The following is a 140,685-nucleotide window of genomic DNA, read 5'->3' as shown; positions in this document are numbered from 1 at the left end:
AGATATGCTCTGTCCTTGGAAGGCATGACTTAGCAATGAGTACTTGGCTTGGAGAACTTAGCTACAGCTGTAACCACCCGTAGGAGAAGTAAAACAAAGACCTTTGTAAACTTGACCAATGAGAGCTGTTGCTGACTTTGACTGTAGCAAACCCTATATAAACTGACAGGATTTTTGAATAAAAGAAGCTTGCTTATCAATCATACTGACTGTGCTTGTCTTCCCTCTGCCCGCGTAATCACCACTTGTCCATTCTTTGTACAGAACAATCTTTTAAACGTTTTTAACTTAATGTGAACATGATACATTCCTAACCTTCATATTGCAACATATTTTCTAATTACATGATTCTGTAAGCCCTTGTAGACCATGTGCAATTTCTACAAGAGGTCATAATCAGCCTCTGGTGGTCGTTTTGGTTGAAGGCTCAGAAGGCTTCCTCGGGCTTCAGCTGTTTTACCTCTGTTTCTGCACATGCTCTACAAGATTGTCTGCTCAAATAGCCACTGGTGAGTCTTTTGCAGTTAGCTTGTTCTGCTAAATTTGCTGATTTCTAGAAAGTGCTTCATTCCCATCCCTGGGTACAAAGTAACTACTTCTTTCTGCACAGCTTTTAGCCTAGCTCAAGCATTATCTCATTGCCTCGGCACCTAAAAGAAGGTAGGGAGGAGGGGGCAAACCAGTGAGAGTGATTGGTCACTATCTTGTTACCCAGGTATCAATTCTTAGATTAACTAAGGGCTATTCTTGTCCATAAAGTACCACAAGGACAGAGGAAACGCATGGATTTGGAGCGCTGGGCTTGGCACCAAAGTCCTGCTCTTGAGAGGGGTGCAGGGACACAGGGAATGTCAGAGGACAATGAGAGACGGGGACATGAGGCCATAATGTGCCAGGCATGATCCTGCACAGGATGGCAGCAAAGAAACTTCCTCACCATGGCTCTGGCACTCCAGGGCACCCCAGAAAGGGCCGAGGAGTCCTATGTGTAACCAGGAGGGAAGACTGACATCACTGTGGGTCCCAGCATTCGCCAGTCCCTTGCTGGCCATTCAGTGCACACTGGGGACGCTGGGCATGTGTGGGACATGGGGATGGGGTGCACAAAGTTAAAGGGGGACCCCAAAGTGGAAGGAGTGGAAGCCAAAATCGCTGGGTGGAGATGCCCAAAAAGGAGGTGTGGTATCCCAAAATGAACGGAGGACACCAGAAAATTGGGGCAATCCCCCAAAAGGACACACAAAGCTGTTCCCTCCCTCCATTACTTACCAACAAGAACTATCTACCAACTGCGATAATCACATCAGGACCATTTATTCCATAACCAGCTAAGAACAGGACTGAAGAGTAGTTTTGTAGAGTAGGATTGTAGAGTAGGATTATAGTTTAGGATTGAAAATAAAGCTTCTGAAACTTTAACTTGCCTGGAAGATTCCCTTTTTTTTCACCCTGTGAATACACTCAGCATTTCCTTCTGAGTTGTCAGCTGTCTCTTAAAGCTACAAAGTGACATTTCTTGGTGTCTTTGGTACGGTTTGAAAGTGGGGATGGCTCTTCTTCATTCATGCCCTCCAGACTACACTGCCCTTGGCATATGGGCCACGGGCCCCACTTGGCACATCTGTGGCATTCTAGATGCAGGCAGAACCAAAGCAGAAGTGGTGCAGCCGCAGACATCTCTGTGATGTCACTTCAATCCTATGAGCTCACACAGATTTTGTGATGTCACAATGACATCACTGTGATGCCACAGAGCTGCCTGCGATGTTGCATGGACATCCCTATGATGTCATACTGACTTCTCTGTGATTTCACACAGCTGTCTGTGATGTCACACTGACCTCTTGGTGACGTCACACAGCTCTCTGTGATGTCACATGGACATCACTGTGAAATCACACAACCTCCTGTTATGCCACACAGACATCTCTGTGATGTCACACAGCTCTCAGCGCTGTCACATCCACATTTCTGTGACGTCAGGATGACATATCTGTGATGTCACACAGCTGTCTGTGATGTCACACTGACATTTTTGATGTCACAATGACATCATTGTGATGTCACACAGCAGTCTGTGATGTAACCCTGACATCTCTGTGACATCACGCAGCTCTCTGTGATGTCACACAGACATATCTGCGATGTTACACTAACATCAGAGTGATGTCAAACAGCTGTCTGTGATGTCACACTGACATTTCTGGGATGTCACACAGACATCTCTGTGATGTCACTTTGACTCCATGAGGTAAAAAATCATTTTTTGGTGTCACAAAGTCATCTCTGTGATGTCACACAGCTGTCTGTGAAATCACCCTGACATCTCTGTGATGTCACACAGCTGTCTGTGATGCCACGCAGCTCTCTGGCATGTCACAATGACAACACTTTGATGTCACACAGCTGTCTGTGATGACGTACTGACATTTCTGTGACATCACAAAGCTCTCTGTGATGTGACACTGACATCTCTGTGATGTCACACAGCTCTCTTTGGTGTCACAATGACATATGTCTGATGTCACACCGATTTTTGTGACATCACAATGACATCACTGTGATGGCACACAGCTGCATGTGATGTCGCACAGACATCACTGTGATGTCATTTCCACCCCATGAGGCCACCCAGCTTTTTGTGGTGTCACATGGACATCCCTGTGATGTCACACAGCTGTCTGTGACGTCACACTGACATCTGTCTGATGTCACACAGATTTTTGTGATGTCACAATGACATCACTGTGGCATCACACTGCTGTCTGTGAGGTCACACAGACATCTCCCTGATGTCACCCTTACATCTCTGTGATGTCACACAGACATCTCTGTGATGTCTCATAGACATCGCTCTGATGTCACTTCGACCGCATGAGGTCACACAGCTTTTTGTGGTGTCACACGGACATCTCTGTGATGTCACGCTTACATTTCTCTGACATCACACAGCTCTCTGTGATATCACAATAACATCTCTGTGATGGCATACAGCTGTCTGTGATTTCACACTGATATCTCTGCAATGACACAGAACTCTCCATGATGTCACCTGGATATCTATGTGACATCACACAACCTCCTGTTATGTCACACAGACGTCTGTGTGATGCCACACATCTCTCTCTGATGTCACACTGACATCACTGTGATATCACACAGCCATCTCTCTGATGTCTCAGAGACATCTCTTTGATGTCACTTTGACCCCATGAGGTCACACAGCTTTTTGTGGTGTCACATGGACATCTCTGTGATGTCACGCTTACATCTCTCTGACATCACACAGCTCTCTGTGATGTCCCACAGACATCTCTGGGATGTCACAATGACATCACTGTGATGTCACACAGCTCTCTGTGATGTCACACAGACATCTCCGGGATGTCACATAGACATCTCTGGGATGTCACAATGACATCACTGTGATGTCACACAGCTGTCTGTGATGTCACACAGACATCTCTTTGAGGTCACACTGACATCTCTGTGATATCACACAGACATCTCTGTGATGTAACTTTGACCCTATGAGGTCACACAACTTTTTGTGGTTTCACACTCACATCTCTGTTGTGGGAACTTAAAATGTCTCTCAGACATTTTTAGAGGTTCCAGGCCATGGTCAGAAGCATTCTAGACCCCAGCAGGCAGCTGGAAACAGCTGTGATTTCGAGTTTGAGCCATGGAATGAATTACCAGCTTTGAAGGTGGAACAAGCAGTCACAAAGGGTTAGATAGTATAGTAAAAGTATTTACAAAACAGAGGGGAAAATTGTTTAGTATTGTACAAGGTGGTTTTAGCACCTGTACAGGGGGGTTTTTACTTTGTACATGGGAGTCAGAAGTTCTAAGATGGAGGAAAGTGGGGTCATCCTGTCCTTCCTCCTTCTTCTTCCTTGCCTCCATGTTCATGGTGATGTTGGCATTCACAGATTGGTTTAGAGTAGAAAAGCACTTGGTAATAGCGGTAGTAGGTATTGGGGAATAATTGTAAACATGTTATACATAATATAAAAGATAGAAGCAGCCTTGGGTGGGGGAGAGAAGAAGAAGACACTGGACAGTGAGGGTGTCAGTGTGTGTGTGTGTGTCTCTGCCGGGGCCGCTGATCAAACAGCCGCAGCCCGCGAACACAATCTGTTAGATAACTCGCAATAAACTGCCTTGAGACTGAACAACAAGAGCCTGCGGAATTTTTCTTTGGAAGCACGGGTTGGAGGAGAGACTTTACCACGACATGAGACCCCAAACCAAACCCGGGCTTCTCACAGGGGATCAGAAAATTCTTTCGGGCTTTGGCTCATTCTCTCTTATTTTCTACATTACTCAGAATTCTCCCCATTTGGGTCTACTTCTGGATTAGGAGTCTCATCAGCTCCTCTGGACATTTTAGCCCTCAGTTTAGAGAAGCTGTAGACTGTATAGAGGAAGCTTACTAGATTAAATATGAGGAAAGTGGTTTCTTTAACATTCAGGGAAAACTGACCATTTTCAAAAAGGGAAATAACAGATTCAGAGAAGAAGGAAAGGAAAGGCTGGAAAGCTTCATCCCCTGTTTTTCCTCTAATCAACTGGGTGTCATTTCTAATAAACCCCCAAAACATGCTATTGGAACTGGGACCTAGGGTAGGATGAAGAAACTATAAACCAAATATATCTTGGACAGACTTCAGTACTCTTGTTAACAATAGTGCAACTTCTTTATTGTTAAAGTTCAATACTAAATTCTGTAATCTTAGACTAACTAATCCTATGTTTTTAACAAATAATCATCTACTCAATCCTAACTTGAAGAATCCTAAAAACGTAATCTTCTTTTAAAATAAAACAGCTTGAGTTCATAGATGTTTCCTTGCTGAAGCAGACGACTGGTGCCAGGACTCCACTTGCTGCCTGCCAAATTCAGATACTCATTGCTAAATGTGGGACAGCTTTTTGTGGAGGTACTGGCATCTGCTCTTCATCTCAGAGTAGCTGGGGCTACCCTAGGAAGAAGAAATAAAAAAAAAAAAAAGATTCAGTCATGTCAACATTTCTGCAGAGTTTAGAATTTCCTGACCTTTTCTTTAAAATAGCCTTAAGGCAGACTCAGAGGTTACCAAGCCAGGCCAGTCTGGTTTTATTCATGTAAAGCAGTAAAAACACTCTCAGACTGACGTTGGAGCCTTCTGGGAAGTTTGCAAACTGAGGCTGTTCTTTTACAACAAACTCTAGACAAGTCTGAAACCACAATAACAACCCAAAGCCCAGCAGCTGCTAAAGAGGGCAAAACTCATTCATGCTTAAAGCCACTGAAGGGACTCAAACCTTCTCCCTCAAATCAACAGATGTGAGGTTTATCAAGCTCATGATACAAATCCAAGATGAAGTGGCAATGAGAATAATACTGTCACACCAAAGCTTCTGCTCTTCTGGGCCTGAAGATCTGGTTCTCTTTGGAATGACAAAAACTCATTCCACATGGGAAGAAACACTTCAAACCATCCTGAGATAAATATTTACAAGCAATAAATCTTTACCAGGTTAAAATTCAGTATAAGAAGAGACAACAACAAATGCCAGGGATGCATCCCAGGCCAGATGCACCTGACTGGTGGGCAGGACATGTTAGAAGAGAAAACTACAGATGCCTTTCAACATTTTGAGAGGTTCCTGAGAAGCAGTAGCTTGGACTACTGGCCTCTGCCCAGTGACATTAGCTAGCAAGAGCCCTAGCACAGGCCTCACTGCACTGCTCCCCTGCAGGGCCAGGCTTGCCCTCAGCCTTCCACAGAGCATCCCTGGCTGCATCCAGTGCGAGCCAGAGCCCTGCCTGCTCCAAAGGCCACAGCTGCCCCACAGCCCCAGAGCTGCAGGGGCCTGACTGCCCTTGCCAACATCACTGCTCTGAGACAAGCTGGGCGCAATTTCCAGTGTTTTATACCACACACACACACACAGACACACACAGTTCTCCCTCCCCTCCTGCACTGCAAATGCAATGAGGGGATGCAGCACCACTGCTGCAGCTGAGCCTGTGCAACTGCACTGCAGGAAGGGAGGGCCTATGCGAGCCTAACCCACCTCGGTGTTCATCTCAGCACTTCTTCCCACCTGGCCCATCTCCTCCTTTAGCTTTCTATCCCTCTAGTTCACATTTACTATTAAATAATGTCTGTAGTAGTGACTCTGGAATAGAGTCTTTCTTGCACCTTAATTCATGCAGAGGCTTCCCTTAATCATCAAATCTTTACTCCATCATTATCCATACTGGAGTTAGGAAAAACTGCACACTGATACCTTCATTGAGATCCAAGGGACACTACTGCTTCAGCCTCCCAAATTCTCTTCACATCTTTTTTCACATGGTAGTCTTCAGCACATGATTGCTGTCATTGTAGAACTTCTTAAACCCAAAAGCTGCAGGGGAAATGGAGACGACATTAGGAGACAGGTAAGAAGTAGAATGGGATGTCAAAGCCAGCAGCCAGGAAGAAGAGCGGCCACCAGGTGCTGGCTGGAGGTAACTGAGCTACTGCTCAATCCTCTGCTTCTTGCTCATCACAGGTCTGGTCAAGACAGAACCCCGTTTCTACAACAATAACAAAACAATTCATTACTCTCTGACCCAGATCAGGTTTTGCTCCATTCTAAAAACACAGGATTTGTGAACTAGCAATGGTTGAAAACACATGTTTTTCTTTAAAATAAAAATAGCTGTCGAATATTGGAAGACCTCCAGGTAAATATCTGCTCTATTGCATTCCTAGTTTCTCATCTTAGGACTTAACAAGTCCTTCTCCAGGTCTACTGTTAAAAGGCTTTGGGAGGTAGCTCCCACTCCCTTCAGCATCTCCAGCAAAGCCTCCCCCAAAGAGGATGTCCTGTAAGTTTTGTCTAGGTCCCAATTTCTGCTTGCACACACCAGGAAAATACTCAGCTTTTGCTGTCAAACTCCCACATGAGTTAATGAAGAGGCACCTGGCTGTTATAGAGTTTTATGTGTTAAAAATGAGATTAGTGCTTCGCTATTAGAATACAGGAGTGCAGGGTGTGATGACTGGTTGTGAATTCTCATCAGGATGAACAAAGACAGCAGCCACATGTCAGGAAACTCTTGTGCTTTTAGGTATAGTAGTCTAAAGTCCAGCAGGCTACCTGCTGCGCAGACTCAAAAGCTGTTGGCGAACAAACCCTTAAATTTGCACAAGAGAGTTTCACAAGTGCTTACCAATAAGCCCTCACTGCTGCTCGGTGCCCTTCAATCATCTCTCAGCTCCTCCCAAGGACCTTCTCAAAGCTGCTGACTCACAAGCCACAGCACATGGCCACAAGCTCCCCACACCCACTGCAAACTTCTGAACTGAGCATGGAGTAGAACAGGACAGCCGTGTGTGCCCAGGCAGAGTGAGGGAGGAGCGAAACAGAGACAGAGGAGGGACTGAGGGAATATCACCATTCTGTAGATCCTGTGTTGGTGCAGCCACGTGGATAGTGCAGGGCTGGAGTCAGCAATGAGGGTGACAGAGAGACAGAGGGACAAGAGGGCGAGAGGGCCCCATCTGCCCGGCCCTGGGGCAGCCTCTTATGTACAGGAGATTTTTCCTGCAGAGCCAGCCTTTTGAGGCCTCCTCCAGGGAATGAGTTGAGGTGGGGACTGAGCTCAAGTCTTCAGGCAGAGGAGAAATTTGGCTCAGGACAGTGCAGCTCCACCCCTGCAGGATCCTCTCTTCTCACCACAGCATTTCTGTCACAGCACTTGGAATGTCTGAGGCAAAACATGCTTAGGCCTGCTCCTGCACATTCACATCACAGCTTTTATACCACCAGCAAGTCTGCTGAAACTTTACACAGAGTACAGAATATTAAAAATGCACAAAATACCTGAGCAGGTCTTGCTGGAGCATCTCTCTCCGAAGGCCCTGGAGATGTTGCTTGGCTGCTGCTGGTGGGGCTCTGAGATGGAGCTGTTTTCCTGTAAGGATGGTCCAATATTTCAAGTTACAAGGCCTAAATATCAACTGTCATAGTCCTTTCCTTGCAGAGCTTCAGTGCCAGGACTCAAGGAAACAGCATGAAGCTGAGTTGAAGGAGCTTTAGGCAGGATATCAGGAAAACATGCGTGCCCCAGAAGAGGGTGCTTGAGCACTGCAGCAGGCTCCCCAGGCCAGTGGTCACTGCAGCAAGGCTTCAGGAAGTGTTTGGACAGCACTCTTGGGCACCTGGTGTGATTCTGTGCAGGGCCAGGATCCTGGCAGGTCCCTGCTACCTCACATATTCTAAGAACCTAGGCTTCATTTCCCAGGGCTTTCTTCTAAAAAGGCTCTTTTCCTTCCCCAATAGACTGAACTTACCTAGAAAGTATTAACTTCAACTTCGCTCTATCGTTTTTACTGTAGCCAGGCCAATCAGTCTGAAGGGTTTGAAACAGATGTTCCTTCAGACTGAAGGAATTATCCTTTGCATTCAGCTCAGCAACCTACAGGCACACATTTCAGAAAAGAAATGTTCATTACATCTATGTGCAAACTACATAAATCTAAAAGGGCTACTTCAGTTGGGATGGCAAAACATGGCTCTCTTGGTATTGTGAATGTCCTCAGGGTGAAAAATCCCTGCCACTGCCCTGGGCAAACACAGCAACAAACGTCACAGCTTCAGGGAATCCGTTCCTTAAAGTCACTGTAGGATCAACTAAAAGTGTGTCCATGTTGAATTTGAGTCCTTTGACTAGGTTCCAAAATGCTTTTTCCTAGCTAAAGTGGAAATATTCCTATCTGATATAATAATGCTTGCATTATTCAGGAAAATGCTATGCAGATGGGGAATATTTAAAAAGGAAGGAAGGAAGGAAGGAAGGAAGGAAGGAAGGAAGGAAGGAAGGAAGGAAGGAAGGAAGGAAGGAAGGAAGGAAGGAAGGAAGGAAGGAAGGAAGGAAGGAAGGAAGGAAGGAAGGAAGGAAGGAAGGAAGGAAGGAAGGAAGGAAGGAAGGAAGGAAGGAAGGAAGGAAGGATCTCCTGCATCTTTCAATGGGTGTGCATTTTATGAAAGCCTATGCAAAAGAAATCCCAGTGGAACTTGACTCGAAGGACTATTGGCAAAGTCTCTAATTTCAACTGGTGGAGAAGTAGTAAATTATGAATAGTAGAATAGCATGATGGAAGAAGCACTGGCACAAGTTCCACCATCTCACCTCCTGAAGGATTTTTCCAAGGGAATCCTTGTCCTTTTGCCGGACTCCATCTCTCTGCAGCTGAGCAAGTAACTCTGGCTCCTTGTAATCCCTCAGAGCAAGTAAATGAATCACCCTGTCCCCGTAGGGCCGGCCGTAAACAGCAGTGCAACTGCTCCAGTCAATGTCTGCAAGTCTCACAGTCATCATCCTCCTCTTCTCAGGCACAGGAGCTGAATTGCTTTGTTGGGCTCCTCTGACCTCTGCTTTTTCTCCTAAAGTGAGGGAAAACCAGAAACAAATAGTTCAAATGGGAGGTTTGGAGAAGGAAAGGAAGTTGATTCAAAAGGATGTACCAAGACTTTTGAGCCTCTGTTCAGTATTTACAGATCTGCAAGAATCTACACAGTGAAGCATTAAACAGAAACAGTCATTAAAAGCTGGTAAAGGAGTGATACTGAATGGGAAGTTTTTATGAAAAATTAAGCTTATCTTACAACCCAGGACATTCTCCACCCCTTATTCTATTTCCATCTGCACACCATGAAATCTTACACCCAGTTCTCACTTAAGACCAAGTTTCCCTGTGGTACACAGCGGGTCTCCCCATCTTTCTATACTATGTATAGAAGCCTCTGCCCTGGGTTTTATTCTGCATGGTATATTTTTTCCTTGAAAGATTGATAATTTGACATTGAATCAGAGTTTGTCAGTGAAAATAAAAGGGAAAGATCTAATTTACATGGGCTAATCAACAGGTCCAATTAATTTAAACATGGTTTTGAGATGATGATGGGTCTTCAGTGAATAGGTTTTCATTTGGGAAGGGTAGAAGGATATGACCTCAAGGCTGCAGGACAATCCATTTGTTATTAGTTAGAAATTCCTGTTATTACCTTCCCATGCATAGGTTTTAACCTTTCTGTAATCTCAAATGACCTGAGTTCTGTGATTATTGCATCTGAACTCTTAGCTGCAAAAAACCCAACATTAAAAGCCATGGTCATATTTTGATTCCGAAATAAGAAAACATGCAAATTGGTATTTCAGTCATAGCGGTGGCAGACTTTTAGGTTTAATCCAATTCCTGCTCTATTCAGAGACCTGCTATTGGCTTCAAGAGGAGCCTTCTGCTAAGAAGGTTCTCTTTTGCTTTAATGACTTTGTCTCCATTTAAATGTACCTAAGAGTTTATCTCTAACACCTCTCTCCCAGCAGCTCCGAGCTGCGGTGTGGCACAACGCTTGCTGTGTGCCAGAGAGCACAAAGCAGGCTGGCCTGCCGGCCCTGAATATTTCTGCAGAGCACTCTGCAGCTCCCAGCTTTGCTGTGGCTCAGTGCAGAGCTGCAGGATCGGAGGCGCTGCCTCCCAGAGCTGTGTGAGGCACTGGCTCCTGCAGCCGTGAGCTGACAAGCTGTCGCTGCCTCCCGCTGGCCTCGGGTCCCCTGGCACAAGTGCCGTGCCCGAAGGACGCTGCCCTGTGCTCCAGCCTGCCGAGCAGCCCGGCTCCCTGCCCCGGTGCCCAGGGTGCTGCACACACTGCTGACCTTTGCCAGGAGTCGCAGGGCAGCGGCACAAGAGTGGGAATGCTGAGCCAGGCCAGCGGGCCTCGGCTGCCCTTGGCCTTTCTCTCCTCGGGCAGACTCCAGAGGGCCAATGCCTCCAGGCTGGGCTGTGCCCAGCAGGGCTCCGCTTGCCCTCGGGAGCAGCCGGCTGCGCTTGGGCTCTGAGAGCGGAGGATGCGCCCACTGCCAGCAAGAGGCACGCAGGGCCGGGCTGTGCCTCCTGCAGCTACCAGGGCCTCCTTGCAGCCTGGCCCTGCCGAGGCTCAGGCTGCTCCGGGCTCTGCCAGGGCTCTGCTGCGGCTCCACGCCGGGCAGGGCCGGGCCCGCTCTCAGCTCACGCTCGCTGACAGCTCTGCACCGCCGGAGACCTTTCAGAGCACCTCTCTGATCTTTCTGCTTTCTCCGCTGAGCGAGGCTCTCCTCCAGCCAAAGACATTGCCCTTCACGATACAAATCCAAGTGGCAGGCACCCAAATGCTCTTGAGTCACAGCTGAAGGCCTGCATCTGCACAGGATATTTTGGCTGCACCACTTGCCCTTTGCTTTTTCCTGCAAATGCCATTGCCCTTTCTGCCTCAACTAGAAATACTACAGCTGGCCAAAAGCTGCCTAGTTGGCCATATTCCCAAGACAGTGTGGTCTGGAAAGGATGAATGAAGAAGAGCCTTCCCCTACTTAAAAACCATACAAAAGAAGCCATAAGTGTGACTTAACACCCATAAAAACCAGCTGGTAATTCAGAAGGAAATGTTGACTTTTCTGAAGGGGTCAGAAAGAGGACAGACTTCCAAGTGAGTTTATTTTTCAGAAGCTTTATTTAATGAAAATCCTTGTTTACAATCTTATTCTACAAAACTCTTCAACAATCCTACTCTACCAAGCCTCAGTCACAATCATATTCTACAATCCTATTCTACAAAACTCTTCAACAATCCTACTATACAATCCTACTCCACAATCCTATTCCACAAAACTCTTCAACAATCCTACTCTACAGTCCTATTCTACAAAACTCTTCAACAATCCTACTCCACAATGCTCCTCTACAATCCTATTCCACAAAACTCTTCAACAATCTTACTCTACAATCCTATTCCACAAAACTCTTCAACAATCCTACTCTACAATCCTCCTCTACAATCCTATTCTATAAAACCTTATCAACAATCCTCCTCCTATAATCCTCCAATCCTCAAAATTCCTTGTGGTGATGACATCTTGACTTGGTTGTTACACTCTTCTCTGCTGCATCCTCTTCAGGACGGTGATGAGTGGTGCCAGGATGGACACTGGCTTGGCTGATGTTACAAATGGATGCTGTCCAAAGGAAAAAAAAAACAACAAAGAACAGTGAACCATGACCTTCCAAGCTCAGTGCCTCACATACTCCATCAGGATTCCTCTAGTTCCTAGAAAGACGCAGAAAGGAAAACAATGCGACCACCTGCTCCTCTATTGTCATGTGCAGGATCTTGGCATCACAGGCAAACCCGGCCCAGAATCCCACTCATCCATTTATTCTGGTTTCTCCACCTTGCTGGGGTTTTTGCCCTGCCAGTGCTCTAGAAATGGTGCTTTCTGTCCCTGGGGTTTCTTCCTTTCAAGAAGCTCCAATGACTCCCATAGGTCCCTGTCTTGTGCTAATTTCCACAGGCACACAGAGCAGTGTCTGCCTTTCCATGCCCTGCCCCTCCTGTGCTGCATGGCACCTTCCTTCCCAGCAAGGGCCACCCGAGTGGCGCTAGGTCCTGCAGTTCCCTCTCTGCCACACAACCTGGCAGTCAGCCTGGGCCAGTTCCCCTCTGCCTGAGCGTGCCAGGCAGCAGATGGGGCTGGGACAAGTTCCTCTCAGCTGTCCCTGTTTGTGTGCCAGAAACCTCTAAGGGTGGGGTGGGGGACACAAACCAGGGCCCCTCAGAGGCTCAGAGTGAGTCCCTCACAGCCCCTCCTGCCCACAGCCAAATCTCTCCAGAGTGCTCTGCCAGGACTGGCAGCCCTGGCTTCCTCCACCACCATTTCATGTCTCTCTACAATGCTCTACGTCAATTCTTTTGCTGTTAGGTAAAACAGAATACACCACCAAATTAAAAAACAGGGCAATAGAAAGAGTCAGAAAATAGAACACCTGTCCTATCTTCTGCAGAGAGAGGTGGAAGTATTCAGTTTTGTGAAGAACAGGCCTCAGGGAAACTTTATTGCCACTTTGCAAGATTTCAGAGTGGCTTTGAAGAAAGTGGGGGACACCGTTTTTAACAGGGCCAGTTACAATAGAATGTGGGCAAATAGTTTCAAACACAAAGGGGATCTAATCAGAGTAGGTCTAAGGAAGACCTTGTTTACTCAGAGCAGGGTGCCACCCTGGCACAGGCTGTCCCAAGAGCTTGTAGGTGCCCCATCCCTGGAACCATTCCAGGTCAGGTGGGACAGGGCTCTGAGCAACCTGATCTCTCTAAAGATGTCCCTGCTCATTGCAGGACACTTGGACCAAAGGACATTACAGAGCCCTGCCAGCCCAGCCCAGTCTAGCACTCGTCAGCATTTTCATTTGAAGAGCACCAAGAGTGGTGGTGAGGAGGAAGGGGGCTCATCTGATGCCTCGGACGTTGGTGGAGGAGGAGCCCATCCCTTGCACACTGTTTCACCTCAGCCTCTTGGCATTTTACCTGCAGCAGCTCGTTGGCAGACCAGCGCCGCTCCTCGTCTCTCTGCAGGCAGCAGCTCAGGAAGTCACGCAGCCAAGCCGAGAGGAGCTTGGGCTGCTGCAGCTGTGGTGTCCCTGCTGTGGCTATCAGGAATTTAGTCTGGAGAAACAGGAAACACAAGGCTCCACCTGCTTCTTTCCCATCTGTAACTGCCCTCCCAGGACCAATTGTTTAACCTCTCTTCTTCAGTGGCAGTTTCTGCCCTGGCAGAGACCCAGAGATGACTTTCCTTTACCAATAAAAAACCAAACTCTGATGCAGCCACAGCTTTTCCACCATCCCGCAGATCTTGCCTTGGCAGCCAATTTCATTGACTGACCTAGTTAGTTGGGAACTACATCAGCAAAAGCACATTTGCTTCTCTGAGGATTCACACCAGCTTGGCAGCCTTTTTGGAAGGGGGACTTTGCTATGTTAACTCTTTCCAAGAATTAGGACATGAAAGGCATCTCTGCAGTGCTTGTGGGTCCCTTCAGCCCAGTTGCCATACAACAAGACTCATCAAGTTTTTTGCCCTGTTCTTGAAAACAATGGTAATTGGAAGAAGAGGAAGGAAATCCATCAGTTAATCCCCAGGTAAGGAAACAAACATTTATAATCTCATATTCAACACAGACACATTAAAGTGCATGCACAAATGTATGGGGATGAAAATGCCTGCTTGGGCACACAGGAGCCACCTGCAGCTCTGTCTCTCAGCAGCCTGAAAATTTCAGCTTCCCTTACGCAGCAACAGAAAAACTTTTCCTGCTCTGAAGATGGAGAGGTGCCATCCCTGCGGACACCCTCTGCTCATTTAGCTACACAAGTCAATGCATGAATGGAAGGCCCATCCCAGAAAATGCCAGGAAACAAACAGGAGGTTTTGGCAGGCTCTCCCTCTCACCAGGCTCCGGCTTGGTGATGTGGAGAAGATGGCTTGGGCTATGAGAGAAACACAGTCACTAAGTGTTTCAGCAACACTGCACAAGAAGCAGAAGAGACTCTGTGGCCTTTGCAGCCTCATGTCCAGGTTCCAGGCATGTTTCTCAGTGGGCAGAAACTGCACAGGGGATGCAGTTCCTCACTAAAACCACTCTTTTAGAAACTCTGTTAGGTTTGGCTTTCTTTCCTTCATTTCTGGAAGTATAGCACCAATTCTAAGATGCTTGTTTCCTTTTATTGTGGCCATCTGCACAGACCAAAGAACTGGAACCACTTACAACCCAAAGGAAAGTGTTGCCTGAGCATGGGGTTTGTTTGCATGTGGTATAGCTTGAGTTCCACACTGATGCAACCAAAACTACAGCAGATGCTGATGTGTTGCAGGGACATTTTAAGGAGGGGACCTTGGTGGCAGTAGTTCCAGCAGATGGCAATGGGATTTTGTCCAATGGCATGCAGAACACAGGGCAGGTGAGAAAGACAAGCGGGATCAGTGAGTATTTGCTCCTTACCGTGGCAGGACTTCGGCTCCAGTAGGGAACTTTCCGTTCTATCATTTCGATCCCCACAATTCCAAAAGACCATATGTCCACTTTGGGGCCATATGGTTGACCCATCACCACTTCAGGCGCCATCCACCAAGGAGTCCCGGCCACCGAGGACGGTCTATTCTTCCCAGGGCTGAGCTCAACAGAGATGCCAAAATCAGCTGAGGGGAAAGCAGAATACTGCTTTTATTTGAATTCTGTGCAATTAGGAAACCAAGCAAAAGAATTGCCCAGTAGAACTTTGAGAATGTGATGTTGAATCTCCTGGAAAACTGTCCCTGCTCTGTTTCCTCAGGATTTTAGCCAAATCCCCACATTTTGTATACTGCCTTCAGCAGTGGCTTTTGTTCTATGGAAGCTTTAGACTTGTTGCTCCCTCCCTCTGCAATGGACACACACAGAGCAACACCACTCTTGACTGCTTGTTCCTTGTCATACCTCTGTGCACCTTGCAACTGTGTCATCAGCTCAGAGCGGGGGGTCCCTGCACTGCCACCAGCACCATTCCTGGGGAGCTGGCAGCCACTCAAAGCAGTCCCTCACCCCACATCCCTGAACGCTGCACCTGACCAGGAATATACTGACCCAGCTTGACAGAGCCGTCGGTTCTGAGAAGGATGTTGTCACTCTTCACATCTCTGTGGATCACTTGGTTTGAGTGAAGAAAAGCCAATCCTTGCAGGCACTGAGAGAGTCAACAGAACCAGGAGGGCAAAACCCAGTGATTTCATCACACCAGAAAGGAAACAGAGACTCTAAAAGGTTCCCATTCCCCAGGGGAATGGCGAGTAATGGCAGAACACAGTGCCATTGAGAGGAAGAGTTGCTGCTCCAACACTTGCAGAGCAGGACCTTTCTAAGGAAAGGCATGTCAGCTTTTGAAAGAGCAACAGCACCTGCTGTTGTAGACTGTCCCCTGCAAACCAGCCAAGATGACTGCTGCTGCAGTGGATGTGCTCAGAAGCAAAGAGCATTTTGGCTGCACTAGTATCCTTTTTAGCTGAGGACTGAGAGAAATGAGTCTTTTTTTTTTCCTTTGCTGTTCATTTCAAATCCTGCTACCAGCACCTTGCTTCTACAAGTAAGGAATGCAGTGAAGACAGGCAAAAGTTTAGGGAGGCAAGATGGAGAACAGCAAACACAAGAGGCAGAGTGAGAATACAACAGCAGGAGATAAGAGTACAAGAACTGAGTAGAGTGAGTGCAGGGGCACTCCAGGCATTTCACTGGAGATGCTTTTACGTGCCCATAGCATACCAGCAACGCAGAAGCAAAGTTTGGCACATGAAACCTCTCCTGTTCTGAGCCCCTGTTTCCCAGATAATCCTGCCCAAACCCTTGGAAGCACAGGTGGGCTTGCTGACCTCCCGACTGATGACTGCTATCTCGATTTCAGTCAGGAAGGTCTTCCTGATGACATCGCTCAGAGCGCCTCCATCCATGTACTCCATGACCAGCCAGAGTTCCTCACCCAGAAGGTGGCTGAAGGAAAGAAACAAGGGCGTGAAGATAAACATGTATGGCTAGGTTGATTTTTTGCTTCCGGGCTTCTTGTTTCCAAGGCCCTTTGTGACAAGGACAGAATAAAAGGAATAGACATTCCCTCCTGGCTGTGCTTTGTTTGCAATCTGTGCAGTCTCAGGGAGAAAGGCACAGCTGTGAAAAAGGAGATGTCTTAGATGGCCAGCAAGTGAAAAGTGTGGTTTAGTAAGAGCCCAGATAAAAAGCCTGTCACGCGTGGTGTTTCTGGAAATAAGCACCTAGTCTTCCTGACATGCATAGCAAAGAAAAGGAGGGGCAACAATCCAAGGGAAATCCACTTTAGGATGGTTCATCATTCAGCATTGAAGAAACTTTAAAAAATCAATTCCAAAAGAATGTGGAGGCAGTGAACTTAGAAAGTATTAACTTCGTACGATACAGCTGATCCTGGTTTTGAATAATTTTGGAATAATTTTCAAACTACGTGTGCCAGGGAAGACTCATGCAGACAAGATGCACTCTCTTCTCTTCCATTGGAGATGAGTAGAGAAATATTAATACATTATAATTAACAGTTCTACTTTCTAGAAGTGACCAAAGTGGATTTTTAACCTCTCATGTTTGCAGTATGTACATGCATATTCACAGGATAAGACCATGACCACTCACCTGTCTAAATAATTCACAACACTGGGACTCCTATGCTTCTTCATGATTGTGATTTCATTAACGGTTAGTTGCTTCCTCTGCCGTCCCTTAAGGCTTATTTTCTTTATGGCCACCTAAAATGACACTGAAAATCAGTAACTTGAGAAGCTGGTGGCACAAGGCCACAAGGCACATGGAGCAACTGATTTTGCAATGACACAGTTGAGCTGTGCCAAACTGCCTTGTGATTAGGCATTGCAGTAATTAGGAAGTGACATTGCAATAGCCCATTTCTCCACTCCCTTGGGGGCCAGTTACAGGGCACGTGGCCACTGAGGTTTTGCCGTGAACACTTGGTGACACTGGTGTCTCAACTATCACCCACAAACCTCTGAGCCCACTCCCTGCTGCTTTGTATGGGATTCAGAAGAAGTAATCCATGCCTTAATACTCTGTGCCTACATCTTGGGCTATGGGCAGGGCTTCGAGTTTCTAGGGACGCCTCTTAGATCTCTCCCTATGTGCAGTTTCCAAGTGCAGCACTGCAGGTGGCTAAAGAACTACCAGTAACTTTCAGATGTATTTGCTGGCAACCAGAAGTGAGAATTCAGGACTCTGAAGCTGTAGCCCCAAAGAGCAGTGAGATGCTCTAAGGCACCACCTTTGTTTTAGCAATTGAGAGCGAGTGAGCACATCCTTCTCTGAAATGAACTGCTGCCCTGCGTGACTTCCTTCTGGCAGCTGAGAAGGACGAAGACTGTCCCCAATGTATTTTGCAGGGTGGTTTCGTTTGCCTCTTCAGCACAACTCAGCCCAAAGCTCCAGCCACAGCTGCTCCCACCAGAGGGGAAAGCTCTTGAGTGCAGCAGAGTCTGCAGGGGATGTTGGCATTTACCTCTCCTCCTGTGGCTTGGTTGAGTGCTCTAACCACAGATCCAAAATGCCTAGAAACAAAACAGAAGCAGAGAAAGGAGAAGCTGTTTATTTCTTAGAGTGAAAGCTGGCCCACACAGGAGATCTCTGCTGTAAATGCCTAAAACCTGCAGGATGCAGGAGGGCTCTGCCAGAAGGCAGATGATGCATTTTCCTCTCAAGTGCATGGGCAGTGCCTGGGCCGGTTGCAGAAGCGCTGGCGTTTACTGCCTCAGCTCCTAAAGGGAATTTATTCTTTCATCTTAGGTTTGAGTTTCTAAACTCTGTGGTTCCTATTCTGAGCATGGAGCATTTCCTTCCAAGAACCATGGATTGAATGAAACGCTCCTGGGAACTGTTATCTCACAGCTTTGAGAGGGGCTAGGTTGCCCTTTCAGGCAAGCACGACTCTTCTTTATTCATTAGTGTGGCAGTGTGGTTTTGAGACATACAAAAATACTGAAGAAATTAACACAGAGCTGTCCCACACTTGAGAGACAAGGAGATCTTCCAGGTCCTGCTCCTTGATGTAGGCAGACTTTGGCAGCATGGAGATGTCTCTGACAATGCCTTCTGAGCACCCTCACAAGTTCTGAGCAGCACTGAAGAGATAGGACAATCTATCTCCAGTGTCTGAACATGTTTGCAGCTGACCTGACTTCACACTGGATACATATTCCATTGGAACTCCTGATATACCAGTGATATACCAGAAGAACACCTGGCCCATGGTTGTGTAGAAGTAAGTGTGGCTGGACTCACCCCTTGCCAATATATTCCATTTCAGTGTATTTCATCTTGGGATTTTCCACGTTCACCATTTTCCCTGAGGGAAACAAAATGCAAGATGCTCACTTTAAAGCAGAGATCCCAGCTTCCAGGAGATACAAAAGGCAGCCCCAGTGTCTGGAGGCAGTCAGCTAGTTGCAACAACAGCAACAACATCAACAGGACAGGCAGCCCTGCAGTGCAGATGGCTGGCACAGAGACTGATTGTGTAGAGCCCTTGGAAGAGTTCTCTTGACAGGAAACAAAGCACAGGGAGATGCATTCCCAGGAGAGGAGCACATCTTCTCCAGCTTTCAGCCAAAACATTGCCCAAACAATGCCTTTCCAACTGCAATCCAGAGCAGCTCATGCTATAACCAATGTCGACAGTGCTTTCAGCATCGGGACCCTCACCCTTCATGAGCAGGCTGAGCTCACAGACACCCATCTTGGGGCTAAGGAAGGCTCCAGCCCTGTCCCACCAGCCCTCAGGGACAGGGCAGCGACCACAACAAGGCTGGCAAAGCCCAAGCATGAGTACTGACAAGCAATGGGAAGAAGCCACAGGCAGCCTGGGCCCCGTACAAACTGTTGCCCCCATTCATGCCACAACAGGATGGGCTTTGAGATCAGACACACCGAGGTGCAGATCAATGCCCTTTTTGTCCCAACAGGTGATGGTAGACACAGAATCCACTGGGCTCTGCTCTCAGCCCCACCAGGTCTTATCTGAGAGTTCAGCACTGGCAGCTGTTACGGGCAAGAAGCAGATTCATTGGGCTGTGCTGCAGAATCCCAGAGGACTTGATGTGTTTTCCTAGATCTGAGCAGGGCTCAGGCCAATGGGTAGGATTCTAAGAGTCATGGGAAAGAGTGGGGAAGGTACGACAAAGTGCCGTGGATCTGAGGAATATACCATGGATGGGCTGGAGGCTGTCTCCTGAGAAATGCCTGCAGTACAGATTTATCTGATCGCGCCACTTCGATGTGTTTCTCTTGGACACATCTTTAGAAGCATAAAACTAGGATATGAAATACAGATTGTTATAAAAGTATCTGCTTTTTTCTTTGGGGGCACACGGGTAACACCTCCTGCTCTCTATTTCTCCTGTAACCTGATATTCTTCCACAGTAGTTTTTATTGACAAAAATATAGCATTCTCATGAAAAGAAACTGCATATGTAGTAGTGGCAACGTAAAAATGTCATAAAAATGGCATCAATAAGACATGTGGGGCAGAAGGGCTCCTTCAGGATGGAGATAAACCAACTCCACCAAAAAAAAAAAACCCTATAAAGAAACAAAGAAAACCAAAAAACCCATCAAAACGAAAACCAAAAAAACAACCCCATAAAAAAATAAAGAGGGAAAAAGCAAAAAGCTCCAAACCACCAGCCCCCTAAAAAAAAAATCCCCAACCAAAAAGACAAAACTTTAAACCCAGTAAATTTTTGTGAAGATTTTTTGCTCTGATGACTGGTTGGAACTCAGGAGTCTAAGGGGAAATTAGGAAGCTAAAAATTCTCTTTGGTTTTGCCACTATCATGCAGAACTTGCCTAGCCTTCTGCTGATGCAAGAAAAATCCCTGCTTCAGCCTTTAGCCGAGAGGGAAGCTCAGGCAAACCCAGGCCAGTCCAAGCTGTCTTCAGAGGCAGCAGGAGCACCCAGAGCTCTCTCTCGCTGCCTCGGAGCACAGCACTTCCTCTGGGGAGTCCTAAATGGCCCTGTGACACCAAACTCAGGAGGAACATTTGGTACAGCTCTGCTGACACCTGCACACAATCCACTGACCCTCAGACAAGAAATACACCAGACGTACAGAGCATACGCAGGTACTGCTCCTCAGTCTCCTGGTTCTCAGAAGCCACGTGGAGGGAGATGAAGGAGCTGAGAAGAAGGAGATCACCAAAGGCTGAGATTGAGTTCACAGGTTCCACATCATAGGTTCCTTTAAGTAATGCTGCTGCAGAGCGAGGATTGGGACCAGAGCCCGTGCAGATGTGCTGAAACAGCAGCACTTTTCGAAGAGGGGGAAGTTCCAGTGATCCAGGACAAATTTGGTGATCTTCACGGCCAGTGTGTCCTTGGAGGTCTTTGGAGGCTGCCTGGTGAGATATCAACACATGCACCTCAAGTCAAACAGAATATAGCAGTCAGAGACAACAGCTTATCCCTCTCAGACAAGAGCAACTGACTGTGAGGAAAGGGAAAGAACAGATTAAAAAGGAATACAGACAGCTTGGAAAAGAATGGGGCCTCACAGATTCCTGGAAAACACAATCACCTTCTTCCAGCTTAGCAAAAGCCAAAAGAGACTGTACAAGTGAAGAAGTGCTCCAGAAAACTGCAGAACACTTCCACAAACCAAACGCACCTTTCCACAAAGGGAAAACAGACAAAAAAAGCCCTGCCATCTGCAGCACTGCCACGTGTGCCCTTGTCCACGACGCTGCAGAAGCCCAGAGATCGACCTTCCCTGAGCCGAGCAGCCAGAAGCTCAGCCAGAGTCCCCAGAGCTTCAGTGCCTCAAAGTGACAGGTCAAAGGCCAATTTCTAGCTGGAGGCCACTGCCTGCAGGAAATGGCTACGTCCCACAGGATTGCAGCACTCGGCATCCTCAGCAAGCAACATGCAAGTGCTGGCTGGTCAGAAACTTGCAGCTCTGCCTTGCACTAAAGACAGCACCACCCACACTGGCACTTACTGGCTCAGAAGATTCAGGCTCTGCTCTGACCACTGATGGAGACTCACGGTCATACTGCTCAATTTGCTCCTCTTCTTCTCCAGGAGCAGAGGGAGCTGGGGCAGACACCGATGCTGGTTTTGTGCTCTGGGACAAGAGAGAAGCGTGTGGGACAAGCTATTACCTATCACGTATAACGTCCTTCCTTCTCACATCTACGACCGTATCTTCCAAGGAGAAATCATAAAATTCCAGAGTAAAAGGATAGTAAAAGCATTCTAAAGGTGCATTTAATCCCACTGTCCATATAACTCTTGGCATAGCTCAGTGCTTAAGCTTACAAAATGGAGAAATCATATGAAAACCACTGTGCATATAAAGAGTTTTTCATAAATACCTCCCTTCCAGTATCACTCCTTTACATGGTCTTTTTAATGACTGTTTCTTCCCAATGCTTTCCTATCTTGATTTGTAATGATCTATAAATTCTGAAGAAAGAGCGTTTCAACAGTGTTGGTACATCCTTTTGAATCAACTGCCTTGCTTCCTCCCGCTCCCCATTTGACAATTTGTTTTCTGTTTTTTCTTTACTGAAGTGAAAATACCAGAGCTCAGGAGAGCACCACACAGCTCTCCAGATCTTGTGCCTGAGAGGAAGAGAACGATGCCCATGAACCCTGCAAAATACATCCGGAGACTTTTCAGTACTGTTTCTCAGCGACCCATCAGAGACAGGGTGGTTCATTTACTGGCTCTGAAGAATTACAAGAAGTCAGAGCTACTTGCCTGCTTAGAGAGAGAGGGAGTTGTGGAAAAGGACAAGGAATCCCTTGGAAAGATCCTTCAGGAGGTGAGATCCTGGAGCTGCTGCCAGCAATGCTAACTCTTAGCAGCCTTACTTTAGGGTTTCAATTAGAAACCAATGACAGGCTTAGGAAATGCTCCTTGTTTATATTTTCCCATCAACTTTACCCAGTTTCCACCCAACTGCAAGTCCATGTGACAAAAAGAAAGAAATCTTCAAAACTTTGGAGGCCTTGTTGTTGTTTTTCTAGAATAGCTGGCAATGATAAATTCTTTGTAATGTTGTTGCTTCTCATGCCTTATTTTAATCCTCCCTCTTTTCCTTGCACTGTTACATTGCTTCATAAAGTAACTTCACAGGGTGAAACTCTCAGCTAGGCAAAACACTTAGCTGAGGTCCTTAAAATACCTGGGGCAAGTTTCAGAGGAGAGAATTTTGGTAGCTGTATAGGGCGGTATATCATTTGAATGGATTTGGTGGTCTCTCAATGGTATTTCCTTCTACTTGGATCTGTGGGGATTGCCTTCAAGGGAATGGTGTTCCAGGCAAATCCTACATGATAAAGGTGGTGGCCTAACTTTGAGCACAGAGTTTCTTTGCTGTTGTGTGCATTGAGTCTTCAGCTTCCTTGGCACCTGTTATTTCTCATAATATTCCATTTGTCATTTTACTGCCTCTGGTATTTCTTTATTACAGCCATTCATATGATTGACTTGGACTGAAGGATGCACGGGCTGTTTCCTTCCTTTTTCAATATTCCCCTTTTTCAATATTCTCAATGTAGGCTGTTGCTGAATTATGCAAGCATTAATATATCAAGTAGCAATATTTCCTTTTTAGCTATGAAAAAAGTGATGATAACATTTCAAAGCTCAGCTCCTTAGAGGGTAAGAGATGAAAAAAATTCTCCTTTCTGTTTATTCTTGTTCATGTTTAAGGAGATTTTGAAGGAGTAGTTTCTTGTTTGCAGTGTGAACTGCCTGAAGATGCTGGTTTGCATTCCGAAAGGGCTGTGTGAACAGCACTACATCCTGAAGAACTGTTATTGACGTTTTTCTTAGCTTCACAGGGAGGTGGTGTTGTTTTTTTCTATACATGAAAAACCAGTAGGGAGAACTTGCTGAGCTCTTATACTCACAGCCTTCCTTCTCTTCCAACACAGCCTTAGTTCTGCTTTTAAAAAGTGAATTCCTGATTCTGGGTATCTTTGTTACTGTTAAGCTGTTGAAGTGTAGCTCTAGGGTAGGTTATCTCCTATAAGCGTTCCATAGGAAGCTGTAGTTTCCTCTGAGCAGACACTTGAGGAAGAAAAGCAGTTCTGTTTGCAGAGACAAATGCCAACATCCTGTGGTGCTTCACAGGATGATGAAATCATGCCCCTTACAGGTCCAGGCTGTGTTCTGCCATGGCAATGTAGCTGGGTGAAAGAAGAGGGCAGCAGGTGTCCTCCTGAGGGTGGAAAAATATGGACTTGCTCATGGAGATGACGTTCCTCAGGTCCTACTCAAAAAAAGAAAATGAAAACAGAAGGAAAAACCTGGTCTCTCCATGTATTTCAAATGGTGAAGACTGAGAGTTCTGGCATAGTGTACCTTGGTTCCCAAAGCTGTGTAAAAACCAAAAAACCTGGATCCCTGGTGCAGGGAGAGGTTTTCATAGCGTCCATTTCCTCCGTGCTTGCAGCAGTTTGGCATTTACTTGCATCCAAATTTCTACAGCCCAAATGGACCACGTGTGTTTAATATTGTTGCTTCTTACATGACAGCTGCTTTGTTCTTAACATCAAACAAAAATCCTGGAAAACTGGTGCATGATTTTCTTTTCAGCTTTGCTTTAGCTTTGTACTACCAGTTTTACATCTGTAGTCTGCCTTCAGGTGTAATGAATATTGATGTTTTAAATGTCTGCCTGTAGGTAGCCAACCTGGATGCAAATGAGAATTCTTTCAGTCTGAAGGAACGTTTCTTCAAAGAGATTCAGGTTGATTGGCCTGGCTACAGTGAAGGAGATAGAAAGACATTGGAGGTGACTCTTTTTCAGTAAGTTCAGTCAGGACAACAACCATTTCAAAAAAGCCCTCTGGGAAATGAAGGTCTGTTTTCGCTGTGAGGTAAAAATGATGACTGTTATTTTTGCCTTGTAACCTGAAATGTTGGACCATCCTTACAGAAAAACAGCTCCAGCTCCAAATGTCACCAGCACCAGCCAGTCACTGTCTCTGGGACCTTCTGAAAGAAATACTCCACCTAGAACTGCTCAGGTATTTTGTGAAGTTTTAAGCATTCTCTACCATAGATGATGTTTTCTCCCGCTTGCTCTTGGTGTCCAAGCAGTAGTGCTGTCTCTATAGTATATAAACTTGCAAGTGTATACTTCTACTGGGATTCCTGTATACTTTTCCTGATGGTTACAATGTCAAAGCCTGCAACAAGCTGCACACATGACTTGTTTGTCACAGTGGGTAGGGAACTCTGCTAAGGACAAGATGTGGACATATTTTTTGGTACCTAGCTGTGTCTGTGCAGGGTTGTTGATGATATGGCAGCTCTAGTACCTAAATCATGCACGGTAATGCCAGTGCTACTGTTTGAAGAGAAATCTTATTGAAGTCTAGCATAAAGACAAATTCCAGTACTGAGGCATTTGTAGGAAACTTGTTTTTCTGTCCTAAGCAGCTTTTAGGCTCCCATTTTGGTTCAGGCTATCCCATGTGTGAGCAGGGGACTCTGAATCATCAGGGAATACCTTGGACTTGTCAGGCTTAAAATCAATACAAGAGGGCAAGGAAAAAGTTCAGAAAGAATCTTGGAAAACACTGCATGAAAGGTATATTTTCTATACCTTAAAGAATTGTCTTTAAACAGCTCTGGTTTTCCCTAGCTCTTTTCCCAGCCAGAGCAGGAAATGCTGCAGGGCCCAGCATCCTCTTATGTCCTACCTCCATGCCTACAGAATTTCTGTCAGCAGGCGGGCACAGAGCTGTGTCTGTCAATGCTGCTCTGAGATGCTGCTGTGCACAGGTGGGAGCAGCGTGTGCTCAGTAGGGAAGAGGCTGTGATCCAGGGTTTCCTCTGGAGAACAGCAGGAATGGGACCTGCAGTCAGACTGGGGCTTCTCTCTGTTGTTATCATCTCTGCACTGAACACGCTGTGATCAGCACGGTACCGGCGGCTTCTTGGGGTTGCTTTGTGAATTGTGTGGGTGTGTGACAGCAGGAGTTGAGTGTGTTCCTGGGGTGTCTAAGCAGAAACAGGGAACGAGATTGATAGAGGTGCTGAAGGGAATGTCTCTCTCCCAAAGCCATTTAGCTACAGAGCTGGGGGATGACTTGCTGAATACTCAGGTGAGAAAGTAGGAATGAAATAGAGAACATATTTAGCTGCAGCACCTCCTTGTATGACAGGCCATTTTAGGTAAGAAAGGTGTGTGTTCAACCATTGCCAGGTCAGAAATGCTGCTTTTTCAGAGCAAAACTAATTGGGATCATCTTTGCAGAAACGGCCTCTGGCTTCTGCCTTTATCAATCCTGTGAGGACCAAGAAGCAGAGGATTGACCAAGAGCCCTGTGATATCGAGCCAGCAGCTGGTGGCCGCTGTCCTTCTTCCTTGGACCTGCCTTCCACATCCTGCTCAACTTTGAACCTCCCCCCAAGTGTCAGCTCCATTTCCACCTCCACGCATGAGCTACAAGAGAAAGATAAATTTCGGACACCATCTGGAATCCCAGTGCCTGTCAGGGTGCAGGGGAAGATTTCTAGCTCCAAAGGTGAGAAAACAGAGTTAGACAGGGTGAAAAAATCCCATCCTTTGATTTTGATAAAATGCTTGCCATGAGCAAAGCCAAAGAGATGAGCAGAGAGTGCAGGAGCCAAGAACAGAAGGAGCCACACGATCCCAGCATGAAGGGTATTAAACTGATGGACCACTTTTAGATATGCTTCCATTTCATTTTTTACTGGATATCTGTATGGTTTTTTAGTCATATCTAGCCTCCCATCTACCAGCACCTCCAAGTCCTCCCCACCTTCATCTCTAAGCCTCTCTTGGTGTCAGGGAATGTCCCAAACCCAAAGATGCAGCACTTTGCACTTGGCTTTGTTGAATCTGATGAGGTTCCAAAGGCCCCACTTCCCGGTCCTTCCAGATGGCATCCCATGCCTTTGGTTTTTGCAAACTTGCTGAGAGTGCACTTAATCCCACTGTCCATGTCATTCTAGACATAGCTCAATGCTTGAGCTTACGAACAGGGGAAATCACATAAAAGCTTCATGCATGAAATATTTTTCATAAAAACTTCCCATTCAGTATCACTCCTTTACCAGCTTTTAATGACTGTTTCTGTTTAATGCTTCACTGTGTAGATTCTTGGAGATCTGTAAATACTGAACAGAGGCTCAAAAGTCTTGGTACATCCTTTTGAATCAACTTCCTTTCCTTCTCCAAACCTCCCATTTGAACTATTTGTTTCTGGTTTTCCCTCACTTTAGGAGAAAAAGCAGAGGTCAGAGGAGCCCAACAAAGCAATTCAGCTCCTGTGCCTGAGAAGAGGAGGATGATGACTGTGAGACTTGCAGACATTGACTGGAGCGGTTGCACTGCTGTTTACGGCCGGCCCTACGGGGACAGGGTGATTCATTTACTTGCTCTGAGGGATTACAAGGAGCCAGAGTTACTTGCTCGGCTGCAGAGAGATGGAGTCCGGCAAAAGGACAAGGATTCCCTTGGAAAAATCCTTCAGGAGGTGAGATGGTGGAACTTGTGCCAGTGCTTCTTCCATCATGCTATTCTACTATTCATAATTTACTACTTCTCCACCAGTTGAAATTAGAGACTTTGCCAATAGTCCTTCGAGTAAAGTTCCACTGGGATTTCTTTCTCATAGGCTTTCATAAAATGCACACCCATTGAAAGATGCAGGAGATCCTTCCTTCCTTCCTTCCTTCCTTCCTTTTTAAATATTCCCCATCTGCATAGCATTTTCCTGAATAATGCAAGCATTATTATATCAGATAGGAATATTTCCACTTTAGCTAGGAAAAAGCATTTTGGAACCTAGTCAAAGGACGCAAATTCAACATGGACACACTTTTAGTTGATCCTACAGTGACTTTAAGGAACTGATTCCCTGAAGCTGTGACGTTTGTTGCTGTGTTTGCCCAGGGCAGTGGCAGGGATTTTTCACCCTGAGGACATTCACAATACCATGAGAGCCATGTTTTGCCATCCCAACTGAAGTAGCCCTTTTAGATTTCTGTAGTTTGCACATAGATGTAATGAACATTTCTTTTCTGAAATGTGTGCCTGTAGGTTGCTGAGCTGAATGCAAAGGATAATTCCTTCAGTCTGAAGGAACATCTGTTTCAAACCCTTCAGACTGATTGGCCTGGCTACAGTAAAAACGATAGAGCGAAGTTGAAGTTAATACTTTCTAGGTAAGTTCAGTCTATTGGGGAAGGAAAAGAGCCTTTTTAGAAGAAAGCCCTGGGAAATGAAGCCTAGGTTCTTAGAATATGCTGAGGTAGCAGGGACCTGCCAGGATCCTGGCCCTGCACAGAATCACACCAGGTGCCCAAGAGTGCTGTCCAAACACTTCCTGAAGCCTTGCTGCAGTGACCACTGGCCTGGGGAGCCTGCTGCAGTGCTCAAGCACCCTCTGGGGCACGCATGTTTTCCTGATATCCTGCCTAAAGCTCCTTCAACTCAGCTTCATGCTGTTTCCTTGAGTCCTGGCACTGAAGCTCTGCAAGGAAAGGACTATGACAGTTGATATTTAGGCCTTGTAACTTGAAATATTGGACCATCCTTACAGAAAAACAGCTCCATCTCAGAGCCCCACCAGCAGCAGCCAAGCAACATCTCCAGGGCCTTCGGAGAGAAACGCTCCAGCAAGACCTGCTCAGGTATTTTGTGCATTTTTAATATTCTGTACTCTGTGTAAAGTTTCAGCAGACTTGCTGGTGGTATAAAAGCTGTGATGTGAATGTGCAGGAGCAGGCCTAAGCATGTTTTGCTTCAGACATTCCAAGTGCTGTGACAGAAAGGCTGTGGTGAGAAGAGAGGATCCTGCAGGGGTGGAGCAGCACTGTCCTGAGCCAAATTTCTCCTCTGCCTGAAGACTTGAGCTCAGTCCCCACCTCAACTCATTCCCTGGAGGAGGCCTCAAAAGGCTGGCTCTGCAGGAAAAATCTCCTGTACATAAGAGGCTGCCCCAGGGCTGGGCAGATGGGGTCCTCTCGCCCTCTTGTCCCTCTGTCTCTCTGTCACCCTCATTGCTGACTCCAGCCCTGCACTATCCACGTGGCTGCACCAACACAGGATCTACAGAATGGTCATATTCCCTCAGTCCCTCCTCTGTCTCTGTTTCGCTCCTCCCTCACTCTGCCTGGGCACACACGGCTGTCCTGTTCTACTCCATGCTCAGTTCAGAAGTTTGCAGTGGGTGTGGGGAGCTTGTGGCCATGTGCTGTGGCTTGTGAGTCAGCAGCTTTGAGAAGGTCCTTGGGAGGAGCTGAGAGATGATTGAAGGGCACTGAGCAGCAGTGAGGGCTTATTGGTAAGCACTTGTGAAACTCTCTTGTGCAAATTTAAGGGTTTGTTCGCCAACAGCTTTTGAGTCTGCACAGCAGGTAGCCTGCTGGATTTTAGACTACTGTACCTAAAAGCACAAGAGTTTCCTGACATGTGGCTGCTGTCTTTGTTCATCCTGATGAGAATTCACAACCAGCCATCACACCCTGCACTCCTGTATTCTAATAGCGAAGCACTAATCTTATTTTTAACACATAAAACTCTAAAACAACCAGATGCCTCTTCAGTAAGTCATGTGGGAGTTTGACAGCAAAAGCTGAGTATTTTCCTGGTGTGTGCAAGCAGAAATTGGGACCTAGATAAAACTTACAGGACATCCTCTTTAAGGGAGGCTTTGCTGGAGATGCTGAAGGGAGTGGGAGCTACCTCCCAAAGCCTTTTAACAGTAGACCTGGAGAAGGACTTGCTAAGTCCTAAGATGAGAAACTAGGAATGCAATAGAGCAGATATTTACCTGGAGGTCTTCCAATATTTGACAGCTATTTTTATTTAAAAAAAAAACAAACATGTGTTTTCAACCATTGCTAGTTCACAAATCCTGCTTTTTTAGAATGGAGCAAAACTTGATCTGGGTCAGAGAGTAATGAATTGTTTTGTTATTGTTGTAGAAACGGGGTTCTGTCTTGACCAGACCTGTGATGAGCAAGAAGCAGAGGATTGAGCAGTAGCTCAGTTACCTCCAGCCAGCACCTGGTGGCCGCTCTTCTTCCTGGCTGCTGGCTTTGACATCCCATTCTACTTCTTACCTGTCTCCTAATGTCGTCTCCATTTCCCCTGCAGCTTTTGGGTTTAAGAAGTTCTACAATGACAGCAATCATGTGCTGAAGACTACCATGTGAAAAAAGATGTGAAGAGAATTTGGGAGGCTGAAGCAGTAGTGTCCCTTGGATCTCAATGAAGGTATCAGTGTGCAGCTTTTCCTAACTCCAGTGTGGATAATGATGGAATAAAGATTTGATGATTAAGAGAAGCCTCTGCATGAATTAAGGTGCAAGAAAGACTCTATTCCAGAGTCACTAGTACAGACATTATTTAATAGTAAATGTGAACTAGAGGGATAGAAAGCTAAAGGAGGAGATGGGCCAGGCGGGGAGAAGTGCTGAGATGAACACCGAGGTGGGTTAGGCCCGCATAGGCCCTCCCTTCCTGCAGTGCAGTTGCACAGGCTCAGCTGCAGCAGTGGTGCTGCATCCCCTCATTGCATTTGCAGTGCAGGAGGGGAGGGAGAACTGTGTGTGTCTGTGTGTGTGTGTGTGTGGTATAAAACACTGGAAATTGCGCCCAGCTTGTCTCAGAGCAGTGATGTTGGCAAGGGCAGTCAGGCCCCTGCAGCTCTGGGGCTGTGGGGCAGCTGTGGCCTTTGGAGCAGGCAGGGCTCTGGCTCGCACTGGATGCAGCCAGGGATGCTCTGTGGAAGGCTGAGGGCAAGCCTGGCCCTGCAGGGGAGCAGTGCAGTGAGGCCTGTGCTAGGGCTCTTGCTAGCTAATGTCACTGGGCAGAGGCCAGTAGTCCAAGCTACTGCTTCTCAGGAACCTCTCAAAATGTTGAAAGGCATCTGTAGTTTTCTCTTTGTGGCTCTCGCTTGCTCCGTCACAGGGATTGTCTACGCCGCCTAGCTTATCCCCTTCAGGTGACCGGAGGGAGCCACGAGTGTGGCTGCCCCCAGCTCCTGTCTCAGAGCGCTGGGTGGCAATGATTGCCTCGGCGTGGGTGACGAAGGCACGGCAAAGCCACGATGATCCAAAGCAAAGGAATAGGGAGCGGACACCTGTATGAGGTCTGCAGAGCTTTTATTCTCCCAAACCGGGACAGTGACAGATGTCTAACAACCTGGGGTCTGACAGGGGGTTATAAAGGGTGTGGGCGTGAGGGGGATGAACACAGAACAGCCAACAGGAAAGGATTACATCACTGCAGGGGGCCAATGAGGAGAATTTAGGGAGGGGAAAGGCTTCCAGGGACCAATACTGACAAGAACAGGGATGATTGACATTGAACTTTCTAGAAGAAAATGGGGGTGGTTTCAGGGATTGACAGGTAAAGAGGGCAGTACCACTTGGACTGACAGGGATATTTCTAGATACTGAGGGAGATTGACAACCCTGTGGCAGGAAAACTTTTGTGGCCAGCAGATAGGGAAAGACCATTCTAGGGAGGAATAGGGGACACATGGAACATACCAACATAACCTATCTAACAATTAATTTCTAACTTAATCACCAAAACCCTTATAAACCCTTGTGAAACTACCACGCCACCACATCTCCCCCTTTTTTATTTTTTAAATTTGAGGGGACGCTGGAGGTAGGTTTAAACTTCTGTTCCCGCCTGCCGGTCTCCCTCCCACCATTCTTCTTTTGTGGAGACTGCGGCGGCGACTACAATTTTTGGAGTTTTAGTTTTAGTCGAGGTCGTGGCGGAGGTGATGACGCGTTTAAGGATTCCAAATGATAGGGAGACTAAGAAAATTATTATAATAAGGTAGGCAATGTCCTTGATAATGGAAATCATCCACCCTGATAAATTCCAGTTTTTAAACATGTCTCTAAACCAGTCTTCATTTTCTTGTTGTACTGTCCCAATTAAGCTCTTCATCTCCTTGATGGATGCGTGGACGCTTTGGCTCTTAGATGACAAATTGAAGCAGCACAACCCCTCAAAATCTTGGCACCCATGCCCATGAGCCAGCAGCAGAAAATCAATGGCTGCCCGATTTTGCAGGGTAGCCTTCCGGGTTATTTCTTCGTCTTCTAGGAGGTTACTTAAGGCTGTCGATGTCAAATTTGCCTGCTTCGTAACCCAACATTCTAAATTGCCCAATTCACTCAATGCTTTGGCTGCTGCCACCCACGGTAAAAACACGGAGACAGCAATCCTTTTAGATTTGGCCCAATGATAAATCTCGGCGTTACAATGTTCGTCGAATTGGCTTGCACTCCGTTTCGAAATTTTAGTTACCCTTTTGGCATGTCGAATTGGAATTTGGGTCATGTTGGGAGAAGCTAGGGAAAGACGCCCCAGAGTGCAGGGACCTCCGAGGAGACGAGAGGGGATTCCAGGATATGCCCTATCTCCGCAGATTAGGAACATTCCCTTTTCCAATTTTCGTGCATATGAGTCATCAGTTGAAGGAGCCCCCATCTTAATAACAAACTGGCACCATTGTTTTGCTTGAAATTCGATCTTATGTTGTTTTACATCTTCATATAAGTCCCTACGAGAGCTGGGCTCATATTCAAAGTGTATGCAGTACATTGCTTTTGCAGAACCCAATAGTTCAAATTCTTGAGGCTCCGCATACTCTTCCGTATAGGGAAGATCGTACACCCACTTCCTCCAGAGTTGTAAGGGATTGGTAATGGGCGTTTTGGCAGTATTGACGACTCCCCAATACCTAAAGATTTCAACCCATTTATTCGGAGGGTTTTCATTGTTAATCTGATTTTGGATGGTGCGCAGCGAGGTGGGATACTCCTCTAACTTAAATGGAATCCCCACCAGGCAGGTGGACATGGGATTTTCTGCTGCGGACGAAGAGAGACAAATATGATCTTGTTTGAGGGCATGGGCTAAGGTTACCCATACATTCTTCCGGGGTTGTGGAACGACCCACGCGTCCGAGGACTGGAATAGAGTCAGAGGGTAGAGCCAAAGAAAGACCAAAAGTCCGAAGGGTAACATAATTGTTGCCTAAGGGGAGAGAAGAGAAACATAACATATTAATGCATAAGAAAATAATTTCGCCTGCTGACCATCTGGGAAGGCTGAAAAAAGGTTAGGGAACTCTTCCTCCCTTGCGGCGCCTTCGGTTGGATGCAACACTATTATCGGTGGGGTCTTCCATCGTGTTGGGGGAATCACTCTGTATCTGTTTTTCTTGTTGTGTTGATGTGTATGGTTTGACCCATTTTTTGGGGACCCATTTGACACCTGAGGGCGTGGACACGCAGGCGTATCCACGTCCCCATGTGACCAGTTGGAACGGACCCTGGATTTTTCCAGAGTCTGGATCTCTTACCAGCACCGGAGGCCGTTCTTCTGGCCTCAGGTGATCACTTCTCCCAAAATGTCTTAGGATTGGTGGATCTGGCCTGTCGAAGGAACAATTGAGGAAATTGATGGTAAAGAGGGCCTTGCAGAGCCTAAGTTGTGGTGACAGCATCTTGGTATCTCCCCGCTGGCGCTGGAGGACTTTCTTCAAAGTCTGATGTGTTCTCTCTACCACAGCTTGGCCGGTGGGGGAGTATGCAATCCCTGTCCGATGTTGAATTCCCCACTCTTGTAAAAACTCACTGAACACTTTAGAAGTATAAGTAGGGCCGTTGTCGGTCTTAATGGTATTAGGGACCCCCAAGACTGCAAATGCCTGCATAAGATGGTTCTTGGCATACGCAGTTTTCTGCCCTCTGTGGGCTGAGGCGAAGACTGCACTAGAGAAAGTGTCCACTGACACATGTACATGCTGGTACCTTCCAAACTCTTTTATATGTGTTATGTCAGTCTGCCACACTTCACAACTGCGGAGTCCCCTAGGGTTCACTCCGGAAACTACCGTTGGAAGTGAGGACTCCTGGCAGTTGGGGCAATTGGCCACAATTGCTCTGGCCTGGTCTCGCCGCAGGTGGAATTGGCGGACCAGACCGGGAGCATTTTGGTGGAACAACTGATGGCTCAGCTTGGCCTGTTTGACGATGTTGGGCCGACCAGCCAGCTGTAAAGGGGCGGCCAGAGTATCCGCCTTGCGATTGCCCTCAGCAATGAAGCCAGGGAGGTCGGTGTGCGATCTCACGTGCATCACGAAAAAGGGTTGCTCTCGGTGGGAAACCAGGTAAATTAATTTCGAGAGCAAGCCGAAGATCACAGGGTTTGAGACTTCCTTGAGCACTGCATGCTCAGCCCTGGACACCACACCTGCAACATATGCCGAATCAGTAACAATGTTGATGGGTTCTGGGAATTTTTCGAAGGCCCTGACGACTGCGTCCAACTCAGCAACTTGTGGAGAGCCCTCCACAACCTTAACATCGGCTTCCCACTGCTGAGTTTGAGGGTCTTTCCAAGTCATTACTGACTTGTGCGATCCTCCGGACGCGTCTGTGAAAATTGTCAGTCCCTCTAGGGGCTTTCCGCTTTGAATGCTTTTTGGAATTAGGTCGAATTGTGTTTCAAATAATTTGTGTCCTGGATGATTAATTAGAATTTGTCCGGTGTAACTGTCCAGAGCGAATTGTAAACATTCATTGGTATGAAGCAAATGCTCAAGGGTCTCCTTAGTTAATTTTCCCGTCGATGTTTTAATGGGAAGGTGTATGCACGTAAAATCACACCCCGCCAACACTCTCAGGCGAGCCCTGGCCCGCATAATCAGCTGAGCCATCAGCTCCTGCGGAGTTGTAATGCTCTTGGACATTTGGTGACCAAGGAACACCCACTCTATTATCAAGAGAGGGTCCCGTTGGTCTTTGTCCCATTGAAAAATGAGCCCGTGAAGGTGTGGCAGTTTTCCTAGAACAATAAATCTGAATGTGAGGTCTTCACGACAGCGATGGGCTTGTCTGCCCACTATGGTGGACTGAACTTTCTCTAATGCGGTCCTGGCCTCCTGGGTCAGCGCCCTCGGGGAATCTAGGTCTTCCCTCCCCTTCAATAAGTTGAAGAGAGGGGACAGGTCCCCCGTGGTGAGCCCCAGCCAGGGCCTGATCCAGTTCAAGGACCCACAGAGCTGGTGGAGGTCACGTAAGGTGTTTGGGTTATCATTAATGATAATTTTTTGAGGTGTTATGGTTCTCTTACTGATTTCTAGGCCCAGATACTTCCAAGGCGGCAGCCGTTGTACCTTTTCTTTTTGAAGCTCAAATCCGGCCACTGACAAGGCTGTGATAGTGTCCTCCAGTGCTTCTGCAAGTATGTTGTCACTGCGGGCACAAACAAGGACATCATCCATGTAGTGGTATATGATACAATTTTCCCACTTGGCGCGCACCGAGGACAGAACTTTGGCGACATACCACTGGCAGATGGTAGGGCTGTTCTTCATCCCTTGCGGGAGAACTCGCCAGTGGTAGCGCTTCATGGGAGCTTCTCGGTTGATGGAAGGCACCGAGAAAGCAAAACGTGGCGCGTCAGCTGGGTGTAAGGGAATATGGAAGAAACAATCTTTTATGTCTAAAATTGCCAATTTCCAATTTTGGGGGAGCATAGATGGGGATGGCATCCCTGGCTGGAGAGACCCCATGTCTTCGATGACATTATTGATTCTTCTCAGATCGTGAAGGAGGCGCCACTTGTCTTTCCCCGGCTTCTTGATAACGAAGACTGGAGAATTCCAAGGGCTATTAGTCTCGACAATGTGGCCTTTGGCCAGTTCCTCCTCCACGATGTGATTGAGCGCCTTTAATTTTTTCTTACTCAGCGGCCACTGCTCTACCCAGACAGGTGAATCTGTTAGCCAATTAAGTTTCTGGGTGAGGCGCTCCTCAGTGGCCGCTCCTAAAAATCCTGAGGGGCCGGCAGTTCCAATTTGGCCCCCCACTGGGACATGGCATCTCTCCCCCAGAGAGTAAACTTAGAATTTAACACGAATGGGCGTACAGAGGCTAATTGCCCATTCGGCCCCTTAATTTGTACTATGCTCTTTGACTGCCTTGCTAATTGCGTGCCCCCTACGCCTAGGACTGCGCTATCCACGTCCTGCAACTCCCATTGTGACGGCCACTTGTGTGGTGGAATGACCGTCACATCTGCTCCCGTGTCCATCATCCCCTGAAGTTGGATGGAATGCCCCTCGTTCTTAAGGCCACACCATACGAGGGGCTTTTCCTCTCCCAGAATTTCAGTGTAAAAAATTGAGAGGTCTAGGTCATCGCACAAAAACTGAGGCACTGGAATGGCCTGTGCAATGACCTGTCCCTCCGGCAGGAAGAGGGGGGGGTGGACACAGCGCGCCATGAGGTAGAAAGTCTTAGGATCTGATGTAAGGATTGCTGGAGGAATTTCTACCTCAAGCGGGGTGTGTTTGGTGTCCCCAATGACAAGGTACTTGCAGTTTAGAAGATCCTTGGCCCTCTGAGTCTCACAGTTGGTAATGCGGGGTAGAAGCTCTGGCGATGCAACGATGTAGTGCCAATCCTGATTGGAGAGATATACAGATTTCGTTATTTTAAGCAGGTAAGGTTCTACAGTACTGTCTGTATAAACTTGGCTGCTGATACTTGGAATGATGGAATGGATTGCAGCCCTAGCAGTGATGTCCTGATTATCGTGACCTGCCCCATTTGTGTCCTCACGCGGGGTAGGTCCGCGCTCCCCCTTTAGTTTTTTTGATGCTGTTTGTCAGATTTCCCCTCCCCTGTGTTCCCCCGTTGAGGCGGTGCCCTTCCAATGAAGGGACATTGAGCTATAAAATGTCCTTCCTGTTGACAATGGAAGCATCTACGCGGCTTTGGTGGTGTAGGTTCTGGAGGTAATGCCGTCGAAGCTACTACTTTGTCTCGCGATTTTTTTGCTAGATCTTCTGCGAATAAAATGGCTTTTCGTGTGCACTCCTCAATCAGTTGTTCTAGCGTTGGCGGAGGCGATGCTGGAAGTGCCAAGATGACTCGTCGGCACGCTTCATTTGCATTGGTAGTAACAATCTCTCGGATTAGTTGATCCTGTGCTTCTTGACCTTTCACCCTTTTTTCTACAACTTCTTTTACTCGGTCTACAAAATCAGTAAAGGGCTCTGTAACAGATTGCTTAAGAGAAATATAAGAAATAGCAGGTTCCTTGGATGGCATGCTGAGAAAGGCCCGCTCAGCAGCATCTTTGGAGAGATCTAATACTGGCCTCGGGATCCCTGCTGCTTGTTTCTGTGCTTGGCTCCAATCACCCTCACCAACAAGGTGGTCTAAGGTAATAGGATTTTGTTCTATGTCGGTTGCATACTCGGGGCTCTGCAAAATTTCTGGAAGGAGGTCACCTGCTAATCTCTTCCAGGTTCTTTCCCACATTTTATATTCAGAGGATGGGAGCAGGCAACTGAATAAACGCTTTAAATCTGCAGGGACCATGATATTTGAATTGAACGTTGCTTTTAAAATGCTCCGGAAAAATTCACTTTTGGATCCAAATTCTCGCTTAGTTTTGCAGAGATCCTTGATGCAATCGTACGAGAGGGGCTCCCATCTTGGGTGTTGCCCTCTTCCATTATACGTGACTGGGGCCAGGAACGGAAACTCGTTGTTATCATCAGCTTTCTGCCTTCCAGGCCCATCACTCCCAGCCTCCACGTTATCGTGGGAACCGGAAGTGAGGGCGTGGGAAACAGGAAGCTGGAGGGCAGGGTCCTGGAGGGCGGAGCCCTGACCCGAGGTGACGTGACTCGAGGGTGGCACTGATGGTGTTATGGGAAAAGGGGTGGGCGTAGATGACGTGGCCTCAAGGGGTGGTGCTGAGGGTGGAGCAGCATGAGAAATTGTGGGAGGGGCCTGACTGGCCGCCGCAAAGGAAGAGGAGGGGTCCGGAATAGGAAGGGAGGGGTAGGAAGGAAGGGGTAAAAATGGATTTTGGGGAGGAGAAGCACCCGCCACGAGGCGACAGCCATTTTGTGATGTTAGAGAGGGCGTCTCTACAGCGCCATTTTGTGGTGCTTCTCCAAAGGGACTAACATAGGGAGTAGGAGAGTCGAGGAAAGGATTTGGGGGAACAAAAACTCTTGGCAAGCATTTAGGACTCGCAACTCGGTAAGAGGGACTAGGAGAAAGGGCAGGGACAGGATCTCCGACAGTGTGGCCAGCACTGCCAGAGCAAGGGTACTGGAGGGACCTGGGGGAGCCAGGGAGAAGGCGGCAGCTCTGTGGCTGCTGCAAACATTCTGCTCCCTGCGCCTGTTGCTGGCGGTCAGATCCCCCCTGTATCTCCAGTCTAGGGGAAGCGGGAATCGGAGAATGCGGTAGGGAAACAGACCTAGGGAGAACTGGGGACTTTGCAGATGGATTTTTCACCGCACTGTTATCCTTAACGACATCCCAAATGAACACAAACAGCTTCATATACCCATCTTTGACTGAAGGGTCACCCCTCCTGGTGCCCTCAGTTAATAGTAAACCAACATTCCTCCAAAATTCCCGATCTCTAACGCTCTCAACAGAAACAGTGGGAAAGCGAAAGAAAATCCATCTGACAAATTTTTTAACTAAATTTTTTGAAATACTTCTAATTCCCTCCCTCAACGAACATCCCTCCCTCAGGAGTCCCGCAACCTGGACATAAATCTCCCTTTGTTGTGTGGACAGCCTAACACCCATTCTGCCCACACAACCTAAAATTCCACCCACCTACTGCAGGAAATGTAAAACGTAAAAAATAGAAAGGGTCTAGAACGCCAGCGGCGGCAGTCTGCTCACGCTGTGCACAACGTGTCCCCTAACCTCGGGAGCGCAGCTGCCAACCTAAGGAGCCCCCCCCCGGTACCAAGGAGACTCACCAAAAACCGCCGACGCCTAGAAAGAAAGCTGCAGTAGGGGTCCTTGGATCCGGAGGCGTCCTCCCTGGTGCTGGAAGGATTGTGCTTCCTTCCCCTGGGAGCACCACCGGACAAAAATCGGCGTGCTCACACAGGGGCGATGGTGCTGCCAAACTGTAAAATCCCTGGGCCGATGCCCAAAGGCAACAGTCTTTTCGTGAGGCTAGCTCACGTGGAGTCCGACGTTCCTCGACGGTGTCCACGCTCTGGAAAAGCCGCACGTTGGCGCGCCACCTGTGGCTCTCGCTTGCTCCGTCACAGGGATTGTCTACGCCGCCTAGCTTATCCCCTTCAGGTGACCGGAGGGAGCCACGAGTGTGGCTGCCCCCAGCTCCTGTCTCAGAGCGCTGGGTGGCAATGATTGCCTCGGCGTGGGTGACGAAGGCACGGCAAAGCCACGATGATCCAAAGCAAAGGAATAGGGAGCGGACACCTGTATGAGGTCTGCAGAGCTTTTATTCTCCCAAACCGGGACAGTGACAGATGTCTAACAACCTGGGGTCTGACAGGGGGTTATAAAGGGTGTGGGCGTGAGGGGGATGAACACAGAACAGCCAACAGGAAAGGATTACATCACTGCAGGGGGCCAATGAGGAGAATTTAGGGAGGGGAAAGGCTTCCAGGGACCAATACTGACAAGAACAGGGATGATTGACATTGAACTTTCTAGAAGAAAATGGGGGTGGTTTCAGGGATTGACAGGTAAAGAGGGCAGTACCACTTGGACTGACAGGGATATTTCTAGATACTGAGGGAGATTGACAACCCTGTGGCAGGAAAACTTTTGTGGCCAGCAGATAGGGAAAGACCATTCTAGGGAGGAATAGGGGACACATGGAACATACCAACATAACCTATCTAACAATTAATTTCTAACTTAATCACCAAAACCCTTATAAACCCTTGTGAAACTACCACGCCACCACACTCTTCTAACATGTCCTGCCCACCAGTCAGGTGCATCTGGCCTGGCATGCATCCCTGGCATTTGTTGTTGTCTCTTCTTATACTGAATTTTAACCTGGTAAAGATTTATTGCTTGTAAATATTTATCTCAGGATGGTTTGAAGTGTTTATTCCCATGTGGAATGAGTTTTTGTCATTCCAAAGAGAACCAGATCTTCAGGCCCAGAAGAGCAGAAGCTTTGGTGTGACAGTATTATTCTCATTGCCACTTCATCTTGGATTTCTATCATGAACTTGACCTCACACCTATTGATTTGAGGGAGAAGGTCTGGATCCCTTCAGTGGCTTTAAGCATGAATGAGTTTTGCCCTCTTTATCAGCTGCTGGGCTTTGGGTTGTTGTTGTGGTTTCAGACTTGTCTAGAGTTTGTTGTAAAAGAACAGCCTCAGTTTGCAAACTTCCCAGAAGGCTCCAAAGTCAGTCTGAGAGTGTTCTTACTGCTTTACATGAATAAAATCAGACTGGCCTGGCTTGGTAGCCTCTGAGTCTGCCTCAAGGCTATTTTAAAGAAAAGGTCAGGAAATTCTAAACTCTGCAGAAATGTTGACATGACTGAATCTTTTTTTTTTTTTTATTTCTTCTTCCTAGGGTAGCCCCAGCTACTCTGAGATGAAGAGCAGATGCCAGTACCTCCACAAAAAGCTGTCCCACATTTAGCAATGAGTATCTGAATTTGGCAGGCAACAAGTGGAGTCCTGGCACCAGTCGTCTGCTTCAGCAAGGAAACATCTATGAACTCAAGCTGTTTTATTTTAAAAGAAGATTACGTTTTTAGGATTCTTCAAGTTAGGATTGAGTAGATGATTATTTGTTAAAAACATAGGATTAGTTAGTCTAAGATTACAGAATTTAGTATTGAACTTTAGCAATAAAGAAGTTGCACTATTGTTAACAAGAGTACTGAAGTCTGTCCAAGATATATTTGGTTTATAGTTTCTTCATCCTACCCTAGGTCCCAGTTCCAGTAGCATGTTTTGGGGGTTTATTAGAAATGACACCCAGTTGATTAGAGGAAAAACAGGGGATGAAGCTTTCCAGCCTTTCCTTTCCTTCTTCTCTGAATCTGTTATGTCTCTTTTTGAAATTGGTCAGTTTTCCCTGAATGTTAAAGAAACCACTTTCCTCATATTTAATCTAGTAAGCTTCCTCTATACAGTCTACAGCTTCTCTAAACTGAGGGCTAAGATGTCCAGAGGAGCTGATGAGACTCCTAATCCAGAAGTAGAACCAAATGGGGAGAATTCCGAGTAATGTAGAAAATAAGAGAGAATGAGCCAAACCCCGAAAGAATTTTCTGATCCCCTGTGAGAAGCCCGGGTTTGGTTTGGGGTCTCGTGTTGTGGTAAAGTCTCTCCTCCAACCCGTGCTTCCAAAGAAAAATTCCGCAGGCTCTTGTTGTTCAGTCTCAAGGCAGTTTATTGCGAGTTATCTAACAGATTGTGTTCGCGAGCTGCAGCTGTTTGATCAGCGGCCGCAGCAGAGACACACACACACTGACACCCTCACTGTCCAGTGTCTTCTTCTTCTCTCTCCCCCACCCAGGGCTGCTGCTATCTTTTATAAGATATATTACATATAACATGTTTACAATTATTCCCCAATACCTACCACCAATATTACCAAGTGCTTTTCTACTCTAAACCAATCTGTGAATGCCAACATCACCATGAACATGGAGGCAAGGAAGAAGAAGGAGGAAGGACAGGATGACCCCACTTTCCTCCATCTTAGAATTTCTGACTCCCATGTACAAAGTAAAAACCCCCCTGTACAGGTGCTAAAACCACCTTGTACAATACTAAACAATTTTCCCCTCTGTTTTGTAACTACTTTTACTATACTATCTAACCCTTTGTGACTGCTTGTTCCACCTTCAAAGCTGGTAATTCATTCCATGGCTCAAACATGAAATCATAGTTGTTTCCAGCTGCCTGCTGGGGTCTGGAATGCTTCTGACCAAGGCCAGGAACCTCTAAAAATGTCTGAGAGACATTTTAAGTTCCCACAACAGAGATGTGAGTGTGAAACCACAAAAAGTTGTGTGACCTCATAGGGTCAAAGTTACATCACAGAGATGTCTGTGTGATATCACAGAGATGTCAGTGTGACCTCAAAGAGATGTCTATGTGACATCACAGACAGCTGTGTGACATCACAGTGATGTCATTGTGTCATCCCAGAGATGTCTGTGTGACATCACAGAGAGCTGTGTGACGTCACAGCGATGTAAGGGTGACATCACAGACAGCTGAGTGACATCACAGAGATGTCATTGTGACATCACAGAGAGCTGTGTGATGTTAGAGAGATGTCTGTGTGATGTCAGAGAGATGTAAGCGTGACATCACAGAGATGTCCATGTGACACCACAAAAAGCTGTGTGACCTCATGGGGTCAAAGTGACATCAAAGAGATGTCTCTGAGACATCAGAGAGATGGCTGTGTGACATCACGGAGATGTCAATGTGACATCAGAGAGAGATGTGTGGCATCACACAGACGTCTGTGTGACATCGCAGGAGGTTGTGTGATGTCACATAGATATCCAGGTGACATCATGGAGAGTTCTGTGTCATTGCAGAGATATCAGTGTGAAATCACAGACAGCTGTATGCTATCACAGAGATGTAAGGGTGACATCAGGGAGATGTCTGTGTGACATCACAGACAGCAGTGTGGCATCACACAGACGTCTGTGTGACATCGCAGGAGGTTGTGTGATGTCACATAGATATCCAGGTGACATCATGGAGAGTTCTGTGTCATTGCAGAGATATCAGTGTGAAATCACAGACAGCTGTATGCTATCACAGAGATGTAAGGGTGACATCAGGGAGATGTCTGTGTGACATCACAGACAGCAGTGTGGCATCACACCGATGTCATTGTGACATCACAAAAATCTGTGTGACATCAGACAGATGTCAGTGTGACATCACAGACAGCTGTGTGACATCACAGAGATGTTATTGTGACACCACAGAGAGCTGTGTGATGTCAGAGAAATGTAAGCGTGACATCACAGAGATGTCCGTGTGACACCACAAAAAGCTGTGTGACCTCATGCGGTCGAAGTGACATCAGAGAGATGTCTATGAGACATCACAGAGATGTCTGTGTGACATCACAGAGATGTAAGGGTGACATCAGGGAGATGTCTGTGTGACCTCACAGACAGCAGTGTGATGCCACAGTGATGTCATTGTGACATCACAAAAATCTGTGTGACATCAGACAGATGTCAGTGTGACGTCACAGACAGCTGTGTGACATCACAGGGATGTCATTGTGACATCACAAAAAGCTGGGTGGCCTCATGGGGTGGAAATGACATCACAGTGATGTCTGTGCCACATCACATGCAGCTGTGTGCCATCACAGTGATGTCATTGTGATGTCACAAAAATCGGTGTGACATCAGACATATGTCATTGTGACATCAAAGAGAGCTGTGTGACATCACAGAGATGTCAGTGTCACATCACAGAGAGCTGTGTGATGTCCCAGAAATGTCAGTACGTCATCACAGACAGCTTTGTGACATCAAAGTGTTGTCATTGTGACATGCCAGAGAGCTGCGTGGCATCACAGACAGCTGTGTGACATCACAGAGATGTCAGGGTGACTTCACAGAGAGCTGTGTGATGTTACAGAGATGTCAGGGTTACATCACAGACTGCTGTGTGACATCACAATTATGTCATTGTGACATCAAAAATGTCAGTGTGACATCACAGACAGCTGTGTGACATCACAGATATGTCATCCTGACGTCACAGAAATGTGGATGTGACAGCGCTGAGAGCTGTGTGACATCACAGAGATGTCTGTGTGACATAACAGGAGGTTGTGTGATTTCACAGTGATGTCCATGTGACATCACAGACACCTGTGTGATGTCACCAAGAGGTCAGTGTGACATCAGCTGTGTGAAATCACAGAGAAGTCAGTATGACATCATAGGGATGTCCATGCAACATCGCAGGCAGCTCTGTGGCATCACAGTGATGTCATTGTGACATCACAAAAAGCTGTATGAGCTCATAGGATTGAAGCGACATCACAGAGATGTCTGCGGCTGCACCACTTCTGCTTTGGTTCTGCCTGCATCTAGAATGCCACAGATGTGCCAAGTGGGGCCAGTGGCCCATATGCCAAGGGCAGTGTAGTCTGGAGGGCATGAATGAAGAAGAGCCATCCCCACTTTCAAACCGTACCAAAGACACCAAGAAATGTCACTTTGTAGCTTTAAGAGACAGCTGACAACTCAGAAGGAAATGCTGAGTGTATTCCCAGGGTGAAAAAAAGGGAATCTTCCAGGCAAGTTAAAGTTTCAGAAGCTTTATTTTCAATCCTAAACTATAATCCTACTCTACAATCCTACTCTACAAAACTACTCTTCAGTCCTGTTCTTAGCTGGTTATGGAATAAATGGTCCTGATGTGATTATCGCAGTTGGTAGATAGTTCTTGTTGGTAAGTAATGGAGGGAGGGAACAGTTTTGTGTGTCCTTTTGGGGGATTGCCCCAATTTTCTGGTGTCCTCCGTTCATTTTGGGATACCACACCTCCTTTTTGGGCATCTCCACCCAGCGATTTTGGCTTCCACTCCTTCCACTTTGGGGTCCCCCTTTAACTTTGTGCACCCCATCCCCATGTCCCACACATGCCCAGCGTCCCCAGTGTGCACTGAATGGCCAGCAAGGGACTGGGGAATGCTGGGACCCACAGTGATGTCAGTCTTCCCTCCTGGTTACACATAGGACTCCTCGGCCCTTTCTGGGGTGCCCTGGAGTGCCAGAGCCATGGTGAGGAAGTTTCTTTGCTGCCATCCTGTGCAGGATCATGCCTGGCCCATTATGGCCTCATGTTCCCGTCTCTCATTGTCCTCTGACATTCCCTGTGTCCCTGCACCCCTCTCAAGAGCAGGACTTTGGTGCCAACCCCAGCGCTCCAAATCCATGCGTTTCCTCTGTCCTTGTGGTATTCCCACACGTACTTTATGGACAAGAATAGCCCTTAGTTAATCTAAGAATTGATACCTGGGTAACAAGATAGTGACCAATCACTCTCACTGGTTTGCCCCCTCCTCCCTACCTTCTTTTAGGTGCCAAGGCAATGAGATAATGCTTGAGCTAGGCTAAAAGCTGTGCAGAAAGAAGTAGTTACTTTGTACCCGGGGATGGGAATGAAGCACTTTCTAGAAATCAGCAAATTTAGCAGAAGCAGCTAACTGCAAAAGTCTCACCAGTGGCTATTTGAGCAGACAATCTTGTAGAGCATGTGCAGAAACAGAGGTAAAACAGCTGAAGCCCGAGGAAGCCTTCTGAGCCTTCAACCAAAACGACCACCAGAGGCTGACGACGACCTCCTGTAGAAATTGCACATGGTCTACAAGGGCTTACAGAATCATGTAATTAGAAAATATGTTGCAATATGAAGGTTAGGAATGTATCATGTTCACATTAAGTTAAAAACGTTTAAAAGATTGTTCTGTACAAAGAATGGACAAGTGGTGATTACGCGGGCAGAGGGAAGACAAGCACAGTCAGTATGATTGATAAGCAAGCTTCTTTTATTCAAAAATCCTGTCAGTTTATATAGGGTTTGCTACAAGCAAAGTCAGCAACAGCTCTCATTGGTCAAGTTTACAAAGGTCTTTGTTTTACTTCTCCTACGGGTGGTTACAGCTGTAGCTAAGTTCTCCAAGCCAAGTTCTCATTGCTAAGTCATGCCTTCCAAGGACAGAGCATATCTTTGAGGCTATGCCTGTCCTTATTATCTCATTCCGAACTTGCTCTATTTCCCAGGCCTAGAGAGACCTTGTACAGTTTCCCAGGCCTAGACACAGAGCCTGTTTCCCAAGTTTTGTTCCCAGGCCAGACACAGGCTGATTCTGATTCTGGGGTCTTAAACAGTGGTATCAATGAATAACTGTTCCATTAATCCATGACCCCTCTCCTGCAACCATTCTCCAGCAAAAATTGCTAAGTTTCTCTATCAGTCTATTTGCAAAGTAACTGGTTATCCTAATAAATTTAGATGCATTTCCCCTTTTGTGAGAACCCCGGGTTTGGCTGGGGTTCTCGTGTGGTGGTAGAGCTTCTCCTCCAACCCGTGTTCCCAAAGGAAAACTCCGCAGTCTCTTCTTGTTCTGTCTCAAGATGTTTTATTGCTAGTTATCTAACAGATTAAGTTCTCGGGCTGCAGCCCTTTGGTCAGCAGCCCAGGCAGAGAGGCACACACTCCTGACACCCTGACTGTCTGGTGTCTTCTTCTCCTCTCCCCCCGCCCAGGGCTGCTGCTATCTTTTATAAGATATATTACGTATAGCATGTTTACAATTATTCCCCAATACCTATTACCTACGTTGCCAAGTGTTTCTCTATTCTAAACCAATCTGTGATTGCCAACATCACCAAGAACATGGAGGTAAGGAAGAAGAAAGAAGAAGGATGTGTTCAGCCCACTTTCCTCCATCTTAGAACTTCTGACCCCCATGTACAAAGTAAAAACCCCCCTGTACATGCACTAAAACCCCCCTGTACACTACCAAAAATTGTTCCCCTCTACTTTGTGAGTACATTTACTATACTATCTAACACGTTGTGACTGCTTGTTCCACCTTTAAAGTTGGTAATTCATTCCATGGTTCAAACTGGAAATCACAGCTAATTCCAGCTGACTGCCAGGGTCCAGACTGCCTCTGACATTGGCCTGGAACCTCTAAAAATGTTTGAGAGACATTTTGAGTTCCCACATCTCCCCTCCCTGTTTGAACCAAAAACACCTGCTTTGCCACTTTGTTCAAGGCCCTTCAAATACACATGAAAATGCATGGCATGACAAGCAGAAGAACTACAAGCCCTATAAGAATATAAGATATTACTTTCAAAATTTCTTTCCACACTGGTGAGAGATCAAAAGGGTTAAAGAAATCATCCCACCAGGACCCTGTTACTTTTTTCAGCTTGGTGATACTACTTTCTATTTGTTTTATATTTTCATGAATGGATTTTGAATGATCTGACAAGTTCATGCAGCACATCCCCTCAAATTCTTCACATCCGTGCCCATGTGACAGCAGCAAATAATCAATTGCCGCCCTGTTTTGAAGCACTGCCTGTCTTGCACTGCTGATGTCTGTTAACATGTCACTCAGTGCAGACGAAATGGCACGACTGTGTTTGCTCAACCAGCAAGCTATGTGGTCCAATTGTGTCAAGGCCACCCCCGATGCTGTTTGGGGCGAGAAAATTGCAACTGCAATTCTCCGAGCCTTGTCCCAGGTATAGACATCATCATCACAATTCGGACTATATTGATCAAGGGATCTTTTTTCCCTGCGTGTCTGTTCCTTTAAAGTTTTCAAATCAGGTGCTATCAATGAGAGCTCCCCAATGCTGCATGGACCGCCCTTGATTTTTGCAGGGATAGCAGGCCAAACTCTGTCCCCGCAAATCAAAAACACTCCCTTCGGTAAAGTGACTGGGTGTTGAAGGGATGCTTTGCTTGTCACCTTGGTGTAATTGCACCAAGATGATGCATTTTTATAAAAAGATTGATTTGGAGTGACATCTATTGTATGATTATCTGTCTTTGCCACTCCCACTGGATCAAATTTGATGCAATATTTCATTTTTGTTGACCCAAAAATATCTAGCTCTGGAGGTTCCAGGTGAGCCACAGGAAGGTATGGTGTCCAAACATGCCACCCTTCCATAGGATCTGAAAAGGTTTTTAAAACCTTTGGAGGGATATTTTTTGGAATCGGCCACTCCTTCACTGGCACACCTACCAAACATGTTGAAAATGGTTTCCCTGGCTTTGAATGAGTCAGACAAATACTGTCTAGACCCGCTGCCTTTGCCAAAGTTTCCCACACATTTTCCCTTGGTTGTTTCATGGGAAAGTCTGTCTCATTGTCCAAAGCAACGGACAAGAGAATGAGACACATGAACACTACCTGTCTGAACTCCATGTCCATGTCCCCAACCTTTGTGAAAAACCCTGCAATGCAGCAATGTTCAAATGACACTTAATTCCCCGAAAAACCCCAAGTCTCTGAATAATCAATTGTTGTCTGACGAGACGTCTGCAGCGTCCTTGTCTGCCTCCGTCTGCGTGCTCTCTTCTTTGCTCCTCGGGTCTGCATCCACCTGCGTCTGCACCCGGAAAGGTTTCACATGCCTCGCCGACACCCACTTTGGTCCTCGCTCGGTGGAAATACAAGCAAAACCCTTGCCCCAAGTTATTAATGTAAATGGACCTTCAATTTGTCCTGATTCCGGATTTCTGATCAAAACCAAAGGATTTTCCCTTAACTTTGCTTGTGTACTGTTTGTAAAATGCCTAACAATTGGTGGTGTGGGCTCTGAGAAAGAACCATTTAAAAAATTCAATACATACAGAGCTTTGTTCAGCCGCATATAAGGTGTTGAGCCTGCCTCTCCCCTTTTCTGTTTATCCAAAAGGGATTTCAGGGTGTGATGTGTTCTTTCAATGATTGCTTGACCTGAGGGAGAATAAGGAATACCAAAAATGTGTTTCACTCCCCATTTTTTCAAAAATTTGTCAAGCATTTTGCCTGTATAAGTTGGACCATTATCTGTTTTTATTTCTTGTGGCACCCCGAGTGATGCAAAAGCTTGCAAAATGTGTCTGCAGGCATGTTCTGCGGTTTCCCCTGTATGTAATGATGCAAAAATCGCCCCTGAAAATGTGTCTACTGAAACATGGATATTTTTGAGCCTCCCAAAAGATGGGTATTTTGTGACATCAGCCTGCCAGAGCTGAAGACTCTGCAATCCCCTTGGATTGACAGCTCCTGTAGACGCAGGAGGCTGCACAAGCTGACAGTCTGGACAAGCATTGATGATCTCCCTCGCCTGACTTTTGGAGAGGCTAAAGGATTCCATCAATGCCTGTGCATTCTGATGGAAAAATGCATGGCTCAATTTTGCCTGCTCAAAAATATCCGGCAATGTCTGAGATATGGTCATTGTCAGTCTGTCTGCTTGAGCATTTCCCTCTGCTAAGAACCCTGGGAGTGATGAGTGTGCCCTGATATGTGTAACAAAATATTTGTGTTCTCTATTTTCCAAAATTGTCCTCATGCATGACAGATATGAATATAAAATTTCATTGTCAGTGTGTTTCAAAAGTGACCCCTCCAACCGTTTGACCACATTTGCAACATATGCTGAATCTGTGACCAGATTGAGAGGTTCCTGAAACAATTGAAAAACCCTGACAACTGCTGCCAATTCCACAATTTGTGGTGAACCCTGTACCATTTTTATGTCTGATTCCCACTCCCCTGTTTTTGAATTTTGCCATGTAACTACTGATTTGTGAGTTTCTCCTGAACCATCGGTGAACACTGTCACCCCATCCACTGGTTCCTGGCTTATTTTTGGCTTTTCTCTGAGACTTACTTTCGCATTCAGCATCCTGTGAGCTGGAAAATGAACAGTACAAATTCCTGGATAACCTAACAAAGCTATTGCAAAATCCTGTGATTTCTGCATCACCCATTCAAAATATACTTTTTTCAAAGGAACATGAATAACTGAGAAATCTCTGCCTGACATTGTCAGCAACCTGGTTCTCGCCTTAATAATAATCTGTGCTACCATTTCTAAATCCGTGAGAATTGTTTTTGAGGGCCTGTAAGCTAAGAAAACCCACTCTATCAACAAAAGAGGGTCCACTTGAGACAAATCCCATTGAAAAATCAACCCATATAACTGTGCTGTTTCCCCCAACACTGCTAAATGAAAAGGCAATGATTCTACAAAGCGATGTGCTTGTTTCTGCTGAATCATGTCTGTGATCTTTTCAAGATCCCTTTTTGCTTCAGGCGTCAGAGTTCTGGGAGATTTGATGTTATTGTCCCCTCTCAAAAGATCGAGCAACGACGAGATGTCGTCATTGGTAATTCCCAGGATCGGTGTCATCCAGTTGATCTCTCCCAAAAGCTGTTGCAAATCCTGGAGATTGGTGACCTTTGTGTTGATTTCCAGTTTCTGTGGCCTTATTGTTTGTTTCGTGATCTTCCACCCTAGGTATTTCCAAGGTGCAATTTCCTGTATTTTTGGTGTACTAATTTCCAGTCCTGCTTTTTGCACCTGCGCAATCACACAGTCACAAACTTCTTGCACCTCCTGTTTTGTTGGTGCTGCAATGAGCAAATCATCCATATAATGGATAATTTTTGGTTTTGGATGTTTCTCTCGTGCTGGATGCAAAGCTTGGGCCACGTACCATTGGCAAATGCTTGGAGAGTTTTTGAGTCCCTGAGGAAGAACCGTCCAGTGGTATCTCTGCAAAGGTTCTTCTCTGTTGATGCTTGGGACAGAAAATGCAAAGCGTGGAGCATCATCTGGATGAAGTGGAATGCTGAAAAAACAGTCTTTGAGATCAATGATCACAAGCGACCAGTCCCTCGGGATCATCGAGAGAGATGGAAGCCCAAGCTGCAGTGGCCCCATGTCCTCGATGACCTCGTTGATTTTCCTGAGATCATGAAGCAGTCTCCAAGACCCTGAAGTTTTCTTGTGAATGACAAACACTGGGGAATTCCATGGGCTGTTTGTTGGTTTGATGTGTCCCTTCTGCAGCTGTTCTTGGACCAACTTTTTCAATGCACTCAATTTTTTCTGCTCCAGGGGCCACTGATCCACCCAAACAGGATCATTTGTTTTCCAGGTCAGTTTCAAAGTGGCGAGTGCCACAGTGACCCCTGTCAAAAATCCAATTCTAATTTCAGTCCCCATTGTGCCAAAAGGTCCCTTCCCCATACTGTGATGGGCTTTTGCACAATGAAAGGACGGACAACTGCTGTCTTTTTTCCCGGACCTGTGACAACAATTGCGTTCTCACTTTGCATGCACAGGGAACTCCCCCCTATGCCTGTGAGAGAACCCAAAGGTGCAACCAAGTCCCATTCCCGAGGCCAAAAAATGTATGAAATAACTGTAACATCCGCTCCTGTGTCAAGCATCCCTGTAATAGCAATTGTCTTCTCGTTACAAGTCAACTGACAAATAACAATGGGACGATCCCGGCTCAAATGTTTCACCCAAGATGCATGCACTTCCGCTTGATCACCAGGAAAAGAGTCCCGTTTGTTGAACACCGGCATGGCTTGCCTTTCTGGATGAGATGGCAAAGCCATAGCTCGAGCAATCGGTGTGTTTTGTGGAATTGTCAGAGGTGGTCACAAGGCTTTTGCCGTGACCATCAACTCCTCATTATGGTTTGCTGAAATCAAAGATGGATAAACAACAAGTCCAAGGATACTGCTCCTGTCCCTGGCCATTATTAAAAAATCCTGCCTTTTCCAAGAAGTCCCTGTGACACCTGTAGGTATCACTGCATGGCTATTGTCCAAAAGACACGTCAATTTGGAGGTTGCCAGGACGCATTGGAATCCGGGTGGTACCAAGTCTGGGTCGCTGGGGATTTTGGAGATTGCTCTGCTGAGGGGTTCTGTTTGTTGCTCCCTGAGGATTGTCCCTGCTGGTTTTGTGTCACTGCCAGGATTTGTGTCTGAGCGCGCTGGCGTTGATTCACGCTCTTTTTCCCGTTTCCCGGAATAGGAAGAAGTTTCCCATCCACATCTGTCTGTGAGTGACACTCACTTGCGAGATGTTTCCCTCTCCTGCACCGAGGGCAAAGGTCTGGTGGCTTGTTGGGCTTTGAAAGTTGTGGGCAGTTCCTTTTAATATGTCCTTGTGCCCCACCCCCAAAGCACCGTCTCTCTGCATTAGGGTTGCTCTTTGTATAATTTGCAAGAACTTCCCTAACACGTTTTTCAATTTGATCCCCCAAGTGTTCCTCCATGATGGAAGCAACATGTTGTGGTGTCCCCACCTTGCTGCACGACTCGATCATGTCTGCCAAGGTGGCCTGGTGCGGCATCATGCTGATGATCCGTCTGCACTCCGGATTGGCATTGGAGAATGCGAGGCTTTTGATCAGGTGTGGTTTTGCTCCCTCCTCGCTCACCTGCCGCTCCACCGCCTGAGAAAGACGATCCACGAATGAAGAAAATGGCTCTGCAGGACCTTGTTTGATCTCGGTGTAGATTGTGTCCTGGACCCCCGCTGGAGCAATTTGAAGAATCGCCCTCCATGCTGCCTCTTTGATGTCACTGAGCACGTGACGCGGGAGCCTCACCGCCTGTGGAGTTGGATCGTCCTCAGGAGGATCACCAGCAAGCTGCACCACGGTGAGTTTCGCATTCAGCCTGCCCTGGTATCTGGCTCTCAGCTCCTCCAGGGATCTCCTCCACGCCTTCTGCCACATGAGAGCTTGGGTGTCTGTAAGAACTGATGTCGCAAGATATTTAAGATCATACGGTGTTAAGTCATACATTCCAAAAATACTTTTTAACATTTGCTTGAAATATGGTGATGACAACCCATTGTCCCGAATGGCCTTAGCTAAATCTTTGATTGCTCCATGGTCCAGGCGTTCCCATCTCGGGTTTTGGCCCTGAGAGTCATAGTTCACTGGCATCATTATATTTCCCGAGCCCTGCAATAAACCTTTCTCTTTCTCCAACTCTGCTCGAATGTCCTGCCAGTCCACTTTTGCGCTCTGCAAAGCTGTAAATTCAGTGGGTACTTGCCTGTAGAGTGGAGTCATGTGCTGTGGCTGCAGTTCTGGTGCAGCAGCACTCACCGATACCAATGGCGTCTGCAGCATCTGCGAAGATGAAGGGTGGAAGCCTCTGGAGAAAAGTGAAGCATCTGCTGTGGAGGAGAACACACGACTGCCTTGCATTATTTGGAAAATTTTTGGAAGATGAACCAACAGTTCTGGCTGTGACTCCAAGGCTGTGCTTAAATATCGTAAAAGAAATTCAACAACCCCCTTTGATATTAGAATTGACTCTCCCTGCCCCGAAAGTTTGGCAGACCTTGATTTTGGAATTGTCCAAGCTGGGACACCCTCCGAAGCGGTGATGCGTGTCGTTTCCTCCCGTTGCTGCGCCTCAGCAGAAGTGTCCTGAGTCCCGCACTGTTCCGGTGTCAGTGGAGGTTCCTGCTGCTGTGCAGATGTGACTTTTTTCACCCTGGATTTTTTCTTCTAAGAGACTGGAAAAAAGTCCTGCAATGTCACAGTCCCACCACTGGGTGGCGCAGTGCCTCGACCCGACAAGTTCTGCGAAGCCTGTTGCAATGTTGTGGTTCCGCCGCTAGATGGCGCTGCCGCCTGACCAGCTGAGGTCGGAACCGCACTTTGCTCTTCAATCTGCACTTCTGACAAACATTTTAACACCTCTTCTGTCAACTGATTTACATTTGCAAATCCCGCACTAATTCCCGATAAACCTTTGAGCATTTCTCCTAATAACTGATTCACGTTTGCAATCCCTGCAGTTGATGAAACTGACTCTTGTTGTAACAACTGTTCTAATTTGGTCATGTCAGAAGCAGACAGGGATTGGCCGTGAGCTTGGGCCGTCTGTTGCCATGGGAACTGTGATGGAACGGTGCCCTGAGGAATGTTTACCTCCTGGCCACGCCCCATCCCTGCCTGCCTCATCTCAGGGGAGTGAACACTCCTTCTCCAACCCAGGCTATGCTTTGGCCACGCTCCGCCCCGCACCGCCTCCGAATCAGAGCCACTGCCATCTCCCCCAAGGCTGACGTATCCACCCTCCTGTTCCCATTCCAGCCCCGATATCTCCGTCTCACTTTGCCCATCTCCTGGCTCCATGCCAGCACCCACAGCCCGCGCGCGTCGGCTCCGCCCCCTGTGTGCCTGTTCCACGCGTTTGAAATGTGAGAAATCCCCTTCACCCGTGGCTGTCGGGTTCTGCTCGACCTTCACGCGCATGCCCGCCGCCTGAGCTGCAGCGAGGAACGCCTCCCGCTGTCCCTCTGCCGCTTCCTCGGCAGCCCTGGCTGCCGCGGTCAGGGAGCGAAGTTCCCGCGCCCTTTGGGCGGCCGCTTCTGCGGCCTCATGGATTCTCGACATTGAACGCGTCACCGGGCGCTCCGAGCGTACCACCGTCGCACTCGCACCCCCCGCTTTCGCCCCGATCCATCCCGCCCCCGCCGCTCTCCCCGGCCTCGCTTTCTGTGCGGGCTGTTTTGAACTCCCAGCCTGCGCAGATGTGGAGGCACTTTCCTCTCCCTCCTCCCCCTGCTCTGCGCTCACGTTCGCACCCTCCTCCACTGGGGCTGCTGCCGCCGCCGCTGCCCCCACCGTGGGTTTGGACTCGGGCAATGCCTTCCCCCCACTGAGGGTCGCGGCTGTGCCTGGCTCGCCCGCCTCCGTCTCGGGAATTTCTGCATCGGAGGAGCTTAGGGACTCTTGGGAAACTGAGGAACAGTGAGAACCCTGGGACACGGGATGCAATGGGGTATCATCTCCCTGATTTTCCACAGGAAGCAATCCTGCCTGCACTCTGTCTGTGTTGAGAGGGGCTGTCCCAAGCTGCTGGCCGGACTGTCCCCCCCCCGTTTTTCACCAGGAGCCGTAGCTGCCTGGCTTGAGCTGCCGCGTTGTGAGAGTGTCTCTAAAACTGTTTTTGCTGATGATAAAAGTTTTGCGGCAAGCTAATTATTTTTATAGCCTGATAATATAATTTCTTATTAATTTCCTGCCAAAAATTTGGCTCATACAATAAATCTGGATCTGAGTGTGGGAAGTTACACCTCACCCATAATAATAAATCTTTCAGCTCCTTTTGAGCAATCTCCACCGGATGGGCAGAGATGATGCCCTGGAAGGCAGATACTATTTCTTTTTCCTCTTGGGAGAATTCCCCCCCCCATGTTCTTAATTTTGACCGTTCTCACCAAAAGCTGTGTTGGCCCGAGGTCAGTCCGGAGATGGCACTGATTACCGTCCAGCAGGTCACAGGTGAGAGATCCCAGGCACGCTTCTGGGTCGTCTCCTCCCTGGAAAGTCCCCGAGGCGAGTTGTTTCGGTGAAGGTCAGGTTCTTATCTCGAGCTGTCCGCTCCCTCTCTTCTTGGAATTTACGGCGAGTGTGTGCTCTGCCCTTCTTTTTATTTTTCTTCTCCGCTGATGCAGGCTGGATGTTGTTTGATGTTTCTTTTCAGTCTTCTTGCTGGTGCCCACCCAGGGAAGCCAGATGTGAGAACCCCAGATTTGGTCTGGGGTCTCGTGTAGTGGTAAAGCTTCTCCTCCAACCCGTGTTCCCAAAGAAAAACTCTGCAGCCTCTTCTTGTTCGTTCTCAAGATGATTTATTGCTAGTTATCTAACAGATGAGGTCCTCGAGCTGCGGCCCTTTGGTCAGCGGCCCAGGCAGAGAGGCACACACTCCTGACACCCTCACTGTCTGGTGTCTTCTTCTCCTCTCCCCCCACCCAGGGCTGCTGCTATCTTTTATAAGACATATTACGTATAACATGTTTACAATTATTCCCAAATACCTATTACCTACGTTGCCAAGTGTTTCTCTATTCTAAACCAATCTGTGAGTGCCAACATCACCAAGAACATGGAGGTAAGGAAGAAGAAAGAAGAAGGATGGGTTCAGCCCACTTTCCTCCATCTTAGAACTTCTGACTCCCATGTACAAAGAAAAAAACCCCCTGTACATGCACTACAACCCCCCTGTACACTACCAAAAAATTTTTCTCTCTACTTTGTGACTGCATTTACTATACTATCTAGCATTTTGTGACTGCTTGTTCCACCTTCAAAGTTCGTAATTCATTCCATGGTTCAAACTCGAAATCACAGCTAAATCCAGCTGCCTGCCGGGGTCCAGACTGCATCTGACCATGGCCTAGAATCTCTAAAAATGTCTGAGAGATATTATGAGTTCCCACACTCTGCCAGTCAGGTGGGGCGGTGTGGGACAGCTGTCGGGGAAGGTGTGTGGGGCAGACCAGGGCCACTCTGGCAAGGGGGAGAGCCTTGGGCCGCTCGGAAGCAGCGCAAAGCCGTGAACGGGAGAGCCCGTCCGCAGCGCACAGCTTGGAAGGCACTGACCAGCTTAGGCACAGCGTGACACGCAAGGGAACACTCCAGGGCTCTGGGGGGTTTAGAGGTTTTATTGCCAGTCATGCTGAAAGCAAGAGCTGGAACAGAGCATCTCCTGGTTACTTCACCATCTTCATCTTCCTCAATCTGTCCTCCAGGTGGCCTCCTCCAGGTGGCCAGTTCAGGCAGACAACTCGTGGGACATGCCTGCTCCAGATCTGCTCAATCCCACATTCTTCTTGGATAGCTCAATTCTTCTGATGACAATTCATTCATTTCTCCTTAAGGGATAATTCTGAGCTTCCCTACATCAACACTACTCTACTCTTTTCTAAACAATGCTTCATGAATGAAGCCTTCTATGGTCTCTAGTCCTAACTAAAGACAGCTAAGCTCAGAAAACCTCAAAACATTACATTTCCTATCTACAGCAGAGCTCCTCGTAAAACTCAGGGGATGGCTGAAGCTCTGCCTATGCACGATCCATCCCCGTTTCCCTCCCCTGAGCTGGCAGGGCACGAGGGCCTCCTCAGGCGCAGGCGTCTGCACGCCAGTTTTCCTGCACTTGCTTTCCCCACTTGCGGTGAGCAAAGCTGCTTACCTCAGCATGATCTCTGGGCCTCTGCAAGGGACTGTCCAGCTTAGCTAGAGCATGGCAAGGAAGGGAGTCTTCCAACACTCGCTCGGCCTATGTCAGAGTTTTATTGCCACTCTGGCTGAAACAAAGTGTCCCCTCACTACTTCGGCATCTTTATCATTCTGCCCGGCAGCTGGCCTGATCAGGCTGACAGCTTGTAGCGCCTGCACAGTGCACTTCTGCTGCATCACAGCTTTTCCTCTCACAGCTTAATTCTGATTGTGACAATTCATTCTTTTCTACTTAAAAGAGAGCTCAGAACTTACCTAAATTAACAAGACTATATTCTAAGCTAAACTATCCTCTACTATCTAAGCTATCTAGATTCTACAGTCCTTTGAATTCTCTGCCTGAATTTCCTTAAGTTTTAAAAGTTAATCTTTTCATGAAAAAAAAACCCCAACAACGGTTTAAGTTGAACCTAGCTAAACTAAGAAAATTCCGGAACCATTACATTTCCTATCTACAGCACAGCCCCTTATTAAAAAGTCAGGGGATGGCTGAATCTCTGCCCAAACACAACACATCCCCTTGCCCCTGCTCGGAGCTGGCACGGCACAAGGGCCTCCTCAGGCGCAAGCATCTCCTCTCCAGTCTTCCAGCACTTGCTTGGCTGAGGTGACCAGAGCAGCCAGGCTGGAGGCTGGCTCGCCTGAGGTCACAAACGGATGCTGCCCGGAAGAAAAACCAAAAAGAAGGGAACCCCCGTTACTTTCCATGAGCACATCCTCACGGGCCCAAGCAGGACTCCTTGGCTGCCCAAAAGACACACCAAGAGGACCGAGGGCAGCACATTCCCCGTGGGCCTTCCTCTCCTGGAAGCTGCCTCACCCACGCAGCCCACACTCCTCTTGATCCCTGGATGCAGGTGTCCTCAGCTGGCAGGGCTTTTTGCCCCTTTGCTTTTTCTCACCTGCAGGAGTTCCTGGGCAGACCAGCGCCTGTCCTCGTCTGCCTGCAGGCAGCAGCGCAGAAAGTCGCGCAGGAGAGCCGAGTGGTGCCTGGGGTTCTGCAGTTTCGGGGGCCCGTTCGTTTCTATCAGTTCAAAAACCTACAACACATGGATGGAAGAGGACACTCTAGCTGCTCCTTTCCTAGCCACAACAGCTCTCTCCACACAGAGCCCCTTTTCTAAGCTGCACCTTACCCTGACACGGGCCATCCTCTCGTAAGGAGCTTCCCCTTCCACCATTTCCAGCCCCATGATCCCCAGGGACCAGATGTCCACTTTGGGGCCGTAGGCTTCTCCTCTCACCACTTCCGGGGCCATCCAGCTGGGAGTGCCCACTCTGGAGCTGCACTTGCTGCACTCAGGGCTGAGCTGAGCGCAGAGGCCAAAGTCAGCTGAGGAGAAAAACAAAGCCTGTCAAAGCCAGCCACCGCTGGCAAACCGGCCTAAAGGATGGCCCACTCCAAGCCTGCCAAGGCCATGCCCAGTCTAGCTGAAAAGGCAGCTGAGCTCGCCTTCCCCGTGGCTGGAGCCAGGGAAATAGGGCATTGGCCATTTCAGAAACACCCTCACGATTCACGTGCTGGCTGAGCAGCGCTTCTGGGGAAGTGGCAGTCACCAAAAAGCAGCCCCACAGCACACGCGGGGAAGGCTGCCCCTGAGCAGGGGCGATACCCACCCAGCTTGACAGATCCGTCCATGCCCACGAGAACGTTGCCGCTTTTGATGTCCCTGTGGATGACTTGGCGGGAATGAAGGAAATGCAGTCCTTGCAGGCACTGAGAGAGAAAGGAGGGAAGGAAAGTTAACATTCAGCATCTGATTTGATCCCAGAAGAAAGGAAAGGGCTCCAAGAGGTTGACTGCTTTCTCAGGGAATTGTGAAGGAGGGAGCACTAGCACAGCGCTGTCAAGAGCAAGAGCTTGCTGCTTCAACACTCTTAGAAGTGCTTTGGATATTTCAAAGCGAAGGCATCTGAGCTTGCACGAGTCCATCCTGCCATTGGTACCAAGCACGTGACCTTTGGCTGGCAAGCAGCATGGCAACGATTTCATTGCAAGCCCTGTGGCAGCAGAGGAGGAAGCAGCACATTAGACCTGTTTCAGAATCCCTCGCCATCTGGGCTGCAATGCCGTGCTTTGAAGCTGAGGACATCTCCTTTGCCCTCGGCTTGAAATTCTGCCACCCGCATGCGGGCTTAGAATGTCAAGGAATGTCAGACAGACGGACAGGCTCCAGACAAACATTCAGAGGCAAAGCTGAGAGGAGCAAGCCAGGAAATGAAACAAGTGAGTGTGCACAAGCTCCAGAGGACGGACAGCATGGAAGAGTGCAAGAACAGAGCCTAAGGCGTGCGGGGACTCCAGCAGGCAGTTCCCTTCAGATTAATGCTCTTTCTTCTGCTCTGTGTCGTGAGAGCAGCGCCAAAAGAAAGCCGGGGCCAAGAAATCTCTGCTCTCCTTAACCACCAGCTGACAAGAACCATCCTGGGCAGGCCAGGGGAAGCACAAGCGGGACGTCTCACCTCCCGACAGACGGCGCCTATCTGTCCTTCCTCCAGGTACACTGCCCTGAGCACATCGAACAACGTGCCGCCGTCCATGAACTCCATCACCAGCCAGAGCTCCGCATCCACCAGGTAGCTGAAAGAAGGAAACCACGGCATGGAGAGAGAGGAATGGGCACGGCTCAGGCACCCGAGGGCCTGACCCAGGCTTTTGCAACTGCTCTCCAAGCTACACATGCCAGAAGAGATTACTGAAAGCCAGCTGCAAACTCCTCCCGTGCACATGCAGATGTCTAAAGCTACATAGACGTGAGAATACCCCAACCTGTCTAAGTAGCTGACAATATTGGGATTCCTGCTGTCCCTCATCACCAAGATTTCATTGACAGCCAGCTCCTCAGACATCTTCTCCTGAAGAGACATTATCTTGATGGCCACCTACAAAGACATTGGCCACCATTAACTTGAGAAGTCGCTCCCTGCACGAGACTCAAGGAACACGGAGCGAGCGCTCGTGCCATGACACAGCGAGCTGTGCCAAACTGCCCTGTTGCCAGACAGCAGAGCTTAGGGAGAAACTGCCGCGGGTATTGACACTTTACCTGTTGTCCTGTGCTGGTGTCGAGGGCTTTATAAACAGCTCCAAAGCCCCTAGAAAGAAAAGGGCAGCAGAAAAAGCCCTTTATAGCCCTGGCAGTGAAAGCAAGCCTAGGCAGGAGATCTCCCTAGGCTGCCTGGACTCCTTAGAAAACGCCTGCCTGCAGCGTCTCTTCAGCCGGCAGCACGGCAGCCCACCAGCCCTCTGCCATGCCGGACAGGGAACACGGAGCTCCCTCATGGAGACCAAGGACCCGTGCAAATCTCCAAGGCACACGCCCACTTGGTTCCATTCCAGTGCAAGGGGGGCTCGATCTCTGTGTGGCTTTGCGCACAAGTGTGCAAGTGGGCTTACATCTGGAGAAGACTAACTTGGAAAACACTGCCTTCAAGAACTGTCCTCAGACAGCTCTTGAGTGGCAAGGTGCCCTTGGAGGCCATACAGACACAGGGCCAGGAGATCTTCCAGGTCCTGCTCCTCACTGCTGCAAGCAAGGCGTCGCTTGCATCAAGTTGTCTTTGCTGATGCTTCCTGACTGCTCTGACTGAGCCGTCCTGAGAGGTGACAGGAGGCAAAGCCCGAGGCTGACCGCGTTTGGAACTGGCCTGACTTCACGCTGGATATTGCACAAGCTGAAGACCCGGCCCACGGTTTGTTCTATGGAGCAGGCGTCACACTTACCCTCGTCCAAGTTCTTCAAATGCCCTGTATTTCTTCATTGGCTCGCCCAAACTCACAATGCTCCCTGAGAGAGACAAAAGCAGTGCCAGGAGCTCACTTTCAACCGGAGGCCTTGCTGCCCACACAATCCAAAATGCATGCCCACTGTCAGGAGCTTGAGAGCTCCCAGGGGCCAGTCACTCGCGACGTGCCACAAAAGGCAGCCCAGGCAGAGCCAAGCCAGGCCCAGGTGCCCCCAGAGGCAGCAGGAACACCCCGAGCGCTCCCTCGCTGCCTCAAAGCACAACAACAGCTTCTGCAGAGAGGCTTCAGCGCCTCTGAGACCGAGGAGGAACTTCTGGCGCAGCCTGCACCGAGACAGGCAGACAACGCACTGCTCTGGCAGACAAGAAACACGGCAGACGTACTCAGTGTCTTCAGGCCCTGCTCCTCTCTCATCTCGGGCTGCTGGGCTGGGCTGCTGGATGAAGTGCCGGCAGCTGGGGGACAGCTGGCCGCTGAAGGCGATGCCGGTCCAGCGGCACGTTGAATGGCAGAGCCTGTCTTGAGCTGGGACCAGAAAGGATTGCCCGTCAGAAGGGCGGCTGGCACAGATGCCCCGGAGAGCACACGGCAAAAGCAAGGCCTTCGGAAGATGCTGTCGGCCACCGCCAGGCCTCCTCAGCTGGGGGCTTTCGGACGTCCCCTTCCCAAAGGCAATGGGAAAACCACTAAGGCTACTTCGATACAGCCCCTCATGGCCACTTCCATGCTCCATCGTGCTGGCCTTTCTGCACGACAAGTGGAACTAGCCATTGATGGGCTTGCAAAGATCCGCAGAGAGATCAGAGCAGGGCTCCAGAGCCTTGTTGCGGTTCTTCCTCCTCCTGTGTTTTCCTGGGCAATGAAATCACCCTGGAGCTGGCATGCAACTGTCTGAGCAGAAGCCCAGAGCGTGTCCCTTCTCTGATCCCTTTCACCGATTTCCCCTCTGTATTACAGGCATTAGGGGGCGGCCCTTCGGGGCTGCATTCCAGCCCTGCTGAGCCCCACCCGCCCTTTACAATGCAGAGCCCTCTAGGATTCTCCTCACCAAACCCTGCTCTGACCATGTGCAAGTGAAGCGCAGTCTACATCATGCCTGAACCTAAGTAGTCCATGGAGTGTGGCTTGTCCCTTCCAGGGGCCAGTGTTTCCCAAATATCCTGCAAGGCTGTCAGCTGAGTCTTTGGACCTCTCTGTCCGCTGGCCACAGGCGGCCCGCATCGCCAGGGGGCACAAGGGGCTCATTTCTACGCTGGGAATCATTGAATGCTGCCTCTTGTCTGATGCCAAGAGGCATTCTCGAGCCCTCTCAGCATCCCAGCAAAGTGATGCTCAAGTGTCAAAGTTCAGGACCCATTGGCCAGGGCTCCCTGGCTTGGCTGAAGCAGCACTAGGTCATGGCAGGCACACAGCCCCCAGCATCTTCAGCCGCAAGCAACAAGGGCTGGGCTTGAAGGCCTGGCTTGAAGCTTGGCCCTGCACCCAAGGCAGTGCCAGGCTCAGATGCCACTTACTGGCTCTGCAAGTTCAGCCTGTGGAGGGACAGCAGCTGGAAGCTTGATGCTGTTTTGCTCCTCTTCAGCCTCTCCCTCTGTAACAGTGCCAGCCAGACGAGGCGCTGACCCTGCGGCTGAGCCCTGCAGACAGACAGAAGTGAGAGAGACTGGGAACAGCCAACCCTTGCAGCAGCTGCTTTCTACTGCGCTGGGAAAGCACCCAGAATAAGGGCAAATCATAGACTTGGATACAAGTGGCATTCTGAGTCATGAAAGCCCTAGGAAGATGGCTGCATGAGGTGCTACTGCCTCTTGCTGTGCATTTGATCTTCCATGCTGGCTAGAAGCAGCAAGACACCTTGGAGCTGTCACATTTGCTTTTCACCTCTTGAAAGGCTCTTGATGGGAAAATAAGGAAGGAGCCAGCGCTCCCTTTGCTACTGCTGCTGCCACCAGGCAGCTGGCCTTTCCTTCAGCCTCCCACACTGGCACTCTACACTCTACTGCAACAGGCCAAGCTCACAGCTTGCTGCACAGTTCTAACACGCCAGCAACGTCAGGGGTTCCTTTGCCACTCACCAAAGCACAGGCTTTTCTCCATCCACGTGTGAGGTGACCTGCAGGGAGCAAGGGAAAAGGAACCAGAGGCCCTTAGAAAAGTGCCTTTTGCTGGGGGCTCCCACAGCACAAGTCATTCCCAACGGAGAGCATTTCCCTTTCCCAACATGCCTCCAGGAGCAAGAGCCCTTTCCCACAGCAAGCGAGAGAACAAACAAGGACACTAGAGTAGGCGCTGTCTACGTTTGGGCCTCTTTTGCCAGGAAAGAAACAGAAACACGGCCAAGGAAATGCAACAGCTCAAGCAGTTTTTCCTCTTCTCTTCCCAGTATTTTATAGATCGTTTTTTTAATTGCATGCACAAGCCATTCCCATCAATTGCTGGAAGACAATACAACAGCAAAGCTTCCACAAAGGGCCCCTTTGCTGTGGCAGCTCTCCGCTGCAGCGGCCCCAGAACAGCTCCTGCCTTCAGCAGCAAACCCTACCTGGACTGGAGTTTGTGCTGCATCGCCAGGAGAATGGCTACCTTGGCGCAGCCTAGAAAGGGTCAAGGAACACAGCCAAGGCCTCTAAATGGCAGCATTTGGAGCAAAAGGGGCTTTCCTTCACTCCTGGAGAGAGCCACAGGGTTTTGAGAAGTACTTCTGAGCATCTCCCCTCAGAGTCTACAATTTCCAGGTTGTCTTGGTTGAAGCAGCAAGCTGAGGAAATGACACACTCCACTGCCACGCGCTGTCCCGGGGAGGGAAGGCAAGCGCTGCAGGCTGCAAATTACATTGCAAACGCTCTGCACCTACCACCCAGTACAGATACCCCCTTCTTAGCTGATGCTGCTGGCAGGAGATTTACCAAACTGGTGGCATCCTAACGGCAGTTTTGTTCCCTGATCAACTCGGTCACTACCGCGGCATATAGAGCAGAGCGAAGCAAAAGCCAGGGGACGCCAGCCCCAGGATAAACCTTTACTTACGAGTCAGGTGGGTCAGGTAATATCCAGAATAAGCAACGGTAAAGATGGTGCAAACCGCGGCACAGACCTGCCCGAACATTTTGGCCGTGCTCTGCTGCTTCGCACACTGAATGCCACCCAAGGGGTAAAGCAAGACTCCTCTCGGGGTGCAGGCCGTCTGCTGAGAACTCCTTGGTCGCAAGGATCCTCCTGCAGGGAGCGAGCGGAAAAGCTGCTCTGGACAACCAGGCCTCGGGCTCACGGGGACATCGCTGTGCTGTGACGCGGCACTGTGACGTGGCACCGCTCCCTTGACCTCACAATAGCAGCTGCTCTGGGTTTGTTGTGCCCAGCAACCAAACCTTCTGTACAGATGACGCAAAAGAAAAGCCTGGGAAGTTCTGCTCAGTCGTGAAGCAGCAGAACATGTCCTTCCAGTCCATAAGCCAGAGCTCAAGGCGTCCCAGGGCAACTCAGAAGACACGGCGGCCCAGCCTGCACGCGAGAACAGAAAGCAAGTGTGCTTCTTCTCCCTGGCATCTTAGTTGGTTCTGAAAAGCCAGCTTCTTCCATGACATGTAGGGGGAAAAAGAAGCAAAGAAAATAAATTTCCAGGAGTATTGCAGCGTGCAGATGCTTCTTGAGCACACCGGTGCATGCTGATTTTTTCTCCCACTCTGTTTGCTGCACGGCCTCCCTTTTGTGGCAGGGAGATGCTGGCTTAGCTCTTGACACAAAGCTCCTCTTGTCCTGCTTGCTCTTTCTCTGGCCACTGAAAGCCTCAGAACAACCACAGGAGCTCTGCAGTGGTTCCTGGGCTGCCACAGTTGTGTTGTGTTGGAGCTCTGGCAGCAGCCTGCAGCCCACTGCTCTGCAACGCCCTGCAGATGTCGAGCCCAAGGAAGGGCCCTTTGGAACAGGCCAAAGCCGCAGTCTCACAGATGTTTGCCCAGGCTCCATGCTCCCTGTAAGATTCCTGGCGGACACTTGCACAGCCACATGCCAATGAAAATGAGTTGTAGTCATTCCCCTCTCTGTTAAAATCTTCAGCTAGACCCAGGAGCCAGCTTGAAAGCAGAAAGAAATTACTGCGTGAGAGGGCGGAAAAGTGAACGCAACTCCTCTGGAAATCAACTCGGTTCACCTGTAGAACAAGGATGCCAGACTTGCTTTCCTGGTGACTCCGCACCCGCAAGTCCTCTGCTGGTGGACAGCACAGTCCAGTCTTTCAAGGAGCTTTACCCTGGGCTCCTCACACTTCAGAAGCTGAGGGTGGCATTTCAAAATCAATGCAATTGATGCAAGGCCCAGCACTATCTTCAAATTCTCTTGCTGAAACACTGCAGTAGTTACCCAGAAGGATTGCCTCCATTGGAAAGCATCTCATTTTCCCCATTTCCAAGTCCGCTCACATCAACCAGCAAATTGTAGGGCTTTGGAGAAGGAGGAATGACACGGTAGCATGGAAAGCCCAGTGTAGGCCCTCAGGCCCCCTTGAGCAGGGCGCTTTGGTGCCCCAGAGGTTCAAGAGAGGGAAGCGTAAGGAAGACGTGCCCTTTCGACCCTCCTTTACTCCTCAGCACCAAGTGACCGCCAGGAAACGGGGGACAGCCAGGCCAGGTCCCTCATCCTGACCCAGCGTGAGGGGCAGCTGGCACGGAGGGACACAAGGGCACGGTGGGGAACATCTCAGCCAGGCAGGTGGGGCGGTGTGGGGCAGCTGTCGGGGAAGGTGTGTGGGGCAGGCCAGGGCCACTCTGGCAAGGGGGAGAGCCTTGGGCCGCTCGGAAGCAGCGCAAAGCCGTGAACGGGAGAGCCCGTCCGCAGCGCACAGCTTGGAAGGCACTGACCAGCTTAGGCACAGCGTGACACGCAAGGGAACACTCCAGGGCTCTGGGGGGTTTAGAGGTTTTATTGCCAGTCATGCTGAAAGCAAGAGCTGGAACAGAGCATCTCCTGGTTACTTCACCATCTTCATCTTCCTCAATCTGTCCTCCAGGTGGCCTCCTCCAGGTGGCCAGTTCAGGCAGACAACTCGTGGGACATGCCTGCTCCAGATCTGCTCAATCCCACATTCTTCTTGGATAGCTCAATTCTTCTGATGACAATTCATTCATTTCTCCTTAAGGGATAATTCTGAGCTTCCCTACATCAACACTACTCTACTCTTTTCTAAACAATGCTTCATGAATGAAGCCTTCTATGGTCTCTAGTCCTAACTAAAGACAGCTAAGCTCAGAAAACCTCAAAACATTACATTTCCTATCTACAGCAGAGCTCCTCGTAAAACTCAGGGGATGGCTGAAGCTCTGCCTATGCACGATCCATCCCCGTTTCCCTCCCCTGAGCTGGAAGGGCACGAGGGCCTCCTCAGGCGCAGGCGTCTGCACGCCAGTTTTCCTGCACTTGCTTTCCCCACTTGCGGTAAGCAAAGCTGCTTACCTCAGCGTGATCTCTGGGCCTCTGCAAGGGACTGTCCAGCTTAGCTAGAGCATGGCAAGGAAGGGAGTCTTCCAACGCTCGGCCTATGTCAGAGTTTTATTGCCACTCTGGCTGAAACAAAGTGTCCCCTCACTACTTCGGCATCTTTATCATTCTGCCCGGCAGCTGGCCTGATCAGGCTGACAGCTTGTAGCGCCTGCACAGTGCACTTCTGCTGCATCACAGCTTTTCCTCTCACAGCTTAATTCTGATTGTGACAATTCATTCTTTTCTACTTAAAAGAGAGCTCAGAACTTACCTAAATTAACAAGACTATATTCTAAGCTAAACTATCCTCTACTATCTAAGCTATCTAGATTCTACAGTCCTTTGAATTCTCTGCCTGAATTTCCTTAAGTTTTAAAAGTTAATCTTTTCATGAAAAAAAAACCCCAACAACGGTTTAAGTTGAACCTAGCTAAACTAAGAAAATTCCGGAACCATTACATTTCCTATCTACAGCACAGCCCCTTATTAAAAAGTCAGGGGATGGCTGAATCTCTGCCCAAACACAACACATCCCCTTGCCCCTGCTCGGAGCTGGCACGGCACAAGGGCCTCCTCAGGCGCAAGCGTCTCCTCTCCAGTCTTCCAGCACTTGCTTGGCTGAGGTGACCAGAGCAGCCAGGCTGGAGGCTGGCTCGCCTGAGGTCACAAACGGATGCTGCCCAGAAGAAAAACCAAAAAGAAGGGAACCCCCGTTACTTTCCACGAGCACATCCTCACGGGCCCAAGCAGGACTCCTTGGCTGCCCAAAAGACACACCAAGAGGACCGAGGGCAGCACATTCCCCGTGGGCCTTCCTCTCCTGGAAGCTGCCTCACCCACGCAGCCCACACTCCTCTTGATCCCTGGATGCAGGTGTCCTCAGCTGGCAGGGCTTTTTGCCCCTTTGCTTTTTCTCACCTGCAGGAGTTCCTGGGCAGACCAGCGCCTGTCCTCGTCTGCCTGCAGGCAGCAGCGCAGAAAGTCGCGCAGGAGAGCCGAGTGGTGCCTGGGGTTCTGCAGTTTCGGGGGCCCGTTCGTTTCTATCAGTTCAAAAACCTACAACACATGGATGGAAGAGGACACTCTAGCTGCTCCTTTCCTAGCCACAACAGCTCTCTCCACACAGAGCCCCTTTTCTAAGCTGCACCTTACCCTGACACGGGCCATCCTCTCGTAAGGAGCTTCCCCTTCCACCATTTCCAGCCCCATGATCCCCAGGGACCAGATGTCCACTTTGGGGCCGTAGGCTTCTCCTCTCACCACTTCCGGGGCCATCCAGCTGGGAGTGCCCACTCTGGAGCTGCGCTTGCTGTGCTCAGGGCTGAGCTGAGCGCAGAGGCCAAAGTCAGCTGAGGAGAAAAACAAAGCCTGTCAAAGCCAGCCACCGCTGGCAAACCGGCCTAAAGGATGGCCCACTCCAAGCCTGCCAAGGCCATGCCCAGTCTAGCTGAAAAGGCAGCTGAGCTCGCCTTCCCCGTGGCTGGAGCCAGGGAAATAGGGCATTGGCCATTTCAGAAACACCCTCACGATTCACGCGCTGGCTGAGCAGCGCTTCTGGGGAAGTGGCAGTCACCAAAAAGCAGCCCCACAGCACACGCGGGGAAGGCTGCCCCTGAGCAGGGGCGATACTCACCCAGCTTGACAGATCCGTCCATGCCCACGAGAACGTTGCCGCTTTTGATGTCCCTGTGGATGACTTGGCGGGAATGAAGGAAATGCAGTCCTTGCAGGCACTGAGAGAGAAAGGAGGGAAGGAAAGTTAACATTCAGCATCTGATTTAATCCCAGAAGAAAGAAAAGGGCTCCAAGAGGTTGACAGCTTTCTCAGGGAATTGTGAAGGAGGGAGCACTAGCACGGCGCTGTCAAGAGCAAGAGCTTGCTGCTTCAACGCTCTTAGAAGTGCTTTGGATATTTCAAAGCGAAGGCATCTGAGCTTGCACGAGTCCATCCTGCCATTGGTACCAAGCACGTGACCTTTGGCTGGCAAGCAGCATGGCAACAATTTCATTGCAAGCCCTGTGGCAGCAGAGGAGGAAGCAGCACATTAGACCTGTTTCAGAATCCCTCGCCATCTGGGCTGCAATGCCGTGCTTTGAAGCTGAGGACATCTCCTTTGCCCTCGGCTTGAAATTCTGCCACCCGCATGCGGGCTTAGAATGTCAAGGAATGTCGGACAGACGGACAGGCTCCAGACAAACATTCAGAGGCAAAGCTGAGAGGAGCAAGCCAGGAAATGAAACAAGTGAGTGTGCACGAGCGCCAGAGGACGGACAGCATGGAAGAGTGCAAGAACAGAGCCTAAGGCGTGCGGGGACTCCAGCAGGCAGTTCCCTTCAGATTAATGCTCTTTCTTCTGCTCTGTGTCGTGAGAGCAGCGCCAAAAGAAAGCCGGGGCCAAGAAATCTCTGCTCTCCTTAACCACCAGCTGACAAGAACCATCCTGGGCAGGCCAGGGGAAGCACAAGCGGGACGCCTCACCTCCCGACAGACGGCGCCTATCTGTCCTTCCTCCAGGTACACTGCCCTGAGCACATCGAACAACGTGCCGCCGTCCATGAACTCCATCACCAGCCAGAGCTCCGCATCCACCAGGTAGCTGAAAGAAGGAAACCACGGCATGGAGAGAGAGGAATGGGCACGGCTCAGGCACCCGAGGGCCTGACCCAGGCTTTTGCAACTGCTCTCCAAGCTACACATGCCAGAAGAGATTACTGAAAGCCAGCTGCAAACTCCTCCCGTGCACATGCAGATGTCTAAAGCTACATAGACGTGAGAATACCCCAACCTGTCTAAGTAGCTGACAATATTGGGATTCCTGCTGTCCCTCATCACCAAGATTTCATTGACAGCCAGCTCCTCAGACATCTTCTCCTGAAGAGACATTATCTTGATGGCCACCTACAAAGACATTGGCCACCATTAACTTGAGAAGTCGCTCCCTGCACGAGACTCAAGGAACACGGAGCGAGCGCTCGTGCCATGACACAGCGAGCTGTGCCAAACTGCCCTGTTGCCAGACAGCAGAGCTTAGGGAGAAACTGCCGCGGGTATTGACACTTTACCTGTTGTCCTGTGCTGGTGTCGAGGGCTTTATAAACAGCTCCAAAGCCCCTAGAAAGAAAAGGGCAGCAGAAAAAGCCCTTTATAGCCCTGGCAGTGAAAGCAAGCCTAGGCAGGAGATCTCCCTAGGCTGCCTGGACTCCTTAGAAAACGCCTGCCTGCAGCGTCTCTTCAGCCGGCAGCACGGCAGCCCACCAGCCCTCTGCCATGCCGGACAGGGAACACGGAGCTCCCTCATGGAGACCAAGGACCCGTGCAAATCTCCAAGGCACACGCCCACTTGGTTCCATTCCAGTGCAAGGGGGGCTCGATCTCTGTGTGGCTTTGCGCACAAGTGTGCAAGTGGGCTTACATCTGGAGAAGACTAACTTGGAAAACACTGCCTTCAAGAACTGTCCTCAGACAGCTCTTGAGTGGCAAGGTGCCCTTGGAGGCCATACAGACACAGGGCCAGGAGATCTTCCAGGTCCTGCTCCTCACTGCTGCAAGCAAGGCGTCGCTTGCATCAAGTTGTCTTTGCTGATGCTTCCTGACTGCTCTGACTGAGCCGTCCTGAGAGGTGACAGGAGGCAAAGCCCGAGGCTGACCGCGTTTGGAACTGGCCTGACTTCACGCTGGATATTGCACAAGCTGAAGACCCGGCCCACGGTTTGTTCTATGGAGCAGGCGTCACACTTACCCTCGTCCAAGTTCTTCAAATGCCCTGTATTTCTTCATTGGCTCGCCCAAACTCACAATGCTCCCTGAGAGAGACAAAAGCAGTGCCAGGAGCTCACTTTCAACCGGAGGCCTTGCTGCCCACACAATCCAAAATGCATGCCCACTGTCAGGAGCTTGAGAGCTCCCAGGGGCCAGTCACTCGCGACGTGCCACAAAAGGCAGCCCAGGCAGAGCCAAGCCAGGCCCAGGTGCCCCCAGAGGCAGCAGGAACACCCCGAGCGCTCCCTCGCTGCCTCAAAGCACAACAACAGCTTCTGCAGAGAGGCTTCAGCGCCTCTGAGACCGAGGAGGAACTTCTGGCGCAGCCTGCACCGAGACAGGCAGACAACGCACTGCTCTGGCAGACAAGAAACACGGCAGACGTACTCAGTGTCTTCAGGCCCTGCTCCTCTCTCATCTCGGGCTGCTGGGCTGGGCTGCTGGATGAAGTGCCGGCAGCTGGGGGACAGCTGGCCGCTGAAGGCGATGCCGGTCCAGCGGCACGTTGAATGGCAGAGCCTGTCTTGAGCTGGGACCAGAAAGGATTGCCCGTCAGAAGGGCGGCTGGCACAGATGCCCCGGAGAGCACACGGCAAAAGCAAGGCCTTCGGAAGATGCTGTCGGCCACCGCCAGGCCTCCTCAGCTGGGGGCTTTCGGACGTCCCCTTCCCAAAGGCAATGGGAAAACCACTAAGGCTACTTCGATACAGCCCCTCATGGCCACTTCCATGCTCCATCGTGCTGGCCTTTCTGCACGACAAGTGGAACTAGCCATTGATGGGCTTGCAAAGATCCGCAGAGAGATCAGAGCAGGGCTCCAGAGCCTTGTTGCGGTTCTTCCTCCTCCTGTGTTTTCCTGGGCAATGAAATCACCCTGGAGCTGGCATGCAACTGTCTGAGCAGAAGCCCAGAGCGTGTCCCTTCTCTGATCCCTTTCACCGATTTCCCCTCTGTATTACAGGCATTAGGGGGCAGCCCTTCGGGGCTGCATTCCAGCCCTGCTGAGCCCCACCCGCCCTTTACAATGCAGAGCCCTCTAGGATTCTCCTCACCAAACCCTGCTCTGACCATGTGCAAGTGAAGCGCAGTCTACATCATGCCTGAACCTAAGTAGTCCATGGAGTGTGGCTTGTCCCTTCCAGGGGCCAGTGTTTCCCAAATATCCTGCAAGGCTGTCAGCTGAGTCTTTGGACCTCTCTGTCCGCTGGCCACAGGCGGCCCGCATCGCCAGGGGGCACAAGGGGCTCATTTCTACGCTGGGAATCATTGAATGCTGCCTCTTGTCTGATGCCAAGAGGCATTCTCGAGCCCTCTCAGCATCCCAGCAAAGTGATGCTCAAGTGTCAAAGTTCAGGACCCATTGGCCAGGGCTCCCTGGCTTGGCTGAAGCAGCACTAGGTCATGGCAGGCACACAGCCCCCAGCATCTTCAGCCGCAAGCAACAAGGGCTGGGCTTGAAGGCCTGGCTTGAAGCTTGGCCCTGCACCCAAGGCAGTGCCAGGCTCAGATGCCACTTACTGGCTCTGCAAGTTCAGCCTGTGGAGGGACAGCAGCTGGAAGCTTGATGCTGTTTTGCTCCTCTTCAGCCTCTCCCTCTGTAACAGTGCCAGCCAGACGAGGCGCTGACCCTGCGGCTGAGCCCTGCAGACAGACAGAAGTGAGAGAGACTGGGAACAGCCAACCCTTGCAGCAGCTGCTTTCTACTGCGCTGGGAAAGCACCCAGAATAAGGGCAAATCATAGACTTGGATACAAGTGGCATTCTGAGTCATGAAAGCCCTAGGAAGATGGCTGCATGAGGTGCTACTGCCTCTTGCTGTGCATTTGATCTTCCATGCTGGCTAGAAGCAGCAAGACACCTTGGAGCTGTCACATTTGCTTTTCACCTCTTGAAAGGCTCTTGATGGGAAAATAAGGAAGGAGCCAGCGCTCCCTTTGCTACTGCTGCTGCCACCAGGCAGCTGGCCTTTCCTTCAGCCTCCCACACTGGCACTCTACACTCTACTGCAACAGGCCAAGCTCACAGCTTGCTGCACAGTTCTAACACGCCAGCAACGTCAGGGGTTCCTTTGCCACTCACCAAAGCACAGGCTTTTCTCCATCCACGTGTGAGGTGACCTGCAGGGAGCAAGGGAAAAGGAACCAGAGGCCCTTAGAAAAGTGCCTTTTGCTGGGGGCTCCCACAGCACAAGTCATTCCCAACGGAGAGCATTTCCCTTTCCCAACATGCCTCCAGGAGCAAGAGCCCTTTCCCACAGCAAGCGAGAGAACAAACAAGGACACTAGAGTAGGCGCTGTCTACGTTTGGGCCTCTTTTGCCAGGAAAGAAACAGAAACACGGCCAAGGAAATGCAACAGCTCAAGCAGTTTTTCCTCTTCTCTTCCCAGTATTTTATAGATCGTTTTTTTAATTGCATGCACAAGCCATTCCCATCAATTGCTGGAAGACAATACAACAGCAAAGCTTCCACAAAGGGCCCCTTTGCTGTGGCAGCTCTCCGCTGCAGCGGCCCCAGAACAGCTCCTGCCTTCAGCAGCAAACCCTACCTGGACTGGAGTTTGTGCTGCATCGCCAGGAGAATGGCTACCTTGGCGCAGCCTAGAAAGGGTCAAGGAACACAGCCAAGGCCTCTAAATGGCAGCATTTGGAGCAAAAGGGGCTTTCCTTCACTCCTGGAGAGAGCCACAGGGTTTTGAGAAGTACTTCTGAGCATCTCCCCTCAGAGTCTACAATTTCCAGGTTGTCTTGGTTGAAGCAGCAAGCTGAGGAAATGACACACTCCACTGCCACGCGCTGTCCCGGGGAGGGAAGGCAAGCGCTGCAGGCTGCAAATTACATTGCAAACGCTCTGCACCTACCACCCAGTACAGATACCCCCTTCTTAGCTGATGCTGCTGGCAGGAGATTTACCAAACTGGTGGCATCCTAACGGCAGTTTTGTTCCCTGATCAACTCGGTCACTACCGCGGCATATAGAGCAGAGCGAAGCAAAAGCCAGGGGACGCCAGCCCCAGGATAAACCTTTACTTACGAGTCAGGTGGGTCAGGTAATATCCAGAATAAGCAACGGTAAAGATGGTGCAAACCGCGGCACAGACCTGCCCAAACATTTTGGCCGTGCTCTGCTGCTTCGCACACTGAATGCCACCCAAGGGGTAAAGCAAGACTCCTCTCGGGGTGCAGGCCGTCTGCTGAGAACTCCTTGGTCGCAAGGATCCTCCTGCAGGGAGCGAGCGGAAAAGCTGCTCTGGACAACCAGGCCTCGGGCTCACGGGGACATCGCTGTGCTGTGACGCGGCACTGTGACGTGGCACCGCTCCCTTGACCTCACAATAGCAGCTGCTCTGGGTTTGTTGTGCCCAGCAACCAAACCTTCTGTACAGATGACGCAAAAGAAAAGCCTGGGAAGTTCTGCTCAGTCGTGAAGCAGCAGAACATGTCCTTCCAGTCCATAAGCCAGAGCTCAAGGCGTCCCAGGGCAACTCAGAAGACACGGCGGCCCAGCCTGCACGCGAGAACAGAAAGCAAGTGTGCTTCTTCTCCCTGGCATCTTAGTTGGTTCTGAAAAGCCAGCTTCTTCCATGACATGTAGGGGGAAAAAGAAGCAAAGAAAATAAATTTCCAGGAGTATTGCAGCGTGCAGATGCTTCTTGAGCACACCGGTGCATGCTGATTTTTTCTCCCACTCTGTTTGCTGCACGGCCTCCCTTTTGTGGCAGGGAGATGCTGGCTTAGCTCTTGACACAAAGCTCCTCTTGTCCTGCTTGCTCTTTCTCTGGCCACTGAAAGCCTCAGAACAACCACAGGAGCTCTGCAGTGGTTCCTGGGCTGCCACAGTTGTGTTGTGTTGGAGCTCTGGCAGCAGCCTGCAGCCCACTGCTCTGCAACGCCCTGCAGATGTCGAGCCCAAGGAAGGGCCCTTTGGAACAGGCCAAAGCCGCAGTCTCACAGATGTTTGCCCAGGCTCCATGCTCCCTGTAAGATTCCTGGCGGACACTTGCACAGCCACATGCCAATGAAAATGAGTTGTAGTCATTCCCCTCTCTGTTAAAATCTTCAGCTAGACCCAGGAGCCAGCTTGAAAGCAGAAAGAAATTACTGCGTGAGAGGGCGGAAAAGTGCACGCAACTCCTCTGGAAATCAACTCGGTTCACCTGTAGAACAAGGATGCCAGACTTGCTTTCCTGGTGACTCCGCACCCGCAAGTCCTCTGCTGGTGGACAGCACAGTCCAGTCTTTCAAGGAGCTTTACCCTGGGCTCCTCACACTTCAGAAGCTGAGGGTGGCATTTCAAAATCAATGCAATTGATGCAAGGCCCAGCACTATCTTCAAATTCTCTTGCTGAAACACTGCAGTAGTTACCCAGAAGGATTGCCTCCATTGGAAAGCATCTCATTTTCCCCATTTCCAAGTCCGCTCACATCAACCAGCAAATTGTAGGGCTTTGGAGAAGGAGGAATGACACGGTAGCATGGAAAGCCCAGTGTAGGCCCTCAGGCCCCCTTGAGCAGGGCGCTTTGGTGCCCCAGAGGTTCAAGAGAGGGAAGCGTAAGGAAGACGTGCCCTTTCGACCCTCCTTTACTCCTCAGCACCAAGTGACCGCCAGGAAACGGGGGACAGCCAGGCCAGGTCCCTCATCCTGACCCAGCGTGAGGGGCAGCTGGCACGGAGGGACACAAGGGCACGGTGGGGAACATCTCAGCCAGGCAGGTGGGGCGGTGTGGGGCAGCTGTCGGGGAAGGTGTGTGGGGCAGGCCAGGGCCACTCTGGCAAGGGGGAGAGCCTTGGGCCGCTCGGAAGCAGCGCAAAGCCGTGAACGGGAGAGCCCGTCCGCAGCGCACAGCTTGGAAGGCACTGACCAGCTTAGGCACAGCGTGACACGCAAGGGAACACTCCAGGGCTCTGGGGGGTTTAGAGGTTTTATTGCCAGTCATGCTGAAAGCAAGAGCTGGAACAGAGCATCTCCTGGTTACTTCACCATCTTCATCTTCCTCAATCTGTCCTCCAGGTGGCCTCCTCCAGGTGGCCAGTTCAGGCAGACAACTCGTGGGACATGCCTGCTCCAGATCTGCTCAATCCCACATTCTTCTTGGATAGCTCAATTCTTCTGATGACAATTCATTCATTTCTCCTTAAGGGATAATTCTGAGCTTCCCTACATCAACACTACTCTACTCTTTTCTAAACAATGCTTCATGAATGAAGCCTTCTATGGTCTCTAGTCCTAACTAAAGACAGCTAAGCTCAGAAAACCTCAAAACATTACATTTCCTATCTACAGCAGAGCTCCTCGTAAAACTCAGGGGATGGCTGAAGCTCTGCCTATGCACGATCCATCCCCGTTTCCCTCCCCTGAGCTGGAAGGGCACGAGGGCCTCCTCAGGCGCAGGCGTCTGCACGCCAGTTTTCCTGCACTTGCTTTCCCCACTTGCGGTAAGCAAAGCTGCTTACCTCAGCGTGATCTCTGGGCCTCTGCAAGGGACTGTCCAGCTTAGCTAGAGCATGGCAAGGAAGGGAGTCTTCCAACGCTCGGCCTATGTCAGAGTTTTATTGCCACTCTGGCTGAAACAAAGTGTCCCCTCACTACTTCGGCATCTTTATCATTCTGCCCGGCAGCTGGCCTGATCAGGCTGACAGCTTGTAGCGCCTGCACAGTGCACTTCTGCTGCATCACAGCTTTTCCTCTCACAGCTTAATTCTGATTGTGACAATTCATTCTTTTCTACTTAAAAGAGAGCTCAGAACTTACCTAAATTAACAAGACTATATTCTAAGCTAAACTATCCTCTACTATCTAAGCTATCTAGATTCTACAGTCCTTTGAATTCTCTGCCTGAATTTCCTTAAGTTTTAAAAGTTAATCTTTTCATGAAAAAAAAACCCCAACAACGGTTTAAGTTGAACCTAGCTAAACTAAGAAAATTCCGGAACCATTACATTTCCTATCTACAGCACAGCCCCTTATTAAAAAGTCAGGGGATGGCTGAATCTCTGCCCAAACACAACACATCCCCTTGCCCCTGCTCGGAGCTGGCACGGCACAAGGGCCTCCTCAGGCGCAAGCGTCTCCTCTCCAGTCTTCCAGCACTTGCTTGGCTGAGGTGACCAGAGCAGCCAGGCTGGAGGCTGGCTCGCCTGAGGTCACAAACGGATGCTGCCCAGAAGAAAAACCAAAAAGAAGGGAACCCCCGTTACTTTCCACGAGCACATCCTCACGGGCCCAAGCAGGACTCCTTGGCTGCCCAAAAGACACACCAAGAGGACCGAGGGCAGCACATTCCCCGTGGGCCTTCCTCTCCTGGAAGCTGCCTCACCCACGCAGCCCACACTCCTCTTGATCCCTGGATGCAGGTGTCCTCAGCTGGCAGGGCTTTTTGCCCCTTTGCTTTTTCTCACCTGCAGGAGTTCCTGGGCAGACCAGCGCCTGTCCTCGTCTGCCTGCAGGCAGCAGCGCAGAAAGTCGCGCAGGAGAGCCGAGTGGTGCCTGGGGTTCTGCAGTTTCGGGGGCCCGTTCGTTTCTATCAGTTCAAAAACCTACAACACATGGATGGAAGAGGACACTCTAGCTGCTCCTTTCCTAGCCACAACAGCTCTCTCCACACAGAGCCCCTTTTCTAAGCTGCACCTTACCCTGACACGGGCCATCCTCTCGTAAGGAGCTTCCCCTTCCACCATTTCCAGCCCCATGATCCCCAGGGACCAGATGTCCACTTTGGGGCCGTAGGCTTCTCCTCTCACCACTTCCGGGGCCATCCAGCTGGGAGTGCCCACTCTGGAGCTGCGCTTGCTGTGCTCAGGGCTGAGCTGAGCGCAGAGGCCAAAGTCAGCTGAGGAGAAAAACAAAGCCTGTCAAAGCCAGCCACCGCTGGCAAACCGGCCTAAAGGATGGCCCACTCCAAGCCTGCCAAGGCCATGCCCAGTCTAGCTGAAAAGGCAGCTGAGCTCGCCTTCCCCGTGGCTGGAGCCAGGGAAATAGGGCATTGGCCATTTCAGAAACACCCTCACGATTCACGCGCTGGCTGAGCAGCGCTTCTGGGGAAGTGGCAGTCACCAAAAAGCAGCCCCACAGCACACGCGGGGAAGGCTGCCCCTGAGCAGGGGCGATACTCACCCAGCTTGACAGATCCGTCCATGCCCACGAGAACGTTGCCGCTTTTGATGTCCCTGTGGATGACTTGGCGGGAATGAAGGAAATGCAGTCCTTGCAGGCACTGAGAGAGAAAGGAGGGAAGGAAAGTTAACATTCAGCATCTGATTTAATCCCAGAAGAAAGAAAAGGGCTCCAAGAGGTTGACAGCTTTCTCAGGGAATTGTGAAGGAGGGAGCACTAGCACGGCGCTGTCAAGAGCAAGAGCTTGCTGCTTCAACGCTCTTAGAAGTGCTTTGGATATTTCAAAGCGAAGGCATCTGAGCTTGCACGAGTCCATCCTGCCATTGGTACCAAGCACGTGACCTTTGGCTGGCAAGCAGCATGGCAACGATTTCATTGCAAGCCCTGTGGCAGCAGAGGAGGAAGCAGCACATTAGACCTGTTTCAGAATCCCTCGCCATCTGGGCTGCAATGCCGTGCTTTGAAGCTGAGGACATCTCCTTTGCCCTCGGCTTGAAATTCTGCCACCCGCATGCGGGCTTAGAATGTCAAGGAATGTCGGACAGACGGACAGGCTCCAGACAAACATTCAGAGGCAAAGCTGAGAGGAGCAAGCCAGGAAATGAAACAAGTGAGTGTGCACGAGCGCCAGAGGACGGACAGCATGGAAGAGTGCAAGAACAGAGCCTAAGGCGTGCGGGGACTCCAGCAGGCAGTTCCCTTCAGATTAATGCTCTTTCTTCTGCTCTGTGTCGTGAGAGCAGCGCCAAAAGAAAGCCGGGGCCAAGAAATCTCTGCTCTCCTTAACCACCAGCTGACAAGAACCATCCTGGGCAGGCCAGGGGAAGCACAAGCGGGACGCCTCACCTCCCGACAGACGGCGCCTATCTGTCCTTCCTCCAGGTACACTGCCCTGAGCACATCGAACAACGTGCCGCCGTCCATGAACTCCATCACCAGCCAGAGCTCCGCATCCACCAGGTAGCTGAAAGAAGGAAACCACGGCATGGAGAGAGAGGAATGGGCACGGCTCAGGCACCCGAGGGCCTGACCCAGGCTTTTGCAACTGCTCTCCAAGCTACACATGCCAGAAGAGATTACTGAAAGCCAGCTGCAAACTCCTCCCGTGCACATGCAGATGTCTAAAGCTACATAGACGTGAGAATACCCCAACCTGTCTAAGTAGCTGACAATATTGGGATTCCTGCTGTCCCTCATCACCAAGATTTCATTGACAGCCAGCTCCTCAGACATCTTCTCCTGAAGAGACATTATCTTGATGGCCACCTACAAAGACATTGGCCACCATTAACTTGAGAAGTCGCTCCCTGCACGAGACTCAAGGAACACGGAGCGAGCGCTCGTGCCATGACACAGCGAGCTGTGCCAAACTGCCCTGTTGCCAGACAGCAGAGCTTAGGGAGAAACTGCCGCGGGTATTGACACTTTACCTGTTGTCCTGTGCTGGTGTCGAGGGCTTTATAAACAGCTCCAAAGCCCCTAGAAAGAAAAGGGCAGCAGAAAAAGCCCTTTATAGCCCTGGCAGTGAAAGCAAGCCTAGGCAGGAGATCTCCCTAGGCTGCCTGGACTCCTTAGAAAACGCCTGCCTGCAGCGTCTCTTCAGCCGGCAGCACGGCAGCCCACCAGCCCTCTGCCATGCCGGACAGGGAACACGGAGCTCCCTCATGGAGACCAAGGACCCGTGCAAATCTCCAAGGCACACGCCCACTTGGTTCCATTCCAGTGCAAGGGGGGCTCGATCTCTGTGTGGCTTTGCGCACAAGTGTGCAAGTGGGCTTACATCTGGAGAAGACTAACTTGGAAAACACTGCCTTCAAGAACTGTCCTCAGACAGCTCTTGAGTGGCAAGGTGCCCTTGGAGGCCATACAGACACAGGGCCAGGAGATCTTCCAGGTCCTGCTCCTCACTGCTGCAAGCAAGGCGTCGCTTGCATCAAGTTGTCTTTGCTGATGCTTCCTGACTGCTCTGACTGAGCCGTCCTGAGAGGTGACAGGAGGCAAAGCCCGAGGCTGACCGCGTTTGGAACTGGCCTGACTTCACGCTGGATATTGCACAAGCTGAAGACCCGGCCCACGGTTTGTTCTATGGAGCAGGCGTCACACTTACCCTCGTCCAAGTTCTTCAAATGCCCTGTATTTCTTCATTGGCTCGCCCAAACTCACAATGCTCCCTGAGAGAGACAAAAGCAGTGCCAGGAGCTCACTTTCAACCGGAGGCCTTGCTGCCCACACAATCCAAAATGCATGCCCACTGTCAGGAGCTTGAGAGCTCCCAGGGGCCAGTCACTCGCGACGTGCCACAAAAGGCAGCCCAGGCAGAGCCAAGCCAGGCCCAGGTGCCCCCAGAGGCAGCAGGAACACCCCGAGCGCTCCCTCGCTGCCTCAAAGCACAACAACAGCTTCTGCAGAGAGGCTTCAGCGCCTCTGAGACCGAGGAGGAACTTCTGGCGCAGCCTGCACCGAGACAGGCAGACAACGCACTGCTCTGGCAGACAAGAAACACGGCAGACGTACTCAGTGTCTTCAGGCCCTGCTCCTCTCTCATCTCGGGCTGCTGGGCTGGGCTGCTGGATGAAGTGCCGGCAGCTGGGGGACAGCTGGCCGCTGCAGGCGATGCCGGTCCAGCGGCACGTTGAATGGCAGAGCCTGTCTTGAGCTGGGACCAGAAAGGATTGCCCGTCAGAAGGGCGGCTGGCACAGATGCCCCGGAGAGCACACGGCAAAAGCAAGGCCTTCGGAAGATGCTGTCGGCCACCGCCAGGCCTCCTCAGCTGGGGGCTTTCGGACGTCCCCTTCCCAAAGGCAATGGGAAAACCACTAAGGCTACTTCGATACAGCTCCTCATGGCCACTTCCATGCTCCATCGTGCTGGCCTTTCTGCACGACGAGTGGAACTAGCCATTGATGGGCTTGCAAAGATCCGCACAGAGATCAGAGCAGGGCTCCAGAGCCTTGTTGCGGTTCTTCCTCCTCCTGTGTTTTCCTGGGCAATGAAATCACCCTGGAGCTGGCATGCAACTGTCTGAGCAGAAGCCCAGAGCGTGTCCCTTCTCTGATCCCTTTCACCGATTTCCCCTCTGTATTACAGGCATTAGGGGGCGGCCCTTCGGGGCTGCATTCCAGCCCTGCTGAGCCCCACCCGCCCTTTACAATGCAGAGCCCTCTAGGATTCTCCTCACCAAACCCTGCTCTGACCATGTGCAAGTGAAGCGCAGTCTACATCATGCCTGAACCTAAGTAGTCCATGGAGTGTGGCTTGTCCCTTCCAGGGGCCAGTGTTTCCCAAATATCCTGCAAGGCTGTCAGCTGAGTCTTTGGACCTCTCTGTCCGCTGGCCACAGGCGGCCCGCATCGCCAGGGGGCACAAGGGGCTCATTTCTACGCTGGGAATCATTGAATGCTGCCTCTTGTCTGATGCCAAGAGGCATTCTCGAGCCCTCTCAGCATCCCAGCAAAGTGATGCTCAAGTGTCAAAGTTCAGGACCCATTGGCCAGGGCTCCCTGGCTTGGCTGAAGCAGCACTAGGTCATGGCAGGCACACAGCCCCCAGCATCTTCAGCCGCAAGCAACAAGGGCTGGGCTTGAAGGCCTGGCTTGAAGCTTGGCCCTGCACCCAAGGCAGTGCCAGGCTCAGATGCCACTTACTGGCTCTGCAAGTTCAGCCTGTGGAGGGACAGCAGCTGGAAGCTTGATGCTGTTTTGCTCCTCTTCAGCCTCTCCCTCTGTAACAGTGCCAGCCAGACGAGGCGCTGACCCTGCGGCTGAGCCCTGCAGACAGACAGAAGTGAGAGAGACTGGGAACAGCCAACCCTTGCAGCAGCTGCTTTCTACTGCGCTGGGAAAGCACCCAGAATAAGGGCAAATCATAGACTTGGATACAAGTGGCATTCTGAGTCATGAAAGCCCTAGGAAGATGGCTGCATGAGGTGCTACTGCCTCTTGCTGTGCATTTGATCTTCCATGCTGGCTAGAAGCAGCAAGACACCTTGGAGCTGTCACATTTGCTTTTCACCTCTTGAAAGGCTCTTGATGGGAAAATAAGGAAGGAGCCAGCGCTCCCTTTGCTACTGCTGCTGCCACCAGGCAGCTGGCCTTTCCTTCAGCCTCCCACACTGGCACTCTACACTCTACTGCAACAGGCCAAGCTCACAGCTTGCTGCACAGTTCTAACACGCCAGCAACGTCAGGGGTTCCTTTGCCACTCACCAAAGCACAGGCTTTTCTCCATCCACGTGTGAGGTGACCTGCAGGGAGCAAGGGAAAAGGAACCAGAGGCCCTTAGAAAAGTGCCTTTTGCTGGGGGCTCCCACAGCACAAGTCATTCCCAACGGAGAGCATTTCCCTTTCCCAACATGCCTCCAGGAGCAAGAGCCCTTTCCCACAGCAAGCGAGAGAACAAACAAGGACACTAGAGTAGGCGCTGTCTACGTTTGGGCCTCTTTTGCCAGGAAAGAAACAGAAACACGGCCAAGGAAATGCAACAGCTCAAGCAGTTTTTCCTCTTCTCTTCCCAGTATTTTATAGATCGTTTTTTTAATTGCATGCACAAGCCATTCCCATCAATTGCTGGAAGACAATACAACAGCAAAGCTTCCACAAAGGGCCCCTTTGCTGTGGCAGCTCTCCGCTGCAGCGGCCCCAGAACAGCTCCTGCCTTCAGCAGCAAACCCTACCTGGACTGGAGTTTGTGCTGCATCGCCAGGAGAATGGCTACCTTGGCGCAGCCTAGAAAGGGTCAAGGAACACAGCCAAGGCCTCTAAATGGCAGCATTTGGAGCAAAAGGGGCTTTCCTTCACTCCTGGAGAGAGCCACAGGGTTTTGAGAAGTACTTCTGAGCATCTCCCCTCAGAGTCTACAATTTCCAGGTTGTCTTGGTTGAAGCAGCAAGCTGAGGAAATGACACACTCCACTGCCACGCGCTGTCCCGGGGAGGGAAGGCAAGCGCTGCAGGCTGCAAATTACATTGCAAACGCTCTGCACCTACCACCCAGTACAGATACCCCCTTCTTAGCTGATGCTGCTGGCAGGAGATTTACCAAACTGGTGGCATCCTAATGGCAGTTTTGTTCCCTGATCAACTCGGTCACTACCGCGGCATATAGAGCAGAGCGAAGCAAAAGCCAGGGGACGCCAGCCCCAGGATAAACCTTTACTTACGAGTCAGGTGGGTCAGGTAATATCCAGAATAAGCAACGGTAAAGATGGTGCAAACCGCGGCACAGACCTGCCCGAACATTTTGGCCGTGCTCTGCTGCTTCGCACACTGAATGCCACCCAAGGGGTAAAGCAAGACTCCTCTCGGGGTGCAGGCCGTCTGCTGAGAACTCCTTGGTCGCAAGGATCCTCCTGCAGGGAGCGAGCGGAAAAGCTGCTCTGGACAACCAGGCCTCGGGCTCACGGGGATATCGCTGTGCTGTGACGCGGCACTGTGACGTGGCACCGCTCCCTTGACCTCACAATAGCAGCTGCTCTGGGTTTGTTGTGCCCAGCAACCAAACCTTCTGTACAGATGACGCAAAAGAAAAGCCTGGGAAGTTCTGCTCAGTCGTGAAGCAGCAGAACATGTCCTTCCAGTCCATAAGCCAGAGCTCAAGGCGTCCCAGGGCAACTCAGAAGACACGGCGGCCCAGCCTGCACGCGAGAACAGAAAGCAAGTGTGCTTCTTCTCCCTGGCATCTTAGTTGGTTCTGAAAAGCCAGCTTCTTCCATGACATGTAGGGGGAAAAAGAAGCAAAGAAAATAAATTTCCAGGAGTATTGCAGCGTGCAGATGCTTCTTGAGCACACCGGTGCATGCTGATTTTTTCTCCCACTCTGTTTGCTGCACGGCCTCCCTTTTGTGGCAGGGAGATGCTGGCTTAGCTCTTGACACAAAGCTCCTCTTGTCCTGCTTGCTCTTTCTCTGGCCACTGAAAGCCTCAGAACAACCACAGGAGCTCTGCAGTGGTTCCTGGGCTGCCACAGTTGTGTTGTGTTGGAGCTCTGGCAGCAGCCTGCAGCCCACTGCTCTGCAACGCCCTGCAGATGTCGAGCCCAAGGAAGGGCCCTTTGGAACAGGCCAAAGCCGCAGTCTCACAGATGTTTGCCCAGGCTCCATGCTCCCTGTAAGATTCCTGGCGGACACTTGCACAGCCACATGCCAATGAAAATGAGTTGTAGTCATTCCCCTCTCTGTTAAAATCTTCAGCTAGACCCAGGAGCCAGCTTGAAAGCAGAAAGAAATTACTGCGTGAGAGGGCGGAAAAGTGCACGCAACTCCTCTGGAAATCAACTCGGTTCACCTGTAGAACAAGGATGCCAGACTTGCTTTCCTGGTGACTCCGCACCCGCAAGTCCTCTGCTGGTGGACAGCACAGTCCAGTCTTTCAAGGAGCTTTACCCTGGGCTCCTCACACTTCAGAAGCTGAGGGTGGCATTTCAAAATCAATGCAATTGATGCAAGGCCCAGCACTATCTTCAAATTCTCTTGCTGAAACACTGCAGTAGTTACCCAGAAGGATTGCCTCCATTGGAAAGCATCTCATTTTCCCCATTTCCAAGTCCGCTCACATCAACCAGCAAATTGTAGGGCTTTGGAGAAGGAGGAATGACACGGTAGCATGGAAAGCCCAGTGTAGGCCCTCAGGCCCCCTTGAGCAGGGCGCTTTGGTGCCCCAGAGGTTCAAGAGAGGGAAGCGTAAGGAAGACGTGCCCTTTCGACCCTCCTTTACTCCTCAGCACCAAGTGACCGCCAGGAAACGGGGGACAGCCAGGCCAGGTCCCTCATCCTGACCCAGCGTGAGGGGCAGCTGGCACGGAGGGACACAAGGGCACGGTGGGGAACATCTCAGCCAGGCAGGTGGGGCGGTGTGGGGCAGCTGTCGGGGAAGGTGTGTGGGGCAGGCCAGGGCCACTCTGGCAAGGGGGAGAGCCTTGGGCCGCTCGGAAGCAGCGCAAAGCCGTGAACGGGAGAGCCCGTCCGCAGCGCACAGCTTGGAAGGCACTGACCAGCTTAGGCACAGCGTGACACGCAAGGGAACACTCCAGGGCTCTGGGGGGTTTAGAGGTTTTATTGCCAGTCATGCTGAAAGCAAGAGCTGGAACAGAGCATCTCCTGGTTACTTCACCATCTTCATCTTCCTCAATCTGTCCTCCAGGTGGCCTCCTCCAGGTGGCCAGTTCAGGCAGACAACTCGTGGGACATGCCTGCTCCAGATCTGCTGAATCCCACATTCTTCTTGGATAGCTCAATTCTTCTGATGACAATTCATTCATTTCTCCTTAAGGGATAATTCTGAGCTTCCCTACATCAACACTACTCTACTCTTTTCTAAACAATGCTTCATGAATGAAGCCTTCTATGGTCTCTAGTCCTAACTAAAGACAGCTAAGCTCAGAAAACCTCAAAACATTACATTTCCTATCTACAGCAGAGCTCCTCGTAAAACTCAGGGGATGGCTGAAGCTCTGCCTATGCACGATCCATCCCCGTTTCCCTCCCCTGAGCTGGAAGGGCACGAGGGCCTCCTCAGGCGCAGGCGTCTGCACGCCAGTTTTCCTGCACTTGCTTTCCCCACTTGCGGTAAGCAAAGCTGCTTACCTCAGCGTGATCTCTGGGCCTCTGCAACGGACTGTCCAGCTTAGCTAGAGCATGGCAAGGAAGGGAGTCTTCCAACGCTCGGCCTATGTCAGAGTTTTATTGCCACTCTGGCTGAAACAAAGTGTCCCCTCACTACTTCGGCATCTTTATCATTCTGCCCGGCAGCTGGCCTGATCAGGCTGACAGCTTGTAGCGCCTGCACAGTGCACTTCTGCTGCATCACAGCTTTTCCTCTCACAGCTTAATTCTGATTGTGACAATTCATTCTTTTCTACTTAAAAGAGAGCTCAGAACTTACCTAAATTAACAAGACTATATTCTAAGCTAAACTATCCTCTACTATCTAAGCTATCTAGATTCTACAGTCCTTTGAATTCTCTGCCTGAATTTCCTTAAGTTTTAAAAGTTAATCTTTTCATGAAAAAAAAACCCCAACAACGGTTTAAGTTGAACCTAGCTAAACTAAGAAAATTCCGGAACCATTACATTTCCTATCTACAGCACAGCCCCTTATTAAAAAGTCAGGGGATGGCTGAATCTCTGCCCAAACACAACACATCCCCTTGCCCCTGCTCGGAGCTGGCACGGCACAAGGGCCTCCTCAGGCGCAAGCGTCTCCTCTCCAGTCTTCCAGCACTTGCTTGGCTGAGGTGACCAGAGCAGCCAGGCTGGAGGCTGGCTCGCCTGAGGTCACAAACGGATGCTGCCCAGAAGAAAAACCAAAAAGAAGGGAACCCCCGTTACTTTCCACGAGCACATCCTCACGGGCCCAAGCAGGACTCCTTGGCTGCCCAAAAGACACACCAAGAGGACCGAGGGCAGCACATTCCCCGTGGGCCTTCCTCTCCTGGAAGCTGCCTCACCCACGCAGCCCACACTCCTCTTGATCCCTGGATGCAGGTGTCCTCAGCTGGCAGGGCTTTTTGCCCCTTTGCTTTTTCTCACCTGCAGGAGTTCCTGGGCAGACCAGCGCCTGTCCTCGTCTGCCTGCAGGCAGCAGCGCAGAAAGTCGCGCAGGAGAGCCGAGTGGTGCCTGGGGTTCTGCAGTTTCGGGGGCCCGTTCGTTTCTATCAGTTCAAAAACCTACAACACATGGATGGAAGAGGACACTCTAGCTGCTCCTTTCCTAGCCACAACAGCTCTCTCCACACAGAGCCCCTTTTCTAAGCTGCACCTTACCCTGACACGGGCCATCCTCTCGTAAGGAGCTTCCCCTTCCACCATTTCCAGCCCCATGATCCCCAGGGACCAGATGTCCACTTTGGGGCTGTAGGCTTCTCCTCTCACCACTTCCGGGGCCATCCAGCTGGGAGTGCCCACTCTGGAGCTGCGCTTGCTGTGCTCAGGGCTGAGCTGAGCGCAGAGGCCAAAGTCAGCTGAGGAGAAAAACAAAGCCTGTCAAAGCCAGCCACCGCTGGCAAACCGGCCTAAAGGATGGCCCACTCCAAGCCTGCCAAGGCCATGCCCAGTCTAGCTGAAAAGGCAGCTGAGCTCGCCTTCCCCGTGGCTGGAGCCAGGGAAATAGGGCATTGGCCATTTCAGAAACACCCTCACGATTCACGCGCTGGCTGAGCAGCGCTTCTGGGGAAGTGGCAGTCACCAAAAAGCAGCCCCACAGCACATGCGGGGAAGGCTGCCCCTGAGCAGGGGCGATACTCACCCAGCTTGACAGATCCGTCCATGCCCACGAGAACGTTGCCGCTTTTGATGTCCCTGTGGATGACTTGGCGGGAATGAAGGAAATGCAGTCCTTGCAGGCACTGAGAGAGAAAGGAGGGAAGGAAAGTTAACATTCAGCATCTGATTTAATCCCAGAAGAAAGAAAAGGGCTCCAAGAGGTTGACAGCTTTCTCAGGGAATTGTGAAGGAGGGAGCACTAGCACGGCGCTGTCAAGAGCAAGAGCTTGCTGCTTCAACGCTCTTAGAAGTGCTTTGGATATTTCAAAGCGAAGGCATCTGAGCTTGCACGAGTCCATCCTGCCATTGGTACCAAGCACGTGACCTTTGGCTGGCAAGCAGCATGGCAACAATTTCATTGCAAGCCCTGTGGCAGCAGAGGAGGAAGCAGCACATTAGACCTGTTTCAGAATCCCTCGCCATCTGGGCTGCAATGCCGTGCTTTGAAGCTGAGGACATCTCCTTTGCCCTCGGCTTGAAATTCTGCCACCCACATGCGGGCTTAGAATGTCAAGGAATGTCGGACAGACGGACAGGCTCCAGACAAACATTCAGAGGCAAAGCTGAGAGGAGCAAGCCAGGAAATGAAACAAGTGAGTGTGCACGAGCGCCAGAGGACGGACAGCATGGAAGAGTGCAAGAACAGAGCCTAAGGCGTGCGGGGACTCCAGCAGGCAGTTCCCTTCAGATTAATGCTCTTTCTTCTGCTCTGTGTCGTGAGAGCAGCGCCAAAAGAAAGCCGGGGCCAAGAAATCTCTGCTCTCCTTAACCACCAGCTGACAAGAACCATCCTGGGCAGGCCAGGGGAAGCACAAGCGGGACGCCTCACCTCCCGACAGACGGCGCCTATCTGTCCTTCCTCCAGGTACACTGCCCTGAGCACATCGAACAACGTGCCGCCGTCCATGAACTCCATCACCAGCCAGAGCTCCGCATCCACCAGGTAGCTGAAAGAAGGAAACCACGGCATGGAGAGAGAGGAATGGGCACGGCTCAGGCACCCGAGGGCCTGACCCAGGCTTTTGCAACTGCTCTCCAAGCTACACATGCCAGAAGAGATTACTGAAAGCCAGCTGCAAACTCCTCCCGTGCACATGCAGATGTCTAAAGCTACATAGACGTGAGAATACCCCAACCTGTCTAAGTAGCTGACAATATTGGGATTCCTGCTGTCCCTCATCACCAAGATTTCATTGACAGCCAGCTCCTCAGACATCTTCTCCTGAAGAGACATTATCTTGATGGCCACCTACAAAGACATTGGCCACCATTAACTTGAGAAGTCGCTCCCTGCACGAGACCTCAAGGAACACGGAGCGAGCGCTCGTGCCATGACACAGCGAGCTGTGCCAAACTGCCCTGTTGCCAGACAGCAGAGCTTAGAGAGAAACTGCCGCGGGTATGGACACTTTACCTGTTGTCCTGTGCTGGTGTCGAGGGCTTTATAAACAGCTCCAAAGCCCCTAGAAAGAAAAGGGCAGCAGAAAAAGCCCTTTATAGCCCTGGCAGTGAAAGCAAGCCTAGGCAGGAGATCTCCCTAGGCTGCCTGGACTCCTTAGAAAATGCCTGGCTGCAGCGTCTCTTCAGCCGGCAGCACGGCAGCCCACCAGCCCTCTGCCATGCCGGACAGGGAACACGGAGCTCCCTCATGGAGACCAAGGACCCGTGCAAATCTCCAAGGCACACGCCCACTTGGTTCCATTCCAGTGCAAGGGGGGCTCGATCTCTGTGTGGCTTTGCGCACAAGTGTGCAAGTGGGCTTACATCTGGAGAAGACTAACTTGGAAAACACTGCCTTCAAGAACTGTCCTCAGACAGCTCTTGAGTGGCAAGGTGCCCTTGGAGGCCATACAGACACAGGGCCAGGAGATCTTCCAGGTCCTGCTCCTCACTGCTGCAGCAAGGCGTCGCTTGCATCAAGTTGTCTTTGCTGATGCTTCCTGACTGCTCTGACTGAGCCGTCCTGAGAGGTGACAGGAGGCAAAGCCCGAGGCTGACCGCGTTTGGAACTGGCCTCAGTTCACGCTGGATATTGCACAAGCTGAAGACCCGGCCCATGGTTTGTTCTATGGAGCAGACGTCACACTTACCCTCGTCCAAGTTCTTCAAATGCCCTGTATTTCTTCATTGGCTCGCCCAGACTCACAATGCTCCCTGAGAGAGACAAAAGCAGTGCCAGGAGCTCACTTTCAACCGGAGGCCTTGCTGCCCACACAATCCAAAATGCATGCCCACTGTCAGGAGCTTGAGAGCTCCCAGGGGCCAGTCACTCGCGACGTGCCACAAAAGGCAGCCCAGGCAGAGCCAAGCCAGGCCCAGGTGCCCCCAGAGGCAGCAGGAACACCCCGAGCGCTCCCTCGCTGCCTCAAAGCACAACAACAGCTTCTGCAGAGAGGCCTCAGCGCCTCTGAGACCGAGGAGGAACTTCTGGCGCAGCCTGCACCGAGACAGGCAGACAACGCACTGCTCTGGCAGACAAGAAACACGGCAGACGTACTCAGTGTCTTCAGGCCCTGCTCCTCTCTCATCTCGGGCTGCTGGGCTGGGCTGCTGGATGAAGTGCCGGCAGCTGGGGGACAGCTGGCCGCTGCAGGCGATGCCGGTCCAGCGGCACGTTGAATGGCAGAGCCTGTCTTGAGCTGGGACCAGAAAGGATTGCCCGTCAGAAGGGCGGCTGGCACAGACGCCCCGGAGAGCACACGGCAAAAGCAAGGCCTTCGGAAGATGCTGTCGGCCACCGCCAGGCCTCCTCAGCTGGGGGCTTTTGGACGTCCCCTTCCCAAAGGCAATGGGAAAACCACTAAGGCTACTTCGATACAGCTCCTCATGGCCACTTCCATGCTCCATCGTGCTGGCCTTTCTGCACGACGAGTGGAACTAGCCATTGATGGGCTTGCAAAGATCCGCACAGAGATCAGAGCAGGGCTCCAGAGCCTTGTTGCGGTTCTTCCTCCTCCTGTGTTTTCCTGGGCAATGAAATCACCCTGGAGCTGGCATGCAACTGTCTGAGCAGAAGCCCAGAGCGTGTCCCTTCTCTGATCCCTTTCACCGATTTCCCCTCTGTATTTCAGGCATTAGGGGGGAGGCCCTTCGGGGCTGCATTCCAGCCCTGCTGAGCCCCACCCGCCCTTTACAATGCAGAGCCCTCTAGGATTCTCCTCACCAAATCCTGCTCTGACCATGTGCAAGTGAAGCGCAGTCTACATCATGCCTGAACCTAAGTAGTCCATGGAGTGTGGCTTGTCCCTTCCAGGGGCCAGTGTTTCCCAAATATCCTGCAAGGCTGTCAGCTGAGTCTTTGGACCGCTCTGTCCGCTGGCCACAGGCGGCCCGCATCGCCAGGGGGCACAAGGCGCTCATTTCTACGCTGGGAATCATTGAATGCTGCCTCTTGTCTGATGCCAAGAGGCATTCTCGAGCCCTCTCAGCATCCCAGCAAAGTGATGCTCAAGTGTCAAAGTTCAGGACCCACTGGCCAGGGCTCCCTGGCTTGGCTGAAGCAGCACTAGGTCATGGCAGGCACACAGCCCCCAGCATCTTCAGCCGCAAGCAACAAGGGCCGGGCTTGAAGGCCTGGCTTGAAGCTTGGCCCTGCACCCAAGGCAGTGCCAGGCTCAGATGCCACTTACTGGCTCTGCAAGTTCAGCCTGTGGAGGGACAGCAGCTGGAAGCTTGCTGCTGTTTTGCTCCTCTTCAGCCTCTCCCTCTGTAACAGTGCCAGCCAGACGAGGCGCTGACCCTGCGGCTGAGCCCTGCAGACAGACAGAAGTGAGAGAGACTGGGAACAGCCAACCCTTGCAGCAGCTGCTTTCTACTGCGCTGGGAAAGCACCCAGAATAAGGGCAAATCATAGACTTGGATACAAGTGGCATTCTGAGTCATGAAAGCCCTAGGAAGATGGCTGAATGAGGTGCTACTGCCTCTTGCTGTGCATTTGATCTTCCATGCTGGCTAGAAGCAGCAAGACACCTTGGAGCTGTCACATTTGCTTTTCACCTCTTGAAAGGCTCTTGATGGGAAAATAAGGAAGGAGCCAGTGCTCCCTTTGCTACTACTGCTGCCACCAGGCAGCTGGCCTTTCCTTCAGCCTCCCACGCTGGCACTCTACACTCTACTGCAACAGGCCAAGCTCACAGCTTGCTGCACAGTTCTAACACGCCAGCAACGTCAGGGGTTCCTTTGCCACTCACCAAAGCACAGGCTTTTCTCCATCCACGTGTGAGGTGACCTGCAGGGAGCAAGGGAAAAGGAACCAGAGGCCCTTAGAAAAGTGCCTTTTGCTGGGGGCTCCCACAGCACAAGTCATTCCCAACGGAGAGCATTTCCCTTTCCCAACATGCCTCCAGGAGCAAGAGCCCTTTCCCACAGCAAGCGAGAGAACAAACAAGGACACTAGAGTAGGCGCTGTCTACGTTTGGGCCTCTTTTGCCAGGAAAGAAACAGAAACACGGCCAAGGAAATGCAACAGCTCAAGCAGTTTTTCCTCTTCTCTTCCCAGTATTTTATAGATCGTTTTTTTAATTGCATGCACAAGCCATTCCCATCAATTGCTGGAAGACAATACAACAGCAAAGCTTCCACAAAGGGCCCCTTTGCTGTGGCAGCTCTCCGCTGCAGCGGCCCCAGAACAGCTCCTGCCTTCAGCAGCAAACCCTACCTGGACTGGAGTTTGTGCTGCATCGCCAGGAGAATGGCTACCTTGGCGCAGCCTAGAAAGGGTCAAGGAACACAGCCAAGGCCTCTAAATGGCAGCATTTGGAGCAAAAGGGGCTTTCCTTCACTCCTGGAGAGAGCCACAGGGTTTTGAGAAGTACTTCTGAGCATCTCCCCTCAGAGTCTACAATTTCCAGGTTGTCTTGGTTGAAGCAGCAAGCTGAGGAAATGACACACTCCACTGCCACGCGCTGTCCCGGGGAGGGAAGGCAAGCGCTGCAGGCTGCAAATTACATTGCAAACGCTCTGCACCTACCACCCAGTACAGATACCCCCTTCTTAGCTGATGCTGCTGGCAGGAGATTTACCAAACTGGTGGCATCCTAACGGCAGTTTTGTTCCCTGATCAACTCGGTCACTACCGCGGCATATAGAGCAGAGCGAAGCAAAAGCCAGGGGACGCCAGCCCCAGGATAAACCTTTACTTACGAGTCAGGTGGGTCAGGTAATATCCAGAATAAGCAACGGTAAAGATGGTGCAAACCGCGGCACAGACCTGCCCGAACATTTTGGCCGTGCTCTGCTGCTTCGCACACTGAATGCCACCCAAGGGGTAAAGCAAGACTCCTCTCGGGGTGCAGGCCGTCTGCTGAGAACTCCTTGGTCGCAAGGATCCTCCTGCAGGGAGCGAGCGGAAAAGCTGCTCTGGACAACCAGGCCTCGGGCTCACCGGGACATCGCTGTGCTGTGACGCAGCACTGTGACGTGGCACCGCTCCCTTGACCTCACAATAGCAGCTGCTCTGGGTTTGTTGTGCCCAGCAACCGAACCTTCTGTACAGATGACGCAAAAGAAAAGCCTGGGAAGTTCTGCTCAGTCGTGAAGCAGCAGAACATGTCCTTCCAGTCCATAAGCCAGAGCTCAAGGCGTCCCAGGGCAACTCAGAAGACACGGCGGCCCAGCCTGCACGCGAGAACAGAAAGCAAGTGTGCTTCTTCTCCCTGGCATCTTAGTTGGTTCTGAAAAGCCAGCTTCTTCCATGACATGTAGGGGGAAAAAGAAGCAAAGAAAATAAATTTCCAGGAGTATTGCAGCGTGCAGATGCTTCTTGAGCACACCGGTGCATGCTGATTTTTTCTCCCACTCTGTTTGCTGCACGGCCTCCCTTTTGTGGCAGGGAGATGCTGGCTTAGCTCTTGACACAAAGCTCCTCTTGTCCTGCTTGCTCTTTCTCTGGCCACTGAAAGCCTCAGAACAACCACAGGAGCTCTGCAGTGGTTCCTGGGCTGCCACAGTTGTGTTGTGTTGGAGCTCTGGCAGCAGCCTGCAGCCCACTGCTCTGCAACGCCCTGCAGATGTCGAGCCCAAGGAAGGGCCCTTTGGAACAGGCCAAAGCCACAGTCTCACAGATGTTTGCCCAGGCTCCATGCTCCCTGTAAGATTCCTGGCGGACACTTGCACAGCCACATGCCAATGAAAATGAGTTGTAGTCATTCCCCTCTCTGTTAAAATCTTCAGCTAGACCCAGGAGCCAGCTTGAAAGCAGAAAGAAATTACTGCGTGAGAGGGCGGAAAAGTGCACGCAACTCCTCTGGAAATCAACTCGGTTCACCTGTAGAACAAGGATGCCAGACTTGCTTTCCTGGTGACTCCGCACCCGCAAGTCCTCTGCTGGTGGACAGCACAGTCCAGTCTTTCAAGGAGCTTTACCCTGGGCTCCTCACACTTCAGAAGCTGAGGGTGGCATTTCAAAATCAATGCAATTGATGCAAGGCCCAGCACTATCTTCAAATTCTCTTGCTGAAACACTGCAGTAGTTACCCAGAAGGATTGCCTCCATTGGAAAGCATCTCATTTTCCCCATTTCCAAGTCCGCTCACATCAACCAGCAAATTGTAGGGCTTTGGAGAAGGAGGAATGACACAGTAGCATGGAAAGCCCAGTGTAGGCCCTCAGGCCCCCTTGAGCAGGGCGCTTTGGTGCCCCAGAGGTTCAAGAGAGGGAAGCGTAAGGAAGACGTGCCCTTTCGACCCTCCTTTACTCCTCAGCACCAAGTGACCGCCAGGAAACGGGGGACAGCCAGGCCAGGTCCCTCATCCTGACCCAGCGTGAGGGGCAGCTGGCACGGAGGGACACAAGGGCACGGTGGGGAACATCTCAGCCAGGCAGGTGGGGCGGTGTGGGGCAGCTGTCGGGGAAGGTGTGTGGGGCAGGCCAGGGCCACTCTGGCAAGGGGGAGAGCCTTGGGCCGCTCGGAAGCAGCGCAAAGCCGTGAACGGGAGAGCCCGTCCGCAGCGCACAGCTTGGAAGGCACTGACCAGCTTAGGCACAGCGTGACACGCAAGGGAACACTCCAGGGCTCTGGGGGGTTTAGAGGTTTTATTGCCAGTCATGCTGAAAGCAAGAGCTGGAACAGAGCATCTCCTGGTTACTTCACCATCTTCATCTTCCTCAATCTGTCCTCCAGGTGGCCTCCTCCAGGTGGCCAGTTCAGGCAGACAACTCGTGGGACATGCCTGCTCCAGATCTGCTCAATCCCACATTCTTCTTGGATAGCTCAATTCTTCTGATGACAATTCATTCATTTCTCCTTAAGGGATAATTCTGAGCTTCCCTACATCAACACTACTCTACTCTTTTCTAAACAATGCTTCATGAATGAAGCCTTCTATGGTCTCTAGTCCTAACTAAAGACAGCTAAGCTCAGAAAACCTCAAAACATTACATTTCCTATCTACAGCAGAGCTCCTCGTAAAACTCAGGGGATGGCTGAAGCTCTGCCTATGCACGATCCATCCCCGTTTCCCTCCCCTGAGCTGGAAGGGCACGAGGGCCTCCTCAGGCGCAGGCGTCTGCACGCCAGTTTTCCTGCACTTGCTTTCCCCACTTACGGTAAGCAAAGCTGCTTACCTCAGCGTGATCTCTGGGCCTCTGCAAGGGACTGTCCAGCTTAGCTAGAGCATGGCAAGGAAGGGAGTCTTCCAACGCTCGGCCTATGTCAGAGTTTTATTGCCACTCTGGCTGAAACAAAGTGTCCCCTCACTACTTCGGCATCTTTATCATTCTGCCCGGCAGCTGGCCTGATCAGGCTGACAGCTTGTAGCGCCTGCACAGTGCACTTCTGCTGCATCACAGCTTTTCCTCTCACAGCTTAATTCTGATTGTGACAATTCATTCTTTTCTACTTAAAAGAGAGCTCAGAACTTACCTAAATTAACAAGACTATATTCTAAGCTAAACTATCCTCTACTATCTAAGCTATCTAGATTCTACAGTCCTTTGAATTCTCTGCCTGAATTTCCTTAAGTTTTAAAAGTTAATCTTTTCATGAAAAAAAAACCCCAACAACGGTTTAAGTTGAACCTAGCTAAACTAAGAAAATTCCGGAACCATTACATTTCCTATCTACAGCACAGCCCCTTATTAAAAAGTCAGGGGATGGCTGAATCTCTGCCCAAACACAACACATCCCCTTGCCCCTGCTCGGAGCTGGCACGGCACAAGGGCCTCCTCAGGCGCAAGCGTCTCCTCTCCAGTCTTCCAGCACTTGCTTGGCTGAGGTGACCAGAGCAGCCAGGCTGGAGGCTGGCTCGCCTGAGGTCACAAACGGATGCTGCCCAGAAGAAAAACCAAAAAGAAGGGAACCCCCGTTACTTTCCACGAGCACATCCTCACGGGCCCAAGCAGGACTCCTTGGCTGCCCAAAAGACACACCAAGAGGACCGAGGGCAGCACATTCCCCGTGGGCCTTCCTCTCCTGGAAGCTGCCTCACCCACGCAGCCCACACTCCTCTTGATCCCTGGATGCAGGTGTCCTCAGCTGGCAGGGCTTTTTGCCCCTTTGCTTTTTCTCACCTGCAGGAGTTCCTGGGCAGACCAGCGCCTGTCCTCGTCTGCCTGCAGGCAGCAGCGCAGAAAGTCGCGCAGGAGAGCCGAGTGGTGCCTGGGGTTCTGCAGTTTCGGGGGCCCGTTCGTTTCTATCAGTTCAAAAACCTACAACACATGGATGGAAGAGGACACTCTAGCTGCTCCTTTCCTAGCCACAACAGCTCTCTCCACACAGAGCCCCTTTTCTAAGCTGCACCTTACCCTGACACGGGCCATCCTCTCGTAAGGAGCTTCCCCTTCCACCATTTCCAGCCCCATGATCCCCAGGGACCAGATGTCCACTTTGGGGCTGTAGGCTTCTCCTCTCACCACTTCCGGGGCCATCCAGCTGGGAGTGCCCACTCTGGAGCTGCGCTTGCTGTGCTCAGGGCTGAGCTGAGCGCAGAGGCCAAAGTCAGCTGAGGAGAAAAACAAAGCCTGTCAAAGCCAGCCACCGCTGGCAAACCGGCCTAAAGGATGGCCCACTCCAAGCCTGCCAAGGCCATGCCCAGTCTAGCTGAAAAGGCAGCTGAGCTCGCCTTCCCCGTGGCTGGAGCCAGGGAAATAGGGCATTGGCCATTTCAGAAACACCCTCACGATTCACGCGCTGGCTGAGCAGCGCTTCTGGGGAAGTGGCAGTCACCAAAAAGCAGCCCCACAGCACACGCGGGGAAGGCTGCCCCTGAGCAGGGGCGATACTCACCCAGCTTGACAGATCCGTCCATGCCCACGAGAACGTTGCCGCTTTTGATGTCCCTGTGGATGACTTGGCGGGAATGAAGGAAATGCAGTCCTTGCAGGCACTGAGAGAGAAAGGAGGGAAGGAAAGTTAACATTCAGCATCTGATTTAATCCCAGAAGAAAGAAAAGGGCTCCAAGAGGTTGACAGCTTTCTCAGGGAATTGTGAAGGAGGGAGCACTAGCACGGCGCTGTCAAGAGCAAGAGCTTGCTGCTTCAACGCTCTTAGAAGTGCTTTGGATATTTCAAAGCGAAGGCATCTGAGCTTGCACGAGTCCATCCTGCCATTGGTACCAAGCACGTGACCTTTGGCTGGCAAGCAGCATGGCAACAATTTCATTGCAAGCCCTGTGGCAGCAGAGGAGGAAGCAGCACATTAGACCTGTTTCAGAATCCCTCGCCATCTGGGCTGCAATGCCGTGCTTTGAAGCTGAGGACATCTCCTTTGCCCTCGGCTTGAAATTCTGCCACCCGCATGCGGGCTTAGAATGTCAAGGAATGTCGGACAGACGGACAGGCTCCAGACAAACATTCAGAGGCAAAGCTGAGAGGAGCAAGCCAGGAAATGAAACAAGTGAGTGTGCACGAGCGCCAGAGGACGGACAGCATGGAAGAGTGCAAGAACAGAGCCTAAGGCGTGCGGGGACTCCAGCAGGCAGTTCCCTTCAGATTAATGCTCTTTCTTCTGCTCTGTGTCGTGAGAGCAGCGCCAAAAGAAAGCCGGGGCCAAGAAATCTCTGCTCTCCTTAACCACCAGCTGACAAGAACCATCCTGGGCAGGCCAGGGGAAGCACAAGCGGGACGCCTCACCTCCCGACAGACGGCGCCTATCTGTCCTTCCTCCAGGTACACTGCCCTGAGCACATCGAACAACGTGCCGCCGTCCATGAACTCCATCACCAGCCAGAGCTCCGCATCCACCAGGTAGCTGAAAGAAGGAAACCACGGCATGGAGAGAGAGGAATGGGCACGGCTCAGGCACCCGAGGGCCTGACCCAGGCTTTTGCAACTGCTCTCCAAGCTACACATGCCAGAAGAGATTACTGAAAGCCAGCTGCAAACTCCTCCCGTGCACATGCAGATGTCTAAAGCTACATAGACGTGAGAATACCCCAACCTGTCTAAGTAGCTGACAATATTGGGATTCCTGCTGTCCCTCATCACCAAGATTTCATTGACAGCCAGCTCCTCAGACATCTTCTCCTGAAGAGACATTATCTTGATGGCCACCTACAAAGACATTGGCCACCATTAACTTGAGAAGTCGCTTCCTGCATGAGACCTCAAGGAACACGGAGCGAGCGCTCGTGCCATGACACAGCGAGCTGTGCCAAACTGCCCTGTTGCCAGACAGCAGAGCTTAGAGAGAAACTGCCGCGGGTATGGACACTTTACCTGTTGTCCTGTGCTGGTGTCGAGGGCTTTATAAACAGCTCCAAAGCCCCTAGAAAGAAAAGGGCAGCAGAAAAAGCCCTTTATAGCCCTGGCAGTGAAAGCAAGCCTAGGCAGGAGATCTCCCTAGGCTGCCTGGACTCCTTAGAAAATGCCTGGCTGCAGCGTCTCTTCAGCCGGCAGCACGGCAGCCCACCAGCCCTCTGCCATGCCGGACAGGGAACACGGAGCTCCCTCATGGAGACCAAGGACCCGTGCAAATCTCCAAGGCACACGCCCACTTGGTTCCATTCCAGTGCAAGGGGGGCTCGATCTCTGTGTGGCTTTGCGCACAAGTGTGCAAGTGGGCTTACATCTGGAGAAGACTAACTTGGAAAACACTGCCTTCAAGAACTGTCCTCAGACAGCTCTTGAGTGGCAAGGTGCCCTTGGAGGCCATACAGACACAGGGCCAGGAGATCTTCCAGGTCCTGCTCCTCACTGCTGCAGCAAGGCGTCGCTTGCATCAAGTTGTCTTTGCTGATGCTTCCTGACTGCTCTGACTGAGCCGTCCTGAGAGGTGACAGGAGGCAAAGCCCGAGGCTGACCGCGTTTGGAACTGGCCTCAGTTCACGCTGGATATTGCACAAGCTGAAGACCCGGCCCATGGTTTGTTCTATGGAGCAGACGTCACACTTACCCTCGTCCAAGTTCTTCAAATGCCCTGTATTTCTTCATTGGCTCGCCCAGACTCACAATGCTCCCTGAGAGAGACAAAAGCAGTGCCAGGAGCTCACTTTCAACCGGAGGCCTTGCTGCCCACACAATCCAAAATGCATGCCCACTGTCAGGAGCTTGAGAGCTCCCAGGGGCCAGTCACTCGCGACGTGCCACAAAAGGCAGCCCAGGCAGAGCCAAGCCAGGCCCAGGTGCCCCCAGAGGCAGCAGGAACACCCCGAGCGCTCCCTCGCTGCCTCAAAGCACAACAACAGCTTCTGCAGAGAGGCCTCAGCGCCTCTGAGACCGAGGAGGAACTTCTGGCGCAGCCTGCACCGAGACAGGCAGACAACGCACTGCTCTGGCAGACAAGAAACACGGCAGACGTACTCAGTGTCTTCAGGCCCTGCTCCTCTCTCATCTCGGGCTGCTGGGCTGGGCTGCTGGATGAAGTGCCGGCAGCTGGGGGACAGCTGGCCGCTGCAGGCGATGCCGGTCCAGCGGCACGTTGAATGGCAGAGCCTGTCTTGAGCTGGGACCAGAAAGGATTGCCCGTCAGAAGGGCGGCTGGCACAGACGCCCCGGAGAGCACACGGCAAAAGCAAGGCCTTCGGAAGATGCTGTCGGCCACCGCCAGGCCTCCTCAGCTGGGGGCTTTTGGACGTCCCCTTCCCAAAGGCAATGGGAAAACCACTAAGGCTACTTCGATACAGCTCCTCATGGCCACTTCCATGCTCCATCGTGCTGGCCTTTCTGCACGACGAGTGGAACTAGCCATTGATGGGCTTGCAAAGATCCGCACAGAGATCAGAGCAGGGCTCCAGAGCCTTGTTGCGGTTCTTCCTCCTCCTGTGTTTTCCTGGGCAATGAAATCACCCTGGAGCTGGCATGCAACTGTCTGAGCAGAAGCCCAGAGCGTGTCCCTTCTCTGATCCCTTTCACCGATTTCCCCTCTGTATTTCAGGCATTAGGGGGGAGGCCCTTCGGGGCTGCATTCCAGCCCTGCTGAGCCCCACCCGCCCTTTACAATGCAGAGCCCTCTAGGATTCTCCTCACCAAATCCTGCTCTGACCATGTGCAAGTGAAGCGCAGTCTACATCATGCCTGAACCTAAGTAGTCCATGGAGTGTGGCTTGTCCCTTCCAGGGGCCAGTGTTTCCCAAATATCCTGCAAGGCTGTCAGCTGAGTCTTTGGACCGCTCTGTCCGCTGGCCACAGGCGGCCCGCATCGCCAGGGGGCACAAGGGGCTCATTTCTACGCTGGGAATCATTGAATGCTGCCTCTTGTCTGATGCCAAGAGGCATTCTCGAGCCCTCTCAGCATCCCAGCAAAGTGATGCTCAAGTGTCAAAGTTCAGGACCCACTGGCCAGGGCTCCCTGGCTTGGCTGAAGCAGCACTAGGTCATGGCAGGCGCACAGCCCCCAGCATCTTCAGCCGCAAGCAACAAGGGCCGGGCTTGAAGGCCTGGCTTGAAGCTTGGCCCTGCACCCAAGGCAGTGCCAGGCTCAGATGCCACTTACTGGCTCTGCAAGTTCAGCCTGTGGAGGGACAGCAGCTGGAAGCTTGCTGCTGTTTTGCTCCTCTTCAGCCTCTCCCTCTGTAACAGTGCCAGCCAGACGAGGCGCTGACCCTGCGGCTGAGCCCTGCAGACAGACAGAAGTGAGAGAGACTGGGAACAGCCAACCCTTGCAGCAGCTGCTTTCTACTGCGCTGGGAAAGCACCCAGAATAAGGGCAAATCATAGACTTGGATACAAGTGGCATTCTGAGTCATGAAAGCCCTAGGAAGATGGCTGAATGAGGTGCTACTGCCTCTTGCTGTGCATTTGATCTTCCATGCTGGCTAGAAGCAGCAAGACACCTTGGAGCTGTCACATTTGCTTTTCACCTCTTGAAAGGCTCTTGATGGGAAAATAAGGAAGGAGCCAGTGCTCCCTTTGCTACTACTGCTGCCACCAGGCAGCTGGCCTTTCCTTCAGCCTCCCACGCTGGCACTCTACACTCTACTGCAACAGGCCAAGCTCACAGCTTGCTGCACAGTTCTAACACGCCAGCAACGTCAGGGGTTCCTTTGCCACTCACCAAAGCACAGGCTTTTCTCCATCCACGTGTGAGGTGACCTGCAGGGAGCAAGGGAAAAGGAACCAGAGGCCCTTAGAAAAGTGCCTTTTGCTGGGGGCTCCCACAGCACAAGTCATTCCCAACGGAGAGCATTTCCCTTTCCCAACATGCCTCCAGGAGCAAGAGCCCTTTCCCACAGCAAGCGAGAGAACAAACAAGGACACTAGAGTAGGCGCTGTCTACGTTTGGGCCTCTTTTGCCAGGAAAGAAACAGAAACACGGCCAAGGAAATGCAACAGCTCAAGCAGTTTTTCCTCTTCTCTTCCCAGTATTTTATAGATCGTTTTTTTAATTGCATGCACAAGCCATTCCCATCAATTGCTGGAAGACAATACAACAGCAAAGCTTCCACAAAGGGCCCCTTTGCTGTGGCAGCTCTCCGCTGCAGCGGCCCCAGAACAGCTCCTGCCTTCAGCAGCAAACCCTACCTGGACTGGAGTTTGTGCTGCATCGCCAGGAGAATGGCTACCTTGGCGCAGCCTAGAAAGGGTCAAGGCACACAGCCAAGGCCTCTAAATGGCAGCATTTGGAGCAAAAGGGGCTTTCCTTCACTCCTGGAGAGAGCCACAGGGTTTTGAGAAGTACTTCTGAGCATCTCCCCTCAGAGTCTACAATTTCCAGGTTGTCTTGGTTGAAGCAGCAAGCTGAGGAAATGACACACTCCACTGCCACGCGCTGTCCCGGGGAGGGAAGGCAAGCGCTGCAGGCTGCAAATTACATTGCAAACGCTCTGCACCTACCACCCAGTACAGATACCCCCTTCTTAGCTGATGCTGCTGGCAGGAGATTTACCAAACTGGTGGCATCCTAACGGCAGTTTTGTTCCCTGATCAACTCGGTCACTACCGCGGCATATAGAGCAGAGCGAAGCAAAAGCCAGGGGACGCCAGCCCCAGGATAAACCTTTACTTACGAGTCAGGTGGGTCAGGTAATATCCAGAATAAGCAACGGTAAAGATGGTGCAAACCGCGGCACAGACCTGCCCGAACATTTTGGCCGTGCTCTGCTGCTTCGCACACTGAATGCCACCCAAGGGGTAAAGCAAGACTCCTCTCGGGGTGCAGGCCGTCTGCTGAGAACTCCTTGGTCGCAAGGATCCTCCTGCAGGGAGCGAGCGGAAAAGCTGCTCTGGACAACCAGGCCTCGGGCTCACCGGGACATCGCTGTGCTGTGACGCGGCACTGTGACGTGGCACCGCTCCCTTGACCTCACAATAGCAGCTGCTCTGGGTTTGTTGTGCCCAGCAACCGAACCTTCTGTACAGATGACGCAAAAGAAAAGCCTGGGAAGTTCTGCTCAGTCGTGAAGCAGCAGAACATGTCCTTCCAGTCCATAAGCCAGAGCTCAAGGCGTCCCAGGGCAACTCAGAAGACACGGCGGCCCAGCCTGCACGCGAGAACAGAAAGCAAGTGTGCTTCTTCTCCCTGGCATCTTAGTTGGTTCTGAAAAGCCAGCTTCTTCCATGACATGTAGGGGGAAAAAGAAGCAAAGAAAATAAATTTCCAGGAGTATTGCAGCGTGCAGATGCTTCTTGAGCACACCGGTGCATGCTGATTTTTTCTCCCACTCTGTTTGCTGCACGGCCTCCCTTTTGTGGCAGGGAGATGCTGGCTTAGCTCTTGACACAAAGCTCCTCTTGTCCTGCTTGCTCTTTCTCTGGCCACTGAAAGCCTCAGAACAACCACAGGAGCTCTGCAGTGGTTCCTGGGCTGCCACAGTTGTGTTGTGTTGGAGCTCTGGCAGCAGCCTGCAGCCCACTGCTCTGCAACGCCCTGCAGATGTCAAGCCCAAGGAAGGGCCCTTTGGAACAGGCCAAAGCCACAGTCTCACAGATGTTTGCCCAGGCTCCATGCTCCCTGTAAGATTCCTGGCGGACACTTGCACAGCCACATGCCAATGAAAATGAGTTGTAGTCATTCCCCTCTCTGTTAAAATCTTCAGCTAGACCCAGGAGCCAGCTTGAAAGCAGAAAGAAATTACTGCGTGAGAGGGCGGAAAAGTGCACGCAACTCCTCTGGAAATCAACTCGGTTCACCTGTAGAACAAGGATGCCAGACTTGCTTTCCTGGTGACTCCGCACCCGCAAGTCCTCTGCTGGTGGACAGCACAGTCCAGTCTTTCAAGGAGCTTTACCCTGGGCTCCTCACACTTCAGAAGCTGAGGGTGGCATTTCAAAATCAATGCAATTGATGCAAGGCCCAGCACTATCTTCAAATTCTCTTGCTGAAACACTGCAGTAGTTACCCAGAAGGATTGCCTCCATTGGAAAGCATCTCATTTTCCCCATTTCCAAGTCCGCTCACATCAACCAGCAAATTGTAGGGCTTTGGAGAAGGAGGAATGACACGGTAGCATGGAAAGCCCAGTGTAGGCCCTCAGGCCCCCTTGAGCAGGGCGCTTTGGTGCCCCAGAGGTTCAAGAGAGGGAAGCGTAAGGAAGACGTGCCCTTTCGACCCTCCTTTACTCCTCAGCACCAAGTGACCGCCAGGAAACGGGGGACAGCCAGGCCAGGTCCCTCATCCTGACCCAGCGTGAGGGGCAGCTGGCACGGAGGGACACAAGGGCACGGTGGGGAACATCTCAGCCAGGCAGGTGGGGCGGTGTGGGGCAGCTGTCGGGGAAGGTGTGTGGGGCAGGCCAGGGCCACTCTGGCAAGGGGGAGAGCCTTGGGCCGCTCGGAAGCAGCGCAAAGCCGTGAACGGGAGAGCCCGTCCGCAGCGCACAGCTTGGAAGGCACTGACCAGCTTAGGCACAGCGTGACACGCAAGGGAATACTCCAGGGCTCTGGGGGGTTTAGAGGTTTTATTGCCAGTCATGCTGAAAGCAAGAGCTGGAACAGAGCATCTCCTGGTTACTTCACCATCTTCATCTTCCTCAATCTGTCCTCCAGGTGGCCTCCTCCAGGTGGCCAGTTCAGGCAGACAACTCGTGGGACATGCCTGCTCCAGATCTGCTCAATCCCACATTCTTCTTGGATAGCTCAATTCTTCTGATGACAATTCATTCATTTCTCCTTAAGGGATAATTCTGAGCTTCCCTACATCAACACTACTCTACTCTTTTCTAAACAATGCTTCATGAATGAAGCCTTCTATGGTCTCTAGTCCTAACTAAAGACAGCTAAGCTCAGAAAACCTCAAAACATTACATTTCCTATCTACAGCAGAGCTCCTCGTAAAACTCAGGGGATGGCTGAAGCTCTGCCTATGCACGATCCATCCCCGTTTCCCTCCCCTGAGCTGGCAGGGCACGAGGGCCTCCTCAGGCGCAGGCGTCTGCACGCCAGTTTTCCTGCACTTGCTTTCCCCACTTGCGGTAAGCAAAGCTGCTTACCTCAGCGTGATCTCTGGGCCTCTGCAAGGGACTGTCCAGCTTAGCTAGAGCATGGCAAGGAAGGGAGTCTTCCAACGCTCGGCCTATGTCAGAGTTTTATTGCCACTCTGGCTGAAACAAAGTGTCCCCTCACTACTTCTGCATCTTTATCATTCTGCCCTGCAGCTGGCCTGATCAGGCTGACAGCTTGTAGCGCCTGCACAGTGCACTTCTGCTGCATCACAGCTTTTCCTCTCACAGCTTAATTCTGATTATGACAATTCATTCTTTTCTACTTAAAAGAGAGCTCAGAACTTACCTAAATTAACAAGACTATATTCTAAGCTAAACTATCCTCTACTATCTAAGCTATCTAGATTCTACAGTCCTTTGAATTCTCTGCCTGAATTTCCTTAAGTTTTAAAAGTTAATCTTTTCATGAAAAAAAAACCCCAACAACGGTTTAAGTTGAACCTAGCTAAACTAAGAAAATTCCGGAACCATTACATTTCCTATCTACAGCACAGCCCCTTATTAAAAAGTCAGGGGATGGCTGAATCTCTGCCCAAACACAACACATCCCCTTGCCCCTGCTCGGAGCTGGCACGGCACAAGGGCCTCCTCAGGCGCAAGCGTCTCCTCTCCAGTCTTCCAGCACTTGCTTGGCTGAGGTGACCAGAGCAGCCAGGCTGGAGGCTGGCTCGCCTGAGGTCACAAACGGATGCTGCCCGGAAGAAAAACCAAAAAGAAGGGAACCCCCGTTACTTTCCATGAGCACATCCTCACGGGCCCAAGCAGGACTCCTTGGCTGCCCAAAAGACACACCAAGAGGACCGAGGGCAGCACATTCCCCGTGGGCCTTCCTCTCCTGGAAGTTGCCTCACCCACGCAGCCCACACTCCTCTTGATCCCTGGATGCAGGTGTCCTCAGCTGGCAGGGCTTTTTGCCCCTTTGCTTTTTCTCACCTGCAGGAGTTCCTGGGCAGACCAGCGCCTGTCCTCGTCTGCCTGCAGGCAGCAGCGCAGAAAGTCGCGCAGGAGAGCCGAGTGGTGCCTGGGGTTCTGCAGTTTCGGGGGCCCGTTCGTTTCTATCAGTTCAAAAACCTACAACACATGGATGGAAGAGGACACTCTAGCTGCTCCTTTCCTAGCCACAACAGCTCTCTCCACACAGAGCCCCTTTTCTAAGCTGCACCTTACCCTGACACGGGCCATCCTCTCGTAAGGAGCTTCCCCTTCCACCATTTCCAGCCCCATGATCCCCAGGGACCAGATGTCCACTTTGGGGCCGTAGGCTTCTCCTCTCACCACTTCCGGGGCCATCCAGCTGGGAGTGCCCACTCTGGAGCTGCGCTTGCTGCGCTCAGGGCTGAGCTGAGCGCAGAGGCCAAAGTCAGCTGAGGAGAAAAACAAAGCCTGTCAAAGCCAGCCACCGCTGGCAAACCGGCCTAAAGGATGGCCCACTCCAAGCCTGCCAAGGCCATGCCCAGTCTAGCTGAAAAGGCAGCTGAGCTCGCCTTCCCCGTGGCTGGAGCCAGGGAAATAGGGCATTGGCCATTTCAGAAACACCCTCACGATTCACGCGCTGGCTGAGCAGCGCTTCTGGGGAAGTGGCAGTCACCAAAAAGCAGCCCCACAGCACACGCGGGGAAGGCTGCCCCTGAGCAGGGGCGATACTCACCCAGCTTGACAGATCCGTCCATGCCCACGAGAACGTTGCCGCTTTTGATGTCCCTGTGGATGACTTGGCGGGAATGAAGGAAATGCAGTCCTTGCAGGCACTGAGAGAGAAAGGAGGGAAGGAAAGTTAACATTCAGCATCTGATTTAATCCCAGAAGAAAGAAAAGGGCTCCAAGAGGTTGACAGCTTTCTCAGGGAATTGTGAAGGAGGGAGCACTAGCACGGCGCTGTCAAGAGCAAGAGCTTGCTGCTTCAACGCTCTTAGAAGTGCTTTGGATATTTCAAAGCGAAGGCATCTGAGCTCGCACGAGTCCATCCTGCCATTGGTACCAAGCACGTGACCTTTGGCTGGCAAGCAGCATGGCAACGATTTCATTGCAAGCCCTGTGGCAGCAGAGGAGGAAGCAGCATATTAGACCTGTTTCAGAATCCCTCGCCATCTGGGCTGCAATGCCGTGCTTTGAAGCTGAGGACATCTCCTTCGCCCTCGGCTTGAAATTCTGCCACCCGCATGCGGGCTTAGAATGTCAAGGAATGTCGGACAGACGGACAGGCTCCAGACAAACATTCAGAGGCAAAGCTGAGAGGAGCAAGCCAGGAAACGAAACAAGTGAGTGTGCACAAGCGCCAGAGGACGGACAGCATGGAAGTGTGCAAGAACAGAGCCTAAGGCGTGCGGGGACTCCAGCAGGCAGTTCCCTTCAGATTAATGCTCTTTCTTCTGCTCTGTGTCGTGAGAGCAGCGCCAAAAGAAAGCCGGGGCCAAGAAATCTCTGCTCTCCTTAACCACCAGCTGACAAGAACCATCCTGGGCAGGCCAGGGGAAGCACAAGCGGGACGCCTCACCTCCCGACAGACGGCGCCTATCTGTCCTTCCTCCAGGTACACTGCCCTGAGCACATCAAACAACGTGCCGCCGTCCATGAACTCCATCACCAGCCAGAGCTCCGCATCCACCAGGTAGCTGAAAGAAGGAAACCACGGCATGGAGAGAGAGGAACGGGCACGGCTCAGGCACCCGAGGGCCTGACCCAGGCTTTTGCAACTGCTCTCCAAGCTACACATGCCAGAAGAGATTACTGAAAGCCAGCTGCAAACTCCTCCCGTGCACATGCAGATGTCTAAAGCTACATAGACGTGAGAATACCCCAACCTGTCTAAGTAGCTGACAATATTGGGATTCCTGCTGTCCCTCATCACCAAGATTTCATTGACAGCCAGCTCCTCAGACATCTTCTCCTGAAGAGACATTATCTTGATGGCCACCTACAAAGACATTGGCCACCATTAACTTGAGAAGTCACTCCCTGCACGAGACCACAGGGAACACGGAGCGAGCGTTCGTGCCATGACACAGCGAGCTGTGCCAAACTGCCCTGTTGCCAGACAGCAGAGCTTAGGGAGAAACTGCCGCGGGTATTGACACTTTACCTGTTGTCCTGTGCTGGTGTCGAGGGTTTTATAAACAGCTCCAAAGCCCTTAGAAAGAAAAGGGCAGCAGAAAAAGCCCTTTATAGCCCTGGCAGTGAAAGCAAGCCTAGGCAGGAGATCTCCCTAGGCTGCCTGGACTCCTTAGAAAACGCCTGGCTGCGGCGTCTCTTCAGCTGGCAGCACGGCAGCCCACCAGCCCTCTGCCATGCCGGACAGGGAACACGGAGCTTCCACATGAAGATCAAGGACCCCTGCAAATCTCCAAGGCACATGCCCACTTGATTCCAAGTGGCTGGGCAGGGCACGGCGCTGTAGACTCTTGCTCCTGTCAGAGCTGGGCACACCTGGGAACAAGGCATGGCAACTTGTGGGGAAACCAAGGACTTCGTGGGGGCTGCATTGCTCAGCACACACCCAGGCCATCTGTGACCCAGAGTTTTGGCGCCAAAAAGATAAAGCAGACGGAAATACCTGGGAAAGGTTTCATTTTGACCTTTCTTACCTGTTCACAGAAGTGGCCAAAATGAAAGTTACAGAGCAGGGCCCGATCCCTTCTCCTGCAGGAGGGGCCCTGTACTGGCCCCTGCCCAGGGCTGGTGCCCATGTGCTAACATTCAGCTGACTGGGAGCAGAGCTCCTGGGGCTCTACAGTGATACACCAAGCCTAGCCCAGTTACCTGGTACACATGCAAAGCTTCAGAAAAAGATTAGAATGGAAAAATGTAACTGTCATGATCATTGTATTTTACTATGTTCACATGCTGTATAGGACTGCAATTTTATGTATTTGTGGTATTTTCATACATTTTAATCTCTGAAATACTGTCAGATACACTTTGATTCTTAATGGAAAGTCTTAAACTATTAATTTAGCTTATAAAATGAAGTTACTGACATTAAATAATATGTACTTTGTAGCGTAGAAGAACACAGTAATAGTGTGAGTAATTATTATTGCTTAAGCACAATTGGCTTGGGTCTGTACAGGAATGTGAAATTTTGCAAGAAAATAATATTTTCACTAGGTTTTGTAAAATATTTGAGAAACACTTCTTGTTTGAAATAATATGTTTCAAACAACCTTTTACTTAGGAGTTTGAGGAAGGTTCTTACTTTTGACAGCAGTACAATTTTACATTTTAAGAATAATGTAAGCAGCTGATGAACTTTAGAATTATTGCAGACCATATTTAGTCTTTCAGAAAGTATTAGTGATATATATCTGATTCAATGTATCTTTTAGCCAGGTTTGGTCAGTGTAGGAAAGTCTGGTTGTAAAGCTCCCATTGTTGCCATTACAGCATTTATGTGCTGTAAATCATGTAAAAGTCTCCATTTTCCTGATTTCTTTTTTATTACAAAAACAGGGGTATTCAAGGGTCTGAATGATTCTTCAATATGACCCACTTGCAATTGTTCTGTGACTAATTCTTGCAGGGCAGTAAGCGTTTCAGTAGTAAGGGGCCACTGATCAACCCAGACAGGTTTATCTGTTAACCATGTCAAGGCTACAATTGGACATTCACCACCCTGCATCACAGCGGCTCCTATTAAAAATCCATACTAATTCTGTAATAATAGTAATTAAAAATCCCAGTAATTCTGAGGGTCTGATGTTAGCTTGTTGGCCATCGGGATGTTTCACATGAATTACAATGGCTGACAAGCCACCTGTTGTAGAACCACCCAACCCCATAAGTCCAAAACTTGCACGAGTGAGAGGCCACGATTGAGGTCAACGCAGTCATGAGAGTATTGTAACATCTGCTCCAGTGTCAATCAAACCTGTTACCGATACAGTCCCTGGATGATATCCACTGGCTGTGAGGATGCATGTCTTTTCTGGATGGGTCTCCGTTACTTTCTCAGTCCGGAACACTTGAGGTACTTACTGTATTGGGAACAAAACTCACAAAGGCTACAAGATGAGTGATGCAAGTTCCTTCCTGAATAGTAATAGGGCAGTCATCAATTCATATCATAGCATGACTCTGTCCTAAATAATCAACATCAATAAGTCCTAAATGCATATGAATACCTTTAAGTGTAGTACTTGATATCCCTATCAGAAATGCACTCAATCCACGTCCTATTGGGCCATAGGTGTCATGGGGCACTTTGCAGATTTCTTTTGTCAAAATAGTTACTGTGTCGGTGGTGGGTACATCAATCCCTGTGGACCCACTTGTTGCTCCTGAATACTGTTTGCAAATGGGTAGCTTTGCAGTGCTGGGAAGGCCCATAATTGCTGTTAATGGTTGTCAGGTTATTTGTGTCCCCACACACCCCTTCGTGTTCTTCTTCCCATTTCCCTGCAACAGCTGACCATTTGCATGATACTTACTCGTGCACAGTGCCCAAATTTAGCACAATGATTGCACATAACATTGCTGCTTGCATTTGACTTAGATGTTATTTTCTGGGTATTACACTGTGCCCTTACATGCCCTTGCTGTCCACAATTACAGCATTTCGGTGGTGGTCTTAGAACTGCAGCAAGAGCTGCCATTTTATGCTCTACTGAACCAACTTTTGAGCAAGCAGTAACCATTTCAGGCAATGTGGGCTCCCCAGGTAAGGTGTCAATAATCGTTCTGCAGTCTGGGTTTGCACTTTCTTTCACCAATTCTATACACAATCTATGTCACAAAGGTTCATTATCTACCTGTTTTTCAATAGCTGCAGCAAGCTTTTCCACAAACTGCAAAAATGGTTCTCTCATCCCTTGTTGTATAGTAACATATCTCTGTTTTGGAGCTGCCATTTCCATTTTTTTAATTAAAGCACTCATGCCTATTTGCCGAGTTTGTGTCAAAATTGAAGGATCCCACCTTGCCTGTAAATCTGGGTTAGCAAAAGGCCCAGTGCCCAATAAGGCATCAACACCCACAGCATGACGAGTCGTGTTGAGGCAGCTGCATATTTGTTAAAGCTGTGTGCTCAGCCACTCACCTCTGAGTTTCTTGAAACACACCATACTGTACTGGTTGGAATAAAACTGTAGCAAGATGCATGATGTCATAAGGTACAAGCATACTGCATTAATTACATGTATTAATTGCATTACCTCTGAGGAATTAATACCAAACTGAGCCACTTTCAATTGGAGATCTTGCACAACCTTCCAGGCAAAGACATGATGACTGTCATCCTGCCCTATTCCAAGAACTGCATTAAAAACTGGAAAAGCCATAGGATTATCACAGGCAACATTTGCCTTAACACTCTCCTCCTGAGGTACTTTTGGGGCACCAAATCTTTCTATTAGGTCCCAATTTTTTTATTCAGCTGCTTTCTTCCTAAGAAATTCCCAAAACTTCTGAGGCTGTCATGGAAGCACAGTTACTTGACACGGAGGCAAAGTCCATGGGGCAGTAGGGCTAGATCACTTAAAAGCTGAACTGCCAACAGTTCCCTGCCCCACCTCAGGTGTTACTGCGGGTGACTCTTCACTTGATTTGCTGTCACTGTCTGGCAGTGGAGGATACGACCTTGCAAACTGTTCATGCAGCTCAGAGGGGGGCGGGGGGCAAATGGCTGGGCTAGAGTGGAGGGGTGTAGGTCTTAGATTCAAAGAAAAACCATAAATTTCTAACCAGGTAGAAGCTTGAGAAAGTGTTGAGAAAGAATGTAAGTTCTTTATCTCTCTTGTTCAAATTGTTTATAATTAGGTTTTACTACTGTATGTCATCCACTGCACACCAATACGTTGAGATGTTTTCACTTCAGGACCAATAGAGTTGGTCTGCACAAAGCTCTGTATAAAAGAGTGATGTATTTTGAAATAAATCAGTTATAGTCTCAGCCTTCTGAACAAAGTCTGTTCATTCCCATCCTGCCTCAACAGCGTCAGAGGGGAGCAGGGGGCAGACAGCTGGGTTTGTCTCTCTGCCAAAGACATTTCCGCTAACTGGCACAGTGGTGTAGTGTATAGAGGCACCGCTGAAAGCTGCTGTGCAGGTGAGATAAAGAGGCTTAGGAGTCTGAGAAGGAGATACTCTGTCAGTCTGCCCGGAATCCTTAGCAGCTTTCCCAAAAGCTTCAGCATCCAGCCCAGAAGCTCTGGCAACTTTCCTGGAAGCTTTGGTAGCCTGCCTGGTAACTTCCATGGGCACCTGCACTTTCTTCAAGGATGTATGCAACAAGTTCCCCATCAGAGGCCCCATCTGACTCATCCCTCCCATCAGACTCCTTTATCAACCCCAAATCTTCATCCACCTTGTACTCTGCTTGTTCCCGCTGTTTTCCATTCTTTTAATGCCTCAAAAGGCAATCTCCAAGTAACAACTAGATTGACAATAGTTTTATCTCCCGCTCAGGTGACTTCCCACAGCTTGTCCCTGACTTTTTTTCCAACCTTTAACACTAAATGCTGTGTCAGGATCAGTAGCAAAATCCTATGATCTAGTCCACAGCAATATACTACAAAGGGCATAGTCTGAAGTAGTAATTCCCTTATTTCTTAACACAGCTTTCTATGTAGCCAAAATAGTCTCTTCCTCTTTAGATTTATTTCCCATTATCACTAGTTGGTGCCTCACCTGCTTCCAGGTGTGTTGATAGGAGAAAATCAGGTCAGGACTTGCCTGTGGCTTCCACCCGCCACTCTCAGCTGCACCAGCGCCGCCTCCCCTGCTACTCCCCAGCGGGTCAGGGCTGCCAGTCGCTGGGACCCCGCGTGGCTCCAGACCGACCACGCTGCTCAGGCCGTAGCTCCACGTGGTGGGCACCAGCTATCACTGGTATATACACTGCATCGTGAGGCGGTCGCCACACAAAGCACAGACCACAGACGGTCTCAGATGGCAACTCTTTATTATCGAACATGACCTTTTATAAACTTTCTAATTGTTTATACTTCTTCTACCCCAACTGTTGGCCACAAAAAATCAACATAACACCACTGGTGAACAGTAATAGTGACTTTAGTTAACTTTCTGAAAATGCTTTATCCAGCTGCAGTTCTCTCCTTATCTTTCTCCAGTTCTTCTCTCAGCCTCCTTGGTAGCAGCCTTGGAGAGAGCTCTTTATCAGCTTCTTGCCCCTCAGCTTCTTTTTGCTCCTTTAGCTAACAGGCCTGCTGTTAGCCCCTTCCACAGTAATTCATCCATGAGGGGCAGGAAACAAGTAGAGCAGAATAGGATTAAAAAGCCTAGTGATTAATTAGAATTGGTTAAAGTCTGACAGACCTTGAGATGACACCAAAATTCATCATCCTAGAGTGTAGCCTACAGCACACTACTCGCATTTCTATATTCGGGAAAAATGTTTTCTTCCTTTTACGCTGTCTTAATTTAAAAGCTGAAAGATTCAAGAGGAATTACTACATCCTCCAATGAGTCCATGAAGTTTCCTCTGAATGATCTCCTTCATGTTACTGCAGTCTACTATTCAAGTATATAGGGACAACTGTCACAGTAATCTCATTAAAAATGTGTGCTTTGTTAAAATAACCATCACAAAAATCAGTCATAGTAAGGCAGGTAAGACAGAATCAGTATTGATACTGAAAATCTATTATGAATGCAGAAAAAGGCAGAATCCAAAAACTTCAGAAGTATGTATATAATATACTCATTTAGTTGAAAAAAACTTACACGTTTATTAGAACAAGTTTGGGGTTTTTTTAAATCTCATTTTTTCTACTTTGGATAGCTTTACCTCAGCAGTCCATAAATTATTTTTGCTGTATTAAACTAGTGAAACAAGGATATTTAGTCTAGATTTTTAAATTCCAGAAGGAAGTATTATGCAGTGTTACAAATGAAAAGCTACGTTAGATTCCTAATTTATCAGTAAAATACCTAACTGCAGAATGATATCAGCAAGAAATTCTATTATTTTGGAAGAGCAGGGTAGTATGTTAGAGAACTCTACCTTTCCAGACACTGGAGAAGAAGGAGTAGCACAGGGGCTGGAATAGCTACTGCTGTCTGCAGGTTTCACTGAGGACTGAGCTGATCTGTCATCTGAGCATTGTCCGGAGAGCAAAATGTCTTTTTCTTTGTACTTCTTTGGCTGGTGGAGTGCAGGAGAAGAAGATTTCACTGAAACCCTACAAAGGACATACCTTGAGTTTCACAAGCAGTCACTGAACAATTTACATCGACCTGTCCACCTACAGCATGACCACATGTATTACAGCAACTACAACATCTATTAAACCTAACTAAAAACTCATACTGACCATTCATTGCTTTTTAATGCTACTGTTAAACTTCTTCTGCTACTTCTCAAACATCACAATTCATGGACAATATTCCTGACTGCTCTCTCAAACAGCAGCCCCAGGTATGAAATACTTCTCTTTGGGATTACAATGCAGCATACAACAGTATAACACCTTCCAAATGTACTTCCACTGTTTTCACCTCCTATTACTAGCAGAAACTTAAGTGATACTCGTATACATAAACTGCAACCTACAGTAAGCAGAAGACCTCAGCATCTTACTTTTCAGCATGAGAGGAGTCAGATAATTCTGTTTCTGTTGAGCTTTTTCTGCTGCTGGTTGACTTCCATGTAGATGCCAAAGGAAGTTCTTCACAAGTCACAGGCCTTGGTCTCTGGCCAATTCCTGAAGGCTGCTGCAGATCTGCAGACTGTTCTTCAGCACTCAGAACAGCTGTAATTGCTCTTACAGTTGTTTCATCAACCTGAGACCACAGCTTAGAAGGAGCTCGCATACGACGCAGAAACAAGCTGTGCCACTTCTGCCTGAGCTGCAGCAGCATACCAGCAGCCTGCAATGAATTCCAATTCTGTTAAATACTGATGAAAATTAGATCACACAGGTAAGAGAACCCTGTCTTTTCCCTATCAAGCAACACCTGGCATTCCAATATAAACAGAGCCCAGAATTGAAGGCAAGACTAAGGTCTTGGGGAAGGGGAATAATCCATATTTAAACTATGATGTTAATTTGCTTTCTTTTCCTTGGGTACAAGGTCATTTTGGAAACATTTCATTTAGCTCTGTACTAAACTTAGCTTTGTATTGTAATTCCACAGACTTTTTTTTTCCTTCTTATCTTTCAAGAAAACTCAATCCTTTCATGCTTTATGCCCTTCCTCTCAAATCAGTCTCTACTCATGCATTCTTCAGTATCGTTGATGGAAAAGAGCTCTAAGTGATATTTTTCTTACATAGACACCTGGTCAAATGTGATGACTAAATTCAGAAGACTATTGTCTAATTCTGCTACTAGAAACGCTTCCATTACAATAAATTTTTAAAAATCACTCTTCTGGACACGACTAGGAGAGAGAGTATTATTATTAGAGTTGGTAAAGTTGTGTGTTTCATGACCCATAAACTGCAGCCACAGCTCCTCAATGACATAAAGACTTCTATTTCAAAGAGGATTTGAAATTTATCCTTCCAAAATCTGACAGCAACTTTCTCTCAGCAACTTCAGCTTCAAGTGCTCCTTTTTTGATCCGATTTTGGTTATCCTCTCAGAGAAAGAAGAACACAATATGCCAATGTGACTGTTCTCTCAGCTCTGGTTCAGATTTTGGCTTATCCCAGCTTGTGCTATGGCCTGATGGAGCACCATGCAGGCAGGACAGGAGGCCAGAAGGAGCAGAAGGGCCCTTATGCTGTCACTGTCACCTGCAGCTTGCTGTCCCTTGCACCCATCATTTTTTGTCTGCCAGTCTCTTCAGAATCTGCTGACTTGTGGAAAGGGACAAAACTGCCAAGCTCAGATATAAAACATCATATTGCCCAGAAAGTTTTTGAAACAGACCCAACAGCATCTGGATTGCTGAGGCTTTCCTGCTCCCTTTTGTGAGAGACAGGACACCCACACCAATATGGAGGAAGAGGGATGAGCACTCTCACTGTTGACTTAGGTGACTATTCTCTTTCTTTCTGCTGACAGGTAAAAGAAGAGAAAGGTATGGGTGATAGGTGATCAAACACTGCAACTTGGATTTTGAATACACAAATTCATGCAACAGACAACTCTGTGCCAAAGGGGATTGAAGCCGTTTAATTCTTAATGAGCTTGTGAAGTAAAGGTTAAATCACAGAGTACCTAGTTGGAGAGACCCAAATGGACCATGACATTCTTGGAGAAAATTCTTGGCTACTCAAATGTTACAAAAACCTTTTCACATCTTTTTACAATTCCTCTACATGAAGCAAACCCAGGAGTAATTTCTTACTTACTTCAGGGTCCAGTTTAAGATGGAGCCATTCATCCAGCTTCAGCAGTGCCAGATCAGCAGACGTCCTGTCCTCCATCTCACTGTCGCTGCTATCATTAGACACCCCTCCCCCTGAATTAAAGACAAAAGGTTCATCAGAATTTCCATATTTTTTCTACTATTATTTCTATACAAAAACCCGCATACTACTGTATTACCAGCAATATTTTTCCTTCTAAAATTGACTTTAAATGTAAACATTTGTAAAACTACCTCTTCTTTTCTGCAAATACACTGCAAAGTCTTTGCTCCAGATAGCAGCAATCAAGTAGCCAGGACTGCTGAAGGTCCTACTATGTAAAAATGTGGATTGATATGATGTGACCCAACTCATGTACCTTCACCAGTTTTCACAGGCCACTATACAACTTTTGCCTAAAGCTGTTGGCAAAATCACACATGCCTCTATTTCCTAGTAAAACAGCAGATTTAAAGACCTAGTAAGAAAAAAAAAATATGTATGGCTACTAATTAGGATTCTTTATTTTTCTTAAGTGCAATTCAGTCAGCATGAGCACTACTCTAAGGTTCACAGTTTAAAAGCAAGACAGGAAAGCTTTAGAAATAAGTTGGACTTTTAGTTTGATTCAAACTATGACAACTAGAAGCAGTTATTTTTGCTTCCATTCCAACAGGACTCAATTTAAATGAGAAAAAAAGAAGGAAATGTAAATATATTCTCTATTACTTATAGTTAATAGTACAGTTAACTGAAATTAAAAATTATCAGTAGAACATATCTTGAAAATGTATGTGTTAGCTAGAAGCAACATAACTTGTTTGCCATACTGATTGTTTCTAAATTATTCTGTTTGAATAATCTGGTTCAATGTATCAAATAAAGTAGTCTGCAGAAAGAGAACATGCATACTACACTTCTCAGTACCAGTACTACAGTTCTCATTAGATATTGTGGCTGCATTCTTTCCTTACAAACTATACTGCAGTTTCTGAGACCCTACGACTGTGTAATTTATGGACTTGAATAGGTAAGGAATCCCAAAATGGAGAGATTTGTTACAGAACCAACAAACTCTTCCTGAATAGCTACAGGAATTATAACAGCGCTGTTTCCAGAATCAGCCAATATATGTATTAAATATTACTGAAAAATAAGCTCTGCATGTCACACGCTGATGTATACCAACGGAAACATCCCAAATCCAGACTCCAGTGTACCTTGAAAGGATGAAGATGCCTGCAAGGCATTACTTTGCAGTCTGGCTGGTCCACAGAAGAGGGCCACGGTGACAGGTGTCACAACAGAGCAGCACCTGATGTTTGCTGTCTTGTGAGCTCTCGTCATTTCATCATATATAAGCCAGTCTGTAGGGAGGGCCTGGATGGCTGCAGCTTGTCCATTTGCTGGGGCAATCTGTGGAAGAGCAGGTAAAACCAGGCTATTGTACCCTCTACCTGTAATTAATGTAAATTTGAACGTATTTCTCATTTTATCCAGAGACACTGTGGGTGCCTCAACCTGGCAGTGCCCAAGGCCAGGCTGGATGGAGCTCTGAGCAACCTGGACTAGTGGAAGGTGTCCCTGCCCATGGCAGGGGCTGGAATGAGATAAGCTTTAAGGTCCCTTCCAACACAAACCATTCTATGATTCTGTATTTTGAGAATTAAATACATGTACAATTATATACATATAAAAATATACATGCATGTTGCTATCATGCTGGCATGGTAGTGTGGAGGATTTGTTTTAGAAAGGCCTTGGAAATGAGAAACTGAGGGAAAAGATACATTTATGTATGCTCCATTGTTTCAGGAAAGTCCCGCTTCAGCATTCCTCTGTAAACCCCCTTTCTCCCCACCCCTGAGCAGTTCCTATTGGACCTGGCCCTTGGGGTGGTTCTGATGTGCCTAAGCTGGACACTGTCTCTATTGTTTAGACCTTAAGTCTTAATTTTGCTGTATAAAACTGTATCTGGGCAATAGCCCGGGGCCTTTGGTCCCTGCAATGCTTCAGGCAATACAATCTCTCTGGACAAGCATACCATTGGTCTCTCTTGGTCTCTTTATCTCGAATCCTAGTGGCGACCGAGGCAGCGCCACAGCTCGGACCGTGCTAACCCAGCCACTGCCTGGTGAGCCCAGGGCAGCGGGACCGCGGAAAACCCCGGCCCCGAGAGGGGACAGCTAGCCAGAGGGTCCCGGGGGGCCGGGGAGGGACGGGGGACAGCGGCGAGAAACCCCCGAAAGCCGCACATGCACATAAAAAAGTGTGAGAGAATTCAACCAGATTCATCAATTATCCTACCATGGTAAAACAAAATATGTTGCTTTAAAAAGAAATGTTAAAAATAAGTTTCAGAGAAAAACTTGCTTTTAAGAATAGGGATCATTATATCTTTAAAACAATTTTATAGCAGGGCAGTTTTTTTTGCCTTTTTGCCTTTTCCATCTAGAGAAAGGACTAATTGAAACGATAGAAAAATGAATCAACTCCAATTCTATCAGCTGGGTAGAACAGTATTTTCTAAAGCTGTAGTGTTAAATGCCTATACTGCTTTTGAAGTACTGACAAATAGGAAAAGACATTTCTAAAACACGTGACAGATTTTAGTACCCTTTTTTTTAAACTATGAATTCAAAGTGTCTTTACCTTTTTATACTGAGACTGACCAAGAACAGAGGTAGGATGAAATCGCACTTTCTTCTCTTTTGGTTCCGTCAACACCAGGCTGTCTCTGTCTACATGCACAAGATTGGGATACATCCCAGCCACTAAGGCACCTTTAATTACAGCCCAGTTCTCAGAGTTAGCATTAACATCTCTAATATCAGCTCCTCCTCTGGCTCTCACAAAACCTGACAAATGAAAGAGACAAAACAGTGCCATGTTACCTTGTGTTTGGCTCTCAAAAGGAGTCAGAAACTAAAGGTGAAATAAATGACTTCTTTGTTGCATTTTTCACCACTGCCAACCTTAACAGCACCAAGAAGAAACCATTACACTGAAATCCTTCCTGATAAGGGGTTTCATACTGACACAGGATACCACTATTTTCTGCAATATAAAGACATTTCCTATGGGAATAATTCATTAAAACATGAAATGCAGTGGCATGTGGAGATGAGGGTGCTTTCAGTTTGATCAGCCACAATTCCTCATCTGCACCATACCCTGCATGAATGTGTGCATGACAGTGTATTTCAAATTAAGGAAAATTACACCAGTGAACATGATTTTTGTTACAATTTCTATATGCTTGACTTTAAAACAATGTTAAAATTGTTTCCAACTTCTCTACCTGAGGCTCTAAGCTGGCCAAGCACCTGTGTTCTCATTCCTGTAATGATTTCCATTGTGGCTCGGGATAGGAAGTTCTTTTCACAGAAGGCTCTCTCCCAGCCGTCACTGCGTGCCTTCTGCCATGCCTGAAAATGTTTTTACATTTGCCTATTAATTTGAAGGACTTAAACTAAAAACTGCAGGTGTTTTTTTAAAGATTACATTTATGTCAATAAAATGAATGCAAAACCCACTCTAAAAGTTAATGTATCAAACCAGATTATTTTTTCTGTTCAACAATTAGATTCTCTTTATGTGCTCACTCCAGTGATGATTATGTCAAATTAAAACAATAAATAAAGATCATTACATTAAGATCATGATTCAAAGTTCAGTGTAGTAGGATGCAAAGAGGCACGTTGTTGAAACATTCAAAATTTTCTAGGGTTTGAAACAAAACATACTACAAAAAGGGCTCCCTCACAAATTTATGAGTCCAATACACAGGAAAGGCACTAGGCAAAAAGAAAGTCTTCTCTGAGGACTTAATCACAGTCCGCCACTCTACATCCAACTGGTACATCTGCATTTTGCTTGGGTGATGTGCTGTGATTAGTACTTTCTGAAATGAAAGACTACCTGGAAAGCCCTGAGCAGGGCCATGTGGTCACTGAATGTCCCGGCAGCAAAGCGCTTCCTGCACAGCATGGCTGCACGCTTTTGGGAGGCCAGCGTGGGCAGCACAAAAGGGTCTTGGCAGGCAAGAGCACAGGCAATGGTCAGAACAGGATCCAGGCACTTCAGAACTACAGCATACAACACCATTTTACCGAGGTGTGGCTCTACAGGTAATTCAGTCAGCTGATAACCAAGCTCAGTGAGATCTTCCCAAGGGTCCATGGCATCTATGGTCTGTTCATAAACAAGCAAACAAACAAATAAAGGAGAGGAGGATGGGTACAGTGGACAAAATCAATTTACAGTGAAAGCAAAAAGGATGTGAATAATGGACATTAACTAGACTTGTTTCCAAACACTGAAGAAGCAAGTCAGACTATTAACAGAGACAAGACTTTGAAGCACTCTCTTCCCTTGACATGGAAAAACACATCCCCACACACAAAATGAAAACAGACAACAAGCAAAACTTCAAAACATCCTTAAGTAATTAAAAACAGCTTCAGTACAAACTGAAGTCAGTAAACTGCTACACCACAAATTTGGGATCAAACACAATTACCATCTAAACCTGTTCCTTTTCTGACCTTAAGCATATGCACAGCATTTCTCACAGTTACAGCAGGCGGAGGATCAGGAGCTTTCATAAGAAAGTCTACAATTGGACAATTAATTGGAGCCAGAATTTTTGTGTACAAACAGATCTCCTGCAAGGTAAAAGGCAGAACAAAAAAAGATTACCAAGATTTGGAAGCAGCTGCCAAACACATGATTTGTTGCAATTAGTAGTATGGTTTGAGGACATTGTATTTTTTAAAGTTATCGTTTCTAACTGAACATGCACCTGAAGCGGCAGTCTTAGAAGTTCTGGAGATTGAAATTCCAACATATTCTGAAATCGGAGCCTGCTGAAGAGACGAAAGCAGACCCCAGGCTTACAGCGCCCAGCCCTTGAAAATAAAATATGGGAAGTTGTGAAAATGAGGATTTCTTTCTAAAAACAAAACCAAAAGCCAACAAACAGACACAGAAACTCAGAATGGAAAAGAAGAGGCACTACCATGAAGAAAGTGTTGTTAGGTCACATGCAACATGAGAATTTCCTAATCATTAATTATTTTTGAGAGTGTGGCAATTTTTTACTGTAATTTTAACCCAACACTGAGAAATCTGGAGAAAGAAAAACAAGGCTTTTCTAATGTAAAGTGCTGTGGGTTTTTTGCTAACCTAAGACCAGTCCAAATCTCAATCATCCATTGTTGTAAGGAACCAGTTGCAAACTTTCTTGCTTCCCCTCACATCCCCTAAACAGAAGTGATGCTTGGAGTAAAAGGTAGAATAAAGATGAAGTAACTTGTGAGCGAATGAGGAAGGAATGAGCAAATTCTCTCAGTCATATACATCTATGTGCATACATGCAGCTTAATGCCAATATGATTGATTAAACAGGCATTTGTTGCTACATAAACTTCTGAGCCCTCCCCCACAGTGCTGGGAAGAATATAATCATGGCCTGTTAAGTCATGGATAGCTTGGAGAAAGTGAAATAGGCAGTCCTCTGCCCATAGACATGATGTGAAAACATCCCACTGGACATTGTGACTGCGGGTGCTACGTGGGAGAAAGAGGAAGGAGAACAAATTAATGGGGGGAAAACAACCCAGACCTTTGGGAAATGCCTGAGCATCACTTTTCTACAACTTGGGAGATTATTCCAAGGAAATACATGCTGACACCTACTCGTCTGCAGAGAACCAGTGTTGGCCTCTATGCAACACAACACCAGAATAGGCCAGAAACAATTACTGTGTTGTGTGGTTTATTCTAAACATAAAGGACTGTGCATATCTGCAAAATGGGAACCGCTATGAGGCATTTATTACCTGCCTTTTCTCTGGATAGCACTGGCTTTTGAAATCCACCCCATTTTTAGCACTGTAGCACAACTCAGTGCATCAAAAGACTTCTAGAAAAACAAAGAAAGGAATACAAACTGAAAACTTAATAGGGTACATGAAATACAAGTTACTAGTTAGTTAGATTACCAACAGGAGTTTTCTAAAAAGTATGAAATAGTAATATATACAGCAGCTTCTGAGACAAAGGTACCTTCTCAATTTCAAGTGAATTAATGAGGGTATCTCCTTTCTAGTATCTCAATGCTCCGCAATTTTTGAAATTCAAGATTTTCAAGGTTTTTTAGACGGATAGTTTACAGTATTTGTCTTAAAACAAATGCATGTTGAAGCCTTTCAGAAAGGACTGTTGCCTGACAGGCACTAGGTCTCAGCTAGTAAAAGCTTTTTCTCACTTTACTGTAAAGTAATAAAAAAAAAAAAAAGTTCTCCAAAATTTATACACTGTGTGTTTTAGAATCACACTAGGAAAATTTAAGGCAGTCCTACCTCTTTCACCTTGCCTGAGTCAATGACAAACACCACATCATTGACTGTTATGCTGGTTTCTGCAATATTAGTAGAAAGAATCTGCAAAGAAAAAACCCAAAACCACCAAAACTATAATAACTGCAAAAGCAATGGCAAAATAGGTCATTGTGGCATTGGAAAAAGTCCTCTAATACTTGCAATTTTGCGGATGCCAAAAGGTGGACTTTCAAGCACTTTCTTCTGGTCCAAAGTCTGCATACTTGAATGAAGCATGAAAACTTGGTATCTAATGCAAGACAAAAGGAACATTTTAAGGATCCTTAAAAGAAGCAATGAAAAGCCACAGTAACTAAAGGTTTTACCTGTGAGCATTATCAGAAAATCTCTTGTCATCCAAAACAATGCGGTCCCTCAGGCTCACTATCTCATCATACCCAGGAAGAAATATTAAAATTGCTCCTAAAAAAGGAAGTGGGTTTGCAAAGTTAAACAGAAAATTCAAATACATGCCGAATAGCACTCAGAAGGTTTTAACGTCTGTGGATTGCTGAAAAAAGAGCATGATTATCAGAAGTCAAATCCACAACCACTGGTTAGGTATTTACCTACCTGCATCAGAACTATGACAGATGCTGTGAAGTAAGTGCATTATCAGATCCAGATCCACTTTTTCATCATCAAAACTGTGATGGTAAGCTGTCAGTAGCTCTCTGTCCTCTGCACTAAGGTCACTAGCACTCTTTTGGACCAGGGAACTGGAACTTTCATCCATGTTTCCAAATCCGAATGAAGCGCTGTAACAGGAAAATACACCAGAATCAAGGCTGCCCCTTCGGGTTTGCATTGAGCCATCAACTCAAACTTAGATCAAGACCAACATGACTATTGGTCTTGAATTCTGATGTTTAAGTGTAGCAGAAGGGAATCACCATACTATTACTGTTTACTGATTCCAATGTTAACCCAATGAAGGATGCCACTTTATTTATTAGTGGTAACTTTAGTTTTCTTCAACTTCATTGAAACACAACCATAAGCAAAGGAAAGTATAAAGATACTTCTCGTTTATCTGTTCAAGTAAAAATATTTGAGAGATACGTCTTCTCCAAAAATTTCCCACTAGCAGAAACTACACTAAAAGAAATTATAGTAGAGATAATCTTTACAAAACACTACCACAAGTATGATAACTGTAAGTTAATCAGAAAATCATTCTTGAATGGCCTAGTGTACACATTACTTCTGCAAATTTTCTTTAATATGCCTATTGCATATAAAAAATATAGATAAAAACACATTACAGATTTGTTTCCAAAATAAGCATGTGAAAAGAAAATGGTACATAGTATAGAATTAGCAAGTTGTGCAAGCATAAACAATATGCTATTGAGTACAAACTTTTTTGCTGTTTATTTTTTGAAATACTCCTATTCTTAAAAAAAGGTATTGCTATTAAGTCCAGATTTTAGAGCATGAAAAGCTAAAACCTGTTCTGATTAGAAGAACACAAATCTCAAATTTCCCATCACAACTCTATGTATATCATATACAACTCATTCTGCAAAACAGTTACAGCTTACCTGTAGGATTCCAACAGATGAACAACCTCTGTCTGTCCAAAGTGCCTAGCCCAGTCCACAGCCATCCTGAAATAGTTGCACAAGTATTTTTATTAGACTTTTCACTTCAAAAGATGCATATGAAGAGCACATCAGGAGAGGCAATTGACATCAGACTTTTGTACCCATTTCTGTATTGACATCAGTACTGTTATTGCTGGATCTGCAACTTCCCATTTGAAAGTGCTTCATAGGTGTTAACAGCTGACTTTTAGGTGACTACAGTTCTTTACCACAATAGAATGTCAGTTTTACACAGGAGCAAACATGCACAAGGAAGTGAGGAGGAAGAAGGTGCCATTCCTTTAAAAATGGTGCAGAGATCAGACCTGCCTGTTTGCAGTATCCTTGAAGTCATCTCAAAAAGTCACACCCCAGGCATAACATCTGGCTATTTCATGTCTTTCAGAAGCTGTCCTTCTCACTATGCAGTTCACTCTTTTATCTTTAAATTGCATTTCTTCCCCAAGTTATTCAAATGTTAGTACCAAATATCAGACCCCTGGAATCCTAATTCTTATCATTCCATACTACAATTATTTACTGTACTTCCCTGTTTATATGAAGACATACTCCATGACCACAAAACCTGAGTTTCTACAGATTCACAAATATTTTTACATGCTACAATATATTTAGAAACATAACAGAAAGATCTTCTGATATGTGTAACTCCATGAAAATAGCAATTGCCAAATATTTTGGTCCAATTCAGTAGATTACAGTTGTTCTACTAACCAGTATCTTAAATAAGACCTACTGAAGCAAAGTTTATAGCTCACAATCAAGACCATGTAATTAAGAATTCAATTTAGAATTTACAGAAAACAATGTGATTATCAGGAGTTAGAAATTGTTGAGGCTGTCAAAATCTATAGTTCTTACAGCAGTGTGATAAGTTAGCAAATTAATTTAGATGATAAAGAATTTTCTTCCTCTCTCCTATATTGACAAATAAATCTATCTTTTGGTTTCTCTGTTTTTACCAGCCATTAGATGATTTGCAGTGGATACTTGCTCCCATGCTGATCAACTGTTCTACTTGACTCAAAAAGCCTCTCCCTGAAGAAATCATCAGAGCAGTCGCACCAGTTTCACTGTGCCGATAATCAACTGAGAAATAAAAAAAAAAAAAAAAATCCAGCAAACCCAGTAGAAATGTTATTTTTTCATCTAAATATAGTACAAATATTGCTTTCAAATTCCAGCCCAAAGAGAATTTGTTTCCTCACTTTATCTCTGAAGTTAGTTCATATGAATTCTACACTGTTTTAGAAACACACTTCTGTCAATACTTCAAAACAACAACTAACTAAACAACTCATTATTTCTGCTAGCCCTATCATTTTTTCAGTCAGCATCAGAATGCAAAGGTTAACACCATTTGAAACTGGAGATAAAAGTAGCCATAAAAATCTAAGTACATCTGAGGTTGCTTTTTTCTTATGTAATAACACATGAAACTTACCACTGACATTTTCAGTTAAAATAAGATTTAACAGCTGAGCAAACGAATCAATATCTTTATGCAACCAGATGTCAGAAAGACAGGAATCCATTTCTTTTACTATCCACGGTTCAAGGCAATTCACATCTTTTTCAGTCTGAAGATAAAAAACAATATTGAAAGTTTAATCTTTTCCAAGAGTTGTCTTTATTCTCATACATTACCCACAAAGAATTGCAATGGTTATTTTTCCCAGCAGCAACAGAAACCCAGCACTCAGGTATCAGTTCATGCATTGATTTTGTCATACGCAAGTACGAACACAATGGCAGTCGAGCCATTTGATCTGAGGAAAAGCTGTGTGCAACCACCCGAACTGAAGAGCACACTTCAGCTAGAGCCGTTCATCCTCATCAAGTAATCTTTAAAATACGTTAATGTCCTGAAAGACTCGACAGAACTTTAGAAAACAGATTTTAAATGGATAGTAATACAACACAAATATAAACACCTGTAACATCTCTTCCGACTAAAGAAAAAACTTACCAGTTGATTAAATACTGTGTCACCGCCATCATCCAACCGTTTGTACTCCTCATTTGTCCTTGGAACCGATTTTTGTCTCCGAGATGTCCCTTTGTTAGTGTTATCTTGAGCTGAACACCACTCAGCAAGAGTGTTCTTCTGTTTCTCTTCTAGAATGCAAAGTATTCCCCAAGAAAGTTTTAGAGTCATATTTATTATCCATTGTCTTCTACTAAAAAAGTTAGTCACAGCAGGTTTTACCAAGTTTTACCCATTCAACATCTTTTTTTAGTCTAGAATGCTCCTACCAGTCCAACATAAATGACATGTTTAAGGGTACCCAAAGTGCACTGCACCCGGGCTATAAAAACAAGGTAAAACCCAACACTTTGCTGTTTAACCCCCCAAACCTCCATTATTCCAAACTACTGCATTCAAAGTATCTTCCTTAAGTAATCACCTTCTACACAATCTCAGGCCAGATCTTTTTCCACAAATGGAATTCTGAAGACAAGTGATATAGTCCCTGCATGTAACAACTTACTTTTCTACACTAGTGGAAGAAACATCAGAAAACACCAGTGTCCTAACTGAACTTTTCTGACCCCAGTGATCAGAGATGAGCACTGTGATCAATATCCAGTTAGGACTGGATATTGAATGTTATAGCTTTGGGGTTTGCATTTTCTACTTTTTCTTTAAATAATCACTGGGATCATTACTTTCAGTTGCCAGGAAAACTTCTGAAGCAGTATCTACTTAATTTAAAACCAATGATGTTTAGCTCAAGAGTGTTAACACTTAAAAAAATGCATCCATGCCTGAAGAAAGCAGTGAAAAATGTTACTGAAGGGAATACCTTGTCCATTTAGTGCAAGATGTACAAAATCATGCCTGCTTTAATAGCTGCACTTTAATTTGCACCCAAAGGTACAGACATCCTATGCTTCTTTAGTATTCATGTGGGCAGAGCCCCCAGTTATATATAACTCTACAGCATAATAATTAGAAAAAAGATGACATTTATCAACTGAGTGAAAACAGAATGCAACCACTGAATCAAAGTGATTTTTTTTTCTTTAATTGCATAAACTATTTCCATAATGTAAATATTGAGAGCTTAAAGATACTTGCTGTCATCTAAATTACACTCATTTAATCTCCTGACTCTGGAATTTCAACAGAAAATAATCCTGTTAATTGTTTGTTCAATCAATGATTCTCATTGCCAACCCTTAGAATTAACAAGTCCGCTGACCTTGCTGCTTCTTTTCTTTGTACTTCACCATCTCTTTGTTTGTATACCCAGTGCTTCGTAAAATGTCCTCCAGAAACATCTCTTTAACTTCAAAAGGTCTCCCTTGGACTAAAATAGAAAAAATCCGTAAAAGATCATATATTCACCAGCTTCACTTACAGAATTAATTTTTTAAAAAACTACCTTCACTGGAGTTTATTTTTCTCAAAACTGTACAAAACAAAACATTTCCAAAATCAAATGCCACCTTGTTTCTCCATAACCTCTTCAATTTTATGAAGTGTTCCAGCAGGAGATGTTCGGAAGATTGACAGTTATTAACTACAATTTTTTTTTAAACGAGAAAAAGAAAACAGCTGTTTTTGTTTAGGCTTACAAACAAGAACTTGCCATGTAAATCTGCCATCTGGATTAAAAATGTAATTAATTAATAAGCAATTAATACAGCTTTTTGCAAGGTTCCACACAGAGACAGTACATCCTTGTACTGAACTACTTTCTTTTCATGAGAATCATGTGAGAAGGCAGCCTTATATCCATGTCCTCTACTAATTCAGCAAAGCTGAGCTTTCTTTACTGAATACTTCTTGACAGATGAGACATCCCAGTGGCCTTTACCTTCTGATAATTTATCCTGATTTCTTTTTCAACAGGACTGTTTTTTAGACCTTATCTGTCAACATTGCAGGATGCTTTTTGCATGAAGATTAAAATCTCTACATTTTGATTTCTTGTTCCTTAACCTGACTCAGGAACACTCAGGAATTTCCTTCAGAAAGAACAATCCACAATTCACATACTTTTAGAAGCTGGTCACAGAGGAAGCCTTCCAACACTGATCACAAACTCTGTGTACTACAGCGATCCACAGCTACAAGATGTGGTTTCTGTGGTCAGGATTTTGTCAGCTGTATTGCTGAAGGAGACTCAAACCTTGTATATTACATTAACAGAAAAAGCTACTTCTTTTAATTCTTAAATTAACAAAAAAAAAAAAAAAAAAACAACGGGAAAAAAACATCTTTTGAATTGTTATTGGCCTGTTACATAACCAGCACAAACACTGTGGTAAACTGGAAAGATTGGGAGAGATTGCCAGCAGATTTTCCAACACAAATTGACCGATCTGAAAGAACAGGAAGCTGCAAAAAGACTAAACTGGAAAGTCATACAACAATCACAACTGAGGCACTCCCTTGCAAAAAAAATTCAGAGAACATGAAATCACGTGTAATTTCCAGATTCCTGTCTCCAACAAGCTGCAAACCTTATTCAACTGGGCAAAAATTCAAAACTGAGAACTAAACAGTTCCATCTGCAAAAAAAGGAAGGAAAAAAAGGTTTCCTCCTCACAAACATTTGCTAAAATAAACCAGTAAGCAATCCCATTTCCTAAAACCATTGAGATTTTTTTTTAAAAAGGCTGACATGCAGAGAGTCTACCTGATTGCCAGATAAAGCATTTCTCTTAAAAGCTACCTTTCAAAACACATTAAAGTTGGACATTACTGTTGAAAAAGTAAGAGGATTGCAAGGTGCCAGAGGAGGTCACCCATGCAGAAAACCTGCAAGCCAAGAGGGTGGGGCAAAAACCGCAAACCCACAAAAACCCCCCATCTCCCACGCATTTACATTTTGCCTTTACTTAAGATCAGTCAAATGAAATTAAACCAGCAAATAATGGTAACTTTTCTTTGCATTTGAATGTAGTCTAACTGCAGGTAACTGAGTCTGCAAACAAACTAAGCGAAACTGGATGTCTTTTCTGAATATTTACCTAGATGAACAACTACTAATTTTCCTTAAATCAGAGAATCATGTGATTCTTTTTTCATGTGAAACCCAATCTGCCTAAGCCTGTATTTCTGAACTGAACTGGTACAGTTATTTGTGTTTTATCCAGTAACCAGTAACAACCTTCAAAAAGCCTGAACAGTAAGATCCTACTGGAATGCACTGATATATATCACACTCATGTAGCTCCTAAGTCCTGTATCAGCATGAAGACAGAACTTCAATGACCTCTTCCTCCTTCTTCAATTAAGAGTGGAGGGGGGCAGGATGTACCTGCATTTACAGAACTCCCAGTGACTAAAACACTTCACTTTGAATGAGGTGCAAACAGTCAAGAAACAAGAAACCTGCATACAGAAAGAACAAGGATTCCTGGAATTCTCAGTGTATTAATCATGTGCCTTTACTCAGAATAATTTGCTACAGTTTAGTAAGATCTGTGAGTCTCAGGGCAGGTATACTCAGACTTAAGAGTTAAGATCAAGACTTACTATGTATTACTGGGCAGCTTCCAAAATACCTAATAAAGAGATTTGCATCTAGAGCAGCACTAGAGAGAATTAGTTTTAAATTATTCTGGTTTTGCAGCACATCTCTCAGTTTTATTAGCAAGAAGTCGCTGAACCTATCCCTCTCATGTACTTCATCCTGTAACAAAAGGGGAAAAAAAGAGATAAAAAACCATCACAGATTCACAACTTCTAACAAAAACAAACTTCTCTAAAAAAAAATACATGTTTTGGTGGCACATTACAGAGGCCTTAATATGTGTGAGTCTAGTTTAAGTAATAGGTTTTTTTAAAAAAACTATCCATAAAGAAACAAAAATGCCTCAAAAAGTTTTTATCAGCGCTGAGTGCATTACAATGCTGAAGCTGTAAGCACCTTAACTTTAGAGGCTAAAGTGAGTATCTGAAACCTCTCTGATTTTGTATTTGAAGCCAAATTTCAAGAAAACACCACAAACTACAAATCTTATTTTAATAAATTCTCACTTCACCACTGATAAGCATTTAAAAAAATGTATGACACCACATAATCAGAAAAACAGACAAATTGCTTAGACAAGTCATACACAAAGCCTGTAAGTTAAGGCACATAACTGATTAATCATCTTTTTCATTCTTCTGTTTTGATTTATATTATGAATGAAGGAAACAAGGACTCAAAATACAAAGTTTGTAGGCTGACATCAAGAATGTATAAATCATTCTCATGCTTTTTTAACTCTGATAAACAGGCAGGCACCTAAACTTACCTTTTCATCTTCAGTACTTAAGTCTTGCCAAAAACATTCTAGTTCCCTTTACTTATTCAATTCCATCATAGGAATATTGACATAATCACAAATGAACAATCTGAATACTTTGCTAGCAATTAGACTCCACATTATCTAGAAAACTCTGGGCAAACAAATGGACTGAAAACCTGTATTGCTAAAACAAATGGTAAGACAAAATCTGACACAATCACATTGAACCACATCAAGGTAAGCCTCCCTAAGGATTTTCTGCTGACCATGGAAGTTCAGAAATATTTACACTTCTGTCCCTCTCCACTCCTCCTGATTCCACACTTAACCATTGGCATGAAAATAAGATATTTTTACAGGAAAAACGCAAACACACAGAAAAACACCAAACTGCACAAAACATGCATTCTACTCTGAGGACTCAGAAAGTCTTTGAAGTTGATTCAGATTCTACCAAACAAAAACACCTAAAGTGCTCAGCAAATTTAAGTAAAACAAATGAAGACCTCATTTTCCAAAGCAATACATATTGCTCCACCCCACATGAAAGACCACAGGATGCTCACCACAATAACATGGGTCACGGTGGAGAGAGTGCTGTCTCCTGCCATCAGCGTGCCAAGGAGCATGTCATTAGTGCAGAATGTTACCAGCGTCTTTGGAGAAACCCTATGGATCACATCACAGAGACAACTCAGGGGTTTGCACCATTTAAAGCTTTCCATGGATCAAAAATTAATGCAGCTGCTGACCAGAAGAGAAATTACAGTTCCCTCCTCAAAAGATTAATGCACACCACTTGTTTTTAAACTATGCCTTTTCCCAGACATTTCCTAACAATTTGTAGTGCTTGCATCTCAAAACTCTGGACAATGTATTAATTGAAAGAATAAGATTCAATTTTAATAAATAAGGAAGTAAAAGAAAACTGTGAAGAAACCCTGCATGTCATTCATTTTACTAGAAAATTCCATGTGGAAAACCAGGTTCCAATTCCTCAGCCTGTGCTTGGATATAGCCTTTGTACTTGTCTACATGTGGTGGGATGAGCCAGGTGCCTACCCAAGCCACTCTATCTGTCCTCTCCACAGGCAAGGGAGAGGAAACATAAAAAAATGACTCCCAGGCCCCAGAGAAAGATAAGGAGAATGTGGGTCTCTCCCACGGGAAAGTGGGCTCTCCACGAGTTTCTCCAATATGGGTCCTTCCCATCGGCTGCAGTTCTCCAGGAACTGCTGCAGCACAGGTCCTTTTCCACAGGGTGCAGTACTTCAGGAACAGTTTGCTCCAGTGTGAGACCCCACAGGGTCACAATCCTGACAGCAAACCTGCTTCTGTGTGGCTCCCTCCCTGGGGCCACAGCTTCTGCCAGGAGCCTGTTTCAGCACAGACTTCCCAGAGGATCACAATCTCCTTCAAGCATCTACCTGCTCCAACACAGAATCCTTCACAGGAGGATCCCTGCTGCACCACGGACCTCCACGGCCTGCTGGGCCACAGCTGCCTCACCATGGGCTGCACCATGGGCTGCTCTGGCACCTGGAGAATCTCCTCCCCTCCTGCACTGACCTTCCTGTGTGCAGAGCTGCTTCTCTCACATGCTTTCACTGCTCTTCCGGAACCGCTGCCTCTGTTGTGCAGGTTTTCCTCCCCCATTCCCCACTGTCCCAGAGGCACTATCACCATCGCAGATAGGCTCAGCCTTGGCCAGAGGCAGGTCTGCCTTGGCTGGCACCGGCTCTGTCACACACGGGAGAGGCTTCTGGCACCTCCTCACAGAAGCCTCCCCACAGCCTTGCCTTGAAGACACAATTCATTACAGCTGACTAAATCACAGAGGCATCTGCTTGATCCTCTGGTTTTTCAGGAGGTGAAAATACTGAAATGTTACAATTCTATACCTGGGGCACAGTTAGCTGTCCCAATAACAACAGCAATTCTCACTACTCCCTCTGCTACTGCCATCCTAAAAGAGCTGAAAAGTTCCTCTGTACTGTACTCTACAGCTTTTCTCTGGAGGACAGTTAAGAAAACCTTAAAAATTACGTTTCTGTGTTACTAGAAACACCTCTCAACATCTCCACTCCAAATTTCTTTTGTCCACAGCTCAAAATATTGTTATCTCCCCCTTTCAGTGTTTCCCTGGAGTAATTGTATTGATTTTTCTCAAGCTGGATTTTCTGCACTGCTTCCAGTAATTCTACCATTTTCACCTGACTTTGCTCTTCTTCTGCCAGCATAGTACTTCCATATATTAATCATCCAGCTTATTTGTGACACATCTTCACCAGCTCTTCTAATCTCCTAATATCTATGGAGAGTTTTGTGGATGAATGGCTTCGTGAGAAAGGACATGACTACATGCAGTTAGTGAAGCAGTAGCTGAAAATTGCACAGTGCAGCAATAGCAGATGTAGCAATAATATCTTATGTCCTTGGCTAAGCTGGTTCCCAACAGTAGAATGTTCAGCAAAAGATAAATGTAAGGGAAAACAAAGCAAGCTTAGAAAGCTCCAAAGGCGGGATTGACCTGTTTTTCATACACCAATGATGAGCTTAAATTTTGCAATATGCATAAGCTTCATTATAACGGGTATAACTGTACATGTGTGCTTGAAATAAACTGAGACTTGTTGACATTATAGAATGGACTTGTCTCCCGTCATTTTTTCCACAAAATGGTGACCCGATCGACGTGATAGGCACCACGGTGGAGTGACGAAAAAGGGTTCGGGTCCCGATGCAGCCAGGACGGCAAAAGTGCTGAACTGAAATAGAGTGCACCGTGTCCCAGGTGACTGCAGAGGCAAGCCTGGCCGATATGTGCTGCCGACGACCTCGGAGGGCTGCAACAGCGCTGACAATATAGGTATGGAGAGGCAAGCAGCATATGATTTATTTACTGCATTCTTGCAGAGAAGGCAGATTAAAGGCATTGATTTGCAAAAAGATCTGCCAGGGTTATTAACATATGGGTATTCTAAGGGGTTCTTTGTAAATCCTCATACAGTACATGAGTTGTCTGAGTGGCGTAAGTTCGGGGATAAACTGTGGGAGGAAGTTTTAGATGATGATAAGACAGCTAAAAAGTTGGGAAAGTGGTGGAAGGTAGTTCACAATGAGTTATTATAACATCAGGCAGAAAAGAAAGCTGCCGGGCAGAGAACTTCAGCACTAGAGAAAAATAGAGGTTTTAGCGGGGAGGATTGGTTGCCTGGTGTTTCCATGCCACCTGCTGTGTCTACAGTGGAGTTACCTCCATTGCGACCTGTGCCTGAGGACACGGAAACAGAGTCACGTTGCGAGCCCACGGCTCCTCCAGCCCCCTCAGAACAGAAATCGACAGTTTGTCAAAGTTTGTCTGTCAGTAAGCCGACCCCTAGGGCAGAGTCTGACCTAACGGAGGCTCTGGCCAGGGAACGGAGGGAAGTTTGGGCGACTTTGGCAAGAGAGGAGCTGGACAAAGGAGATGGGCAGGCTTTGGAACTAGCAGCAGAACTGGCTTGTCCTGTAATTTTTCAGCAGCAGGCAGGCGGAGGGTTAACAGCTCAGATTACACCGTTTAGATTAGAAGTTGTTGTCACAGTTGCGAGCTACAGTGAGTCAATTTGGAGTTACTAGTGAACCGGCTAGGCAGATATTGGATTATGTTTGGAGTACTAATATATTGCTACCAGGAGATTGTAGAAGTCTTGCTAAGCTGATTTTCTCGACACATCAGAGGCTTTTGTTTGGTGCACACTGGCAGGCAGAAGTTAATGAAGCTGTAGCTATACAAAGACAGCCTGGAGATCCCCTTCATGGAGTAACTGTAGATGAATTAATGGGCTTAGGACCATATTTTCACACTGAGGCACAAGCTATGCTAGGACCTGAGAAGTGTCGAGAGGCAATGCGACTAGCTCGAAGGGCTATAGATAAGGTGAAAGACCCAGGAGGTTTGCCAGCGTATATGGGAATTAAACAAGGAAGGGATGAGACTTTTGGAGCGTTTATTGATAAGGCAGCGGCAGCAATAAAGAGAGCTGGAGTGCCTGAGTTTATGCGTGGATCATTGTTGAAGCAGTGTGCTTTGCAAAATTGTAATGCTTCTACAAGAAGTGTGTTAAACACATTAGGAGCTAATTGGACTATAGAAGATGCACTAGAGAGGATGGCTACTATACCAACGGGGCAGCAGGCATTTTTAGTTGAGGCTATTAAAGAGCTGGGGGAGGGATTAAAAGAGCAGGCAAAAGCTTCACAGACACAAGTGTTAGCTGCTCTTGCACCCCTCCAAGCGTCAGTAGCAACCCAGGGAAATGTTTACAGCAGCCGTATGAGATGTTTCCGATGTGGAGGGACAGGACACGTTCGGCGAGAATGCTCTGCTGCTGGAGTATGGTGTCCTAAGTGCAAATCGGATACTCATAACATTGCTGCCTGTAAGAGGAGACCGGGAAACGCCCGAAACAGCGCGAACAAGAGCAGCCGCGCTCCGACACAAATAGCTGCTCCAGCCTTTCCAACAGTGACACCTTGCGTCCAGCCACAAGAGGGAGCCTCGGGATGGACTTGGCAGCCGCAGTAGAAGTGACTTTAATGACACCACAGCCGCAGAAGGTCCCCACTGGAGTTAATGAACCTATTATAATAGAGGGCAGGACAATGGGAGCTTTGTTATTGGGAAGATCATCGGCCTCTATGCTTGGATTATTTGTGCTGCCTGGTGTCATTGATGCAGACTATACTGGTGAAATTATGATTATGGTTCACACTCAGTTTCCTCCTATTCGGATTAATAAAGGACAAAGGATCGCTCAATTGGTTCCTCTGGAGCAAGTTACTAAGGCTGTATCCTCACGGAAAAGCCGTGGAGGAGATGGATTTGGATCTACAGGAGGCTTGACTCTATTAACTTTGGATCTGAATGACAGACCAAGAAAAGAGGTTTTGTTGGAGTATAAGGGACAAAATGCATGCTTACAGGTTTGCTGGACATGGGTGCTGATTCAAGTATTATTGCACCACAGTGTTGGCCTGCACATTGGCCCTTACAGCCAGCTGCTACAGCAGTAACAGGAGTTGGAGGTTTAACTCTTGCAAGTCGCTCGCCACCTCTTACTGTCTCAATAGATGGTAAAGTCATAAAGGCAATATTTTCTGTTGTTCAGTTACCACCTACGGTGCAATGCCTAGTTGGGTGAGACATTTTAACACAGTTAGGGGTTGTCCTGACAAAGGAGCACCCTTTGGGATAATAGCCATTGCTTGGACTTTCCCAATTCCCATAATTTGGAAAAGTGATGAGCCTATATGGGTAAAGCAATGGCCTTTAAAAAGGGAAAGTCTGCAACATGCTCATGCCTTGGTCACTGAACAATATCAACAAGGGCATCTGAAATTGTCTACAAGTCCTTGGAATACCCCTATCTTTGTAATCAAGAAAAAGTCAGGGAAATACCGCTTGTTACATGACTTGCGGGAGGTTAATAAACAGATGGAGCCAATGGGTGCACTACAGCCAGGTCTGCCTAATCCAGCAATGCTACCTGAAGGATGGCCTCTATTGATAATAGACCTCAAAGATTGCTTTTTTACAATAGCTTTGCATGACAGGGATACAAAGCGCTTTGCATTTACTTTGCCAGCTCTGAACAGAGAAGGTCCAGATCAAAGATTTGAATGGACGGTTTTGCCTCAGGGTATGCGTAACAGCCCTACTTTATGTCAACTTTACATAGATTCTGCATTACAACCATTGAGGCAACAGTGGCCACAAGCTATCATTTATCACTATATGGATGATATTTTGATTGCTCAGCCTAAATCATTTACGAGTCAACAGGTTAAACATGTACAAAACTTGCTGGGACGTTTTAAGCTTGTTGTGGCCCCAGAGAAAATACAGTTATCTCCTCCTTGGAAATACTTGGGATGGATATTGTCTCAAAGCTTGGTAACGCCTCAGAAATTAGAACTGAAAACACAGATTGTTACTTTAAATGATGCTCAGAAATTACTAGGTGATTTACAATGGCTTAAACCTATAGTGGGCCTTCCAAATGAACTGTTAGATTCTCTTAGACCCTTAGTGAAGGGCACAGACCCAACAGCACCAGTGACCCTTAATCCTCAGCAGAAAAGAACTCTTCAGCAAATTACAGACTGTGTGGTTCAGGGTCTAGTACATCGGCGAATACTGGGAATCCCGCTTAATCTCACTATATGGTGTGGTGAAAAACATTTGCTGGAAGCTTTAACCCAGCTAGAAACAAAAACGGGGGAGATAAGGGTGTTGGAATGGCTATCCCCTCCACTTCAGCAAACAAAGACTTTAATTCAAAAAATTGAACTGTTAGCAGCTTTGATAAAACGAGGTCGTGAGAGAATTTTGCAGGTTGATGGGCGAGAGCTTGAACTAATACAGATTCCTATGAAAAAGGACTCTTTACAATGGTATTTGGTTAATAGTGAAGAACTGCAGGAAGCTCTGCTAGGAATAGGAGGTGCTGTCATAACTGAAAGTATTAAAAATCCTCCATTACAGTGGATTGGAAAATTGAGTTGGATGGTTCGGCCACAGAGAGAAAAGGAGCCGATTCCTGGTGCAATAACAGCATACACAGATGCAGGGAAGAGGTCAAGAACAGCAGCAATTACATGGCAGGAGCAGGGAGTCTGGAATCATGAAATTCTTACTGCAAATGACTCAGATACCCTTCAGACCTTGGAGTTAGCAGCTGTGGTTTGGGCTCTAACAGTCCTGAAGGGGCCTTTGAATATTGTTACAGATTCCTTGTATGTAGTTGGTGTTGTGGAAAGAATAGAGGATGCTGCTATCAAGGAAGTACAAAATCAGAGACTATTTGAACTGTTCATACAACTTCAAAAAGCAGTAAAAATCCGAGAACATCCTTATGCTATCATTCATATAAGAAGTCACAAATGGGAAATTGGCTTAGGAGAGGGTAATGCCCGGGCAGATAAGCTTGTCACAGTGACTCAAACTTCTCCTTTATCAAGGCAAATGCTTGCTAGGGAGGCACATTCTATGTTTCATCAGAACGCAAAAGGGTTACAACGGGAGTTTGGAATATCCCATGCAGATGCCACTGCTATAGTGAGAGCTTGTCCTATCTGTAGTCATCATAATGGGGGTCATGGCATGGGATGGGGAGTTAACCCACGAGGTCTTTCATCTAATGAACTCTGGCAGATGGATGTTACTCATGTAAATAGTTTTTGTCGCTTGAAATATGTTCATGTTACTATAGATACATATAGTAAATACATCTGGGCAACAGCTCAAGCTGGAGAAAAAGCATTACATGTTATAAGGCATTTGTGTAGTTGTTTTGCAGTAATGGGAGTGCCAAAGCAGATTAAGACAGACAATGGTCCTGCATACATTGGTGGCAGGGTGAATAGATTTTTAAAATCATGGGGAATTAAGCACATTACAGGAATAGCACCTTCTCCCACTGGACAAGCAATTGTAGAAAGGCAAATGGAACTTTGAAGAGATATCTGGAAAAACATAGAGAGATTGGAGATGTTCAGGAAAGATTAATGAAAGTGCTCTTTGTTCTTAATCATTTGTGTGTATTTGGGGATTCAGAGGCACCACCTGCAATGAGACATTATGGACAAAAAGAAATAAGCAAAAAGGGCAAAGAAGTATGGGTCAGGTATAGGGACCCTAAAACAGGTAATAGTGGCAACCCTGTTACCAGGAGAAGCTGCCAGAAAGGCTATGGTGTTAGCTGAACAATTGGGATGCTGGACTAAAGATGAACTTAACAAAACATCAGAGGTTTTAGCTATGCTTGCTATGGATGTACAAAGTGTAAATCATGCTGTACTACAGAACAGAGCAGCAATTGATTTTTTGTTGTTAGCCCAGGGACATGGATGTGAGGAATTTGAAGGAATGTGTTGCATGAATCTCTCTGATCATTCTGTATCAATACATGCTAAGATTAAAGAACTACAACAGGGCCTTCATCAATTAAAAGAAGAAGATGGTCTGGGGATAGAAGAATGGCTTAAAAGTTTAGGGATCGGTCCTTGGCTAAGAACTTTTATCATGTATGTAGTAGGAATCTTGATTGTTGTTTTACTACTCTTGCTGATTTTGCCCTGCCTGTTTAACTGTCTTCAGAAGCTGGTAGAACGCATGGTTCAAAAGATGTGGACAACTAACTTAATGGTCCAAAACAAAAACGGGGGAAATATGGAGAGTTTTGTGGATGAATGGCTTAGTGAGAAAGGACATGACTACATGCAGTTAGTGAAGCAGTAGCTGAAAATTGCACAGTGCAGCAATAGCAGATGTAGCAATAATATCTTATGTCCTTGGCTAAGCTGGTTCCCAACAGTAGAATGTTCAGCAAAAGATAAATGTAAGGGAAAACAAAGCAAGCTTAGAAAGCTCCAAAGGCGGGATTGACCTGTTTTTCATACACCAATGATGAGCTTAAATTTTGCAATATGCATAAGCTTCATTATAACAGGTATAACTATACATGTGTGCTTGAAATAAACTGAGACTTGTTGACATTATAGAATGGACTTGTCTCCCGTCATTTTTTCTGGATTTTCTGCACTGCTTCCAGTAATTCTACCATTTTCACCTGACTTTGCTCTTCTTCTGCCAGCATAGTACTTCCATATATTAATCATCCATCTTATTTGTGACACATCTTCACCAGCTCTTCTAATCTCTTAATATCCTTGTGAGCTTTCATACACATATTTGAATTCTTATTGTGGCTTCATTGTTCAAGTGCATTCATTTTCACCAGCTATGTGTTATCTTTGTTCACTCAAGCAACACAACCTTTAGCCATCTTCTGGTCACTCATTATCTCAACTGCTGGCCTTTCCCTTAAATGTCATTTCGCTACACGGTGCAAAGATGTAAAAACCCCAAACAATCCATTCATGCTCTGCTTTACAGACAAATTCATCAAGTGATACTGAAATCTCTACTTTTACATCACTTCATGTTTTAAACACAGCAGCTGAAGAAGAATACATTTAATCCAGACTAGACTGATAAATAATGCTCAGCTTCATCAGTCACATTCCAATTTTTTTGTTTTCCCTTTTATGGCTCCTATCAACTCTCACTACATAACATTTGTTACAGCATGCTGGTTTTCACACCTACCTTCAAAGCTTGCAGACCTTTTGAATCCACACATGTTAAAAGCAGAGGGGGGGGGGGAAAGAAGAAAGTGTAGACTTGATCTGAAAATCAGACAAGGATTTCCATGCAGAAGAAATCAACAGAAAATACCCGAGATTCAGTTCTGTAAGACAGCCTTCTACATCAAACTGCAAAACACAGGAAGAAAGCCATCTTTTTCACCCTTACGTATTCCTTACCTGCAGTAACATATCCCACCTGTGAGGCTGCAGTTTCAATGTACACAAGATTCATAAGACCAATACAAGTTCAACCGACACTTAGAAATATCATTGGTACCTGCTCTCTAACCGGATCTGGTAACCAATTGTCTGGCCAATCTTCTCTCTTCTTTCTGCTGCCACTCTTTCAGCCACTGCAACAGCTGCTAAACGTCTTGGCTGAGTACAAAACACACGACAGGGAGTTCCATTCTTGTAGCAGTCATCAAGGATAAATTGAGGGATCTGTAAAGAAGTGGTTCAAATTTGCTTTTTGAGAAAGTCACAGCTTTGTTAGCACAGGGAAACCATTAACTGCATATCAATATTGCACATTGCAAAAGACTTTTCATTACAATTATCATAGCAAGCATATCTGAATTAGCAGAAAGTAAATTTCTAAGTATAACCTATTTAGGTTTTTTTTAAAGAAAAACCTTACAGTGCCTCCCTCCTGCTTCAGAGAAATCTAAAAAAAAAACCAAAGCCCTGCAGATAATCTCACATTTTAACACAAAAAATAGATTACTCTGGATACTAAGAACAGAACTAGCCTTAGAAGAAAAAGGGTTATACAAACATCACAGCTACTTTCCCTTCAATATTTTGTATTATTTTAATGAAAAAATGGTATCTACCAGAAAATTGTAAGGAATCATTTTTGCTTCTAGTACCTATCTAGAGGCTTAGTGTTTCAAAAGCAAGAAAATAAATTGGAACAACATTTTCAATCACACAGGAAAAGGAAAGCCTTGAAATAGCATCAAAGTACCCCACATCACAAATGTTACACAATTGGCATTAGTTTAGAATAAATACTGTTATAGTTTTTATTTCATTGAAGCAACATACCTGCGTCGTTTTTCCTGATCCAGTCTCTCCTATAATCAAAACAATTTTATTGTCCTTTATGGTTTGGACAATTTCTTCCTGTTTTTCAAGAACTGGTAGTGACTGCCTGAAGGAATCAAACTCTGATTCCCCTCTTTTCCCTGGGACCTGGGGGATACCATCATTAAGTCGACCACTTGTCTTGTTTACTTCTTTCTTTTCTGTGAAGACAAGTTAAAAGGTCATTTATGCAGACACAGAGGAAGGTCACAAAAACACTGCTCAAAAATTGTACTTAAAAATTAACATTGCTGGCTTTTTATGCATCCCTGTGGGTAAAGTGACAAACCCATCACACATTTAGACGTCATATTTATAGCATGTCCTGCAGTGCTTGCAATAGATATTTTTCAAAACAGATATTACTTTCATAGGTATTTTGAAGAAAACCAGACTCTTCCAGAGCATTGCTCCAAGTCAAAAAAAGCCTACAAAGAGCAAAAGGAGAAACAAACTAAACCAGAGAATATCAGCCTGGCGTATTTTGGTGGCCTTTGTATCTGCGCCCACATTTCACACCTGCAGTTCCCCCTAGAAATACACACTGACAGAGTTAAACCTTTAAGCTATTCCACACGTTTGCCTGAAATCATACCAATGAAAGCATGCTGTATCAAGAGCCCTGGCCCCCACGCAGCAGTGCGATGTGTTAGAAAGCAGTGCATAAGTAGCCAAAAAACAGGCACATCATCTGAGGGAGCTACTTCACATCCATCATTGCAAGTGCTACTCTATAATTCCTTGAGAATTATTCTCTGGCAGAATGAAAAGTTTGCTGTAAACTCAGTTATACATATGTAATGCCATTAACAGATTCATATTCTAAATTTCAAGCTCTGTTGTACCAAGACAAACAGACTAAAAGATCAGGAGAACTAAAAATACATTCTTGAGATGCAGAGAAAGGCAAATATTAGACTGTTCATTAACTTATCCCTTACATTCCTAAGACATTGCATTTCAGTACTTTTATTACAGATTCCCTCTGGTTCATATAACAATCCTATTAAACAACTAAAACAATTGGAAATAACAGCAAAGAAAGCGCTTCAAGAAGAGACACCACGTATCAAAAACATGCAATTAAACAAGGCATACCGGTACAAATGTTTTCTGTTCACTACACCCATCTCTGCACACAGAAACACAGTGCAACTCTTCCACTTGTTGCGGCTTCTGGGTCTCAGACCACTCTGCTTGTCAGAGAGCCGAGTCCTCGAAAGCCGGATAGCGTAATGAAATCTTCCTCTATGAAGGCGGGACGGCTCACAGGCGGCTTTTTTCCAGGAGCGTTTATTGAGGAACAGCAATTCAGGGAGCGAAGGGAAAACAACCACTCCGGGAGGGAGCTCGCTCTGAGAGCCTCGAACAGGGGGCGGAATCGGGATTATAACGGGGACAAGAGAGGGAGGGTCCAGGCATGAAGCGTTCAGTGAGGGAAGGCTTCGGGGGCAGAGTCAGGGTCGAGTGGCAGGGTTATAACCAATGAGGGTAAGGGGAAAGAGCGGCTTCAGGGAAGGAACCAATGGAGGTATAAAGAACAAAGAATTTTCTAGCACCAAGGGATGACAGACATACTGATTGATAACAGGGGAGGCAGGGAACTACACACCTGTCACCTCCCAGGGTAATTCGGGGGGACAGTTTCCCAAGTCCCCTCCCACATCTCCCCCGTTCTTGTTAATTAAATAAATATTTGCCAAAGTCTTGGTAAGCGTCTTTTTGAAGATGGTTAAGGCAACTGAAATGAGAAGGATAATTATGAAAATCCAAAAGAGTCCTTTTAAAATGGAGGCTGCCCACCCGGGAATGCCCCACTGCATCAATAGTTTGTGGACGGGGTCCACAGCCGAAGTTTCCGTTTTGATGTCCTGTACTTCGGTCCGGATCCGCTGGATGTTGGCTTGGATGGAAGTGCTCCGTGATGTTAAATTGAAGCAACACAATCCTTCGAAGTCCTCGCAGCTGTGGCCATGGGCGAGCAGCAGGAAATCAATAGCCGCTCTGTTTTGTAATGTGGCTTGCCTGGTGGTTTGCTGGTCTGCCAGAAGATCGGAGAGGGCGGCAGACGAGGCGTTGGCATGCTTGCTTATCCAACACTCCAGGTGAGAAAGCTCACCGAGGGCTTTAGCGGCTGCATACCATGGTAAAAAGATGGATACAGCGACCCTCTTTGTTTTTCCCCAATCGTAAATTTCGGAGTCACAATTTTCGTCGAATTGAGCATATGATCTTTTGGTGCGTGCCAATTGTCTTTCTTTTTTCCAATCTAGAATTTGAGTTCTGTTTGGAGTGAGGGTAGCAAGCTTGCCAAGGCTGCATGGGCCTCCCTGGAGCCGAGATGGAATTCCCGACCATACTCTGTCCCCACAGATAAGAAACATTCCCCTGGGCAATGTCTTGGGATGAGTGGATGAAACCGAAATCACCTGGCTAGTATAATTGCACCAGGTTTGGCTGTTATATTTTTTACTGATAGGTGCTACATCTTTCCGGTATGTGTCTTTGGCCAAGTCAATTCCGTGCCAATTTTGACTTGGCCTCCTATAATAGAATTTGACACAATATCTAGCTGTGGAGGACCCCAGTAAGTCTAATTCTTGGGGTTCCTCTTTGCTGTTGGGCAAAATTTTGGTCCACTCATCCCAAGTATCGACCGGGTTAGGCCTCCTACCCGTGGTTCGGAGCAGGTCGGAATTGGATACCGGCCAATCATCAGCTACCAAGGGGACCCCTACCAGGCAAGTGGACAGGGGATTGTCCACGTTGCCCATGGCCAGACATAGGTTATCCTGCTGCAAGGACTTTGCCAGCGTGATCCAGACGTTTTCTTTCGGCTGTGGTACCACCCAGCCATCTGCTACATG

At 48.2% G+C, this 140,685-nt stretch overlaps 6 protein-coding genes and 1 pseudogene across 7 annotated transcripts; all 7 read right to left on the bottom strand.

Annotated features, from left to right (window-relative positions):
* Positions 1–30,555: 30,555 nt before the first annotated feature.
* LOC144246100 (uncharacterized) lies at positions 30,556–39,698 on the bottom strand. 2 transcript variants are annotated; one of them, XM_085566321.1, is made up of 3 exons: positions 38,249–38,586; positions 34,619–35,910; positions 30,556–32,472 (listed from the first exon to the last, which is right to left on the bottom strand). In XM_085566321.1, the coding sequence occupies exons 2-3, from the start codon at positions 35,015–35,017 to the stop codon at positions 31,093–31,095; spliced, it is 1,779 nt and encodes a 592-aa protein (XP_085422447.1). In that variant the 5' UTR covers positions 35,018–35,910; positions 38,249–38,586; the 3' UTR covers positions 30,556–31,092. The 2 variants fall into 2 exon arrangements, 1 of the variants encoding a protein (XP_085422447.1); XR_014951145.1 differs by having other exon boundaries at positions 34,619–39,698.
* A 5,325-nt stretch (positions 39,699–45,023) lies between these two features.
* Positions 45,024–50,449, bottom strand: LOC146763696 (uncharacterized; annotated as a pseudogene).
* Positions 50,450–65,672: 15,223 nt separating this feature from the next.
* On the bottom strand, positions 65,673–73,497 carry LOC144248335 (serine/threonine-protein kinase PAK 3-like). Its single transcript, XM_085567991.1, has 14 exons — positions 73,452–73,497; positions 72,958–73,071; positions 71,890–72,078; positions 71,446–71,456; positions 70,377–70,499; positions 69,246–69,387; positions 68,839–68,902; positions 68,162–68,210; positions 67,885–67,997; positions 67,578–67,695; positions 66,732–66,831; positions 66,251–66,447; positions 66,017–66,154; positions 65,673–65,774 (listed from the first exon to the last, which is right to left on the bottom strand). Exons 1-14 carry the CDS (start codon positions 73,495–73,497, stop codon positions 65,673–65,675), a joined length of 1,506 nt encoding a protein of 501 aa, XP_085424117.1.
* Positions 73,498–74,911: 1,414 nt separating this feature from the next.
* On the bottom strand, positions 74,912–83,224 carry LOC144248336 (serine/threonine-protein kinase PAK 3-like). Its single transcript, XM_085567990.1, has 14 exons — positions 83,077–83,224; positions 82,197–82,310; positions 81,129–81,317; positions 80,644–80,695; positions 79,616–79,738; positions 78,485–78,537; positions 78,078–78,141; positions 77,401–77,449; positions 77,124–77,236; positions 76,817–76,934; positions 75,971–76,070; positions 75,490–75,686; positions 75,256–75,393; positions 74,912–75,013 (listed from the first exon to the last, which is right to left on the bottom strand). The coding sequence occupies exons 1-14, from the start codon at positions 83,222–83,224 to the stop codon at positions 74,912–74,914; spliced, it is 1,560 nt and encodes a 519-aa protein (XP_085424116.1).
* A 926-nt stretch (positions 83,225–84,150) lies between these two features.
* LOC144248337 (serine/threonine-protein kinase PAK 3-like) lies at positions 84,151–91,976 on the bottom strand. The gene is made up of 16 exons (XM_085567989.1): positions 91,931–91,976; positions 91,437–91,550; positions 90,369–90,557; positions 89,884–89,935; positions 89,417–89,454; positions 88,965–88,978; positions 88,856–88,873; positions 87,724–87,865; positions 87,317–87,380; positions 86,641–86,689; positions 86,363–86,475; positions 86,056–86,173; positions 85,210–85,309; positions 84,729–84,925; positions 84,495–84,632; positions 84,151–84,252 (listed from the first exon to the last, which is right to left on the bottom strand). Exons 1-16 carry the CDS (start codon positions 91,974–91,976, stop codon positions 84,151–84,153), a joined length of 1,494 nt encoding a protein of 497 aa, XP_085424115.1.
* A 1,414-nt stretch (positions 91,977–93,390) lies between these two features.
* On the bottom strand, positions 93,391–101,216 carry LOC144248338 (serine/threonine-protein kinase PAK 3-like). Its single transcript, XM_085567988.1, has 16 exons — positions 101,171–101,216; positions 100,677–100,790; positions 99,609–99,797; positions 99,124–99,175; positions 98,657–98,694; positions 98,205–98,218; positions 98,096–98,113; positions 96,964–97,105; positions 96,557–96,620; positions 95,881–95,929; positions 95,603–95,715; positions 95,296–95,413; positions 94,450–94,549; positions 93,969–94,165; positions 93,735–93,872; positions 93,391–93,492 (listed from the first exon to the last, which is right to left on the bottom strand). Exons 1-16 carry the CDS (start codon positions 101,214–101,216, stop codon positions 93,391–93,393), a joined length of 1,494 nt encoding a protein of 497 aa, XP_085424114.1.
* Positions 101,217–102,630: 1,414 nt separating this feature from the next.
* Positions 102,631–106,955, bottom strand: LOC144248339 (serine/threonine-protein kinase PAK 3-like). The gene is made up of 8 exons (XM_085567987.1): positions 106,913–106,955; positions 106,528–106,610; positions 105,121–105,168; positions 104,843–104,955; positions 104,536–104,653; positions 103,690–103,789; positions 103,122–103,405; positions 102,631–102,732 (listed from the first exon to the last, which is right to left on the bottom strand). Exons 1-8 carry the CDS (start codon positions 106,953–106,955, stop codon positions 102,631–102,633), a joined length of 891 nt encoding a protein of 296 aa, XP_085424113.1.
* Between the last annotated feature and the right edge of the window lie 33,730 nt (positions 106,956–140,685).

The sequence above is a fragment of the Lonchura striata genome, chromosome Z (assembly GCF_050655825.1).
Source record: "Lonchura striata isolate lonStrDom1 chromosome Z, ASM5065582v1, whole genome shotgun sequence".
In the NCBI taxonomy this organism is placed as follows: Eukaryota; Metazoa; Chordata; class Aves; order Passeriformes; family Estrildidae; genus Lonchura; species Lonchura striata.
The sequence above is the reverse complement of the archived record's forward strand: the minus strand, read 5'-3'. Positions and strand labels throughout refer to the sequence as shown.

Bases quoted from the DNA above. Each gene is read 5' to 3' on its own strand.
- LOC144246100 (XM_085566321.1), bottom strand. From the start codon at position 35,017: ATGGGGTCTCTCCAGCCAGGGATGCCATCCCCATCTATGCTCCCCCAA. The intron at 32,473-34,618 runs GTACAACGGCTG...CTCTCCCCTTAG, and splicing joins TTGAGCTTCAAAAAGAAAAG to GCAACAATTATGTTACCCTT.
- LOC144248335 (XM_085567991.1), bottom strand. From the start codon at position 73,497: ATGAGGGACCTGGCCTGGCTGTCCCCCGTTTCCTGGCGGTCACTTG. The intron at 72,079-72,957 runs GTAATTTCTTTC...CGCTCCCTGCAG, and splicing joins CTTTTCCGCCCTCTCACGCA to GAGGATCCTTGCGACCAAGG. The intron at 68,903-69,245 runs GTACGTCTGCCG...TGTCTCTCTCAG, and splicing joins GCAGGGCCTGAAGACACTGA to GGAGCATTGTGAGTTTGGGC.
- LOC144248336 (XM_085567990.1), bottom strand. From the start codon at position 83,224: ATGAATGAATTGTCATCAGAAGAATTGAGCTATCCAAGAAGAATGTGG. The intron at 82,311-83,076 runs GTGAAGTAACCA...GCTGTCCACCAG, and splicing joins GATTGAGGAAGATGAAGATG to CAGAGGACTTGCGGGTGCGG. The intron at 75,014-75,255 runs GTGAGAAAAAGC...TCTTCTGGGCAG, and splicing joins CTGCCCAGGAACTCCTGCAG to CATCCGTTTGTGACCTCAGG.
- LOC144248337 (XM_085567989.1), bottom strand. From the start codon at position 91,976: ATGAGGGACCTGGCCTGGCTGTCCCCCGTTTCCTGGCGGTCACTTG. The intron at 89,455-89,883 runs GTAGGGTTTGCT...TGCTCCCTGCAG, and splicing joins CAGCACAAACTCCAGTCCAG to GTCACCTCACACGTGGATGG. The intron at 86,174-86,362 runs GTTGGGGTATTC...TCCTTCTTTCAG, and splicing joins ATTGTCAGCTACTTAGACAG to CTACCTGGTGGATGCGGAGC.
- LOC144248338 (XM_085567988.1), bottom strand. From the start codon at position 101,216: ATGAGGGACCTGGCCTGGCTGTCCCCCGTTTCCTGGCGGTCACTTG. The intron at 96,621-96,963 runs GTACGTCTGCCG...TGTCTCTCTCAG, and splicing joins GCAGGGCCTGAAGACACTGA to GGAGCATTGTGAGTCTGGGC. The intron at 94,550-95,295 runs GTGAGGCGTCCC...TTTCTCTCTCAG, and splicing joins TAGGCGCCGTCTGTCGGGAG to TGCCTGCAAGGACTGCATTT.
- LOC144248339 (XM_085567987.1), bottom strand. From the start codon at position 106,955: ATGCATCCTCACAGCCAGTGGATATCATCCAGGGACTGTATCG. The intron at 104,956-105,120 runs GTAAAGTGTCAA...ATGTCTTTGTAG, and splicing joins ACACCAGCACAGGACAACAG to GTGGCCATCAAGATAATGTC. The intron at 103,790-104,535 runs GTGAGGCGTCCC...TTTCTCTCTCAG, and splicing joins TAGGCGCCGTCTGTCGGGAG to TGCCTGCAAGGACTGCATTT.